Source organism: Sciurus vulgaris, assembly GCF_902686455.1.
Source record: "Sciurus vulgaris genome assembly, chromosome: 11".
NCBI lineage: Eukaryota > Metazoa > Chordata > Mammalia > Rodentia > Sciuridae > Sciurus > Sciurus vulgaris.
The window spans coordinates 14,698,646-14,830,020 of record NC_136472.1 but is presented as its reverse complement, the minus strand read 5'-3'; the positions used below and the strand labels follow the sequence as shown (position 1 = coordinate 14,830,020).

Here is a 131,375-nt window from a genome sequence, read left to right as displayed (position 1 = left end):
ATTTTAGGGAAAACTTGTCTCGAAATGAGAAATAAAAAGGGCTGAGTATGTAGCTCAGTGGGTAAAGGGCCCTTGAGTTCAATACCCAGTATCACAATAATTAATAAATGAATAAATAAAATATATGGTAATATGTACTATTACACTGGAATGTCGAATGAGATTTAAAAAAAAAAGATGAGTCAACTACCAATCACTGGCTCACCCCCAACAGAGATTGAACTAAAATGTGACACTCCTGGCTCCATAGGTACACACCACCCACTTCCATCTGAGCCTCGCTGGCTGGAAAGGTAATCATCCCCCACTTGGTGGCGCTGTGGGAATTTCTCTTCCTGAAGGAAGAAAATTCCCAGCTTGCAGGTGGTCCCCTCCTTGGAGACTGGAGTCCAGTAGGGCTCTGGGGGTCCTCACAGAAAGGGTTAGCTGCTGGAGCTTCTGGCTGAGAGCTTAGATACAGACCCCCCACCCCCACCCCAATCCTCTCCCAAACAGAAAAGGATTCTCAGCAGGGGAGAGACTAGTCCACTGTGAATCCACTATCCCTTTTGAGCTTTTGAAAATCCTTGAAAACTCTGGAATGGGATGTCCAGGCTCTGATCCCAAATTCACCTCCAGAAACTAATTCTCCTTAACACTTCCTGTCGCTTTTGCCTCTGTTCACGGACCCTCTGTTTCTCTCTTCTTCAGTCTGTCATCCTTTACATCCTTTACACACCAAGTCCAACTCTGAATCTCTCTGCAATAGACTCCCCAGGTAGAGGCAGAGATGCCTTTCCCTGTATTCCCAGAACAAGGTTGATTGCAATGCTAAATATAAAAGTCAGCCTGCTCAGTTAGGAGTTGGCTATAAAATCTGCCAGTTTGTGATACCCTGTATATTAATGTTCAGATTTATCACTTATGTGATTTTACAGCATCTTTCAGGGGCTCATGAAGGAGTCACTATCCTAAAGCACTGGCCTTATCCCTTAACTCCTCCAGATCCATTCCCACCTCTCCTAGGCATGAAAGAGGTCTTTTTATTTATTATTAATTTTTTTTTTTTTTTAGTTCGATAACAGCAAAATAACCACTTGTCACTTGGCCAAAGACACTCTTGTCATTGCTATAATAAAATTCAAACTCCTCACTACCTGTAGCCAACAAGATGCAAAGTTTCAAGAGAATGAGCAGGTATGTTTCTTTTCAGGGCAAATATTCTGTCCCCAGGGATGTGAGACAATTTCAGCCATTGCTGAAAACCCCAGCTGAAGCTGAGGTTTTCCTGTGTCTCAAGTTTCCCTGGGCACTCTTTTCCATCACTGCTACCAATTCAAAGGGAGTTTGTGCTAAAACCCTTACAGCACAGCTGCAAAGGAGAAAACCAAGCTGGGGCTCTGCTCCAGTCGTACAGGCCCTGACCAGGCCAGCTGTAGGCAGGTGGTCCCTGTGTGAGGGTTTGTTTTACACTTGAGGAGAAGATGGAGACTGCCATCTAAAATAGGATCAGGCAAGTATTTCCAAGCACAGGCCCAGTGGCTATTCCAATAACTAGCAAATGAAGAGGGACTGGAAATATTGGCTATTTGATACTCGAGAAGCAGAGAAGCTGAGATTGGCAGAAAGCATGTGTTTCTGCCATTATAAATGAACGAGGGTGGTCTACAAGGAAGCAAAAATACACATGCCACCCAATGAACAGGAGATCTGGCCAGGGGTGAGGGGAAAGCAGGCTTTTTTTTTATCCTCTGCTGAGATATATCCCTGTGAAGTTTTCCTGCATTTTTAATTGTTTTATTAAATTTGTTCTAACTAGTTACACATGACAGCGGAATGCATTTTGACACATTGTACACAAACGGGGCACAACTTCTCATTCCTCTGGCTGCACATGAAGCAGAGTCACACCAGTTGTGCAATCAATATGTATATAGGATAATAATGTCCATCTCATTCCATCATCCTTCCCACACCTCCATGCCTCCTCCCCTCCCCTCACCCCACGCTCTGCCCAATCCAAAGTTCCTTCATTCTTCCCTAACCCGAATCAGCATCCACTTACCAGATAAAACATTTGGCCTTTGGTTTGGGGGGGTTGGCTAATTTCGCTTAGCATGGTATTCTCCAGCTCCATTCATTTATCTGCAAATACCATAATTTCATTCTTCTTTAAAGATGAGTAATATTCCATTGGGTATATATACCATATTTTCTTTATCCATTTATTTGCTGAAGGACATCAAGTTTTGTCCATAGTTTAGCTATTGTGAATTGAGCTGCTATAAACATTGATGTGGCTGCATCACTAGTATGTTGATTTTAAATCCTTTGGGTATAAACTGAGAATTTTCACTGCACCTCAATTATACTTCTCAGTTGATGACCAGCATTGATACTCTCGTAAGCCTAAGCTTCCCTCTCTTTTTCTTCCATTTTTTCTTTTATCTTGGTCTATGTTGTTCCCTCCTATGTTCAGTCCTTTGTCCCTTTTTCAGTCTCTCTGGACACTCATCAATACTTCCACTGCACACCTTATCTTTTAGGTGGAGCAGATGAGCAGCCACAAACATGTCAAAATTAGAATTTTTGATACACATGTGCGTGCATGCACACACACACACACACACACACACACACACACACACATGCATGTACATGCACACATATACCACTCTTGGTGCACACAGCAGCTCCTTCCTCAGACATCCCTGTATCAATTAATGGAGACTTTACTCCCAGAGATGCTCAAGTATGAAGTCCTAGAATCTGCACTGAGCCCTCTTTCTCTCCCAATTTTGGAACACCCAATCCATAGCAAATTTTGTGGGTTTACCCTCTGTTATGGTTGGATGTGAGGTACCCCCCCCCAAAAAAAAGGTTCACATGTGAGACAATACAGGAAGGTTCAGAGGAGAAATGATTGGATGTGAGAGTCTTAAACCGAATCAGTGAATTAATCCGTAATGGGATTAATTGAAGTGGTAGGGTGTGGCTGGAGGAGGTGGGAATTGGGGTGTGGCTGTGAGATATATATTTTGTATCTGGAGATGGAGTCTCTCTCTCTGTGCTTCCTGATGATGTGAGCTGCTTCCCTCTGCCACACTCTACCATGATGTTCTGCCTCACCTTGAGCCCCAAGGAATGGAGCTGGCCTTCTATGGACTAAGATCTCTGAAACCATGAGCCCTCAAGCAAACCTTTCCTCCTTTACAGCTGTTCAGATCCTTTTAGTCACAGCAGCAAAATAGCTGACTAAAATACCCTTCAAAATAAATATAGAATGCAACGCTTCTAACCCCCTACCACCACTACCACCAAGGCCTCCAACATCTCTGAAATCCTAGGCACCCTCTCTTCCACATCTACTCTTGCACCCCCAGAGTTTGTTGTACACACAGTTGCCAGAGTAATTTTTAACAATATGGATTAGGTTACATTCTCCCCCAGCTTCACATTCCCATTTTGGAATATCACATCTTTATAATAAAATCCAGACTCTATGAGGGCCTGCAAGGTGCATAGTGTAGGCAGGTGCAAATGCTCCCTATGAATGGTTCTTCCCAGGGGAAATTCTCTGTCCTCAGAGATGGCAGACTTCATCTCCATTTTCTACCATCTTTTGCTTTGCACAGCTTTCTGGTTTCTCCAGATTCTACAATGAAAAGAGAATAAACAAGTCCCAGTGAGCAATGATTTATTTTCCACCAATGCAGTTGGTGCTAGTCATGTGCGCAGTTTATAGATGATTTAAGGAATACTATGGATTAGCAAGAGCTATCATTTCCCCTTCTATTAACCTTTCAGTGTTGTTTTTACAGTTAGACTTCTACAGTTTTCTCAATCCAAACATCATAAAGCACCTGGAATTTGGGCTGTAATTGTAGCTAATCTGTAAGTTTTCATGATTATTCCAATACTATCAACTTTTACATAAACATCTGTCCCTTGAGTTACAAAAGAGTTGCCATCATCACTTTGATCAAGTGCTCCCGTTTTCCCAGCTTCTCCAAAGCAGCACCCAATACTGAAGGCATTTGCTCCTATTCATGTTCCCATGCGGAGCGCTTCTTCGACCCTCAGTTTGGGACTTGCTTACTCGGAAGTCCTCCAGCAGGACTGTGAAGTTCTACACATTCTGATGCTCGTCCTGGGAACCAGGGATTGCTGGTGCTGGTCCCTTCCTCCAGGTTGGCAAAGCCTGTTCATCAGTCCGTCCCTCATTTAACCAGGCGCCAGGCAGCCTGCTGTGGGTGTTTTTGTCTGCTGGAGGCTGGTGAACCTTGCTGCGCGGCGTCCATGGGTTCCCAGCCAGGACTTCGGGAGGTCTAGGCGGAGCTCTACAGCGGCCTCTTGATTTTCCCCGGATGCTCATCCATCCACCCCAGCAGCAGAAGGGCAGCGACCGCCACACACGAAGTCACACAGGACTATTAATCCCGCAGTTTCAGAGACCCTGCGCGCTGCTCCTGTTCCTCCCACAGGCCAGGAAGAGAGCAAAAACCACCAGGGGTCTCCCATTCTTGAGCGCTAAACCTGGTTCCTCTCCGGGCCTGTACTGTCCCCACCCGGAGACAGAGGGCGCCCAGGACCAAGGAAGGGGCAGAGGGAAGTTATAGCTCAAAGTTTATCTGTCTGGCTATGGACCGATTGTGCGTGTAGTGGATCGCTAGGCCAGGGGCAAGGTCATCAGGACAAACTGGGTAGGGTGCCCACATTCCTCCCGCCTGAGCCCGGCCTCTCTACCCATCTGAGCGTGCATTGAGATCCACACCCACCCTGCTTGCTTGCTGCTTTACTGGTCAGTGACCCAGAGCGCGGGCTTGCCTTTGCAGGTGCAAAAATCCCTACACAGCACGTTGTGCACCTTGTGCACCGCAGGTTGGGGCAGACTCCTTCTGTGATTGGTTCTTCTGGTCCGGGAGGCACTAGGAGTTCTTAGGAGGGTGACCGCCAAAAGCACGGAGCAGAAGGACCGCAATCTACAGTCAAGGAGGCTTGAGATGGGAAGCTGGGCAGCCAACAGTTGTGGGAACTCCTTGCTGCTTCTCAATTAAAAAGGTCCAGAGTTTTACCCCTGAGCAGACACGTGGAGAAGAGTCTAGCAGCTGGTTCTCACTTGGGGAGCGAGGGAGGGAGCCGGCTGAAAAGGCAGATTCCATAACTGCACCTCAGATGTACAGAATCAGAATCTTTGAGGATGGGATCTGGAATCTTATCTTTTAAAAAAACGAATTTAGAAAGGATAATTCACAGAAACGATAAGAATGAGATCTGAGAAAAACTCCTTAATTTATAATTAAGGAAGCAATTCCCTAGGAGGCGTGGAGAGAAGTTACCCTCTGGTCTATTCCCAACCCTCTATGAGCTTCAGCAATGTTGCATCTGCTCATTTTGGGTGGTTCTTTTTCTGACTACTTAATTTGCTTTAAATTTGAGGTACCCACTGCAGATCTCCTAAATTCTATGCAGCTGTAGCTCTCTTCCTGCGCTGGTTTGGGGGTGGTTTTTTTTTCTAACTTTGGGAAGTTTCCTCAATCTGGCTCTGATGGGTATGCAGTTGAACACCTCAGGGGAACCTTGTCGAAGATGCAAATTTCTCTCTGTCTAAGTCTTTGGCTCTGTGTCCTGTGACCCCTCAACACCCTGGTCTTGGTATTCAGGAATTGCAGCCAGGTTTTTGCCTTGCAGTCCTTCAAACATCCTGGCCAGGAATCTCAAGGCAGTCGACTGGACTGCGTTTCAGGATGCCTTACTTATCCTTAACTACAGGGTGTCCAGTTCTTGCAAACCATTGCTCCATGGGATCTGGTTTTAGACTAGGAGGTATATCCAGTCCCTGGTATTTCACTTTGACCAGAAGTCCAAGGTAATTACTATTTAGATGTTCTATTATCTGTGGCCCTTCTGGGTCTGTTACTATTCATTGGTTTCCCTCCTCATTATGGGTGATATTTTCCTGCTTTTGATAATTTTTATTGGATATCAAGTTTCGTTAAACTTACACTTTCGAGTGCTACATTTTGATATTTCTACCAGTATTCCTGAGCTTTGCTCAATTACACAATTATGTTATTGGGAAACCATTTTATGCTTTCAAGGCTTGCTTTTATGTTTTATTAGCTGGAAACTCGTTTCCTATCTGACTGAAGCTTAGCCCAGGCTCTGCCATGGTTTGGATGTCAAACGCCCCTAAAGGCCCATGTGCTAAAGCTGTGGTCCCCAAGTTGGCACTGTTGGGAGTTGATGCAACTGTTGACAGGTGGGGCCTGCGGGTTTTCCTGAGGCCACTGGAGGTGTGCTCTCAAAGGGGGCTGTGAGACCCTGGCCCTCTCCTCTGTTCCTTTGCTCCCTAGCCTAGTGATGTAAGGGGCTTTACTCCACCATGAACTGCCACCATGATGTACTTCCTGTCAGAGGCTCAAAGCAACTGAGTCATTTGGTCAGGGACTAGAACCTCAAACACTGTGAGCCAAAATAAACCCTTTCTCTTCATAAGTTAATTACCTCAGGTATTTTGTTTTAGGGTGGTAGGAAGCAGACTTAACTCATGTTCATTTTCTACTACTAGAGAAGCGTGCCTTTTTGAGTATTCTACCTGATGTTTCATAAATTATGACTTTTGAAATTTTGACTTTTGGGTCAGAAACTATTCCCAACCCTATATGAGCTTCAGGAAATGTTGCATCTGCTCATTGTGGGTGGTTCTTTTTCTGACTACTTGATTTGCTTTAATTTTGAGGTGTACCCACTACAGATCCCCGAAATTTCTGTGTAGCTATAGCTCTGTCCTCTGTAGTTCCCTGTCCCACAAGCTCCATCTGGGCCACCCAGGACTCCTGCTTGTCTTCCTAACTCAGAGAAACTGCCAGTGCCTGCCTATATCCCCTCCTGAGACATGCCCTGGAAAATATCTCCACATATTAAGCTAGACAAGAGTAGGACTTACCTCATTGTTCTGCACTTCCTGGTATTTGAAAATTGTTTTTCCATATATTTTGTCTTTGTTTCTTTAATCATCTCAGGTGTGGAAGTCGGGTATCCATTCCTTGTTTCTTCATTTTAATCAGTAGTAGAAGTTAGTTACCTTCTCTTTGAACTTATCATGAATTCTATGAAGCCTAATGAGAAAAAGTCATTCAGTGCTACAGAAAATAACCAGAGTACCAGACTTGAAGTTTTAAAGGAATGGTTTTTAACAACTGTTCATTGGAACAGCACTCTACATAGTGCTATCTTTGGCTCTAGGAAGGAGATCAATTCTTAAAGAATGCTGGTCATAATCCTCTCTCTTGTTTTGTTTAAAATATATTTGAGGAGATCACACATGTAAGTGTTGAGAAAAGCAAAATGATAGTGCATGAGTTAGCACTACTAGTGCAAAATGTGTTGTAAGATAACAAGGTAGCTTAAAAATGATTGCGGTACTTAAAATCATTGGAAATAGAGACAGGCAAAAATAATATAGATAATATTTGCTGGGGAAACACTGTGTACCTGGAATTATTTGTGTCACTTTTATTTGAATTATCTCACTTAACACTTAACAAAATTCTGTGCAATAGAAATCATTATCATCCTTTTCTTTTTTAAATAAGTGATGAAACTGAAGCCCAATTTGCTTAAAGTTGCAAAGGGCATGAACTTCAGTACAAAGGTTTGGAGTCAGGCACTGAGACTTCAGATACTAGGGAATTTTAAAAAAATATTTTTTGTTGGTACATAATAGTGGGATTCATTGTTACATATTTTTACATGCGCGTAATATAAGTTGCTCTATGTCATTCCCCAGTACCTCCCCTTTCCCACTCTTCTGGCTAACTTCCTCTACTCTTACTGATTTCCCTTCTATTTTTATTAGATCTCAGTTTTGTTTTTTTTTTTTCCTTTCCTTTTTCTTCTCTAGCTTCCACATATAAGGGAAAATATGACCCTTAACCTTCTGAGTTTGGCTTATTTCACTTAACACTCTCAAGTTCCTCCCATTTTCTTGCAAATATCACAATGTCATTCTTCTTTCTGGCTGAATAAAACTCCATTGTGTACACATACCATACTTTCTTTATCCTTTCATCTGTTGAAGTATATGCAGGCTGGTTCCATAATCTAGCTAGTGTGAATTGTGCTACTATAAACAAGGATATATACATGTGGATGAGTTTTTCATCAAGACATTTTTTTAATCAAAATAAGTCAAATGTTAATCCATTCTCCCTCCCTTCCTTCTCTTTCATGCTACCTAAATTTGTGTTGCTTTCTTTCCTATTCCATGGACATGGTAATATATTTTTTAATTTAAATTGAGATAAAGATATTCACCACATTTAAGGAGTAGAAGTTTGAAATGAGCATTTCAGGTAAACCCTGTCTTTAAAAGCAATGATTCTGTTGCTATGAGAAGGCTTCAACTTGTAGAGGCCTCCTGTCTGCTAGTTACAATGCTTCGTGATTCTCCAGTTAGGAACCAGGGAAAAGGAAGGATATTTTCTACAACACATCTCCAACTTTAATGAACTTTGGTCCCAAGCAGGGTCTTCAAATTTTCTCTTGTTGTTCTTATTTTCTTTTAGAACTTACTTTAATAAATAAACATAATGGGGGAATCTTTCTTTAATGGTGCCCAATGAGAATGAAAAAAATCAAGCTATAAACTCAGAAAATGTCTAACATATATGATGTATAAACAATTTGTGTTCAGAACATATAAAATACTCTGTTATGTATTCAGCATAATCAGTGATATAAAAGGAAAATAATCTAATAGAAAAGTGGGCAAAATCATAAAATAGTGTTCAACCCCATTCTTATTTAGGAGATGACTGAGTGAACAATCAATAAAGTGCCATTTCACACCCACAACATTGACCAGCATTAAAAGTCAGGCAATATAAAGATGTAAAGTGGTGAGAACTGTCATTTCCCATGGGTGGAAGTGCAAACTGGTACCACCATTTTGTAATACTCTTTGATGAAGTCTAATAAAGGTGAGGATACATTTATCCTTAAGTTGAGTGATTCCATTTCTAAGTCTGTGCCTGACAGACACATGTATCAGGAAGCATATTCTAGGATATTCCGAGCAGAACTGCATCACTGTTTTCAGTAACAGAAACTCAGAAACAACTAAAAGCATGCATAAAAAGTTAATTTTTCAATGGAATCTATTGAATTATTAAAGTGAAAATAGGATTTCATCATCCAGATGAACCCCAGAATGGCTGCACCAATTTGCAACTCCACCAGCAATGTACAAGTGTGCCTATTTCCCCACATTCACACCAACACCTATTATTGCTTGTGTTGTTAGTAATAGCCATTCTAATTGGAGTAAAATGAAACCTTAGAGTTGTTTTAATTTGCATTTCTCTAATTACTAGAGATGTTGAACTTTTTCATATATTTGTTAATCTCCTGAATGTCTTCTTCTGTAGTGTCTGTCCAGTTCCTTGACCCATTTATTGATTGGGTTCTTTGTATTTTTGGTGTGAAGTACAGATGAATGGATAAAGAAACTGTGGTATATATACATAACACAATATTATTCAGTCATAAAGAAGAATAAAATTATGGCATTTGCAGATAAATGGATGGTATTAGAGAATATCATGTTAAGTGAACTAAGCCAATCCCAAAAAACCGAAGGTCGAATGTTTTTACTGATAAGTGGATGATGATACATAATGGGGGTGGGGGTGAAAGAAGAATGGAGGAACTTTAGATAGAGGGAAATGAGAGTGGAGAGGGGTGGGGGTATGAAAGATGGTGGAATGAGACAGACATCATGACCCTGTGGTATATGTATGATTACACAAATGGTATGAATCTACATCGTGCACAACCATGGAAATGAAATGATGTACCCCATTTGTATACAATAAAAAGAAGATGAACCTCAATAAAGGAGTGAAATGAATCACAGAAGAATACATTATGCAGGATGCATTTACATAAAATTGAAAATAGGCCAAACTAAACAAGATGCTACCTGTACTTTTATTGCATATGCATATGTCCCTAAAGAAATGTAAGGCAACAACAATTTTAAAACAAATTCAGGATTAGTGATTTTCCATGCCAATAAGAAAGGGGCAGAAGATGAAGGAGGGGCACACTGGAACCTCTAGTGAGTTTGATAAATTAGTTCTTAAGCCAGAGGGCACATACATGATGTCTACTATTGTTGTTGTTGTTATATAAACGTAGGATATATCGTACACTGCTTTTTCATGTATAATGTTTCATAGTTTAAAAAAACCAGTTGAGTGAGTGATGACATCATTATCAGACCAGGAACACAACATTATCAGACAAGGAGGTACAAGAGCAGGAGTCAGTTTATGACTTTGGTTTTGAAAGTGTTGGGGGTGAAATAATGCCTCTGATGAATCCTAGAGTAGACCTCAAACAGGCTACAAAATATCCTTATCTGGAGCTCAGAAGGGAGCTCCTTTTTGAAAGATGATTATTTTATCTCTTTCTTCTCTCTCTCTCTCTCTCTCTCTCTCTCTCTCTCTCTCTCTCTCTCTCTCTCTCTCTCTCTCTCAGCTGGGGATTGATCCCAGGGTCACTTTACCACAAACTACACTCCCAGTCTTTTTAACTTTTTTTTTAAAATTTCAAGACAGGGTCTTGCTAAGTTGCTGAAGTTCTCATTAAATTGTTAAGACTGACCTCCAACTTGAGATCCTCCTGTCTCAGTCTCCTGATTAACTAGGATCATAGGCATATGCCATCAGTGCCCATGTGATTCTTTAAATATTCAAAAGATATATCAGAAGTCCAGCTTCACTGGGAAGTAAATAAACACAAATTTTCAAAATAGTCAACTTAAATGACATTTCATCTATGAATTGTCAAACATTTAAAATAATAAGACCAAAATAGTTTGGTCTCCTTGACAGCAGGGGCAGGGTAAGTTGATACAATTTTCCTGGAAAGTCATACACTGTGAGATGTATTTTTATCTTAGCAATAGTATTTCAACTGCTTGAAATATGCTCTAGGGAACTATTAAGATGTGTAGACAAAGCATGTTTGAGATAGCTAAAAAACAGAAGCAGGGCTGAGTATGTCGAAGTGGTAGACAGCTTGTGAAAGTGTGAGGTCCTGGTTCAATCTAGGGAACCACAAAGACAAAGAAACAAAAACTGGAAACACTCTAAATATTCAGAAAGAGAAGAATGGGTTAAAATTATTATACAGTGAAATATTGTATGTATTTTCAAAGGCCGTCGAATGACATATGAAAACAAGGATAGATTGCTTTGTGGAAAAGAAAGTCATAGGCATCACAGTATTTAAGAAACATAAGATTTGATCTGCATGTAAGATAATGGAGGCAAATAAAACAAAGCAGAGAATGATTCTTTCTGGTGCTGGAAAAGTGGTGGTTGTTTTTTCTCCATTGCTCAGTAGCCATTGTAGTCTCCTATTTGTATTCAAGAAAATCTATTATTTTTATCATCAGAAAACATGGAACATGTTACTAGAGGTGATTCTTATTAAATAATCTTTCCTTTTCTTAAGGACACCGTCACGAAGCAGGAATGTTCAGGCACACCTGTGGGTCAACATCTATGGACATAAGAGCACGTAGCAGCACCTGCAAGCTTAGGAGCAAGGTCGCAGCATGAAAGAGCCCAGAATCCAAATCTGAACAACAATGAAGAATATTGTTTTACCTCCATTTTGAATGAAAGCTCCAGGAAATGAGGCCGTGGTGTGTTTGCAGCATATGTGGCCAGTGGGAGTGTCCATTCAGCCCAGAGATGACTGACATTTTCAGTGAAGGGATGGAGAATCATTTTACTAAGAACAGTATTGTTTAATGAGGAAAAAGCAAAAGATGGATGCATATATTTAGGAGTGCCTTTCAAGTGGCTATCCAGAGAGTCTTATTTATAAATAACATTTGGTCAAAGAAAGGGTAAGCAGGAGGATGGGAAGATCCCATGCCAATGGGAAAATGCAAATATCAAGCGCATTCTTCTTCACGTTGCTGCTATGGGAAGAGCACAGATTCTTGAACTCAAGGACCCTCACTAAAGAGGGAGCACACCTCAGGGGTGAGACTATGAAGAAGCCCTATGCAAAGATGGCTGATTTAAGTCTGATCTAGATGAGTTTAAAGGAGACTAAGCGGGGCTGGGGAGATAGCTCAGCTGGTAGTGTGCTTGCCTTGCATGCACAAGGCCCTGGGTTCAATCCCCAGCACAAAAAAAAAAAAAGAGAGAGAGAGAGAGAGAGACGGAGGAAAGGTTATAAGAGAATTCATGGAAAACAATTCACAGTGGATAAAGTATCTAGAAAAGTCTTAGAAACAGACTTTAAAAAACTATGAGCCAGAAATAGAGCAAGCAATCATGAAATTCATCTGGAGGAATAAGAAACCCAGAATAGCTAAAACAATCCTTAGCAGGAAGAATAAAACAGGGGGTATCGCAATACCAGAACTTCAACTATACTACAAAGCAATAGTAACAAAAACAGCATGGTATTGGTACCAAAATAGAAAGGTAGATCAATGGTACAGAATAGAGGACATGGCCCAAAACCAAATAAATACAATTTTCTCATACTAGACAAAGGTGCCAAAAATATGCAATGGAGAAAAGATAGCCTCTTCAACAAATGGTGCTGGGAAAACTGGAAATCCATATGCAACAGAATGAAACTAAATCCCTATCTCTCGTCCTGCACAAAAATCAACTCAAAATGGATCAAGGACCTTGAAATCAGACCAGAGATCCTGCATCTTATAGAAGAAAAAATAGGTCCAAATCTTCACCTGGTTGGCTTAGGATCAGACTTCCTTAACAGGACTCCCATAGCACAAGAAATAAAAGCAAGAACCAACAACTGGGATAGATTCAAACTAAATAGCTTTCTCTCAGCAAAGGAAACTATCAGCAATGCGAAGAGAGAGCCTACAGAGTGGGAGAAAATTTTTGCCACTCATACTTCAGATAGAGCACTAATTTCCAGAATATATAAAGAACTCAAAAAACTCTACATGAAGAATACAAATAACCCAATCAACAAATGGGCTAAGGATATGAACAGATGCTTCACAGAAGAAGATCTACAAGCAATCAACAAACATATGAAAAAATGTTCACCATCTTTAGTAATAAGAGAAATGCAAATCAAAACTACACTCAGATTCCATCTCACCCCAATTAGAATGGCGATTATCAAGAATACGAGCAACAACAGGTGTTGGCGAGGATGTGGGGAGAAAGGTACACTCATACATTGCTGGTGGGGCTGCAAATTAGTGCAGCCACTCTAGAAAGCAGTGTGGAGATTCCTTAGAAAACTTGGAATGGACCCACCATTTGACCCAGCTATCCCACTCCTTGGCCTATACCCAAAGGACTTAAAATCAGCATACTACTGTGACCCAGCCACATCAATGTTCATAGGTGCTCAATTCACAATAGCCAGAGTGTGGAACCAACCTAGATGTCCTACAATTGATGAATGGATAAAGAAACTGTGGTATATATATACATGGAATATTACTCAGCTATAAAGAATAATAAAATTATGGCATTTGCAGGCAAATGGATGAAATTGGAGAATATCATGCTAAGTGAGATAAGCCAATCTCAAAAATCCAAAAGATGAATGATCTCACTGATAAGCAGATGATGACACATAATAGGGGGGTGGGAGGGAGGCAAGAATGGAGGAAGGAGGGACTGTATAGTGGGAAAAGAGGGGGGGGAGGGGGGAGGAAAAAATAACAGAATGAATCAAACATCATTACCCTATGTAAATGTATGAATATGCAAATGGTATGCTGTTACTCCATGTACAAACAGAAACAACATGTATCCCATTTGTTTACAATAAAAAAAAAGAAAAAAAAAACTATGAGCCAGAGAAGGTAGCCATAAAAAAATTAAACAAATGAAAATGGCACAGATCAAATCAATTACTGGGATCTGATACAGTTCAAGAGCAAAGTCCACAAGCCAAAGAAAGTTAGATTGAATATGTAGAACACGACAGAAAAAATTCTCCCACCACGAAGTCTAAGGCATAAGGCCGAAAGTAATTTCCAGGGTTAAATATTATTACAGAAATAATTTCAGCAGAAAATAGAAGAAAATAATCTTGCAAATTAGGCAGAGGCCCCATCTAGGTAAGTACTATGCTATTAATCTGGATATGAAAAAGGAGGTGACCAATCTCTTAAAAAATTTTTTTAAATGACTAGGCATGGTGGTGCATCCCTGTAATCCCTGCTACTGGGAAGCTGAGACAGGAGGATTGCAAGCTCAAGGACACCCTGGGAAACTCTCATCAACTAAGCAAGACCCCATCCCAAAATAAAAAATAAAAAGGACTGGGGATATAGCTAAGTGATAAAGTGCCCCTGGATTCGATCTCTAATAACGAAAAATAAAAATGTTGAACAAGGTCATAATGCATGAATATTTTAATTTTAATGGAGAGACACATTAGATCAGGAAGAACAGAAGAGAATCAAACTGACAACACTTTAAAAATCCAACATATATAAAAAGCACTTCAGAAAAGTGACTGCAAATTCCTTTTGAACTGCAGCATGGCAACAACTTACCTAGTAGGTGAGTGGAGTTCATGAAATGGGACAATAACGGAAACATAGGCAAGGTGCAATGCTACTTGCCTTGTCTTCAACGATGGTTATGTTTTCACCTGGTGACATGTTGTACATCCTGTGAGTGGGTGAAGGCACAGATGGAAGCTTGTGGTCAGAGAGAACTAGTAAATGTGCAAGGTAACCTTCACTTATGAAGAGTTCCACACCACTGATGTCGAGTGTTTTTTTTTATCCAGCCACTGTTTGAAGAGATGGGACTTTGCTTTTTTCTTTTTCTTTCTTTCTTTCTTTTTTTTTTTTTTTTTTTTCCAGTTCTCGGGATTGAACACAGTTACACTCAACTGCTGAGTTATGTCCCCAGCCCTTTCTTTTTATTTGGACACAGTTTCCCTAAATTGCCCAAGCTGACCTTGAACTTGTGATTCTCCTGTCTCAACTTCCTGAGTAGCTAGAATTGCAGGTGTGACTGGGCCCAACTTAGATTATGACATTTTTAAACTAAAAGAAAATGGAAATGCATTTCCTCCAGAATTATCTGGACAAATTTTTTTCTTTGGTGTATTTAATTGGTCATCCAGAAAGCCAGAACCAAAAAAATAAATGGTTATGCTGTGATTTCATTAAATCAAAGGTTAAGAAGTCATCCCAGAGATTATCTGAATGAGTCAGAAGTCCTGCTGTCACGATCAGTGCTTGCCCTGAGTTTACACAAAGTGTCCTATCGGAGGTGGATTGTGCACTTGTACTGAGAGCTACCATATTTTGCTCTAGCCAGTCTTCATGCTCTCTGGTGTTTAATGCATCTGACCAACTGGCTGCTGTGTATATCCTCAGGCACTTTTACAAACATGGAGATATAGTTTATGATTTTATTCAATGAGGTTATTCAAAGGATTCTAATCTTTGTAATATTAAACAGAAAAATAAAGCCAGGCACTACAACTCATGCATGTAATTCCAACAACTTAGGAGTCTGAGGCAGGAGGATTCAAGTTCAAGGCCAGCCTCAGTAACTCAGCAAGACCCTATTTTAAAATAGAAAGGACTTGGGACAAAGGACAATGATAAAGTACCCTAGATTCAATTCCCAGCACAATAATAAGAAGAAGAAGAGGAGAAGGAAAAAAGAACTAGAATATAAATTATTAAGAGAAAAGTGAAGGACATAATAAAGACAAAAATAGCAAACAAGGGTCATCATTTCAAAATCATCAGATTGAACCGATGGAATATTAGGTAAAAATACCATCTTTAGGAAAACATGCCAATAATTTAGACTATTGGCAGCTGTTTTCTTAAGTAGGATGAAAATTTTTAATAAAAAATTATTATACTCCATTTATATATGATCTATCAAAATGTATAAATGCATTCTACTGTTAGGTATAACTAATCAGAACAAATAAAATAAAAATTTTTGAAATAATAATAAAAGAATTAGAATCATGTGAATGTGAGAAACTTAACTTTTTTAAAAACAATTGAAATCATCTTGAGACTCACTCAAAATGCTTCACTCACTTACACACAAAGATGTGCTTATTTACCATCCTAAAGGCTAGGATGGTGTATCTTCCTAAATGGCAAAGTGATTCTTGTTCTCTAACAAGATAATGAGGAAATAGGCCTTTAAAATTATGTGGGAAATATATTGTTCCTCTCAATCTCAGAATCCTTTGGTAATTTTAGTTTTTTTTCCTCCCACGTCACCTGTGATGTCAGTATCTAGTACAAATAGCAGTAAAATGTTTCCATTTTTCAGTTCTTTCCTCTAGTTAAGCAATCACTAACCGCCTCTGGCAGAGGGAAGAAGGGTCTTGTTTGTCTCTCTTCCTCTCTTACGTGCAGAGTCCAGAATACTAAAAGCTAAATATCATGGATTAATTTGCAACTGATTTCTGAATATAAATTACATTCCTCCAAACAGATGTATTTTCATGTTATTTGGAAGGTGGGGAAGAATGGAGCCTGTCTTCCGCTGCACCTTCTGGAAAGCTAGGACATAGAAAAGTGAGTGTCCAGGAGCAGTAGTGTTGCCCACGTTGTCAGCATCTATTCATCAGCTTCTTTGGTATCTCGAAGTTGCTGCAGCAGCAGCAGCAGCAGCTAAAATCAGTGTTATGTGTCTAATGTTCGCTTTGACAGTGTAGAGAGGCAAGTTTCCTCATGCAGCTTTCTGCTGATTCCTAAATTGCAACTGAGAAAGTATGTTCTTGAACTTGAGATTCCTCCTGAATTCAGTGTTGCTCTTATCATTCTAAAGATTACTGGCCCTCCATCCTTTGTATTAAATCTCTTTTACGTGAACTGAACTTTGGTGTATTCCCCTTGCAATTAGCCATAAAAAAAGTCTTAAAAAAAAGTTTATTTTTCTCACATACAAGAGAACAAGCACACAATCTTCTGAGGTTGAGGAAATTCCAGCCTGTCAAGATACTACATTCTTCAATCAAGTTACTCCACCATCCTTCATATCCATCAGGGAGCCAAGATGGCTGCTAAACTCCAGCCAACCCAGTGACTCTCCAGCCAGTGGTAAGAGGAAAGAATGCAAAAGGAGAGTCTCTCTCTCTCTCTCTCTCTCTCTCTCTCTCTCTCTCTCTCTGCATCTGTCTCTCCCTCTCTTAGTTTTTAATACTATATTTTGTTTAATTCAAATCCAAAATGTTACCATTTCAACATATTATAAATATACACACTCTAATGAGATTTTTTTTTTATGGTTTTTCATTCCAAGTTCTTTTAAGACAGTGGTCTGTTTTTATACTTTCAGTCCATCTCAGTTCAGATGAATAAGTTGCAACTACTTAGTCCAATGTGACTAATAGCTACCATATTGAATAGAAAAGTTATACCTCTTGGAATGTCCCAGCAAAAACCCTGGGATCATTTCCCTTCTCTACTACATGGCTTCCCACAGTTATCATTCCCCTATGATATTACTTAATTTTTTTCACTTTTTATTGTAAATTGATCATTTAAGATTATATTTTATATGGTACAAAGTAATATTATGATGTATGTATATAGCATGAAATAATTAAATCAAGGTAGTTAACCAATACTTAACCCTTAAGTGCTTAACATTTTGCAATAACATTTAATATTTGCTCTTTTAGCAATTTTGAAATGTATGATGCTCTGTTATTAACTATATTCACCATGCTATGCAATACACCTTATACACACACACACACACACACACACACATTCTTCTTGTGCATCTGAGAGTTTGTACATTTGTACCCTGACCATCATCTCCTCATCCATCCACCCCCTAGTCTCTGTAACCACTATCCTATGCTATATCTTCTCTCTAAAAGAAACTCTAGGATTGTCTTTCTCAATAAATGACCTAAATTTCACTTGTGAGATAGGGAAGGTTGTGAATTCAATTGCCACTGGAATTTAGCAATATAAAAGGCCAATTACAGAGTTTCCCTCTAGTTATGGTGAACTGGATATCTCAGACCCACTCTTTCACAAACACCCCCCCACACACACACAGACACACACACACACTAAATGACCAGGAAATCTGGAAGACAACTGGGCAGCATTTGTGCAAAGGCATCAAAGTACTACCAAGGCAGCAGGATCAGTTTGCAAATGAGGAGGGAAACCCAAAGAGATCTGCTCCGCAGTAAGCATGGATCTTGACTTAGAGGCACCAGCCACCTGGAAGAGATGCTGAGTACCTGACCAACATTCAAAGAGAATCGTGAGGCTGAGGAGAACCCAGCTATCAAGGCCCATAAAGTGATAGTGGTGATAGTAAATGCCACATAATCTTTATGGGAGCAAAGGGTTGCACCCTGGATATATCACAGCCTGCAGAGAGACACAAGTCAGTTTGAAGTCACTGCAATCCCAATTAGATAAAAGCAACCTGTAAGTGCTAGGAACCCCAACCCAAAATGGGCAATCCAAAAAGACACTTTCTAAAATGATGGTAAAGTTTCTTTGGAGAGTGGTTATATTACTTTGGGTCTCTAATATTTTTTCTACATGACAAAGTTTGCTGTGGAAAAATGAACGTACATCTTGTCTTTCAAAAAATGCAGGAAAAAAATGCCTAGTGCAGTGGTGCCCTCCTATCATTCCAGCAACTCAGGAGGCTGAGATAGGAGGATTGCAAGTTCAAGGCCAGCTTCAGCAACGTAGTGAGATGCTGTCTCAAAATAAAAGGGGGTAGGCTTGGAATATAGATCAATGGAAAAGCACCCTGAGTTAGATTCCAGTACCCCCAAAAATGCAAATAGAATTATTGGGAGAATAAATTTAAAAGATGGTAGAAATGTAGACTTAATGGGAAAATGTAGTAATATTGTATATAATACTAATATGGGTGATACATACATTACTCTATTTACCTATAAGCCTATTCAAAGACCTACAGTGCTTATTTAGGAGAAGAATTTTCTTTTTTTAAATTATGACCTGAATCATAGGGCATGAAGTCCTACTCTAAAATTAGACTCATTCTTTCTCTACAAGACTATGTAGATTGACATTTCCTGTTGAAGGATTTATTGAAACTCAAGGTAACATTTGCACCACAAATGGTATAATTTTAACCACAGTGACATCTTTAGAGATTTCCATAAAGCTACTCTTGACAAATTCAGGAGCCCAGTTCTCATCCTGCTACAACACACATGTTAAAAATTTTGAATCATCTGATCCTTCTGCTGCAAGTAACTCTCCACTGAAAATGATTCATGAAAGGTTCTAATTGTGCAAATTGGATGCTCAAAATTATTTTTAAAATAGTATGCAGATGAAGCCTGCCTCTCTCGTGCCAATCCTGAGTCTTGTTTTTCTGCCATCTGATCTCTGCACCAAAGATGGGTTCCACCAAATGGATCACTGTGGTTCTAAGTGGTTAGAGTAAGATTTACTCTCCACCTGAATTTTATGTGTAATTTATCATTGTGATGTCCAATAACCAGATGCATACACTCTGAGATTTTGTGACAACAAACACACCTGAATTTGGGATATCTAACGAAATGTCACCACCTCTGAGCTAGGATCCCCGAAGCCCTCTCCATGCTACCTCAATATCCTGTTCGTTTTTGTACCATATTATTTCTGTACTGTATTATAACTCTCCTCTTAATTGCCTTTCTCACCTACTAAATTGTAACCTGATGACTGATGAGGAGGATGTTACATTCATCTTTGCATTAGCATTATACCAGGCACACACAAAAAAGTTCCTCCAAAAAGATCAAATGATTTTTTTCAAAAAAAACATACTTAAGGTTTATAGGTCCTAGACATAAATCAATGAAAGCTGAGTGACAGCCATCCCATAAACCACATTAAAGGGACTTGTAACTAGACAGTTACCTTTTTCTTGTAACCCAATAAATCAGTTCAAGGTGAGGTCCCAGGAGTGGGGTTCCCCAGCACTTCCTTTCTGTCTTTGCAACTTGATCTTCAAAAGGCTGCATCCAACCTTGTAAAAGAGAGCCAGAGAATCAGAGGTGGTTCACATCTTGCTGGTGAGATGACAAGAGGATCTCTACTATGCCAATGCAGCACACCAGAGTGTGGGGCACTTGGCTGGGTAAAGATGCAGTTTCCAGATGCCGTTCTTGGGGTTTGCACTCTGGTGTCTGGATAGTCCTGCAAGGGTGCAGCTTGTACTGATCTCATTCCTAGGAGCTGCTAGTCAAGTACACAGAGGACAGTGGGCAGGTAGGTGCTGAGGCTGCAAAGATCACTGAGGCTGAGCTAACAATGGAGATGAATAAAGCCTAGGAACAGGGCACACGTGCCAAACTCCTTTGCTGCAATATGAAGTTAAGAATTGCCCTACTGCACAGGTACGACAATTAAATGAGTCAATATTTGTAATTTATGTGTTTGCAACAGTACATAAACAGAACTTTGTGTTTGTAAAAGTTAACAGTTGGCTTTAACGGTGGTCTAAATAGAATTTCTCACCAAGGTCATCTTTTTTTTGGTGGTGTACTGGGAATTGAACTCTGAGACGCTTTGCCACTGAGCTATACCCCTAGCCCTTTCTTTAATTATTTTTATTTTATTTTTATTATTTTGAGACAGTGTCTTGATAAGTTGCTAAGGCTGGCCTCAAACTTGCAATACTCTGGCCTCAGCCTCCCCAATCTCTGGGCCATAACATGCCCGGCACCAGGATCATTTTTGAAAGTCACGGTTTCCTGGACCTCACTGTGGACCTGTAGAACCATACAACAGAATAGGTTGGCTCCAAAATAGGCATTAAAAAAATGACTGCCCCAAGTAGTTCTTAAGGACCCTAAAATTGGGGGAAACACGGATCTGGATCAACCTCTTTGATTTACAAATGAAGGAACTGAGTCTTGGCCAAAAGTCTCCCTGCAGCATCCTAAGAGAATGTTAAGACTCTGAAGTTAAAATCTTTCCAACAATCCCTTTCCCTTTTCTGCTATTTCGGTGTCCTCTAGCAAATTAATCTCTTACGTAATGTGTGAAATGGGGCAAGGTCACACCTACCCCAAAGAAGTGGGTGTGAGGACCAAATAAGACCAAGGCGAATTAAGCACAGCCCTGACCAGACAAAAGATGGGTCCAGGTATGGCCACCAACCCCTGCCCCAGTCAATTGTCTGAGGTGCAAAGCGGGATATTTGCTTGACTGGGAGCGATGCGCGCTTCGGGGGTTTTGCTACGTGCAGTACCGGGAACTGCAGAAGCCGCGCCAGTGCGCGCGCGTCCCCTACGGATTCTTGCGCTGCTGCATTTGGTTCAGAACTATTTAGGGCAGTGCTGACATGGCCTTTCCTACAAAGGAAGGTCCCTGCATGCTCTGTCACCCCGCTGATCAGAGCTTCCCAATTACTAGTGGGGCCAGTCCCGCCCCCAAGAGGTCTATGCCAAGCCCCTTCGTGAGAGCTTTACTCTCTCACACTGGACCCAGCTCCAGCCACTGAACTTTAGCTCCTAGGAGTCGTATCTCACTGTGCCTTTGAACTCGAATTGAAAGGAACATCATCTCTTCCTGGTGTCAGAAGAGTAACTTGTTACATCTTTCTTGAGGAATAAGATGTGCGTACCACGAAGAAACCGTGTGAAAGGAAGTTTTCATCCCTAAAAAAAAAAAAAAAAAAAAAAAAGATATTTTCCTTTTACCTAAAGCCATGCTATATTGTATTGCAAATATATAAGGCTTCAGAATTATCGGTTCATTTATAACCTTTCTCCCTTAAATCAACACATAATTTACAAAGCCAGAAATGTTTTAAAAGTAAATTTTACTAAAATATACAAAATTAGATGAAGATTTCAGAAAGAATGTGATAGATATCTTGCTACATGGTAGGTTTAGTTATACAGGTGTTAGAACACATTTTATGTTTCCTACAAACCTCCTATTATCTTTTCGTGTACTAACATTTTAATCTATCAAAATCATTTGAGTAAGATTAATAGTGAATCTTCATTTTGTGGATTGAGAATTTTGTTGAATTCTTCACATTCATGTTCTAGAAAGATGTTAAGCCTGTTGTCTACTAAATCACTACTTTGATTATGCATTGGAATGTAAAAATGGCAGAGAGAGAAAGAGAAATAAAATCCACCAGAGAAAACACTTCACAATGGCATGAACACATTCTTAGTGCTCTATTCTTATCATCATAAGACCTACTCTAATATCGACAATCCAACAATAGTGTTTGCTGCTTTCTGAGATTCTTAACTTCTGGCCAATATTTCAAAAGTGTATGAAATACTAGCAATTCAGCTCAAATGGTAGGAAGTTCTTCAGTGTTTGGGACTACCAGGACAGCTCTTGAAAACAGTGTCTTCAGATTGACCGGCAATTTCAACCTCAGATTCTTTACCATCTCTTAATGGTCATTGAAATTTGTCACTGTCCCAGAATCTGCAATGAAAAAAAAAAAAAAAATAAGTCAAATCCTTATTCTTTGGTGATCATGGCATGCACTACTGGCAGGAGTGTGCAAATTGCTGAAGATTCAGAGAAGTAAGTGAAGAAACTTTTTATATAATTGGGGATTTTTTTTTTTTTTTTTTTTTTTTTTTTTTTTTGACAGAGCAATGATTCTTAAACCCCAGACACACAGAGGACAAAACAGTCGTTTTATCCACGGTGGGTGCATCATGTATAACTTTGGGTCAGTTTTCCAAAATTCTCACAGTATGGCAGTAACTAAACACACCTTTCAAAATCGTTGCTTTATATGCATCATATATCCTTCTGTCAATTGCATAAAAAGTTGTCACGATTGTGACCCTTATTCCCTTCTGCAACACATCATTGGATACTTACTTGCACCTTTGAATGCCGGTCCTGTATGTAGGTTGCCTTGAAAGCTTTTCCCAATCTTCTTTGGTCATCAGTTTTGATGTATATTTCCGGAGTCTGTACCATCTTCTTCAGGATTGTAAATATCTGCACATGTTCGGAAAATCAATCTAGGAGAAGGGCGTTTACTCTGCCTACATCTGTAGCTGCTTCTTGATTTTCATATTCCTGGGGATGTTGACTCGCCCAACAGCGCGAACTTCCCGCTTCCCACCTGCCCACCCAGCCACCGTGCCCCCTGAGTGTTGGCGCAGATGATTCTGCTGTGGAGCGGATGTCACTTCGCCTCCTTCCTTATCCGTGACTGCTGGGCACCCTGGAGCCACTTTCCCGCCCCCTATGAACCCGGCTGGTGTCCACGCACCTTACTCGGTTTACGCAGCTGCGGGTCCGCGACAGTCGTCTCCGCTCCCAGGGTCCCGCGTCCCACTCCCTGTAAACGCCGCCCAGCCTAACCCACCTCCATCCCCATTGGGGTCTTTTTAATACTCCGGACTAAAGGAACAGGAAGAAGAGAAGCAGGTGTGACGCAATCGACAATAAAGTTATGGGGCGTGGTCACTCTGGCCGCGATAAAGAGTAGCGCTGAGGGAAAAGAGCGGGAGCGCTCCCCCACTTTGACCCGCCTCTCCACTTGGTGGCCCGAGAGCGGCCAATTGGCATCCGAGTAGGCGAGTTGCTGTCTAAAAAGAGAAGGTGACCTCAGGATCTCTCCGTCGGTTGGTCAGACGCGTCATTTCCTACGCGGTTTGGGTTCTCCGAAGCGCGGGATTCCAGTGTTGGAGGGAAAGGTCCCCCGAAGGCGAGTTAATCGCTGAACTTGGAACGGACCCTTCCTTTTTGGTAAGTTACCCCCTTTAGTTCTGGTCCAACCTGGAATTTTGAGAGAATTAATTGGCAGGAAAACCTCAGGCTGATGAGAGCGGGAGGGAAAAAACCCCTGTATTCCTGGATGTTATCATTTCTGAAGTGGGTTCTTAGTGCCGTTCCTGGGAACGTAAAAAAGAACCGCGACAAAGTGAAACGATGTATTTCTTTTGCAGCGCTTACCAGACAGCTTGTTCTCATTTTAAAAGAACTGATGTCTTTTCAAGCTAAGGTTCATTTTTGCAAAAATATTTCCTAAGATCAACTTCTCTGTGTCCAAATTCGGTGTTCGGCAAACAAATCATCTCAAATGTGTTTTCGTGAGTGATTTTCTTTCCAGGATAAAAATACTCGGAGTAAGTAACGAATGTTAATTTCATTCTCAGGTACGTTCACCATTTTGAGAACTGAAACCATCTAAACTCACATAACTTGCTTGTCCCGTTTTCATCAATATAAATTTACTATTCCAGGCACGTTCTGCCAGGAAATTAAAAAGTTGCAAATGTTAATTTTTTTATTCCAGTAACTTCCTCAAAGATCCAACCACTCTTCAATAGAAAATATCAAAGAACAGGTTGCAACTCAAGACTTCATGAACCTTTGCCTCAGAATCCTAGCTTTGGTTATATCTAGCAATCCTAAACTATTACCCAATCCTTATCCAATCCTAACTACCCCCCAACACACACACACACACACCACACATTAAAGATCGGGTTTAAACCAGACTTCATAAGCTCAATATTTAGCCCAGCCTTGCTTTTCCCTCTCCAGGACACCACCAAAATGCTGTCAAGCTATTGGTCTCCATTACCTCATGAACAGTAAGCTTGGCTTTGTCTTATCAGCAGGTGCCTCGATGACATTTCTGAGAGCAGACATTTGACATTCTTGAAGACCCCTGTGAGACCCAATCAACTTCCTCCACAGCCTTCCAACACCCTCAACCCGGAATCAGTGTTCTCTGCTGAGGTCCCTTCGACCTTGTCTCCAAGAGCCTTCTGCCTTCAAAGGTGGGTAAAGTAGCTGTTGCATTAGGTTGAAATCCGATTTCTTTTCGTTGCGCTTCCCAAGTGCTGAATCTATTTTGTTCCTAGGAGTAAGGGAATCTTTTAAGTAAGCCTTTTAAATTATCTGCTCGAATTAAAAAAACAAAACAAAAAAAAAAAAAAAAAACTCGTATGGCTGGCGAAAATCGGCCTCATTATTATCAACAACGCCATTTGTCTCTGTTCTTGTCACTTTTTGTGGTATTTCGGTAGAAGAAAACTTCACAGGGAAGCGAACAGTCATGGGCCCTGATACATGTGTTTCCCGGGACTCGCCCGACGACTGAGACGTGCAGAAGGGTTTGTGTTAGACTGATGGCGCGGTCTGAAATAAACCCCAAATCGGATGCGTCCCTCGAGAGCGACCTGGGGCGGGAACAGCCAGTCTCACTTTTTCCCCAGTGGTCGGAGAGCGATGGCGGTGGGAGACGGGGTAGTTTAGGAGCGGAGAGGCCTGCCAGGCGCAGACGTGAAAGAAAGTATCCAAATGACAGGCGAGACAGCCACTCACAGAAAGGTGGGCGGTCCTTTCAACCCCTTAGTCCCGCCTCCGCCCGTTCTGGTCTAATCCGAGTTCCAGGGGGCGCACTCTCATTGGCCGGACTGGCTGCGCCTCTGGGAGTCCGCGTACCGGCGCGGGATTTGAGTGCGGGTGCTGAGAGTGTGCCCTGTGCGCCGCGCTCAGGGAGCCCGCAGAGTCGGTGAGCCTGCCTGTGGGCGGGAGCCCGGGGTGGGTGAGCCCGCAAGTGGCTCCGCGGGGTGGGCGCGGGCGCGCTGGAGCCTCTGGGTCTGCAAGGGGATGGGGCTGGAGGCCCAGCCACCTGGGCCCGAAGCGTCGTCCAGCTGGAGGGTCTGGCGGGCACAGGTTTATATTTCAGTGACTGTGTCTTGCCCCACTCTGTGCTGGAAGGAGGAGCGACGTGGCGGACGAAGACGAGGCTTGGATCGGCCGTGATCCCTGTCTCTGGAAAGCGTGGCTGAGTCAGAGAGAGTGAAAGCCGGCGAGCGCGCAGGAGCGAGTGGGAGTAAAGAGACTGTAAGAGAGGAGTGGGGACTTGGGGTGGGGGCGCGGACAGAGAGACCAGAAGCAAGGAAGGGAAGAGGGGGAAAGGGGAAAGAGAAAATGAGAATGAGAAGTTCCAGGGGAACTGTCAGGTGGAGATGGGATCCAGGACTGGCCGTATCGCTTTTATCCCATTGCTGTAGGAAGTAAAGAAAGTCCTTTAGGTGAGTAGAACCTTGACTTGTCCCACTGTAAAACAGGGTAGCTGTGAAGGCCCTTCACATTTTGATATGACATGGTTCAGTCTGGACACTGGAACCCGTATGGGGGGCAGGTATTTGGGTGTATTCTTAACCTCGTGGCCTTTTACACTGCTGTTGCTCATATTCCTGCCAGTCATCCTAAAATTCGTATTTCTTTCCGCTTGCTTTGTTTTCCTATTGTGGTGTGTGTGTTAATAATTTCTGAAGCAACTTCTTTCTCCAACTTCATTAGATGAGTCATCATCAACAGTGCCTCACCCAAATTTTCTTACTTGTTAAGCAATAAATTTCTGCCTTCAAAGATAATTATGGCACCGACCAATACCTCAACTATTTTTCTATTTTTGTGTCTGTAGCACACCCCCCCCCCCCTTCTTCTCTGTTTAAAAAGTGTCCCTTTGGTTAAGTGTAATGACACTGATATAGTACTGGTAGTAATATTTGCTGGGCAACCTATTAAATGACATTCACTGTTCTAAAGGATACTTTTTAATCTTCACAACACCAGAAGTTAATTCTAACACAGCTCTCATTTTAGGGTGAGGAAAATGAGACAGGAAGTAGTTAATTAATACAGCAGAGGTCATGAAACTGGGAAGTGACAATCATATAGTTGAGCTCAGATGTTCTTACAAATACTAACATTGATATAGTACATTTTCATATTCCCTATCTTGTTTAAAATAATTGCCTCTTTACAAACAGGAAACTAAGGTTCACATAGGCTAACTGAATTTCCTTAGAAACTCATTACCAGTAATTGAGAAGTTCCTGCACCAGAGTGAAGTAGTTGTAGGAATAAACACGGTCTTTCAATAATTCCACCTGACAAAAAGTACAGAGGATAGTACATAAGTTAAATGATAATGGGAAGAAACAAGCCAGGAGGTGAACATTCTACAGGTTTTTCAACAATTCCATGCTTTTTCTAGAATGAAAAAGCCTTAGAAGACATAATTAAATGCAACTTGTGTACCTTAACTGGATTTTGGTATTAACAAATTAGAGTTGTGATTATATAAGAAAAGGTCCTTTATTTTTAGAAAAGAAAGTATATACCAATAGCCAAGTTATAGAGATAGTCTAGGTGTCCATCAGCAGTTGAATGGATAAAGAAAATGTGGTATATAAATACAATGAACTTTTACCCATTCATAAAGAAGAATGTAATTATGTCATTTGTTGGTACATGGATATAACTGGAAAACATCATGCTAAGTGAAATAGGCCAGACTCAGAAGTCAAGGGTTGAAGGTTTTCTCTCATATGCTGAAGCTAGAGAAAAAATAAGAAATTAAAAAAAGAAATAAAAAATAAGAAATTAAGAAATAAAAATTAAAAAAATAAGAAATTTCAGGAATCTCCTGAAAACAGAAGGGAGAAGAGCGGAGTAGAAGACGGGGATCAGGAGGAAGGAGGAGGGAAGGGAAAGAGGAAGTACTGGGGGAAAGTGATAATTAGGGTTAAAATGTTATCTCTCTAATTGCAAAATCATCTAGTAAAATAAAAACATAGTGTAAATTTACAAAAAGAAAAGAGCAGTTACTAACTATATGTGAAAGATTTGCCAGAGGTTCATTATACCATTTTCTTTCCCTCTCTTTCCATTAAAAATATTCTTTTGTTTTTTGTTTTTTTTTGTTTTTTTTTTTTGTTTTTTTTTTTTTTTTTCAGTACTGGGGATTGAACCCAGGGCCTTGTGCTTGACAGGCAGGCGCTCTACGAACTGGGTTATATCCCCAGCCCTCTCCACTAAAAATATTCTTTTTTTTTTTTTTTTTTTGCCTTTAATTTAGTTATTTTAGTTGGGAATAAAATATCTCAAAAGTATACACTCTAGAATTTTGTGATCTTGAATAAAAATTTATTCTCTCTAGGTGTTCAGATTCTTTATTGGCAAAATGGGACTAATATCCATTTCATAGGTTTTAAGAATTATATGAAGTAGTTTATGAAAAACACTTAAAACAGGGCATAGTATACCATCTGCCCAGTCCATTCATTCACTGGATGTATCTCGATAAATGTGTCTTTATTGAGGGCCGCCATATGTCATACATTGTTTTAGATATGGAGGTCCTGAAGACAGACAAGGCTGCTGTCCTGTGTGGTATTTAGTCTTCTAATGGCAATTATCACTATTTTATTTAAATTGCTCATTCTTTTCTGGAGAGACATCAGAGGAAAGGAAGAGGGTGAAATTCTTCTTCGGACAAAATAATGAATCAGTAACTCAATCTCCTATCATCCTAGGTGAACGTTTCAAATTTCTTTTTGAAATCCTAGTCCAAATTTCTTATATCTTCAGGGTACTAAGCAATTCCTTTCCTATGCTTTTCCCTATAGTTTTACCATCTCTTGCATCCCCGTCTTACATAGAGACCAGACTTTAACATTAATGTAAGTAGAATACACTTGAATTCTCCAACTACAGATTTCTCTGTAGGGTTTCAATATCTGCATTTGAACTCTGTTTCTGCACTTGAGTAGCTTTGTCTTCTCTGAGCTCTTCTTTCCCCCAGGCAAAACCTAGATATAACCTGTTTTTCTACTGTAGCTGGGATGAGCAGTTAGAGATAATTTTCATAAAGGGTTAGTGTAGTGACTGACACATAATGCTCTGTAAAAGATAGCTGTAATTGTTGGAGTGATTATACATGGTGGATAAACTATTTGCTAGGTTAATATCTCTGGGAAGGGCAAGGCCAGAGCTGAAGGGGAAAGTTCATCTCTTCCTCTGCATAATTAACGACAGCTATGAAGACACTGCTCTAACTTGGACCTCTTTTAAATTAGTGTTTCAGCTGAACCGTCTGTTTCATCTTCAAGTCGTCATGAGCTGTAAGAAACGCAGGTCACAGAAGAACTTGTTTGATGTGAAAAAAAATAAGAGAATAGATAACTATTTTCCTCAGGTATGTTTCTAAATACTATTTGTGGAATATGCCAATATCAGCTTTAGCCATCCTTGGGTCTGTTTTGCATAATTCTTCCTGCCAAGAAAATGCCCTATTGTATATTAGAAATATTACATAAGTTAAAATCTTTCTCATCCACTTTATTGGAGTGGCAGTGGGCAAGGAAGTTGTGATATAATTTTGGCCATGTCATACCAACCCTTAATTTTAAAAAAAGCTGTTGTAATACTTCCTGGACAACAATTAAAGCCAAATAAGTATATTAAACTGTGAGTAAACCAAAAGCAAAATTAATCTACTTCATAGCATAGAAATATCATTCCAAGTATGGCTGATCTATTGAATCATAATAACCTAATTAATAATAAATTAATAATCATAATATAGAGCTTTACAGTTTATGAAACAAAATTTTTTGCATGTTTATTCTTACCATAACCATGTTAGTCAGATAAAAGGAGTTTACCTTTAATATGTTCCCTTTCAAAAGTGTCTATATGTGCCCAAGAATCCTTTGACAAGTTGGACCCAGACTTGACCCAGACTACTAGTATTTAACAAATGTAACCTGTTACATGCAAGTCATATTTCTAGGCTGTGCGGCACAATGATGTTAGGCTCAGTCTTTACGACAATCCTGGCTTTGTTATTCCCATTACCGGTACCTTGCCTTGCTAGCATATGACCCCAGGCCTGTCCACACCCTCACCATAATGAGTAGGATTTCCGGAAATTGTACCTTTTAAACATAGGAAGCAATTGTTCCTGATTTGTCATTGATTTTTGTGCTGTTTGATTAATCCTCTTTATTTACTTCCTTCCCCTTCCCCCACTCCTGGTTCTTAAGATGATACCCTATAAAAATGAGTGTCATGAATGCAAATTTTACCCCCCCCCCCAAAAAAAAATGTTTGGTCTCATGGAAAAGAATATTAGGCGAAGTGTTGGAGTTCTGACACTCACTTCATTTGGAGGTGATTATGTGAGGCTAGAAAGGCACTAACAAGAAAAACTTTCTGTACCACAGTTATTCAATCAAAAGGGCAGAAAGGCTACATTTGTTTCTACTCAATTCATAGGATTTAGGGATTAATTCATGTCATAGATGAAACAGTTTGAGTTTTTTACATGATGATTCTGGGTGAAGGAAGGTATTCATTATTAGAAATAACTATTTTTATGACCAGATAATTAGTTAATGAATGAGAATTTTATTTGACACGTAATGCCTGGAAATAAGTCAAGGTAACTTATTCTTGCTGAATTTGGTGTTTTAAGAACAAAATTTTTAGTGTGATTCATCATCATGCTTGATAAAAATAAAAAGTAAAATATCTGAAAATAGTAAGTAAGATATGCAGTAACACTATAAGGAAGGTGGTAGCTTTTTAAGCATATATCTCAAAGAAATGCACCAGTGTATCATATGATGAGCTTATCTGACTGATGTGACAGGCAGCTTAGCTTATATTTTGGATCCCAAGTTAAACTGACTTAATTCTATTCAATGGTCTTTTGAGATTGGTTCTGAGTTTCCCAGAGAAATTCTGTGACTTGCATATTTAAAAAAGAAACAACACACACACACACACACACACAAACTAGGGTTGTATTCAGAGTCTTAAAGTATCTAACATTTTTCTTTTAACATTTATTTTTAGGTCCCAAAAGAAGAGCAGAATAATTCCAGCATTGCTCAAATGAAGATGGAATCCAGAAAAAGACCAAGAGATATAACTAATACCCAGGATCAAAATTCCCACTCACCCAGGAAAAATCCAAAAGTCCAGACCACATCTCCAAACAAGATCATTAACATTACCTTGGATGTAAACCTCAGGAAAAACAAAAACATGAAATACGTGCTCACACACAGCGAGAGGGGCAGCTTGCAGGAGGCACTTAACACCCTTGATGCTGTCAGAGAAGAGATGGAAGCTCGGCCAGGCAAGGAAATGCTGGTGTGTGGCAGGGAAGGAATCAAAGGGTACCTCAACCTCGGAATGCCGCTCAGTTGTCTTCCTGAAAGCAGCCACGTGGTAATTGAATTTTCCAAAAGCAAAAGCAAGCAGAAATATGGTGGCCAAGTATTTGGCCGGCATGACCAGGAATCTACGGACGTGGTCAAATTTTACATTCACGCCATTGGGAAGAGCAGAAAAAGAATCCTTAAGCGTGGAGAACTTCACAAAGAAGGGTACAAACTCTGCGTCTATGGTTTCAAAGGAGAAACCGTCAAGGATGCCCTGTGCAAGGATGGAAGGTTTCTTCCCTTTTTGGAGAGCGACAGTTGGAAACTCATTAATAACCTGGACTCCATCGTAGAAAACACTCAGCCGATTGATGAGTTAGAGGGTGAGCTCTTTCAGGTTAAGGTTGAGACAGGAATGAACCCTACGGGGGCAGCAGCTGCTCAAAACTCCGAGTTAGAGGAAAGAAACACCAGTGTGTTGAAAGAGTACCTTGTGGAAGAGTATCCCAGTTTGAAGATAGAAAGTGAAAACATCAGGGAAAACTTGAAGGAAAAAATGAAAAAAACAAAGAGGAAAACTTCTCTATTTAAATTGCATAAAACAAACTTTGGGAAACAGACAAAAAACTCGACTCCAGTGAAAATAATCAAACTTCTTTCTCGTCTCAGTGACTCTGTTGGGTACATATCCTGGAACAATAATGGAAATGAAGGTTCTGCCACCTGCTTTGTTTTTAAAGAATCATACATTTTCACTTGTCGGCATGTAATCAACAATATCGTGGGAGAAGGAATAGAGCCAAGTAAGTGGGCCGATATCATCAGTCAATGTGTCAGGGTAACATTTGATTATGAAGAGTTCCCAGCTGAAGGAAACAAATGCTTTCACATTGAACCTTGGTTTGAGATATCTGATAAAACTCTTGACTACGCTATCCTGAAACTGAAGAAAAATGGACAAGAAGTACCTGTGGGTCTTTATAATGGAATTGGTCCTGTACCATGGAGTGGTTTGATATATATCATTGGCCATCCCAATGGAGAAAAGAAGCATACCGATGCTTGTGTTGTGATCCCTCAGGGTGAACGAGAAAAGAAATGTCAGGAAAAGTTTCAGATGAGAGAAGCTTTTATCCATATGTACACTCAAACAAGCTTCCAGGAAATGCTTCAAAACCCTGATGTGATTACTTATGACACCACCTTCTTTTTTGGGTCTTCTGGCTCCCCGGTATTTGATTCCAATGGCTCCCTGGTGGCCATGCATATGGCTGGCACTACTTGTAAGCTACCAAATGAGGATGCTCATATCATTGAGTTTGGCTCTTCTATGACTTCTGTCCTTTCTGATATTAAGCAAAACCATGAAAAATGGTATAATGACATATTTCTTAGTCGACAGGATGTAGAAATGCAGAGTCTAGAGGACTGAGGACTGGTGAGAATTCAGTCCACCTGCCAATTTTAAGGGACTTGGCTACGTTATTCCATAGCAATGATAATGATTATCTAACGTCCACAGTGGTCAATTTCATAAAACATAATAATAATTGATATTGTAGACCGCTTCCCATGTACCTGCCAATTTTCTGTCCCATGGAGAAATAAGTGCTAGCAACCCTATGAGGTAGACAGTTACCCCTATTTTAAAGTCAAGCAAAGTGAAGAATTGATAAGATCAAACAACAGTTTATGACAACGATGTCCTGTAATTATTGATTTTTTTCATTGTTCGATTCTTTCCCTGAATTCACTTGCTTCAGAGCAGAAATTTAAACTTGTTTACTAATTATCCCCAATATCTGACACATGGAAAAGAAATGCTTAGGAAAATGTGTGGGTGAATCAGGAGCAAAATATAGCACTGTAGTTAATGTTAACTGAGGAGTTAAATGCTTGGTTAGAAATATCACAAACAAAATCTTCTACAATTCTGAAATTCTCATATTACTACGCTTGTCAGAATACGCTTGTTCTGGACAGTCAGAAGTGACATCCACTCTTCCCATATGAACAGGCCATGAGGACAAGGTTTTGATTTCTGGGGTTTTTTTTGTTTGTTTTTTTTTTTTTTTTTTAAACCTAATGTCCTTTTTTCTGTTCCAAGATCCCACCCAGCATACATATCACATGTAACTCTCATGTCCTTGGGCTCCTCTTGGCTGTGACAGTTTCTCAGACTTCTTGTTTTTGATGACCTTTACAGTTAGGTCAGGCATTTTGGTATCTATTAGAATTGTCAGATGCTTTTCTGGTTAGACGGGCTTGTGGGTTCTGGGGAGGAAGGTTATAGTATAAAGTATCATTCTCACCCTACCAAGGGATCATACTGTCAACATGATCCATCATTATTGGTGCTGGTCTTTCTCACCTGAATGAAATGGTGTCTATCGAGTTTCTCCACTTTCCCTACATGGTAGTCTTTGGAAGGAAGTTACTATACACAGCCCATGTTTGTGAAGTGGAGACTTAGGTTCTCCTTCCTTATGTGGGGGACTCCTGGAGAATCTACATAATTTATTTGGGATCATTTTGCATGGGAGATTTGTCTCTTTTCCCCATTTATGTATTCCATCATTTATGAACATCAGTATGAATTCATGGAGAACGTTAACTCCATCTGGATCCATAACCTCATGGATCATTTCCCTTCCTCCCCTTTTTTTTTTATCTGTAAATTTCCTAGTCTAACCATGGAAAATATGGTTCTGATCACCCCTCAGTCATTTACTTAACTGTTTAATTCTGATATACAACTGGCACAGTAGTGCACACCTGTAATCCTGGAAACTCGAGACGCTGAGGCAGGGGAATTGCAAATTTGAGGGCGACCTGAGCAACTTAGCAGGACCCTCAATAACTTAATAAAACCCTGTCTCAAAATAAAAAAAAAAAAAAAAAAAAGAGCTGGGGATGTGGCTCAGTGGTAAAGCACAGGAGCAAAATGTGTCTAGATGAGAAATAGCTTCAACAACTAACGGCTTTTTGGCATTTATTTCATACACTTACAATGCAGTTATAATACAATACCTTTAGACTCTCTTGTCACAGCCTACATTCATTCATTTGATCTTTTGACCTCCTAAATGAATTTTTAAATATGTACATACTGATTCCCTCTGAGCAATCAAGTTCTACAGGTTTTAGCAAGTGCATGATGTCATGTATCCATCCTTGCAGTGTCATACAGAGTAGTTTCATCTCCCTAAAATTTCCCTGTGCTTCACCTACTTATCCTTTTCCTCTTTCCTATACCACTGGCAGTCACTGATTTTTTAATTGCCTTTATAGTTTTACTTTTTGCAGAATGACATATAAGTATAGTCATATAGTATATAGCATTTTCAGCTTGATTTATTTCATTTAGAAGGTTTCTGTGTGTGTATTTTATGGATTGATAAATCATTTCTTCTTATCACTGGATAATATACCACTGAATGGATTTACAATAATTTGTTTATTTGCTCACCTTTCAAAATATATCTTAGTTACTTCTAGTTCTGGGTGATTATGAATAAAGCTTCTCCAAACACTTGTGTACCAGTTTTTGTATGAATGTAAGTTTTCAACTCAATTGGGTAAATACTAAGGACTGCAACTGATGGGTCATATAGTAAAAGAATGTTTAGCTTAGTAAGAATCTGCCAAACCGTCTACTAAAGTAACTATCATTTTGCATCCCCACCAACCGTAAATGAGAGATCCTGTTTCTCCATCTTCACCAGCATTTGGTATGGTCAGTTTTTTCTTTTAATTTTTTTATTTGTTCTCTTAGTTATACATGACAATCGAATGTATTTTAACATAGTATTTGGACATGGTGATCAGTTTTTCTTGTTTGTTTTTTGGATTTTAGTCATATTAACACTTCCTGGGATTCTTCGGGGGAATTCAAGATTTGTTAATGAAGTTGGGAATGTTTTGGATGATCTAGGCTATGGATACGGAGTTATAGTAGCAGCCTAAATTCAGTCAGGAAAACAGAGCTGCTATAAATAGTTTAAGAATAAGGTATTTAATTAAGAATTAGAGTATGGCCAAGTACAGTCATGCACACTTGTAATCTCAGAGACTTGGGAGACTGAGTTAGAAGGGTTGAAAGCTGAAGGCCAACCTCAGCAACTGAGTGAGACCCTGTCTCAAGAAATAAAAAGAGCCGGGGATTGGGGATTAGCTCAATGACGAAGTGTCCCTAGGTTCAATCCCCAGAACTGCCTCCTCCCCGCAGAAAGAAAAAGGATTTGGGTTTCTCTGAGTAGGAGAGGTAGAATAGAGGAACTCTGCAATATGTCAGTAATATGTCAGCCTAAGGCACCAGAAGGAGGAGAAAAGTTGCAGATCAATGTGGCTGTGTCTGAGGAGATGCCAAGTCCGGTCACCAGGATGACACTCAGGAATTTACAAAGAGATAGCAAAGTGGCTGCTCCAGACCCAACACAGGTGAGCTCATGGAGACACTGCAGAGTCCTCTCTGACTGCCCTGTTCTCCCAAGAAATATTGACCAGCACTCGATTTCCACCTCCCAAATTTCTTACACATTTTTCTCATTGGCAAATGCTAACCCAGAACCATAGAGGGATTCTGGGGTGGGGCTGGGGGAAGTAGTTCTGTGTTTTACAAGGCAGTAGTGGTGCTGCCTGACGACAGATAACCACCCCCGCATACATGCACACACAATCTGTGCACATATATATCATCACAATTTATCATCACATCTCTAGTCCCTTGACATCCGCATATACCACGTGGCCATTGTAGTCATTGTTCCAGCATCCCTCTTACCTCTCTGGATTACTCCGTGATTATTACTAACCCTCTGTCCCTCATCAGTGCACATCTGCAAGTCAAACCACTGGACACAGCACTCTCAGACCCAGCTTGTTAAAACTCAAGTTGTACTGACTGACCCCAATAGCCAACCTAGTTCTATCTCTTTCCAGATCACAGCCCCATCATCCAGACCGAAATTTTTTTTCAGACTAGAGTCCCTAGAGGCATTTTTCAAATCATTTTTCTCTTCTTTCCAGGATACCTGGTCTACAAGTCTTACAGAATCTGTGGTTTTCCTCAGATGAGACCCATCTTTCCAATTCCTCACTTCTTTCCATCTCTCCATCAGTAACATCACCATGGTAGCCAATATTGATATAAAGCTTAACATTTAGGGTTTTGCTAAAAGTCTACGTAAAATACATGACTGACCTCTGACATAATCTGAGGAGGTGACTATTGTGGTCATCTCAGTGCTACAGATGTAAGAGCATCCCAAGCCAGAGAGCAGACGTTGAACCACAGGTGTCTGACTTCAAAGCTCGGAGCCACAGAGTCCACTCAAGTATCATTTAGAACCTGAAAATCTGTCCTAGTTAAGCCAAATTCTTTCTTCTGGTTTCCCTGGGGACAAAGTGTCAGAAAATGCAAATATCTGAAAACTGAGAAGAAACTGGGGTGGCAGACCAAAGGGTGAGGAGAAAGAAGCTCATCAGTTTTCCCAAAGGGGAAGGATCCCATTTCAAGGAGAGCGCCTCATTTGATCTACTCATCTCCCCCTCCCTTCTTTGATGGAACCAACTCACCCAGGCCTTTGGGCCACTTGTTTTCCAGTGCCTAGGTCTCTCTGAAGGCCCTGCCCTTTCTCCACTAAACCTCTGGCCTCCTGTCTTAGGACTTGGGACTGGAGCACTTGCTGCAAGGACAGACACAGGAACCATAAGCCGAGAAGGGGACCACATGGTGTGGGCATCTGGGAGTCCCTGGACTTGAAGTGTCATGAAGACCAATCAGGGAAGAGGACTGTTCTTCTCGGGTGGACATGGGGTGAAGTGGGGAGGGTAGTTGGAGAAGCCAATAGCATGTCTCAGTGGCACATGACACCCAGCTTCCTTGAAGAAGAAGGAAGGACGTGATCAGGAAGCAATCACACAATCATAATGGTGGATTGGGGAGAAAGTCTGTCTGGAGTGTCAGCCAGAGCTAACTGACCAGAGAAATTGAAAGAAAGGAGAGGGAGTGAGTGAGATACTATAAACAGGTGGATAGCAGGAGACAGGACTCACCAGTAGCTGAGTTGATGCCTTCAATCCACCAATATGGGTTTATGTGCTGGGCATGTTATTACCATTGGCAGTAGAGAAAAGCCAGCATAGTCCTTTCCCATAATTCCCTTTATTCTCCAGACATCTACTAGTGTTTCTGTAGGATCGCACCTTTTCTCTACTCTGAGTATCATTCCCTAAGTAAGGGTTTATTCCTAGACCAAAATTCAGTTACAGTGTGATCATTGGAATAACTTATGAAGTATGAAACAGGGAAAAAATGAATACCATTTTTGCCCAAATATCCTCATTATTCTCAGGTTCCATGTTTGCAAATTTGCTTACACCCTAAAATTAATTTATAACCCTTCAACATCAAACACTGTGGTGCTTTCCCTCACTTGCAAGAAGGCACACGGTGGTGGAAACTTCAAGTTGCCTATGGCGCACATTCCCAGCTGAGGTGGGACAAGGCCATGCTCAAACTTCTTTTGGCTTTCATACTGTACACAACTGTCCTTGTCACTGTATATTTTATACTGCGTTCTTTGAACTTTTTTATTTGGGGGGGGGTGATTTTGATGTTTAAATGGCTCCCATGCATAACACTGAAATTCAACCTAAGGTTCCAAGTGAAAGAAAGTTCTGATGTATCTTATAGAAAAAATATACACGTGGGTAAGTGGGATTCAGACATGAGTTACAGCACTGTTGGTAGTGAGTTCAATGTTAATGAATAACACTAGAAATTAAATAAGTTGTCTTTTAACAGAAACACACATAAAAATGTTACATATTGTCTGATGGATAAAAACAATGTGACCAGAGACTAACAATTTTAACCCTGTGTTACCCCAAAGAACTATAGCTCAAATATTCTCTTCTAATTCAGTGTTGGTAGCAACTTTATAGAACATGACCAATACAGATAATGAGAATGGACTACATAGAATCAAATATAGTTGCAAGTGTCTGATCATCAAGGGACTTAAGTTTATGTGGCTTTACTGCTTGTTGAATAATTCCTGACATATTAACTCAAAACCTGCTAGATAGGCAAAGAAGATGTCATTATGTGTGTTTTCTATGTGAGAAGGCAGAAAAAGTGAGTTGTTGCCCAACCTGCTGATACCTAGGAAAAAAACAGGATTTTTCTGATTATCTTTTTCCTATTTACTTTTTCCTATCTCTGAAGACCAGGTTAGTTGGGAAATCCAATTTAAACCTGCACCTACTACAACCCACTCCTCTCCAGTTATTAAAGCAGTATCTCTAGTCCACTATTGCATGCTCTTCTTGGAAATGGAAGAATAGGCTGAAGGGATGGCATTGCTTGAATTGTGGGTCCCCCAAACATGTTCAAATCCTAAGCCTGGGTATGTATGTATGTGACCTTATTTGGATAAAGAGGCTTTGCAGATATGTCAAAGTAAGGATCTTGAGATGAAAACATCTTGAATTAACCAGGTGGTTCTAAATAAGTGTCCTTGTAAGTGGAGGAAAAGTGCAGAGGAGAGAAACACCATATAAAGATGGAGGCAGAGATTGGAGTGCTAAATCTACAGACACCCCTCAACTCACAGTGGGGTTACATCCCGAGAAGTCCACAGTACACTGGAAATGCTGTTAAGTCAAAACCACATTTCATACACTTCAACTACCAAACATCCCAGCTCAGCTGACCTACCTCAAATGTGCTCAGAACACTTACATTAGCCTATGGTTGGCCAAAATCATCTAACACTGTCTATGTTATAAATAAGTATTGAATATCTTGTGTAATTTTTGGACTTCAGTTCTTTGTAGGTGCAGTATTTTCTCTTTACATTCATGATTGTGCAGCTCACTGGGAGCTGCAGCTCCTGGCCACTTCCCAGCATCGAGAGAAAATATCATATCCCATGTTGCTACCCAGGGGAAAAATAAAAATTCAAATTTGAAACATAATTTCTTCTGAATGCATATTACTTTCAGATCATCATGAAGTCAAAACCCCATAAGTCAAATCATTAAGTTAAGGACCCTTTGCACAAGCCAAGGGATACCATGGATCACCAAAGGAAGTCAAACCATCATTAAGTTAGGGACCTTTGTATATAAGCCCAGGGATGCCAAGGATCACCAGAGTCAAGGAAAATGCACGGAGCAGAAACCCTCGACGTCTCCATAAGGAACCAGCCCTGCTGACAGCTCAATTTCAGACTTCTGGATCCCAGACTGTGTGTAAGGGCCTAGATTTCTGTTGGAAGCCACCAAATTTGTGGTAATTTGTTACAAGTTTGGTGGTTTAAAAAAAAAAAAAAAAAAAGTATAATTCTATTCTCTCAGAGTCCCAAGAGCACAGAGATCTAAACTCTGAAGTCAAGGTGACAGTAGAGCTGGTGACTCTCATCCTGGTTTCTGGTATCTGCCTGCATATTTTGGTTTGTGGTCACATCATTCTGGTCTCTGTTCCCACATCCACATTGACCTCCTCCTCTTCTGACTGTATCAAATCTCTCTCTGCCTGTTTCATAAGGACATTTGGGGCCCCCAGATTACAGAATCACCTATTCTTAAAATTCTTAATTTAATCATGTCAGCAGAGTTTTTGCCACGTAAGGCAACATCTGTAGGTTCTGAAGATTGGGACATAGATATACATTGGGGGCCACTGCTTATCTTAATCCATGTGCCATGTTCAGGTTGACTTGAGAAATGTACCTCCAAAATTCAGGGACGGAAGTTTTCAGTCTCTGTAGCTTATGCTTGCTCTTCTCATTCATTTTTTTTCTAAATTCAATCTCTTTCAAATGGGAATGAAATTACACCATCTGATGGGAAAAGTAATACAGAGCATTTGACTTTGATTCTCACCTCGTTCAGTCACAATAGGTGACTTCAGATCACTTTTTTTTCTGTCCAGCAGTTTATTTTTCAACCATTAGAGGCATATTAGCCTCATTTTTCACTGCAGTCTTGGAATGACAAGTGCTAGGTAAATTAAAGTTGTTTACTATTATCCATAGCATTGCTATGGTCTGAACCCTGGTCCTACCCTCACCCCCACCAAACTCAGATGTGGAAGAGTAATCCCCTGTGACTGCATTAAGAGCCAGGACTTTCAGACAATGATGTTTTCAGGATTAGTGCCCTTACAGAAGAGGCCCAGGGAACTTATTTGGCCCATTCACCGCATGAATATACATTTTTGAAGAAAGGCCCTCACCAGATACTAAAATCTTCTGATGCCTGACCTTGGACTTCCCAGTCTCTAGAATAGTGATAAATATCTAGTATATAAGCAATTCACTCTATGGTATTTTTATAGCAGGTTATAAATAAATATAGTATTACGCATAGCTGGCTAGCTAACTAATTTCTCAAAGGAAGGAGAAAGAGGAGGAGGAGATTCCTATGAGACAAGTTCAGGAATATAAGAAAATTCCCTGGTAGCAAATCTGTCACTCAAATGATGAGAGCAGCAGGCAAAAGAGAGGAAGGATTAAAGCTCTGTACATTTGGAGAGGTAAGATTCAAATAGATCACTCAAATGTGTCCTTGATTGCTGTTCATGTTACTTAGTCTCCTCTGGGAAGGAGAAGAGATGTCATGACAATGGGCAGCTTGCCCCATGGTCCAGCAGCAAAGCAACATGGCTATGGCTACTGAGTGAAGGAATTCCTGAAGCAGAAATAAATGGTGCCAGCAAAAAGGGCCTTATATTTGATTTGTATAGTGCTGATATCTCTGGATGAACTAAAACCATTTAGTTGAACTCTGCTAAAAACAGTCATTTGGAACTAAAATTAGTGCATGTAGTCTATTTCCTCTCCCTTTGCACACCTCGAATCCTCCCTTCTTCTCTACTGCAACTTCATCTGCTTTAGGGAAAAGATAATTAGATGTGGGACTCAGATCTACCTGTCCCCAAGGAGGACTGAAGGCCATGCACACCTGTGCCCCTATGCATCAGGAGGGAGGAGGTTCAGGGATGGAAGGACTCAAATTTGTGGCTCTGTGAGATTCAGGAACTCAGGTTGCCATCCTACCCTCTCCTTTGTGAGGACAAGATACAGGGTACAGGAGTGGTCAAGTCACCAGGGACTGAAGGATAGAGCTGAGGTGAGCTAGTGTGCATGGTAGGGGCCTCTTGTGCTCACTGACACTGAGAGTCACTGGAGAGGTGCCGAGCCTGAAAGGTCAACAATCCGACTTCCTCCCTCGGTCTCCACCGTCCTCTCTTCCCCAACCTAGCTGTTCTTGCCTTGCCTTCTGAATCCCTTGGGCCCCTGGAAAGGAGTCACTGTTGCAGCCTCTGGTTTTCACCATGCTCGTAAAGCAGGCAAAACAATAGAATCAATGAATGGGGGTTAGGTGAGATCTGCAGTGGAAAAGGAAAGCACAGGTCGCCTTGCAGATGGGGCCTTTTGTTTGGGTTCAAGGCACTGTGGTGGAGTGATGTGTGCCTGCATCTCCCCTCCCAGAAGGGATCCTCCTGTTCAGCATCTGTTTCATATGGGGCATGTGGCTTGTCTCCCAAACACATTTCCCTGTCCTGTTTGGGTAGACTAGCAACAAAAGCACAGAATCTGGAAGAATGGGAAGATCAGCTGCAATTAAAGACAGAGAGGCTACCTGAGTATCCAGAGAGGCCATTTCACATTAAAACGCCGCCACCTGCCTAAAGCAGCCACCAAGCACAGTCCTAAACAGGCAGCCTGGGGTCAAACCAGTTGAAACTGACCACTGGACCCAAAGGCCTCTTCTACTTGGCATCTTCTTTTGGGGATGATACAATTGAGACTGTTGGCTAACAAAGGGAGAATCCAAAAGGTCTTGACAGCTAAATGTAAATGGTGTATTCAAGAGCTCAGCAGGAATTACTAAGAATACAAGCAATAGCCTGCTGCAGGGGCCATTCCTGAAATCCCAGGAGGACAGCAAGTTTGAAGTCAACCCCAACAACTTAGCTATGCCCTAAGCAACTTAGTGAGATCCCGTTTCAAAATAAGAAATATTTTTTAAAAGCCACTGGGGTGCTGGCGGTGGGGAAATGTGTCTCAGTGGTTAAGAACCCCAGGGTTGCATCAAAATAGGCAAGTAGACCAATGGTACAGAATAGAGAACACAGAGAAAAACCCACATAAATACAATTACCTCATACCAGACAAAGGTGCCAAAATCATACAATGGAGAAAAGATACCCTCTTCAACAAATGGTGCTGGCAAAACTGGAAATCCATATGCAGCAAAATGAAACTAAACCCCGATCTCTCACCCTGCACAAAACTCAAAATGGATCAAGGACCTAGGAAATAGACCAGAGACATTGCACCTAATAGAAGAAAAAGTAGGTCCAAATCTTCATCATATCAGCTTAGGACCAGACTTCCTTAACATGACTTCCAAAGCACAAGAAATAAAAGCAGGAATCAATAATTGGGATAGATTCAAAATAAAAAGCTTTTTCTCAGCAAAGGAAACAATCAACAATGTGAAGAGAGAGCCTACAAAGTGGGAGAAAATCTTTGCCACACACACTTCAGATAGAGCACTAATCTTCAGAATCTATAAAGAACTCAAAAAACTTTATACCAGGAATACAAATAACCCAATTGATAAATGGGCTAAGGAAGTGAACAGACACTTCACAGAAGAGGATCTACAAGTAATCAACAGATATATGAAAAAATGTTCAACATCTCTAGTAATTATAGAAATGCAAATCAAAACTACCCTAAGATTTCATCTCACACCAATTAGAATGACTATTATCAAGAATACAGGCAACAATAAGTGTTGACAAGGATGTGGGGGAAAAGGTACACTCATACATTGTGGTGGGTTTGCAAATTAGTGCAGCCACTCTGGAAAGCAGTATGGAGATTCCTTTAAAAACTTAGAATGGACCCACCATTGGACCCAGCTATTCCATTCCTTGGCCTATACCCAAAGGACTTAAAATCAGCATACTACTGTGACCCAGCCACAACAATGTTTATAGCAGGTCAATTTACAATAGTAGATTGTGGAACCAGTTAGATGCCCTTCAACAGATGAATGGATAAAGAAACTGTGGTATATACACACAATGGAATATTATTCAGTCATAAAGGAGAATAATAGTATGGCATTTGCAGGTAAATGGATGGAGTTGGAGAATATCATACTAAATGAAATAAGCCAATCCCAAAAACCCAAAGGCCGAATGATTTCTCTGATAAGTGGTTGATGATACATAACGGGGGCAGGGGGAGGTAAGGGAAGAATGGAAGAAGGATGGATTGTGTAGATGGAAATGAGGGGTGGGGAGGAGGTGGGGGAAGGAAAGATAATAAACAGAGACAAACATCATTACTCTATGTACATGTATAAATATGCAAATGGTATGACTCTACTTTTGGGTACAACCAGAGCAACGATAGTTATACTCCATTTGTGTAAAGTGAATTAAAAATTTAAAAAAACCCACTGGGGTGAGGGTGTGTGGCTCAGTGGTTAAGCACCCCTGGGTTCAATCCCTGGTACTACTACTACTACTACTACTACTACTACTACTAATATAATCATAATAATAATAAATGCTGCCAGGATGCAGGGTGGTATTTAGGCAAAGGGGAGGAAGTTCACTGACTCGTTTCTTCAGTCTGAAGACAGCATATTCCACAACTGGGCATACTCTTCCACCTATTCACAGGTGAATACAATCGACTGTCCATTTTGAGTGGGGCCTAATTTAGGAAAGAGTTCTGCAAAAGACCCAAGGTAGATGAAAAGAGCACAGTCATTTGGACCACGCAGCCTGACTGACCCTTTGGCACGAGGATTCGACATGGAAGAAGATGCTCTGTGGGTCTTACAGTAAGCACAAGTGGGAAAATCACAGGGCAGACTCCTGGGACTTCAAATCAAGGCCATGACTTTTGCAGTGGAGAATTATATACCTTCTGAATGTCACCTCCTCTGATCCACTTGGTCCTGGTCTGGGTCACCTAACCATGAGATAGCAAGTGACTAAGCATGCAGAGCTTCTCCTGGTGTGGTGAGTTTTATGGGATCTACCAAGTCATAATGTTAGGTGTGGCCAAAACACAATTTCTTGAAAGATGGAAGTAGAACACTGAGCATGAGCAGCACGAGAGACTTGCCTGAGGAATGAGGGGAGCAGACCCCCATCCAAGGACACCCGTTGCTCTAACCCATGCAGCCGGCCAAAATGCTAGCTTACCTAGGAAGAGGAATTAAGGCTGCAAATGGAATTAACACTGCTAATCAGCGGACTTTAAGACAGGAATGTTATCTTGAATATCTGGGTGGGCACAGTATAATCACAAAGATTCTTCAAAGTGAGAAAGGCAAGCATGAAAGAGGAGTCAGAAAGAGATGTAGATTGTATATCAACATTGTCTGCTATCAGTAGAGGAACATACACATAGATCCGTGGAACAGAACCTAGAAATTAGAAATAGATCCAACTGATTTATTTAAAAAACAAGAAACAAAAAAAAAAAAAAAAAAAACAACTGGGGATTGAATCCAGGGGCATTTTAACCACTTTCTTTCTTTTTTAATTTTTAATTAATTAATTTTTTTTTTTTTTTTTTTTTTTTTTTTTTTTTTTTTTTTTTTGCTTTGTTTTGTTTTCCTTTTGTTTTAGAAAGAGTCTCACTAAGTAGCTTAGGGTCTGCTAAGTTGCTGAGGCTGACCTTGAACTTGTGACCCTTAGCCTCTGGAGTCACTGGCATTTCAGGCAAGCACGACCAAGCCCAGGTTGACCAACTGATTTTTGACAAAGATACAGAAGCAATTCAAAGGAGCAGTTTAAATAAGTGGTGCCAAAGCAATACATTTGTAAGATAAAAGAAGAAGAAGAAGAAGGAGGAGGAGGAGGAGGAGGAGGAGGAGGAGGAGGAGGAGAAATGAAAAGAGAAAGAATCTAAATCCCACTCCTTACATAAAAATTAAGTCAAAGTTGATTTTAGATTTAAATGTAAATTGAAAAACTGTAAAACAGAAGAAAACATACAAGAAAAATATTCAGATACTAGGGCTAACTAAAGAGTTCTTAGAATTCACATGGAAAATAGAAGCCAGAAAAGGAAATTTGGTTAAGCTGGATTTCATCAAAATACAGACTTTTGCTTTGTAGAAGACTGAATAAAAAGAGAGCAAAGATAGACTACATCTTGAGAGGAAATGTTTTGACACCACAAATTCATACTCATTGAGGGTTATTAACTAGACACTATTTATTTATTTATTTATTTATTTTATTTATTTATTTTAGTACTGAGGATTGAATCCAGGGGTGCTTAATCATGGAACCACATCCCCAACTCTTTTTAAATATTTTATCTACGATACAGGTTCTCACTGAATTGCTCAGTACCTTGCTAAATTGATGAGGCTGGCTTTGAACTTGCAATCCTCCTGCCACAGCCTCCCAAGCTGCCTGTTGGGATTACAGGGGTGTGCCACCTTGCCCTGCTAGATATTTAAAAAAAAAAAAAAGTAGAGGAGAGGGAGGATATAGCTCAGTTGGTAGAGTGCTTGTCTTGCTAAGCACTAAGACCCTGGGTTCAAATCCCAAGCACTGCAAAAAAAAAAAAAAAAAAAAAAGCTCTCTAACTTCAATAGTAAAAAGAAAGATAGTAGAAGGCATGAACAGACATTTTATCAAAGTGGATATATAGATGGTGAATCACAGGGACAGATATTAAATATCATTAGCCATCAAAAAGAAACAAGAGTTAACAACACAATGAATTATCACTACAGACCTAACGAAATGGCTAAAATAAAACGTCCTGACAACCACAATGCAGGTGAGGATGTAAAGCCTAGGTCATGCATGAGTACATTGCGGAAGAAAATGCAAAGTGGTACAGCCACTCCAGAAAATTGGCAGTTTTGTTGTTGTTTGTTTTTTTTTTTTTTTTTTTTTTTATGTTTTTTAATTAAACATGCCATTACCACATGATTTTGCAATTGTAATCCTGGGTATTTATCAGAGAAAAATGGGAACTTTATCTTCACACAAAAACCTGCATTGGAATGTTTATGGCTACTTTATTCGTGATATACCCCAAACAACTCATAGGTCCTTCATTGAGTGAAGAGTAAGACAATGGATGGCACATGGATTCTGTGGACTATGACTTAGCAGTGAAAAGAACAAACTACACACCACCACCTGACTGGCTCTTAAGAGAGCTGTGCTCAGTGGAGAAAACTAATCCTAAAAGACTAAATGCTCATGATTCCATTTACATAACCTCTTTAGAATGACAAAATCATAGATATAGAGAACATATTAGTGGTAGCAGGGGTCAAGGACAGAATGGGGAGGACAGAGTGGGTGTGGCTATAAAAGTGCAACCTGAGGATCCTTGTGGTGATGAAAATCTACATTGTATACAAAATGTATTTTGTACAATGCAGGAAATGATCCTGTTGTATCAATAAAGGAGCAACAATGCAAGTGTTCTGTTTCTTGACCCTGTCAATATCAGTAGTAATAGTTTTATAAGATGTTACCATTGAGTAACAAGGGGAAGGAAAGTAAATAAGATGTTTTATTTCTTGCAATTGCAAATGAATCTACTATTTTTAAGTAAAAATAGAATCTAAGTAAGGGATAGTGATCCAACTTGTTTGGTAAATGAATATTTGTTTAAATCTGTACAGTTTCAAGGGTTTACTTATATAGTGTACATATTTCCAAATAATTCATTTAAAATGCTTTATTTATTTGGCTAGAAATTGCTGTTTTTAATAAATACATTTTTAAAACATAAAAAATACATACAATTTAAAAAGGCAATGAAATTTCTGCCCAACTCTGTCTTGGGTCATACCTTTTGGAAATCAACCTTTTGGTTGTGAGGATGCAGATGTGCAATGTGGATAGGCCACGTGGTGATGTAAGCTGGTAGCCCTAGTTGAGTTACCTGCTGGAGAGCGAATGAGCAAACCTCCAGAAGATTCCAGCCATCCTTTTAGTTGCTTTGAGCTAATACTGTATGCAAGCAGACACTGGCTGTCCTCAGATGCTTTCCTCAAATTGCAGATTCATATGCAAAATAAATGCTTGCTGCTGTTTTCGGCCACTAGTTTCTGAGCAGTTCATTATATAGTAATGAGTTGCTAGAAAAAGAAAACTTTTGTTCACAGAAAAAGAAAAGAATCCCTTTTTCATTTGGTGTTAAGATAGCATTTTTTGAAGTTTCATCAAACTATACCTCTGAACAATTTGAAATTGGCTTCATTCCAATCAGTCTCAATTAGCGAGGTTTTGTTATAGCTACCATATGTCCAGATTACAAATTAGGCATGTCATTTGGTTAACAGTTCTTATGATACTTATGGCTATAGAAGGCAATTTGGAAGACACTGTTTTGATACTAAAATAGAATTTCTTCCAGGCCGGGTGGCACACACCTGTAATGCTAGTGGCTCAGGAGGTTGAGGCAGGAGGATCACAAGTTCAAAGCCAGCCTCAGCAACCTAACAAGACCCTGTCTCAAAAATAAAAACATAATGAGGGTTGGGGATATGGCTCCATGATTAAGCATCCCTGGGTTCAATCCCCAGTACAAAAAAAAAATTTTTTTTTTTTAGCTTTTTAGGGGTTTATGGTGTAGAATATTTGAAATTAGAATTGTCTTGGAAAATCCAAGAAGAGTATACATATTATATAATTATTGTTGACATAAAATATTTCCAAATACATATATTCTACAACAATTGATTACTAATGTGAAGTCATCCATATATTTGCTCCCTCTTGCAAATTGCAAATTGATCAGGCTACATATACTCTCTGTGTTACCAGGCATTTGAGTCCTGCTAAATAGTATACCACCATATTTAGCATGACAGATACAAGACCAGATATAAGAATCAGTCCGCAAACAGATAGGTAGGAGACAGTTTCATTTTGCTTCTCAATCTCTTTCAAACAGTCAATTCAACATTTGCTAATAGCCCTGTTACCTAAGTCAGGTTTGTTTTACCTGGGAATTCCTGGTTCTGCTGGTCAGGTACTGTTTTCTTCCTGTCTTCTAAAACATTAAAAGAGCATATGACATCATGAAGAAAGAAATGTTTCAAAAAATTATCTTACTTCCTAACATAATTTATTTTTATTTTTCCATATCCTGTTGGATTGTAACAGAATGAATTCATGTTTTTATGATTGCAGCCTCAGTCAAACAAAATTTATGTTCTCAGACAAGATCACTGCGTAATCATGACTTCAATCCATGTTCTCGAACTCATGGATTAAAATAACCAAGTATGGCTTGTGTTTGTCCTGTTGCCTCATGATATTGGTCAGAAATACTAGAGGATAAAGTCAATTTAGCATCTGTCTTCTTGACTCTAGCAATGTCGACATGAGCCCGGAAAACCATATTTGCTTTCCCCTGGACGGTATATTTCCATAAGTCACCAAATTTTTGCATTCCTTCGGACTCGGTCTCAGAGGTTGGAGTTCAGCAGTGCAGCACTTGTTGCTTGGCCGGCACGCGCAGCTGGAAACCAGCAGGGGGCGTGGGAGCTCCAGGACACCGATTCGAGTGGCCAGGGGAGGCGTGGCTTCTTCATCCTTGACGGACAGCTAGGGATGCTAGCAAAAATGAGGTAATACTCGCCAGAGCTAGGAGGGCGTGGGGGTGTGCGTGCGTTTCTGTGCAAGCATGAGTGTGTGAGTGCGTGCGCAAGCCGGAGACTCCGCTTGCCTCAGATCTTGCGCTGCGGAAATTGATCGTGCTGCGTTAAAAAAGAAAGAAAAAGAAAAGAAGGAAGCTTCTTTTTTTTTGGAACAAGGCTGCAAAGTTGCTGCCGGGAGACGGTGGCGGTGCCGGGGCCGTGTCATGGCGGGTCGCTGGTCGACATCAAGGAACTGGGGAAACCCCTGCAGGCGCGAGTTTGCCTTAGTGCCCTGCTTGGGAGGGGCGATTCATTCTGGAAGCGACTGAGCAGAGCCACAGGGAGGGGGAGCTCTCCCCGCGCCTGTGACTGCATTTCGTGCGGCGAAAGGGCGGGGAGGGAGGGGAGGAGAACAGAGCGTGCCACAGCGAGCGCGGTCGTGAGGCGAGATCCCACCCCGGCGTCTGCAGAGCCTGAGGCGCAACTGGTGCGAGGACTCTGTCCTCGCGTCGCGGTCAGCCCCCGCTCGCGGCCGCCGGGGCTCGGGCCGCGCGCCCGCGGGGTGGCTTTGCCAGGCGGGGGCTTGTTTGCAGAGAGCCGGGCATTTGCATGAAGCGACTCAGTCTCACAGAGCAGCGGCAGCAGCGGCGGACCCCGGCGGCGGCGGCGGCGGCGGCGCGCGGTCCCAGCCAGGCAGCCCCGGTCTCCGGGCCCCGGTGGATGCGCGGCTGGGGAAGATCCCATGGGCCGGAGCTGAGACTGCCTGGGGCGTTGGGGCGCGGGGCTGGGGGCGCGGTCGAGGCCCGGAGGCGGCGGCGCAGGAGGAAGCGGAGGAGGTCGGGCGCGCCGGGCCCGGGAGGCAGGCAGCGCAGCGCCGCCACCGCCGCCGCCGCCGCAGCCCCGGGCTCGCCATGCTCCTGGCCTCGGCAGTGGTGGTCTGGGAATGGCTGAACGAGCACGGCCGCTGGCGTCCCTACAGCCCGGCGGTGAGCCACCACATCGAGGCGGTGGTCCGTGCCGGTCCCCGCGCCGGGGGCAGCGTGGTGCTGGGCCAGGTGGACAGCCGTCTAGCGCCCTACATCATCGATCTGCAGTCCATGAACCAGTTCCGCCAAGACACGGGTGAGCCGCCCACCTCCCTGTCTGACCGGGAACTCCCGCCTCGTGCGCCCACCTTAGCCCACACGGTGGCACCTTCGTGCAGTAGTGCCACCAAGAGGTGTTGGTGCTTCATTCCCCTTTATCCTCTTAGGATCCCACCATCATCACCACAAACTCATCCGTGCAACTAATTATTAGTAGTGGTTACGCAAAACTAGCTTCAGCCTAGCCAGTAAGAACCCAACCCCCTGCACGCCCCCTTTTCAGTCCTTAGTCCTCCTGAGTCTTTCCGTGTAGAAATTCTGGGGCCTTCCAGGCCCATAAGCTATCCTAGCCACTCGCACCCCTTGGCTGACCCCGCTTTGCCTCTGGCTCTCGGGCCTGCCACACATCCCCTCCCCCCAACTTGACTGCCTCTGCTCCTTCTGTGTGGGTCGGAAGCCTTCCTTCCACTGGGTCCTGGGTGTGGGCACTGGGGTAGGAAGAAGGGATTCCCCCGGAGGTTGCAGCTGCTGTCTAGTATGGGAAGCCTGTGGGCCCTCCCTGGGAGGAGAGAAAGGAGTGCGGGAATTCCAGGGGCTGGAACCCCTGGATGCCATGGCATTCCGGAATACCTATGCTGGTACAGTGGAAGCACCAAAGCAACAGGCCAGAGCAGATGGAGAGGAGGGGGAGGGATGGGGCTCCGGAATGCCTGGCAGGGAAGCCTCTCCCTTTGTCCCTGGAGGAGGCCCATTCCTAAGAAGAAAGTGTCCCTAGACTTCTTACTGAAACCGTACTCTAAGTACCCTATGATGGACACCCTGGCCTCCCAGAGTGCTAAACTCCTCTCTTTCCATGAGAATCAAGTTGCCATTAAGGCCACCACAGCCCTACTTCCCAGCTGACCAGCCTTTCCTGCTCAGAGCCAGGAAGGGTTCCTGGGAAATGGAGGTTAGGCTGAGGGTGGGGGTCAGTGGAGGGAGGGAGAGGGCATAGCTAAGCCTCTTCACTTGGTCCAGTGCATCCAGGCCTAACTGATGACCTGGGACAAGTCTGTGTGTGTCTCCACAGTAATCTCTTCAGTGACAGGGATGGGGGAGGGTGGGTTCTGGAATTCTGGCTGGGCTTTCCCAAGAGTGTAACCAAGGAGCCTGGAGAAACAGGTGTGGTGGGGAGGGAGTAGAGAAAATGAGGAGGAGGGCCCTGCAGCTCAGAGAACAGCTGCCTGAGCAGGACATCTCTGCTTCCTTGGAAAGCCCCCACATCCTGTGTGCTAATTAGGATTGTCATGGGAAAAGGGTATCTTTCCTCCCTCGTGTCCCCATCTTTCGTCATAACTCCCAACCATCTCTTTGCCAAGACTCTGCAAACACTGGTCGATTGAAGAAAGTTTTCTGGGGAAAGGATTCCAGAAGTGTTAGCATCTGGCTGGCCTAAACCTTGTTGGGGAGGGGAGGGAGGTGGAGCTGGGAGAGACCGACTGGGAGGAGGGGAGAACCAGGAGGAATGTGGGGAGATTGAGAAAGAGGATTAAATACGGCTGAGAGGGAGGAAGAGAAGGGTCAGGAGGCTGTTGGAGGTGAGGGCCTCAGACTGAGGAGAGGGGAGGGATTATAGCTGTCAAGTGGGGAGCTGAGCTCTTGAGGGGGGAACATGAGACCACCTGATGGGATTCCAGACCTGCTCAAAAATAAATAAAAGCAGGGATTAGCTTTTCTATTTCAGACTAAATCTCTGAAGCACACGGAGAACCACCCTGGTGATTCACAGCTACCAGCCCCTCTGCCACTTTTGGGAAGGGCAGAGGTTTAATCTGTGTTCTAGGAGGGCTCGTGCCCTAAAGGATGCTTTTGACACAAATGAAGTTGTACAGAAACCTGGATGGAGAGAAAGCTACTTCTCAGGGACAGATCACTATGCCCCGAGGACAGGTTGACTACCGCCTGGTGACGGGCAGTTTAGGTAGAGTCTGGGGCTCTTGAATGTGAGCGCTGTGGCAGAGAACTAGCCCTGGATCATTTTCGGACTGCCTCGTGTGTGCCTTCTATTCATACTGCTTTTGTTTCACCCACTCATTCAGTCAGATGGTCAATCTTCCTGAACACCTCTCTGTGCCAGGTCCTGTGCTGGGCGCTGAGGGCACTGGGCTAGAGTCCCAGGAATGCTGGGTCTGTCAGGGAGTTTGTCAAAGTTAGAATAGAATCTCTGGGCTCTGAACGCCCCCCGTCTCCCTTCCCCAACACACACATAAGTCCTTTCAATATCTCACATTGACGGGACCATGATAGGGTAGGAGCTTTAAGCCACCAGCTCCCAGGCAACCTCAGCCAAACCCTGGCAATGTTTAATTAAATTACCCACCATCCCCAAGCCACAATTTAAAGCTGGGAACCCGAAACATCCCTATAAACAAAAGAGCTGGAAGTTCCCTGCCTGGAGGCAAGTCCTCTTTTCTCTCTCTCTCTTTGGTTGCCTCCTCTGTATAGGGACCTTTCCTGACATGAGAACATTGGCTTTTTAGCAGTTGCTTGCCTGGCTGCTCAGCAAGGCCCAGTCTCTCCAGTCTGCTGGGCTCCTCACCTCATCCAGCTGTCTCCAGGGAGATGGCTGGGAGGTTGGAGACACTCCTCTGCCGGCCAGTTTGCCCTGGGCCCTTTTTCCCCAGACCTTCTGAGGGTTTGAGCTCATTTGCATTCTAGGTTGGTCTCCTCTAGTCATTTTGGGCTGGAGTATCTAGAAAAAGGGAAGAGATGGAGTGAGATAGAGAGGACTGTTCTTGGCTGCTTCTGAAAGCCTTTGTGAAGTCCTCTCCACCGGAAGTAATTTACCTTGACTGGGCTGCCATTTTTCTCTTGTAGGATGTGATGGAGAGCTTCACTTCACTGTCACTTTTCCCTCTCTGCCCTAGCACACCAGGTTGTCATCTCCAGGGTCCTAGCAGCAACGTGAGAAAAACCCAGGCTGGGAGTGAGGAGACATGACTCAGGGTCACACTGCTTACTGTGTGACCTCGAGCAAGTCTCCTGACTGCTCACATCTCCTTTTCCTCTGTAGTGAAAAGCAGCCTGAAGACCTTCTTTCCCTCCTACATGCAGGTTGGCAGGTGAATGGGGCTAACAGGATGTGGCATGGTTCAAGGGAGGATTTTTTCTAGTTCAAAGTTTTCTGTGCATTTTTGGTCTTTAATATGGTGAGAGGGGTCAGACAGAGGGCATGGATTTGATTACAGAATTTGACAGAGGCTGATTTTTTTTTTTTTTAGATTCCCTGCCCCATACTCCCTCCCTAGGGTGAGCAATGAAGTGAAGGAGGCAGACATCAGGGTGACCATGTGGTCACTACAGTAGGGAGGATGCACCATGTGTGGACATTGTGCCTGGCATGCTGCCCACACCACCTCTTCCAATCCTCACAGCAATCTCATAAGCACTGCTCTTCCCAATTTAGGGGAAAGGAAACGGGTTGAAAGAGTTTCAGTTTCTCAAGGGGTTAGGCAGTGTAAGAGCTTAGATTCTGAATCAAGTGCCCCAGGCCCTACTCCTTCCTCCCGTGAACGGTTATGGATCAATTACTTTGTATAAGCACTGTTCCAGGTGCACAAGATACAGCAGTAATGGAATGTCCAAGACTTGATCCTCATGGAACATTCTGGAGAGGGTGAGGCAGTGCTGGTAAGAGACACCTAAAGTGCCTGCTCTATCAGCAGTGAATCACTTGCATAGATGTGCGCGACATGCCCTAGACACGTCAGGTCGTGCCTGGAAGGCATTGCCTCCTATTTCCTGGGAGCCAAAACATCTTGGATGCTTTGGGATGCTGGTGTCTCAGTGGCTGGGCGGGGCTGATTTTCTTTCCTTTTCTTCTTCCTTCGTTTATGAACATTCTCTATTCCTATCTGATTAGAGGTCTTTTACTTGGTTGACTGTACATAGGACAAGGTGGAACTTCTTCAGACTATCTAATTTACCGCCCCGTTTCTAGAAAAGCTCAAGGCTAGTGTATTTCAAATGGGGTAGTCTCTGAAATAATCATGGATGAAATTCTACCATGTCTCTTGTCTCAAGTCTTTGGTTCTGAGGTTGTTGATTCTCTCTGACTATCCTCTAATGTCCTCTAAGGAGCACCTGAACTCTGTAACTTTTTCTGCAGAAACGAGCTCTTCTTGACCTCCCTCTACTGGTTAATGACACCACCATTTGCTACTTTGTCATAGTCAGAACCTCGGGATTCTTGGGTTCATTCTATTTTTCAGTCTTTCGGGCACCTAATATACATAACCATGCAAGCCTTGTGACCTGCAGTTGAAACTTGAGTGTGCATGATGAAAAGTGAGATGCCCAGGTCCAGGCACAGGTGATATTGCCCTTTAGGTCTTCAGGGCATTGCTGATCTGGACACCTGGGGATTAGAAAGTCTTGGAACCTCACTTGGAAAACATTCAGCTACATGGTCAACTCCTACCCATTTTGTCTGTGTAGAGTCTTTTCAGTCTGTCACCTCTTTTTCATTTTCGCAACACCCCTCCACTCACCTGGAACTAATTAATAGAGCAGCTCTGGTCTTTCCACTTCTGATTAACAAACTTGACTCCTCATTGCCTACAAATTAAATCCATCACAGCTTTATGAGCCAGACTTCCTGTGCCCTGGCTCTGCCTGGTGTCCAGGATTATCTTCTTCTGTGTCCTTCTGTTTCCTCAGAATTCTTTATCACCTTCCCCTCCCCACGACTATTGATAAGGTCCCTTCTACTGAAATCCATTTTTGCCTATTAAAATTCTCCTTATCATTCAAGTTCTATGCCACTTGTCATCCACTTCTTCAAATGTTTTCCAAACCATCATTACCTCATTTATCCGGTCAATATATATTGAACCCTTGGGACATGCCAGGCATGTGAGATAGATATAGGAGCCAACACCTCGATGCCCACTATCACAGATTGGAACTTGAGGGAGGGAGACAGATATTCATCAAACTAGCAACAAATATATGTGTAAATGAGTTAATAATATATATAAATATAATATAATATAAATATTTATATATATATATATATTTTTTTTTTTAAAGGAACAGGAATTTGACCTGTTCAGGGAAGCCCAGAGTGAATTCCTCAGAGCAAATAATCTTTAATCTGAAGGATGAGCAATAAAGAAAATGCCAGACTATCACAAGGGAGAACCCAGCATTGTAAAGAGGCCAGAATCAGAGCAGCATAGCAATGGGAGAGATTGAAGGTCCGTGCAAGGAAATGTGAACAGAATAGATTAGGGTGTGAGCAGAGACTGGTGGTGGGGATTTTGGACCCTACCTAAGGAGAACCTACAGAAGAGATTTAAGCAGAGAAGGGATATGGTTTGATTCCTGCCACTAGACATTTGGTTGGCATCCTTAATGTGGCATGTTTTGCACATTTGTCTTCTAATGCTGTCTTAGGCTATGCACTACTTGAAGAATACTTGAATCTTTGCATTCTCCATAGCAACGAATGGGTGCTCAGCAATATGTGATGGATGACTAAATGTCATTGTACACAGGGTTTTCAGTCAGTCACTGCAGTTTGTGGAGCCCTCGTAACTCCGACACTGGCTTAGGCCCTGGGATGCAGAGAGCTGCACAGCAGTGTGCCCACTCCAACTCAGGGCACCTATGTAAAATGTGAAGACCCCCGTGCTCAGCAGGCGGCAAGATCTGCACCTCGGACTCCTTGAGGGTGGAGCCGAGGATGGGAGACTGTTCCAAGAATTGGTTGGCAAGTGACATAGGACCTGAAGGATAAAGAGGATTTCAGTAGATAAAAATGGCAAAAGAGGAAATTTCAATAGTAGGGACCTGATGGACGGTGGGGTAGGGAATCAGAAAACCCTGAGGGAATGCAAGAGGATAAAAAGCAGCCTCTACTTGGCAGGAGTAGAGGAAAATACAGGGATGGAGGAAGATAAACTTGGAAAAATATGTAATAGAACCCTAGCATAGTCTCCAGAAGTCCTGGTACAAATCTCAGGCATCTCTAGGACAACACTATTGTAAAAAAAAGAAAAAAGAAAAAAAAAAAAAATTAAGCACATTCAGGAGAATTGACCAACTGCATTACTCCCCTGGAGAGACTTTAAAATAGTGCCACATAAACTTCAAAAACTTGATTTCCTCATCTGCAAAAGGTGCTTTGTATGATTGCCATGAAAATTATATGGACTGGCATATGTGAGGTGCTTTCTAAGTAATAAAGATTGCAAATATGAAAATATGAGCTATATAGAAAATCTTGCTCTCTCTCTCTAACACACACACACACACACACACACACACACACACACACACAGGCACACTGCAGCCCCTGAACTAAAGTTTCCCCATAACTTCCATCCTGCTTGGACATACAACAGAAAACAAATAATAATAATAATCTCCCTTTTATTGAGTTCTTGATGTTTGGGAGTTTTGTATTCATTTCTTCATTTTATCCTCACATCCACCTGTTGACATAGCTGCCCAGGACCCAATTGGATGAGGAAGCTGAGGTTTATCAGACACATGGAAGAATCTCTTCTGTTGTACCCAAAGCCACACTCTTTGTTCCTCAGCAAGTTGGTTATTAGGAAGGAAATGGAGGCTAATGAAGGAACTCCCACTCCATCCTGATGTCCCTAGGTCTCCCAGCAGAGGCCCTGGTACTGAATAGGGGATTGTTCTGCTTCTCCCTGGTGCCTCTGAATGTTGATGTTTTGGGTCATTAAGGGGCTTGGAGATGGGGTGGGGGGCAGGTTATGACCCTGGCAAAAGCCTGAATGGTCATTGTTCCTTTTCTTCCCCCCTTGAATGGGATTCTGTCCCCATTCTTGGTGTCTCCCTCTGGGTTGGAGGAGGGAGTGGGTCAGAGGCCAGCAAGGGGAGCCTTTTCCCACCACTTTGATGGATAGAGCTTAAGCTGACAGATGCAGACATTCCAGCATCTTTGGAGTTCTCCCCAGCCTCCTCACCCTGCCTAGAGACAGGCATCTTTAGCCTTGACGTTGATACCATGAAATGAGCCCTGGTTGGAATGGATCTGGATTTAGGATTGGGGTGGGTAGTGGAGAAAAGGACAATAGTTCCCTTACAGGCCTGGTGCCCTCCCACTCCTGCTGGTTTGTTTCTGCGATACTGTTGCCCTGTAACGACCCTGACCTCTTCCCTGCCCCACCATGAGACTGTCAAAATTAAGATCCTATCCTTAGGAGGGTTTGATGTTTTTGAAACAAAGACCTTCCTTAGATAATTATAAAATTATCCTCATGACCATGGAGAATGTTATTTTTGTCGATATGAGATTTAGTGCTGGGAAATATGTAAGAGTTTTCTCACAGTAACACACTTTTTTTTTTTTTTTTTTCTCTTTTAAAACTTCACCTATAAAGAAACATTGCCAACTCCATCACCCCTGCCTCTGAGCAGCCCTCCTGGGTGGAAGCAAAGTTGTCCCTCTGTTCTGTAGGTGCCCTGTGTTCTTTTGCGGCATAGTCCTGTGGCAGGGCATTCAGAGGAACACAGGAGAAAGCACATGATAGTTAAGAGGACCTACTGTGTATCAAGTACTTTATATTCCTATACGCAATGTGAAATCCAGTATCTGGCTTGCACAAATATATGCTTACCCAAGAAATACATAAGTCCTACTTATTTTTTTACAAAAAGGAGAGAAAGGAGTTCTCCTGTCTCAGGGGAGAAGAATTGGCGGAGGGGTTTTATATCTGCTACTAAATGAATTCTTTAAAATTTTTATTTAAAAAGTAAAATTGAGCCCAGAACCTTGCCACATTGCTACCAAGGAGCCACATTCCTTAAGTGAATTAATTCGGCTGCGGATCCATCCAGGTGGTGACATCCTGTGCTGTCTCCTTGGTGTTGCTTGACCTGCCCCCGCCACCCCACGCTTTGATAGCAGATCCCTTAAAGGCAGGAAGGAATCTCCTTCAAAGCTGTCACCTTGAAGTGGCGCAGGGCACACAGGACTCTTGGACGTTTGCTCGCTAATGTGATTGGGTGTGATCCATGCTGACCCTGAGTTCTCTGTCCTCCTCTGGCAGGGACCCTCCGCCCAGTTCGCCGCAACTACTACGACCCGTCCTCGGCCCCCGGGAAGGGCGTGGTGTGGGAGTGGGAGAATGACAACGGTTCGTGGACGCCCTACGACATGGAGGTGGGCATCACCATCCAGCAGGCCTACGAGAAGCAGCACCCCTGGATCGACCTCACGTCCATCGGCTTCAGCTACGTCATCGACTTCAGCACCATGGGCCAGATCAACCGGCAGACCCAGCGCCAGCGCCGAGTGCGCCGCCGGCTCGACCTCATCTACCCCATGGTCACTGGCACGCTGCCGAAGACTCAGTCCTGGCCAGCCAGCCCCGGGTCGGCCGCCTCGCCCCCGGCACCACCCTGCTCCTGTCCACAGTGCGTCCTGGTGATGAGCGTCAAGGCCGCCGTGGTCAACGGGAGCGCCGGGCCCCTGCAGCCCCCCGCGACCCGCAAGAACGTGCCCCCCTCCGGAGTGGTCAAGCTGCCCCCGCCTCCAGGCCCTGGGGCCAAGCCCCTGGACGGCACCAGCACCATCCGAGGCCCGGTGAAGACTGCCCCATCGCAGACGATCCGGCGACAAGCCTCCAGCACGCCGGTGGGGGCAACTGCAGGCTCTCCCGCCAGCCCCCCAGGAGCCAGCAGCAAGACCGGGCGGGTGGCCCTGGCCACCTTGAATCGAACCAACCTACAGCGACTCGCCATCGCCCAGTCTCGGGTGCTGATCGCCTCGGGGTAGGTGCTTCCATGGCTGCCCCAGGGCGTTTGTTCACCTCAGGCAGAACCTGTCACTGGCCTTCTGGGTCAGAGTAAGAGGCAAGACCTTAGCTCCTGGTCATCTTGTGCTGGCCTGGGCTGCAGGTGGAAGGGCCCATAGTAGGGGGAAGGAGGGTTTGTAGTTTGGGTTCCAACAAATCTGGATTCTAGGTGAGACTTGGCCTTTCCTTTGCTTGTGATTTGGGGTACGATCCCTCCCCGAGCCCTAACTTCCTCGGCTGTAAATGCTGGCAGTCCTATGCATGTTAAAGTCGCGGTGAGGATTAAAGAAGATTATACCGAGTCATAATGAGCAACAGGAATTGAGCTCCCACTATGTTTTGGTTTGGGGGTTTTCTCATCTCATTTAATCCTTACAACAACTCTATGAGATCGGCAACATTATCCCTTTTTACAGATGAAGAGAAGTTCACTCGCTCAAGAGCACATAGCTAACCCTTGGTAGGGTATGAGATTCAAACTTTAGCAAACTTGAGGCCAGAGCCCAGATTCTGACTTTGCAGTGCTACTTTCCCGCTAAGCATGTACCACAGGGCCGGCATACAGAAGGTGCCAAATGAGGATATTTTCCTTGCTGTTCATTGTCTCACTATTCCAGCGACAATGTGATGATGTTATAGGATGTTGTTAGGATGGATTTTTTTTTTTTTTTTAATGTTCTTGATCTTTCTGATCATAAAATGGGAGCAACCCAAGTCCATGGGCAACATCTGCTGCCTTTGCCTGCCAGCCCCTGGTTTCTTGTCAGCCTCCCACACCCACCCAGTCTTCCCTTTCTCCAGACAGACCTGGCCCTGCCAGCCGGCCCTGAGCTCCAGATGGTCAGGATCGTTTTAGGATTGCACTGGTTACCCGAGTCTGAAAGTCCAGGCTGCCCTGAGGAGGCACCATCAATACTCCACTGGACTCTGCACACAAGAGGCTTGGCGGGAGCATACACTGTGGAGTGCCTGGAGGACCAGGCTGGGATTTGGAGGCCTGGCCTCTACTCCTGCCTCTGCCACTTGGGTTAAGCCACAGAATTTTGCAAGGTCCGGTATCATTGTTTGACACTGGACTTGCCTTACCTGCTGTGGAGTCATGGTGAAAATCTCCCTCTCTATCCCATTGTTTTACTCCAATACAAATGTTAGGCACAGGTACTTAGCTTAGAATGAACTCTCCAGGAGGTCCACACAGCTTGTGTGTTACACGGAGGGTTTGGAACCCAGGATTCCGCCTCTGGTGCGCTGTGGTTTTGGGTAAAGCCAGCTCCTCATCGAAGGCAAAGCAATTCTGAGCTGGCAAAATACAAGTCAGATACAGATTTTCATGACGTCCTCTTAGCTGATGGAACTATCTGGAGAGGGAAATGAACACCAAAACCACACCACTGTTTGGTGTCTCCATGCTGTCCTGCAGCAGCATCCTGGGCTCCTCCAACTGAGCTCCAGGGTGATCACTGGCTCACACGGGAGGCTCCTATGCTGGATAAGAAGATGGCCTCCAAACTCTGACTGCTGGGGCTTGAGCCTGGCTTCCTAGTTGTGCTACCTGGGGCAAGTTTTGCATCCTCTGTCTTCAGTGTTCTTATCTGTAAAATGGGATGGTAATAGTACCCTCCTCCCAGGGTTCTCCGGAGGGTCCATCGAGACATTCATTGTGCAGACTCAGCACAATGTTTGACGCATGCCAAGAGTTCAGTCATTGTCAGCTGCTATCATTATGACTAGCAGGTATCTATCGACTACATGCTACGGAGTCGTTGAAATCAAGTCAAAGCTGAGCAGGTCTGTCACGCCTCCTCTCTGGCACTGTTGACAAGTGCCAAGTGGCCTCAGGCCTTCACTGAGGGAGAGGACCCCCGGTTGCTTTGAATCTTGATGAGGGAGTCAGCAGCACCCTATGTGGAGTCTTTATTCCCTCTGCCTGCCACTCCTATCCCACCTGGAGAACGGAGTGGAGTCCGGACCACGCAGTTTCCACAGGGCTATAGAGATGAGTTGTTTTTCATTCTGTTCTATTTTCCCAACAAGGGAGGCCCCTGCCTACTCCCCTCTATATTCCAGCACTTTCCTTTTCACCTCTTACCACCTCTCTCACCCCACTGCCTTCCTCTGGTCCTGCCTTTCTTGGTCATTTAATTAGCGTGTTTATTCCCTTTGTCTGGGATTGCCATCCACCTTCTGTCGTGGGGCCCCGCCCCCTCTTCTTTCTGCCCATGACCTCGTCAAGCAAGTTTCCCACGGAAAAAAGGGAGACTAGGGAGGGCGGGAGAAGTGGATGAGGAGAGGGGTTGGGGGGGACAAAAGATTCTGTGAATTATTCAGAGACACAAGCAGGGGGTTTCTAAAGGGTGAGGGGCTGTGCGGTGGCAGGCGGGGCCACCCCTCTGGCCCTCTCCTCCAGAGTCTGGGCTTCTCTCTCCAGGAGGCTGCAGTTGCCTTAGAGACAAGACCATTGTCCTGCCTGAGGATTCCTGGGTTGGCGCATAACTCAGAAAAACTGCCTTTCACCGTGGGTCTGCAGGTTCCCTCCCTCCGCCCCGCTCCCTGCCATCTTGTCAAACACTTGTCTCTTCTTGGTTTTATATTTTATCAGTGGAAATTAAAACTTGGACCCTCCATAACCGGGAACTGGCCCAACGGAATGGGAGGGGTCTCGTTGGTGATCGGCCAACAAGTGGTTAGCCCAGAGACCGGGGCTGAGTGTTGTCTGGAGGATGTGACCAGCATGTCTACCGCGGGCTGCTGTTTGATAGAAGGAAGGCCCAGGCTTGCGTGGCTGGGGGCCCAACAGGGTGGACGCCACTGGCTGTTCTCCAAGGTCTTCCTTTTAATCAGGAACCATGGGGGTGGGGAGATCAGGTGTTGCCAACTAAACAACCCTCAGTACTGCCCAGGGTTCAACTCTGCACCTTTACACTTGATACCCCCGTCCTCAAGAATCTGGGAAAACTGGTAATTAGAGCAGGAAATGGCAGCACTGAGCCCAATATGGTCCTTTGACAGTTGGAAAGGAAAAGCGTAAACAGCCACCCAAATTTGCATAGGGCTCAGCTGTTTGCAAAGTATTTGACCTAGATCCGGAATCCTCACAGGGACCCCGGGGCGGGGGCAGGCATTTGGGGTGCCCTATTTACAGCTGGGGTAACTGGAATGTGTTCAGGGACCGCACAAAGGCGAGGAAGCTCTACTGAAGGCACGGAGCAAATCAGAGCTGAGCTGGGTAAAGACGAGCTTCCCGGAGCCCAGCGCAGGACTCCTTGGCATTCTGCTCTGTTCCCTAAGCAGATATCCCCCACCCCACTGGGCCCCACTGCTGCCCGAGCCTAGAACGAGCCCTCCCACCATGTCTCCCCTTTCCTGACACTCAAGGACACAAGGACAGGCTCCTCTCCCACCTGTTGGCCCCACCGTGTCCTGTGTGTCCCTCATGTCCCACCTGCAGGCCCTCCCCTTCCTTTCTCCAGAACTTCTGCCCCACCCCCACAGTTCTCAGGCTGCTCTCGGGGGTTGGAGTATTTCCTGGTGGACCAGATTGGGTGTGGAAACCTGCCAGTCCAGTTTGTGGGAACAAAGGTGGCTTTTGTCACCCAGATCACGGCTACTTATCAGCTGGAGTGGGGGACTTGGAGATGGCCAGAGGAAAGACAGGTGCAGGTTTGGGTGGCAGGCACTGCCCTCTGGTGGGGAGCAGAGGAACAGTTCTCAGGAAGTGGCTCTTCTGCCCCGGGAGGGGGCCCAAGGCTAAGGCTGCCACCTTCTTAGGTCCTGGCGGGGAGGCAGGGAGCTGGCAGGAAGGCGTCCTCTAAACCAAGACCCTGGCTGTTCTACAGATGAGGACATGGAGAGAGACAGCAACATTGACTGACTTTGTGAGGAACCGTTGGCAGGGTTGGGACTGGAGCGCAACTCTCTCGGCTGCTTTTCCATCATGCCACATCTGACCCTGAGGGGCAGGCCATGGAGCCCAGAATCACATCCGTTCCCCTCTTCCTGGTTTATTGTCGCTTGTTTTAAATTCAGCTTTCTCCTCTCTACATCCCGGTTTGTTGTGCCCAGGGGAGTTTGTAAAGGAAGTATCTTTTGGTGGCTTGTTGAGACCCAGACATTCTCGCATCCTCCCTGCTCTGCTCTTGTGCAGAGGGAACAGTGGCCCAGGCAGGCTCTGAATAGCCGTGAAAGCCCCACCTGCACTCCTATTCCTGCTCCTTACTTCCCCACCTAGTGCTGGGTTTCCTTGTCACCCTCTCTGGGCTTCGGGTTCTGTCTGCAGCATGGGGTGCTCGGGGTGTGTTGGGGATGACGTTCGAGCTCAGCATAGTAGTGAATGGCCCTGGAGCCAGATGTTGGGGTGTGATTGGTTTGGTTGCTTACTGAGTGGCCTTGGTCACCTTTGCTCCTCTGTGCCCCTCAGCTTCCCTGCCTGTGGGACGGGGTCAACCACAGGCCTGTTGCCTAGGTTGTGGTAGAGGCTGGGTGGGTTTGTACATTGTGAGCAGTGAGATCTGCAGGGAGTGGAGGCTCTGGGCACGTCAGTGATCATGACACATAGAGGAAGCCACTCTGTTCACTGCGTGTCCCCAGCACGGAGCGAGTATCGAGCACAAAGTAGGGCACAAGAAGTGCTTTTCAAATGCGTAAATAAATACTCCCTTCTCCTTCCACTGGCCCAGCATGGTCCTACCCTGTAGCAGAGCTGCTGGTTTCTCAGGCTGTGTTGCTCCTGGAGGCAACTGGCCAGGTCCATCGGCCTCTGCAAGCCAGCTGTGGGGCGTGGGTGGCAGAGGAGATGGCGCAAGCCCCAGCCCCACGCGTCCCATGTTTTCCTAGTCAGCACTGTGGGCGGCCGGGTCTGTCCCAGGCAGCTGTGCCATCTCTTCTGCAGCCTGGCCTGTGTTGCTGGGGAGAAGGACAGAAAGGGAGGAGGCTGTGCCTGATGTTTACGTCTTGGGGAAAAGAAGCAACAGCTGTTCAAACAGTGGTTTCCAAAAGTTGGGCCCAGGGCTGGCGCCATCTGCATCCTCTCAAGGAGCTTTGGAAAAAATGGAGTTTCGTGTGCTCCGCAGGTGGAGGTTCTGATCCCGGCCCAGAGCTCTCCACCTGTTTAAAGGCATCTGGGGCGGCTCTTTTGTGGCCTTAGATCTGAACCTGCTTCTTTATCTTTTCATGCCTTCAACACATATTGATCAAATGCCAGCTGATGCCAGTCACTGAACAAAACAAAGCTATTTGCTTATATTCTGGAAAGAAGCTGAGAAGCAACAACTTATTGTAAAAGATCATAAGTTCCATGAGGAAAAAAAATAAAGAAATAAAGTAGGATAAGAAGGTTTGGTAGTCCCAGGGTGGGATGGAGGACTGAGAAACAGTATGAAATAAGACTGGTTCAGGAATTGCTCTAAGAAGGTAAGATTTGAGCCAAGACTGTAGAAGTGGAGGAGGGAGCTAGGCAGTCACTTGGTGGAATAGCACTTCAGCCAAGTGGAACAGCATGTGCTAAGGCTCTGAGGCACATGCTGTTTTCTCTGGCATGTAGGAGAAGCAGCAAGAGCAGAGTAAAGAGCATGTGATGAAAGGAAGCCAGAGAGGAACAGAGCAGAGGGTGCTGGCAAATCACGCTGGGCTGTGGAAGCTTTGCTGGGACTTTGACCTTGACCCTAGCCATTCTGAGTTTCAAGGTTCCGGATGGAGGAGTGACTTGGGTTTTGAAGGGAACAGCACCTCACCTGCCACGTTAAGAACTTCCTGCACCCTTAATAGGGTTCAACACTGGTCCATGTGGTCCCACTTGTCAAAACCATAATGTATCTGCTCTTTCCTTCCGCAGGGTCCCCACCGTCCCAGTGAAAAACTTGAATGGATCCAGTCCCGTCAACCCTGCCCTGGCAGGTAAGAGCTACCTTGGGCTGTACTTGCTTGGGTAGAAAAATCAGAGTAATGGAACAAGTGGTGAACATCTGCACAAAGGAGACAATTTGGATGTTAACGGAGGCAAAAAGGGATTTTAGGAGTTGTAATGGAAGGGCAGGAAGGGTTTGGGAGAGAGTCGATTGCTGAGCGCCAAGCAGGCTAGAGAATCCATGAGTCATGGGAACTCTCCGCTGGAGAGGAGGAGTCTGCTGATGGGGAGAGAGGAATCTGGGGACTGTGGAGCTCATTCTTCAGTCCTTCCTCACCGTGCCCTGCCCCTTCCAGGAATCACTGGGATCCTCATGAGTGCAGCTGGATTGCCTGTGTGTCTCACCAGACCACCAAAGCTGGTCCTGCACCCACCTCCCGTCAGCAAGAGCGAGATAAAGTCCATTCCCGGAGTTTCCAACACAAGCCGCAAGACCACCAAAAAACAAGCCAGGAAAGGTACCAGCCTCTTCATCTGAGGGGACACCAAGCACGAAGCCCTGGCTCCCACCCACGGACGGCGAAGGCTTTGTGCCTGGCTTTCTGTATCTAAGTGGGTCTAGATGGTCAATTTTGATGGTTACACTAAAGTAGATTATGCACGGATCAGATGGAAAAACGCTGGGAAGTAGAAATATGCTGTGCAAAAGTATAGAAACAAAAATGTCAGGTATGGCACAAAAAAAAGGTAGAAGAGAAAGATCACTTTAGGGTCAGAAGGAAAACAGACGGATTCACTGCCTAGCAATGTCACTTGCTGGTTATGTGGTCATGTGGAACCTGTTTTCTCATCTTCATAATGGGGCAAGAATGTCCACAGCCAATTTTCAGCAGGTATGTCCTCGAAAGTGTCCACGAGAGTTGGGAAGTAGCCAGGGTCTTGTATCCAACTAGATTCTCCAGACCCTCTGGCCACTTGAATCTCCTTCAGGAACCCCTTCCTACCTGCCACAACCCAGCGGCCAAGGGGTTAATACACTACCTTCCTGGCACTAAAGGACCCTGGCTCAGCTCTGTGCTGGTCCTTCTGGCTTATAAATCCCAGCGATCTGGGAAGCTGAGGCAGGAGGATCACAAGTTCAAGGCCAGCCTCAGCAACTTAGCAGGACCCTCAGAAACTCAGTGAGACCCTGTCTCAAAATAGAAAATAAAAAAGGCTGGGGATGTAGATCAGGGGAGCACACCCTGGGCTCAATACCAGTAGGGAAAAAAAACAATTATTAATTTTTGCAAGAGAAGCAGGACAGTGGGTGGGAAGGGCTGGCACCTTGGCTTTGGGCTGTTACATGATCCATTTCCTCAAACCCTTGTCCTACTTTTGCAGTCTATTAAAATTTTCCTGCTTAAGTGAACTCAATTGCCTCGCTCAGGGTCTGATTGGAAGTGACAGGATTTTACACTTTCCCACTCTTCCTGCTATTATTAATAGCACATATTGCGTCCTTATCTGGCAAGGTGCTGAAGGGCTGTACATCCAGGAGCTTGTTAATTGTCAGAGCAACCCTTTTGAGGTGGGTGCTATCAATCTTTCCCATTTTTATAGAGAAAACAGCTTAGAAAAGTGAAACAAGTGGCCTACATGGGCATTGATCTGGCTTCCTCTGCAGCTCCTTGTAAGCCTGGATCCCTCCCTGCTCTTCCTTCAGGCTGAACAGCCTCCTAAGGTTCCAGCTCCTAGAGAACTACCCAAATCATTGCAGCCGGCCAGGACACTTCCCAGAGCCTCTGCTGCTGGGCTGCACCCGCTGGCCATGACAGCACTGTCCCAAGCCAAGGAGGACTGTCCTAAAGCTGGGGGTCATAACTTCCTGTTTTCCCTTACAGATATCTCACTTTGGTGTCACATTATAAACTGAGACAGTGCTTAGAAAATTGCAAAATGAATGCAGTCAGACTGCCTGATGCTTCCTTAGCAGCTGACATTGCACCAAGTGCTTTCATTTCTGTTATCTCATAGGCTCGTTTGAGCTAGTTCAGGCTCTTTGATGATAAGGAAGAGAAACTCACTCAATCTAGCTCTGTGAGAATGTAGATTCGTTGAACGTAGGCAGAGGGACATGTTAGGGACGTGGCAGCGAGAGTAAATGCCAGTGTGAACACCTCTCCCCTCCTCAAAATATCTCACTAGGCCCTTCTCCAATCTGTAGTCTCTTTCAAATTATTATTATTATTATTATTATTACTATTATTATTATTATTATTGTAGTTTCTTTGTGTTTTGGTACCAGGGATTGACCCAGAGGCAGCTTGGCAGCTTAACCACTGAGCCACATCTCCAGCCCCATTTTTTAAATTTTTTTTTATTCAGAGACAGGATCTCACTAAGTTGCTTAAGGCCTCACTACCTCACTGAAACTGACTTTGAACTTGTGCTGCTCCTCCTTCAGCCTCCATGGCTCCTGGCTTCTTACGAATTCTTTAATTCGGTTGTAGAACGAATTGCTCCCTTTTCTGCTTTGAGCTTGATTATAACTTTCCTCTTTGGCACGCATAGGATGGAAAGGCTGGTTGACCCCTTACCTCTGCCTTGGTGAGCCAAGGGATCCTTTTGTCCTCGCAGGTAAAACGCCAGAGGAAGTGCTGAAGAAGTATCTGCAGAAGGTCCGGCACCCACCAGAGGAGGTGAGTGCGGGGGAAGGGCAGGGGTCACCTTCCCCATCACCCACAGCCATTTCCTCTGTAGTTGTTTTCTGCAGGATGTGGAGGAGCTGTTTCTAATCCCTGACTGGTACAGAGCTGATCAAGCTGGCGCTCACGCTCCCAAGTTCACGGTCAGAGCTGCAGCTGTAGCTTAACCTCTTCCGCTTTAGCAGAGTGCTGATGAGTCTAAGCTACTTTACTTGACAGTTGGAACTTAAGAAAAACAGTGTGCTAAGCCACGTGAACTCACTTCAGAATGGGGTGATATAAACCAGTGGTTCTTAACTGAGATGATTTTTGCCCCTGAGGGAACATCTGTCCATGTCTAGGGATGCTTTTGGTATCTACTGGCATCTAGAGTCCTGGGATGCTGCTACGGACCCTACAAGCCCAGGACAGTAGACACAGCAAATAGTGGCCACAGGAAGATTACATCAAACGTCAACAGTGCTGAAGTTGAGAAATCAGCCATAGATTTATTTAAATAACAATCTCTCTGGTATATTGAAACACAGTTCCTTTCCCCAAGCTCAGCTTAAGCAAAATTTGTCAGTGTGTCTCTTCACAAACCATTGGAGGGACACTAAAGGAAGAAGACAGTGCTTGGTCAGGGATCGTAATGTGGTTGGCCAGCCCAAGTTCACATGTAACCACTAGCAGGAGTTATTTCAGGAATTTCCCTGCTGTGTAGAGCAAGACAAAAACATATTTAGATTTGTAAAAGCATACCCTCAATCCCTGATTTGTAAATTTTCTACAAGAGGAGGGGTGGCAGGTCACCCAGACTCTGCCATCATAGGGAAACCCACCCCCCCCAGAGGTACCCTGGCTGCCCAGGCTGGTGGGAGCTGATGTCCTCTCTGCTCTTCCCACAGGACTGCACCATCTGCATGGAGCGTCTCACAGCTCCCTCGGGCTACAAGGGCCCACAGCCTACGGTCAAGCCGGACCTGGTAGGAAAGCTGTCCAGGTGTGGCCACATCTACCACATCTACTGCCTGGTCGCCATGTACAACAACGGGAACAAGGTCAGTGCAGCCTAGGGGCTGCTGCCATGGTCCTGCTGGGCTGTGGAGGACTGAGAACCTGAGGGCCCTCATCCTCCCCCTGGCGGGTCTGGGGAAGAAGTCTTGGCTCTCCCCACAGGATCAAGTCTGCCTAGAGGGCCATCTCGGCAAACCCTGACTGGGCTTTCTGTTTGAGCCTCTGCTATCCAAAGACCCAGATCTTGGGGAGTGTGGTGGTCTGAGGGGATGGGCTTCAATCCTACCCTTTCCTCTCAGCCCTGCTTGCACTGCATCTGAATGTGAGGTGTCCCTGATCTCTCCCAACTCCTCATTCATCCAAACGCTACCCTGGATTTCAGAAACCGCTCTGTACATCTCCTGCTGGGAGAAGAGTAGAGGCGATAAAAGGATGTAAACCAGAGGTGGGGTCTCGGCTCATGAACGGAATGACCTTGGGCAAGATTTTCATTTTCCATCTGGAAAATGCAGATAAAACAATACCCACTTTGTAGGGCCTTATTACTATTGTTGTTCAAAATGCTCTCTCCTGTGTATCGTGGCTATGATTTCCCCCCTTCACCTTTACATAACCAATTGGGGTGAAGTTCCCAAAGTGCCAGCCTTGGAACTTCTCTCGGTGTCCTAGACCGTCAAGCTCCTTGCAACCCTCTGTCCTTGGTGTAGGACGCAGCCTGGATTCTGGGTTCGCTTTCCCGACCCTGGCCTAAAAGCTTTCAATGGAGCCTCGCATGTTAAGAGGTTGCTCTGGGTTTAAAGTGCTTTCTGAGCACTTTCTTTCCTTTGGGGATGACTCTATTCAAGATTGTGTAGTAACTGTTTGCTTTTATGTCTGTAGCTTCAAAAATGTCTCTCAAGGCACTATCCTTTGTTCTCTTTTGCGCTAATACTTTGAAGCATGCGTTTTTATTTTATCAAACACATGGGAAAAGGGCCTGAATAGGAAGGAGCGATGCACCTGAGGCCATGAAGCAAGCTGAGGCCTCAGCAGAGAGTGGGACCTGGATCTAGAGAGCAGCTGCCTCCAATGTGAGCTTTTCCTCTAAATGAGTAGAACTGACATGGAAATGATGGAAATGTCCCTAAATAGTTCTGCAGAGGAGCTGCATCTTCCCAAAGAGTTGGGGGAGGGACTCTGAAGAGAGCTTTGGTCCCAGCTGTGGGAAAGCTCCCTGTCACTTGTGCGTCCTTCCCCCTTCCTTTTGTGAGCCTGGAAATAGGATTTGCTGTCGGGGCTCCTGCGGGGTTCCCCACCCTCCCCCCACAAGCAGGTGGCACCTCACCAGGTCCTCCTGTAAAATCACACCCCTTTATGTCACTGGAACCCCCTGTGCCACAAGCAGTCACTGGGGGGCAGTGCAGTGCCGTGGGGCCAGGTGGGGGTGATTTAGATGGACTCCCTCATGTTCTGGCCCTGGTGATGAGCCTCCCAATCTTGCTGTGCTTCAGCTCCTTTATCTATCAAAAGGGGTTCATAATTCCATCCTAGCTAACATCAGAAGGTGAGGCCTATATGAAACAAGGGTTGTAGATGCTGCTGTAAGATTTTAAAAACTACAATTATGGCATCATTTCCTCCTCTGGTTGTTGATGCAGAACTTATCCTCCATCTTTCTGAGCCTACGTGTGAACTATTCTTCAAGGATCATTTGCTTGAAGTCATCTTCATTTTCTCCAACACAGTGCTCGATTTATCTTTTCTCAGCAGTGGTTTCCAAGCCTGAGTTTATTAGTCTCTTCCCAGAAATCATGAATACACTAATAACATTTAGATATGCCACTTGCTAAACACTTCCTATGGCTTATCTCATTTAATATTCCAACAACCCAGTGAGACAGACACTATTGTTTTTCTGACTCTCTGAGGAAACTGAGACTCTGAGAGGATTATTGATTTGTCCAAGGTCACAGAGCAAGTAGATGGCAGAGCTGAGAATCAATACCAGGCAGTCTGACTTAGGAGTTCACACTCCAAACCTCTACACTTTGCAGTCGCCCAATTCTGACTCAGTGGGCCTGGCATGGGGTCCAGACATCTTTATTTTTAAGAAGCTTCCAAGTGATTCTAGTGGTCATCAAGAGCAATCACTGCTCTTGAGAGCTTACCGTTTGTTCCATCCGTTTGGTGTTTGGTGATTAGATAACAATTCCCTGTGTGTGCCCTAGTTGGCTGGCCTCCTCATCAATGACAGAGGCCTCCCTTCTATGTCCCTTAGCATGGAGTATGGGGCTATTTGTAGAATTTTCTTTCTGCTGCTTTAGATTGCTTTTAAGTCTGTAGTTTCAAAAATGTCTCTCAAGGCACTAGGTAGCTGGTGAGGGTTTCAGGTCCAGTGTGAAGTCAGATGAAGTTTGTCCCCCTCATCCTTGATCTCAGGTACCCTTGGGTGAGAGGGTCATTAGCAAAACCGTCTCCCGGGTTGGTTTGTCTCCTCAGGATGGGAGTTTGCAGTGTCCGACCTGTAAGACCATTTATGGGGTGAAGACAGGCACCCAGCCTCCAGGGAAGATGGAGTACCATCTCATCCCCCACTCCTTGCCCGGCCACCCGGACTGCAAAACCATCCGGATTATCTACAGCATCCCCCCTGGCATTCAGGTGAGCCCACCCTTCGCCGTTGCCTTTTAGAGTTTCAGGTTTAAATGTTTGCATTCGAAGTGTTTTGTGCTATGAGAAGTCTCCTCCCCACCCAGCCCCGCTTCTGCAGATCTCCCCCTTGGCCACCATTGTTCTTCCCTTCTCATGCACCCTTCCTTCCAGGATGCTCTGTGCCAGGCAATAGAAATTGTATCCACCCCTCCCATTTTTACACAATGATTGACATTTAGGGACATTGTTTTACACCCTGCATTTTTCAATGAACAATATGGTCTGTAGATTTTTCCATGTCCCTACAGAGAAAACTTCCTCTTTCTTTCTTATCTCTGCACAATAATCCATCATATAAATAATTTAATTCAGCCGTCTCTCTCAGATGAGCATATGGATCATTTCCAGTCTTTTGCTATAGTGAATAATGCCATGATGAACAACCTTGTACCCATGTGAAGCTTGCCCAGAGTGTAACCCTGTACATGTTTATCTGCAGGATAATTTTCTAGAAGTGGAATTTCCTTGTCAAACAGTAACATGCATTTCTGAATTTTGTAGCTATACTACCACGCTATTTGATACCTACACTACTGGCTTTGAGTTTCGTGGGCATTACTTTCCTCTTTGGTTCTTTGAAAGAACAAATTTGAACAATATCCCTAATGGCAGATATAAATGTGGTCCTTCTTCCCACAATGAAGCTTTTTCTAAATGTTCTAGGATGCAGACTGGATTCACTTTTTAGCAAGTGTTCATAGGTTTACTCCCTCCTATTTATCTCTTTTCACTTAATAAATAGCTGCATGTGAATTAGGGACCAGGAATGTCCTTGGCATCAGAGAAGGTAGGTAGGGACCTGATAAAATCCTTTCTCCCTGAAGGCCCCATTCTGCTGGGGCCAGGGAAACCATAAAGCAAACAGACAAACAGGTGCTTCCATATAGTGATAAGTAGAGGGGAAATAACCAGGCTCATGTAATAGCCTATTAAAGAATTGAATAAAATACGGTTCGTCCTTGGGGGACTTAACAACCTGTCAGGAAAAGATAAGTGTGCATCACCAATTAAACAAAAAACAGGTGTGCACTATTGATAGCAGCTGTGGGAGGCAAGAGAAGAAGAAACGCAAGGCCTGAGAAGTCTGATCAGCCTGGTTCTGGTTCCTGCCTCAGCTGTGTGTGCGTGTGTGTGTGTGTGTGTGTGTGTGTGTGTGTGTGTGTGTGTGTGTGTGAGTGGGGAGTCCTGAGGATTTAACTCAGTGCCTCACACATGCTGGGCAAGCACACTACCATTGAGCTACACCCACAGCACTTTGGAGATTTTTTTGTTTGGTTTTGTTCTGTTTTGTTGTTTTGTTTGGGGGTTTTGTTTTTGTTTTTGTTTTTTTCATCTATTGACTTATTTTATTTTTACAGACTGCATTTTGATTTTGAGACAGGATCTCACTAACTTGCCCAGGCTGGCCTGGAACTTGCAATCCTCCTGTCTCAGCCTCCTGAATAGCTGGAATTACAGGTGTGTGCCTGGCTGAGTCTTTACTTGCTGGTGACTCTGGGGCAGCCACCTGATATTTCCAGGCTTAGCTTCTTCAGCATTGCAGCTGGGCACCTAACAGGCAGAGGTGTTGTGCTGGTGAGAGACATCTGTGTGTGCACATGGGGCATTGACGCTGTGCTAAGGTGCTCAGTACCTGGTGCCGTCATTATCTGATTACCCCACTTGCATGGTAAAGACAAGGGCTTGCGTGTCCACAGGTCAGAGGGGACTTTCTGCTGCAGGGCACTGCCTAGGGGAAGCTTGAAAATGTGAAGAAATGGAGAAGAGATTTTTAGTGGCAGGATATAACAGTTGTGGAGGAGAGAAAGTAGGGGTGTCGAAGGCAATGAGGAAGAGTAGCATTTGGTGTACAAGACTTGCAAAGGGGGAGGAAGCATGATGGGGGTGTTGAAGGCTAGGTATTGGTGGAGGCTGGTGCCAGGCCACAGAAGGCCCGAGCGCTAGGCCCGAGGGTAAGGACCTTCCTTACTGCAGGGAGCCCCTGAAGTCTGCTGGCTTGTGAGTTGATTGTGGAATATCATGAAGTTGGGCTGGTGCTTCAGGAAGGACTGTCTGACCCAAGAGCAGAGGACAACCAGAAAAAAGACCAATCAGGAGGCCACTGCAGTAGTCCAGGCTCCAGTAATGGGGCCTCGGCCAGAGCAGGGCCAGAGCAAGAGAGAGAGAGAAAAACAGTTGGATGTTGCTCAGGGGAGACTCCTGGGATGAGTCTGAGGCAGCCAGTCTGGGAAGTTAGGACATGAGTGAAAATCCGGGGCTCAGGGAGAAAGAGCAGGCAGCCTGGGATAGGGTCAGGGCTAGGGTTAGGGTCAGGGAGAGCCTGCACTTTGCTTTTAGAGGTGTCCACATGCTGCTCTGCAGAGCCCTAGCTCCTCCAGGAACACCCCAGCTCATCTCAAGAGAAATACACCTCTTGGAGTTCAGAACAGCACTCTGTAGACTCAGAGGGTCGATGACAGGATGCTCAGTGCCGTCTCTTCAGACTTCAGGGATCATGAGGACGTGGGCCTCTGTGAGGAGTGGAGACCTTCAAGTGTTGCCTTCACTGAAAAGAAAAATTCCCTGGGGGAGAAGCTCTGGGCCGGGCTGAGGCAGAGTCGTGACTGCTCTGCTTGGCGACAGGCCCAGCATACAGCCTTGCTGGGTCAGTGCCAGGCGAACTCTGCGTTGGACACAGCCAGCAGCCTCAGGCAGGGGAGCAGCAGCCAGAGCCACGGCCGGACTTGGCCCCTCAGTCAGGCAGCCAGGCTTAGCGGAGTAGTGATTTCTCTGAGTGTGGAATTGTCACCATCAGGCCCTGCATCTGCAAGAAGACATTGTGGCTTCTTTCAGCTCAAGGAAGTTTGCCTTCCCCAAGAATCCAGGGCACTCACCACGCCCTGCAGATGGCCAAGTCAGAAGCGACCTTGAACTGTGTGCTATTAGGAAAATTAAAGCACAGAATTTTTGATCACTGTGCATAACAAGATAAAATGAAAAAATCTGTGAGTTCTTGTGGTTTCGTCATTCATTTTTTTCCTTCACTTATTCTTTTTCTCAGCCAGAACACTTGCTGATCATCTGTGGGAGATGGTGTTAACGGCAACACAGAATTATCAGTATTTTATTGGTTGTATGTGGAAGGGGTTTTTAAATAGGGTTCCATCCCTGCAGGGGTCAGGATTGCTCAGAAATTATGCACAAACATTTGTATGGGTGGAAAATATAAGTATTGCTACTGAAAGAAACTCAGAGCTTCTCATGAGTTGCTCAAACGGGTCAATGGACTCATCTGGCCTCTGATTAAGAAGGCTGGTGTCTTAGTCTGTTCTCCATTGCTATAACAGAGTACCTGAAGCTGGGCATTTATGGATGATAGAGATTCATATGACTCTCAGTTCTGGAGGCTGGGAAATCCACAATCTGTGTTTGCATCTGGTGAGGTGCTGTCTCTACTGAAGGTAGAATGGAAGAGGGAGTACATGAGGCACAGTCTTGCGTTAGAGCAACTTGCTTTCACAGTACTAATCCAGTCCCTCAAGAAAGAAAGCAGAACCCCTTTTAGAAAGGCGTTAATTCCTTTCCCCTAGCCACCAACAGCCTCTCAAAGGCCCCACCTGCCAATACAGCTGCAAGGGCAGGGCAATTTCACCATAAGCTTCAGAGGGAACAAACCACATCCACAACTGTAGCACCCAGTTCTGACTCAATTCTGCTTCAGTTTTGTTTTGTTTTGTTTTGTTTTCCCACCAAAGTAGCCTGAGACTGTGCTTTAAATAGGATATTGGGCAACCACAGCTAAAATATCGTTAGAAGATTTTTAGTCCTGAGTCTCCCAATCCATATTGCTAAACAAGAAAGCCAACAAAAACTCATGATGACAAAGGAGAAAATCCACAAGAATTATTCAGGCAATTCTGTTAGCAGGGCTCCTATTCTGAGTAGTTTAGAGATATAAAGTCTAGCCTGTGCCTCAGAAAACCCGGGCTTAATTTTCAACAAAACCACTAAAATTATGGAAGCATTTAACTTGTCTGGGTTGCAATAAGACAGTAGACAATGAAGGCAGCAGTGGCATTACAGGTTCACTGAGCCCTCACCACGTACCAGGTACCAAGTGTGCGTAACAGGCGGAGCAGCTTCACCAGGCGAGCCTCCCCCCGTCATTTCTGTCAAAAAGGTGGGGAGCAAAACCCCTGGAAGTGGGCTGCAGCACATCCAGTGGGGAGGTAGCAGCTTGCTCCAAACTCAGGTCCCAGGATGCCCAGGACATGTGTTTAATGATTCCTCAAGCTGCCTTTGGGGGCTCTGTTCTGTCTAGACTCTACGACCATTATGATCTTCATTGTTATTTAATGAGTTCCAGCCTGCACTCCCTTCTCATCAGAATTATTTTGAAAAATTCCCTTTATTTTCTTTCTTTCTGCTTTCAGGGGCCAGAACACCCGAATCCTGGCAAGAGTTTCAGCGCCCGTGGTTTTCCACGACACTGTTACCTTCCAGACAGCGAGAAAGGAAGAAAAGTAAGAGTGGAAGTTTTGGAGTAGGTCTGGGGACTTTGTTCCTAAGTTAGGGCCTGAGGTTTTGCTTCCTACGATGCACAGACCAAAGAGAACTGCTTTTTGTTTATTTGTTTGTTTGTTTGTTCCTCTTAGTACATATAGTAACAAAGCCCTATCCAAGTCAACCGTAAGTAAGGATGGATAAGATTAGAATTTTTATTTTTTATTTATTTTTTTTTTTGCAGGTGGACGGGGTTGGGGCTTTTGATTTATTTCTCTCCCGGATACTGTAAGCAATAGTTCATCTATTTTAGTGTCCTTGGTCTAGAGTGATGCTGCTGAAAGGCTGATACTGGGAATAATACCAGTGGTGACCTGCAGGAACTTGATAGAAATGCAGAGCTATAACCTATTTCATTTTAGCAAGATCCCAGACTGATCTCAGCACATGCTAAAGTGTGAGAAGCCCTTATCTGGAGCAGGGATCTTAATTGGTAGGAGATTATTTTATTCTTATATATTTTTGTATTCTTGGATGTGTCTCCAAAAGGGCAGTGGGAGCAATCTTTGGGTTCCTGGATTTCTGGTAATTCATGATCAGACTTCTGTGGTTCTAGAAACTCTAATTAGAACTTTTAAAAATCTGTGTTTGTTTTTCTGTGGATGAGGCCATACAAATCATTAGTGTAAGCTCGGACGGGCTCGGCAGGCTCAACAGCGGGACCAAATGTAAACTTGGCGGGTCTCGGTGGGCACAGTTAGCAGCCAAATAAAATGGGACAGAAAAGTGGCCTAAGCAAGCTTTATTGGAATTTGGCTCTCGGGCGAAATTCCCAGACCCCCGGGGTATAGGAACCTGGAGAAAATCACAAGTGGCCCTGGCTGCCCAGGGCTTTTATAGACTGGGATGGGAGGGGGTCCTGTTGAGTGACAGGTGGGTGTGAAGGGTCAGTGGAACTTTCCATCCACCTTGCTGCGAACTTTCTGGTCACCTTTGGTGGGATGGTCTTTGTTCCAGCTGCTCAGCTGTGCCCCCTACAGTCACCTAATTTCCTACCTAACAATTAGATTTTCAGAATCTTTCCCCATCTTGAGCGCAATAGGAACCACTGGTCTAAGGGAGTTCTGGGGAAGCACATGCATGAGGTGTGCTTTAGTCAGCTTTCTCTCCAAATCTCAGCAGCCTCCTTCCACAGAGGACAGTGGCTATGTGGTTGCTGCAGATCAATGTCTCAGTCTGTCTGGGTGGTTGTGAAAAAATACCACAGACTGGGTGGCTCAGGAACAACAGAAACTTATTTCTCTCCATTCTGAGGGCTGGGAATCCAAGTTCTGGCAGATTCTGCGTCTGGCAAGGGCCTACTTCCTGCTCCTAGACAAAGCCGTCTCTCTGTATCCTCACGTGGGGAAAGGGGCAAGGGGGCTCTCTCCCAGGCCTCTTTTATAAGAGTATTAATCCCATTCGCTGAAATTCACTTCTATGACTTAATCACATCCTCATACTCTGTCACCTTTGGAGTGAGAAGTCATCATTTGAATTTAGGGGATACATAAACACTCAGCTCCAGGTCTTTCCATGTGTCCCCCTGTTCTGGAACCCAGGTTGAAGGAACAGCCCTTCTGTGGTCCATGCCCTTCTTTCCAAGGGTGGGGAACTGGAGACAGAAGGGGAAGAGGACCAAGAGAGAATCCAAGAGGAAGTGTGTGATCCCATGTAGGCCTTCTGGAACATTTTTCTTTCTCTCACTTTCCATAGGCCCTATCAAGTCACAGACAGGCCAGGTGACGGATGGGGTGGTGAAATGCCCATAAGGAGACACCTCAGGTCTCAAGGCACATAGTAGGGATATGTTCTCATCCAGGGAGGAAGGAGAAGTTTGTAACAATGAAAGAACCAGCCATATCATAAGATATGCCAGTTGAGTGTTCCCAGCTTACGAATCAGGACCAGGCCTGATGCCTGTTTTGAAGATTCAGATAACAGTTTAGTTATTCCAAAACATGGTTTCCAGCACCAAACATCTTTCTTTAAAAGAAATGACACTCAAACTGGGTGCCCTGGCACATTCCTATAATCCCAGTGACCCAGAGGCTGAGGCAGAAGGATCCCAGGTTTGCGGGGTGTGGTGGCGCATGTCTCTAAACCCAGAGGCTCAGGAGGCTGAGGCAGGAGAATTGGGAGTTCAAAGTCAGCCTCAGCAACTTGGTGAGGCCCTATGTAACTCAGAGAGACCCTGTCTCTAAATAAAATATTAAAAAAGGGCTGGGAATGTGGCTCCGTGTTTAAGTGCCCCTGGTTTTAATACCCAGTATGGTTGGCGGGGGGAGGTCGGGGGATGGAAGAAGAAGATGAAGGATTGCAGGTTCAAAGTCAGCCTGGGCAACTTGGTGGAAACTTGTCTCAAAATAGAAATTTTTAAAAGGGGCTACATTTGTAGCTTAGTGGTAAAACACCATTGGGTTCAATCCCTAGTACCTTCCCCCTACCAAAAAGAGAAGAAAGAAATAAAATTCAAATAGTTAGTTGTTTCTTCTTCACAAAGTAGGCTCCTCTCCACTTGACATAAAAATTCTGCTACCGTGTGGGTCTCAGCCTTCCTGTCTCTCCAGTTCCCCTCCCTGTCCTTCACATGGGTCTCAGTGCAGAGTGAGGCACAGTAAGAGCTCGGACTTTGGAAGCAGACTGGCCTGGGTTCAAGTCCTCGGCCTGCCACTACTAGCCACAGAAGCTGGCGCAAAGCTTCATGTCCGTATGACCCACTTTCTAATCCGCACAGCAGTGGTAATCATTTCTATGTGGACAGGATGTTGTAGGAATTTCGTGAAAGCAGCATTAGTGAACTGGGGCGGCAGTTGCCTTCTTCTTGAAATATATGCTGATCCCTATCCAGGTATGCTTTGGACTCTGGGCTATGGAGTCGGGCAGCCCTGAGGTCAATCCCCAACCCTCACCCTGCTGCCTGCCACTAACTATAAGGCCAAGGCAAGTCTCGATGGTTTTCTGAGCCTGTTTCCTCATTTGCAGAAGAAGGGTACATGAGAGTACTTGAATCCCAGTTACTGTAACCATTGTATAACTCAATGCCCGCCTGGCACCTAGCAAGTAGCCTCTCAGGCAGCGGTAGTTCCTGCTTTAGAGTTCACTTTTGCGTTCAGCTTTGCTTCACTGTGACAGAATACCGCAGAGCAATCAGAAAAGGAGGAAAGATTTATTTTGGCTTATGGTTTCCGTCCTTTGTCACTTGGTCCTGTACCTTTGGGCTTTTGGTGAGGCAGAACATCATGGCAGGGAGCATGTGGTGGAAAGAAACGGCTTACCTCATGGTGGCCAGGAGTGGGGACCAGGGATGGGGAGAGAAAGAAGGGGCTGGAGATAAGATAAGCCTTCCCAGGTGACCTGCCTCCAGTGACCTGCCTCCTCTCACTGGGCCCCAGGGCCCAAGGTGTCTCCAGTCTCCCAATAGCGCCATCAGCTGGGGACCAAGCCTTTGGGGACATTTAAGATCCAAACTGCAACAACTATGATTATTACTGTTACGATTCCCCATCAGCCCATACCAGGTTTGCAGTAGTTCAGTTTTGAACTGAAGACATTTTTCCAGGCACCTTCCTCGTATAGACAGTGCTCTGACTGAGACTGGGAACAGGGTGTTAGTCTTGCTCAACCAAGATTTTGTTGAATTTAGATGAAGTAGAACATTCTGCAAGCCCCAACACAGGTAGGCTGCAGTTTCCTCACCTGTGAAATGGGGATCATGATAGTACTTGCCATATACCTGGCTCCTAGTGTGTGCTGAGGACCAGATGGGAAAATAAATACGAGAGAGCCAGGGAGAGGTCAAAGGGCTTTAAGACGTCACTAGAGAAATACTCCCCGACCTTAGCTGTTGGTAACTTAATTCCACCTCGAGGTAGTGCTGGTGGAGGGCAGTTCAGAAGCTCTCAGATCCTAAGCACTCCAACTTTAAAACCCTAAGTTTTGGGGCTGGTTTGTAGCTCAGTTGGTAGAGTGTTTGCCTCACAAGCACAAAGCCCTGGGTTCAATCCCCAGTACTGCAAAAAAAAAAAAAAAAAAAAAAAAAAAAACCCTAAGTTTTAAAATGCATCTGTTATGCTGATAGCTTTTTTTTTTTTTTTTTTTAAGTATTGTACTCCAGGCACTGATATGATAATGTTTTTCTTGTCGTGCTCCCTGAGATGTCCACAACCTTTGAGACAGATTATACCATTGCCATTTTATAAATAAGGATTTTAAGCATCAGAGAGGTACTATAATGTGTCCATGATCAAGGTGGTTCAGTGACAGAGCCAAGACTCAACCAACCTATAGCTCCCTGACTCCAGGTCCAAGTCTCCTACTCTTTCATTGAATCGCTTAGGACTCTGGGACGCAGGAAGGGTGACCCTTGAAAGGACCCTATCACCCAAGGGACAGTGCCTGACCAACACTGAAGCCTGCCCTCTGTCTCCTTCCTCTGCTCCGCAGGTTCTAAAGTTGCTTCTCGTGGCCTGGGATCGCCGCCTCATCTTTGCCATCGGTACCTCCAGCACCACGGGCGAGTCGGATACCGTCATCTGGAATGAGGTGCACCACAAGACAGAGTTTGGCTCTAATCTCACCGGCCATGGCTACCCAGATGCCAATTACCTGGATAATGTGCTGGCCGAACTGGCTGCCCAGGGCATCTCTGAGGACAGCACTGCCCAGGAGAAAGACTGAGGCTGGAGGGGCTGTGTTGAGGGGAGAGGGGCTGGGGTGACCACAGGGCAGGAAGGGAGAGAGTCAAGGTGGAAGTTGGTGACATGCCCTCCCTACTCCCTCATCCCCCACATCCTGTCTCCCTCCCCCATCCCTCCCAGATTGTGGGGGGGAGCCAGATTGCATAAGGTGACATCATTCATAAACCTCATCCAACACAAAGGGGACACGGGGCAACGGCCATCCTGCGTCTGTTCCTGTGGCATTTTTGGTGCTGGGTAGGCAAGAACCCCACCCCCTCTCCGCCCCTCAAGTGGGGGGCACTGTCCGCACGCTTGGGGTGTGGACCGCGCTCGGCACTCCACACCTGGCCTTGTGAAGCCGAGGTTCCTCGCCTCAGCTGGCTTCTTGCTGCTTCCACTCTGCTTTGAGGCAGAGTTTTTGCTTTTCTCTCCTCCCCTGGAGGCAGGGAGCTCTCACTGTGCAAGGTGGGGGGAGGGCACCGAGGGGTGGACCCCGAAACTGCTGTGACATCAGAAACTAGATGCCTTGGTGTGGAGCGAGGAAGCTTCTTGTCGATGGGGTCAGAGAGGCAGAAAGAAGCCTCTGGGGGCGTGCTCAGCTCTCCTCACCGTCCCCTGGGCTTCTCTGGGCCCTCTCCTCCCCCTCGCACCTTTGACCTGTCCAAAGAGGCATCTGGTTCTTTCACATGGGTGGATGGACTCTGGGATTCTTCTCTGGGGTAGCATCCTGTGATGCCATTTCCAGCCCCTCTCTGATCAAACCAGAGCCTGCATTCCACTGGACATCTGCACTGTCCTCAGGGAGAGGAGCCCACAGCCTTCTTCCCAACTCATCCCAGACCAGCTCAAAGATTCCACGATTTCATGGATTCACTGTGAGTGGAGCCCACGCCGGGCTCTGTGCCGTCTGTGTATGAGCATATGTGTGCGTGGGTGTGTGGGCACCACGGGCCACGTTGCTGGAGGGTCCATCCCACCACGTCCCTGAACTCCGTTTTGCAAGATGCCAAACCCCAGTTCCGATGGGGATGAAACTGCCAGGCTGTCGTCCCTTGACTTTCCTCTTTTTGCCAACCCATCTCAAGGTGACCTTGGAACCTGACAGAGAGAGAATTGTGCTTGAGGAGGTGTGTTGAGGTGATACCTGGATCCACACCTTTTCTCTTTCTGTTCAAGACGAATCAGAGCCAGCCTCCACCCAATCTTGCTTCTATGAGGGTTTCAGTCTTCACCCGTGCAAATTTGCTAGTCAAGCCCGGGGATGGTGCTGGGCCCCTTATGCCCCTCATCTGTCCCAGATTGACCTACAACATGGTGGAAGCCTCTAGTTCATTCCTAACAGGGTTGGGCACATTATGGTCTGGTCCAATGTGCATCTGGGTTGTATCCCAAGACCCTGTCGTCTGCCCTCAATATCCTCTTGCCTTTGGCTCCAATAATGGATTGAGGATTGGGGGGAAGCGGGGCTCAAGAAGGGAAACCCAATTCCCCTTTTAAAAGTGGGTTCTTTGAACTATGTGTTTGGGGGAAGTTCCTCTGGATACTAATTTGAATTTATATACCTCATGTTTTGGGGGTTTGACGTATATATATGCATATATATTTCATAAGATTTGAAAAGTTTTTGATGCTGGAAAACAGGAAACAAAAGAACCATCAACAGTGGTACTCAAGTCAGAACTGGAGGCCAAGGTTCCATAAGAGCAGCTTTGTAGCTGCTTGATGTTAGCCCTATGGCCATGTTGACATAGAGGTGACCTGTGGATTCACCTGTTCCTTGGGACTTGCTGGTGCTGAGTCTTTCTTTACTCTCCATTTGGCTATAGGGACAATAATTGGCTCCTCTAGAGGGAACTCTAGCGGAGGAATTATTCCTGCCACCTTAGTCCCAGTCTCTCCTAGCAGTGGGAAGTTATTTTGCAGACCAGGAGACGGGTCCTGCGTTCACTGCACCTTGGGGGTCAGTTCCTCCTGCAGTCGGGAAGGAAACATCACAACTAAAGGAAGGAGATGTCCCTGCAGAGTGCAATGTCACACTGCCAAGTTATCACTTGCCAGAAATCATTGTGGAGAGCCTCATTGTAAGCTTAGTGCCATCACCACTTCCAGCGCCCTTGTCAAGAATCTCCCGGGCTTCTAGGCCACAGGGTTGAGGAAACAGACTGAGGACCTGAGTAGAAAAATACGGCGAGGCAGTAGGGCGTGAAGAAGAAAGGGAGGCTTGCTTGGACAACTGGAAATGGGCAGTGGGGAGACACTTCATCAGGCAGAAGGAAAAGGACTGAAGATGATGTACAATGGAGTCAGGATGCAGTGCAATACCACTTTGGGAGTGAGTCTTCATGCCTTCAAGCCCCCACCCCACCCCAGGTCTTCGATGTGTCTCTGCCCCATTTCTCTTCCTCTCTGAGGAAGCTCAGTAGGGGCTACCTCACCCTCCAGCTGCTCTTCTTGTTGAACTTTCTGGGCAGAAGGGATCTTGGACTTCCTTTCTAACACTGTGCTGGCAGGGGGCATTCCCTTACCCCTTATCTTGTGCGAACATGGAAAGGCACAGTCTCGGTGCCAGTGAGAACCCTGCCAGAGCCCTGTGCACCCACTACTTGCCGCAGGGTGTTTCCCACTAGAATCCCTACTGTGTGCTCTCCGGGGCCCAAGCAGGGGCTCCTGTGCTTTTCTTTTCGTGGGCTTAGCACCAGCAGCCTAGATTTCCCAGAGTCTCCAGGGATGACCAGCAGGATTGGAGACCAACCTTCTCAGATGCTCATCCCTTCAAAGGTGACGTGGTGTGTACGTGGTCACGTGTGCCTTTGTGTTTTCATTCCCTTCCCCTTTTTGTAAAAATTGGACATCTCTGTGGTTTTATACTTGGTCAAAAGTGCTTGTCCTGGTATTGCACTGTTTCGTGCATGAGACGACTGGGGGAAGGCCTGTGTGGTGCAAGAAAGGACCCCCGTCCCCTCTCCTGGTCTGTGGTCAGTGGCATTTGAGTTGGGGTTCTGGAAGAGGGCAGGTGAACGTCCAAATGTAATTGTTCTGTTTGTAAACTGCTGTGTTTTGAAGTGCTTTGGTGTTACTCTGAGAGGACATCACCACCTGGTGCTCATGAGGTGTATGTGCAGAAGAATAAATGGCAAATGAACAACCACTCATAGCTGTTACTGCAAACCTTCTGCTTTTTGTGGATTAGTGCACCTGAGAGGCATCCGGGTTACTTCCTCAAGACTGTAAGCAACCACAAGCCCTTCCACAAGATAAGGGGAAAGTCCCTTTGCTCTGATTTTCTTTGCCCATGTCTTTTCTACCCACACATTTGACCTGGTTTGACTCCTTGCTCCCCCAGAGGAGCAGACCACAGGGAGGGGAAATGGGAAGGTGAACTTGTGGAAGAAAGGTCATCTTTAAAATCATGAATGTTGACTTCTAAAATGTCCCTCCATCTGACTACAGTACAGTGTGTGTTTTAATCATTTCTAGACTGCCGTTTTTCAAATAAATGTTTACTATTAATCATTTCATTATTAACAAGAATACAAAAATAAAATGCAAATGCAGAACCACCAATGTCACCAAAATATGTCTCCATCACTGATAGTCCATGGGGTGTGGTGTTCTTGGAAGCCAGGACTGGACTTTCCACAGACTCCAGACTAAGGTCATCTGTTAGGAAACTAAAACTCAGCAGGGCCTGTGGGTGTAAGCCCTGCACCTAGAATCTAACTTTGTAAAGTGACTTGATGGATGTGAACAGCACAATCCCACATTCTAATTTCATATGGATGAACACTGTTGGACAGAGTGTTCCTTAGTACATATTTTAATGCATATCCATGTGCAGTTTTGTCCATAGAAGTATAAGTTTGTAAAGAACTGGATTTCAATGGGCAGTTAATACATTTAAAATCTGGCAAGTTTCAGCTGTACTTTGCTTTTCTGATAGTAATTGCTAAAGATTTCAGAAAGTCAATATTTGCAGAAAAGGAGTTAGATTGGTTAAAACATACACCACACACTGGGATTTAGAACATTTTAATGCTTAAGAGGCAGAGTGAAGGGAAGAGGATATAGAAATCAGTGTCCTTGGCTGGGCAGGCAGGTAAGAGGGGCTTAAGATCTGTTCTTCGTGTCTATATCTCAGTTGGAAATGAATGAGTATTCTTACTCCCACTTCCCACAGCCTGGGACAACAGAAGAGGGGTCTGCTGTCAGCTCAAACCCTTGACTGTGAACATCAACCAGGGGAGAACAGTCTCCTTCCTAGAAGAAAACTCGCTGGCAACATTTGATATAGCGAATGAATGCATACTATTTTTTTTAAACGTGGAGGAGCACTAATGTTGTGGAGGTGACTGCAATTAGACAAGACTGGCATTCAGATTGAGCAAAGCCCCACATATTTCCAGGAGGCAATCATGCATCCTGCTCGAGGCCACAGGGAGCTCAGTCTGGAACTAATATAAATGTCACAAGTGGCTCTGGATGGCTTTAAAAATAAGGATTTGATCATGTCTGTCCCCTTTCTACCAGGAAAAGCACAGGTAAAACAATTGGTGCTTTCCGTACTGTTTTGGTGCTAGGGAGGAAATGATATTTAGATGTGGACTTGGACTTGTTATTGGAATGTGGGGTGTGTGTGCACATGCACCCATGCACCCAGGCTTGTGGTGGGAAGACAGGGTGCAGACCATCCACAGAAGAGAAAGGGGGTGTATTTTGGTAACATAGAACACAAAACCATCATGTCTGAGCTATTAAATCTACATCTCCTTTCGGTGCCTCATCTGGGACTAGCTAGAGGAAGCTGTCAGTTGGTTGGGAATAAGAATCCCAATTTCCCCTGAGCTCCGGTCTTTTTCAGTTTTTTACTGCGTGTGTCCCAATAACCTCCTCACCCATGGCCTCCTAGTAGAAGCTTATAAGTTAAAATATATTCAGAGGACTTATGGACACCAGTCAGAAGTCCAAGAGTGGTCCGGTCTCAGGAAGTCTTTGTCATGGGGCAGCTGGGGAAAGGAATTGATTTAGGCAAAATCTTCCCTTTCAGATGAACCAGAGGAGATAACACAGCCCCTGACACAGAGCCCTCAAAGCTGAAAATCAGTGGCCAAGTGGGGCTTCTGTATCTCTAGGGCTCTGTCTGTCTCTAGGAGCATAAAAATCCAGACAGCTTTTTAAAGAACACAAAATAGAGGTGGTGCTTCATAGAAACTCTGACAGCTTCCAGATTGGAAACCTCTGAAGACTTCAGACTAAATGCATAGATTCCAACAGACGTCTACGTCCTCCCTCCTCTCTTTTGACACATGCACAAATATGGGAAAAGACACCTCTTCTACATTTTAGTCCCCAGGGTGGCTTTTGCTTAGCAAGTCACGATGGCTCCCTCTCCCCACCTTCAACCTGGTTCATGCCACTCATTTCCTGGCTCAGAGACCTAATTAAGAAGTCACAAAGTTATACCTGCTTTTTGTTGCATTGACACCTCAATCATTAGGAAGGCCAAAGCGGAGAAAGAAGCAACGGAAGACATGCCTGAAGCCGTGGTCGGAGACGACACAGCTGCTTCCCTGGGAAGACTTAAGCTGGACTTTGCTGTGGCTCTGGGGCAAGGAAGTCTTCGGTGGGTAGAATGTCTGAAGTCAGATTCCGCCTCTCCTCCTCGAACGCCTGGTATTCCTTCCTCTTGTATTTCCGGGTGCCATAGATGGCCAAGGCGATGACAGCTGCCAGGACCGTGGTGACTCCCACTGTGATCCCAGCTGCTGCCCCTGCCGGCAGACCGCTGCTGTCCCCATGGATGACTTTTATGGCTCTGCGCAGCTCCAAAGGATCCCCCAGCCTCCACTGGTGGGTCTGGGCGTCTTTAATCCAGGACCTGGCACTCTCGCTATTTGTCACAACAACAGTGTTGGTGGCAGTCTGACTTATGAGGGGTGGCCTGATGAAAGGTGGGAGCCTGGCGGGGGGCAGGGACCCTCCTGTGAAAATCCCAGCCTTGACACAGTAGGACACTTGGCATCCATCGCTGATGAAGGCGAGGTGTTGGCTGAAGCCCCCGGGACACTTTTTCAGAGAGGGTGCCATGTCTCTGGAGACGGAAGACCTTACCAGGGGGTTCCCAACTACGCAACTGAAGAACCCGCCAAAGGGGACAGAAAACTTGTATCCTATCTCATAGTCCTGAGAAACACATACCTTGACGCTTTCGAAGAGGCTCAGAGGGAGGTAGCCAACTGGGCAGGACTGTGCATTTGTCATGGGGTTTATGCTCCTACTGCTGAAGAGGCCCCCAAAAAGAAGTCCTGAGTCTGCAGGTACTTGGTCACTGACCATGCACCAAAAAGCCCTAAATTCAGCCTTTGCCACCCGGAACACATCTTCACAGACTGTCTTGCAAAAGATGACCAAGTGGCACTTCCGCTCACAGTCCAAGGAGCTGTAGCCCTCCTCGTGGATCTGAGTCAGCAGATGGACTGGGGAGTAGCCAGAGGGGCAGGAGAAATTGCCAGTGAGTGGATTCTTCTGCTCCAACTTTTGGCAGAGGAGGATGCCCTCACTCCCTGAGAGCTGAGTGCATTCCTGATACACCCCACCAAAGGAGAAGTTGGTCATTTTTCCCTCACAGGATCCATCATCCGTATTGGCCTGAAAATTGAAGTTGGGTGAGTTGCTGTCTGTGCATCCCGGGTAGGTGTTGAAGTTGTAATAGTGTCTCACGGCAGTTTCCACCGTGTGTGACAGCTTCCTCACCAGGGGGCTGGGCAAGTGAGGCAGCAGGTCCGGTTTGATGAAGAAATGCAGGGGCAGGCCGGCACGATCCACGGCCACCAGGTGGTTGGTGATGCTTTGCTGCCAGTTTTGCAGGGTGATACCTGGATAAAAGGGAACCCCTCCGAGGCTCTGAACCCTGGAGTTGGTTCGGTTTGCCAGGTAGCCCTTGGTCAAGTCATCCTCGTAGGTGATGTTCGCAGATGTTTTGAAGTTCACGGTGTTTAAGAAGGTAACCCCAGCTGACACGGTCACACCTATGCGGCTGTCCTGGCTGTTCTGGAGGAAGGAGGACTTGATATGGTCCTCCTGCATGAGAGCAGCCCCAGCATCCATACTGGTGATGACATGGGTACCATAGTTGAGGACCAGGAGCTCCGCCAGGTAGGTGGCCATCCTGGTCTGATTGTTCTCGAGACAGTCAGAGATGTCCATGAGGTCTTTCATAAACCCCGAGCTTAGTTCTGAGGTTGGGTCAATTTTGACCGTGTAGACCAGGTTTCTTACCTGAACACGAGTAGTGACAGCCTGGTCCCTCACTTGAAGGGTCTTCATCCTCTGGAATTCAGTGGAGAACTTGCCGTTGACCTTGGAAAAAGCAGAGATCTCCATGTTGATGGAAGCAGAGACGCTGCTCTGGTAATTCATCCAGGATTCCAGGATTTCTGAGTTCAACTCCAGGTTGCTCTGTTTTTGGGGAATGGTGAAAATTTCATCGGGGATGATGTACTGTCCATCCTCTGTGGTCCTACAGTTGGTGTAAGTCAACTCTATGACCCGTCCCATGTCTGTGTTGCGCAGATTATCCCAGCCCCCTCCGGGGAGGACCTCCAGCACAGGTATTTTCAAGGCGTTCCTGCATCTTTGAACTCCAGTCTCCTCGTCCTCTCCTAGAGGCCTGTCTGTTGCGGCACACGCCACCACTGTCCAGAAGAGCATGGCAGCCCTGAAGCTGCTCATGGTGCTGACAGCCCTGGACACACCAGCTCAAAGCAGCAGCCAGCGAGCACACTGAAAGATGGAAAAGAAAAGCTGTGGCTGAAACAGAAATTTCAACCGTTCTCCTAAAGTCAACAGTTCCTCTTTAGTTTAATGCAACTGCAAAATGGGGAAATGAAAGTTGGTTGGAATATTAAAGTCTATTATAACTTTGAAAAACTTACGTCCTTCTAGATATGCAAACAGAGTCCTGTGCTTAAAAGTTCACCTCCCTCTGTTGCCTAACCACAGATTGGCTGCTCTGCAGCAGCGGTGGGCCCCCCAAAAATGTGACCCCACACCTTAACCACTCCTCCACCAGAAGGCTCTGGTTTAGGTTGGATTCTTTGTTCACTTTCTTGGACTTGATGTTTTCAATTTTGCTTGACTTCTCTCTCCTGGGATGCCAGGGATAGTTTCCTTTTACTGGAAATGCAGAGGGGTGTGGCCACCTCACCCTTACTGAGATACCCTGCCTCCACCATACCCACACTGTATGAAAAGCAGCCATACAGTGTGAAACTGTAGGGAAAGCAGCCCCTGAGTTTGCCATTAACCTGAGAGTGGAAGCCCACAGAAGAAAGGAGTGAAAACCGTTGACATGTTTATTGGAAATGGCATTATCTGAACCAGAGCTGAATGTGCCCACAAGGATTCTGTTTGCTGCCTGCTGGGAAACCTCAGTCTGCATTGTTCTAGGCATTGGAGTGAAGGTGGGGACCCCCCACACTGTGTTGTTGTTTCCTTTCAGAGAGAAATGTTCAAGCAAAGGCAAACACATGCTATAATCTAGATTCTGATTTACCCAAAACACACAGTGGTCAAGGGATATATATGTACACAGGTACACGCATCTACATAATCTTCCATGTGTACACAGTTTGCAGTTAAGTTGTACCTTTGGTACCTCTTATGCCTTTTTATCCTGTTGTTAAGTGCATTCAGTTGGCATGGGTGCATAAAAAGGGATGCACCTCTTCTATTTGTTTTAAAGCAACAATTCATTTTTTATATCATTAGGAAAACATACGTCATGAATTTCGTTTTGTGTGCTGATACCAGGTCAGCTAGACCCCATAATTTAGAACAATGTCCCTAAACCCATTGATCTAGTTCCAGGATTAATTGAAGCCCAGCTCAATTAATTCTTTGGGATAATTAGAGTGGGTCTGGTATAGTTAGTGGTAGCCACGGAACGCAGAGAAATTAACAAAGCAAGCTCCCAACTGTACCCTCACATCTTCAAAATCAGACCATCAACCAGACGCAGCTCTGACACTGCAAAGAGAATCATGTTTCAACCCACAGGTATCACCGCACTGTCCCCTGCACGCATCCTAAGAAGCAGGTTCCAAGGAATTGACTTAGACTGTGACTGATGCAGCTGAGAAAGGTTTCAGAAGAACATAAGGCCAGTTGCCTAGATTCACAGGCTGAATTTCTCTGGTGATTGTTTAAACCCCTGGTGGTATTCTGTAATCCAGAAACACCACATTCTGGATCTATTCAGGCCCCAGTTACCATGCTTCAGGGAATCAACTCACACCAGTCATCCAAGACGGGCTGACTTATGAACCAATGACTAGCCTATGCTTGGCTAAAGTGCCTATCCTCTGCATAGGATGTTCTAGCTGAGTTATAATCAGTGAGTTATAAGTTGATACCTCAACAGAGATCCTAGTATCAGAAAAATGACAGTTGAGTACTCAAGTGTCCTTGAGTACTTCTGGTAACTCAATACCTGCACACCTCTCTTCAAACGTTTTAGGGGTGGTTCCTGAGGATGGGAATACTCTTCTTCTTACACTGGTTGGAGATGTGCTCACCATTCTTACTGTTTTCTCTTTGCTAGATCCTGTTGAGACCTCATTCTTCTGCAATGAGAAGCCCACCCAGGAGAATATAGACAATTCTATATTCAGGTGTTCCTAAATATTTAAATAGCGAGTCATCGTCTTTTTTCTTATTATTTTTATTTTTTAGTACTGGGGACTGAGCCAGGAGCACTCAGCCACTGAACCTCAACCCCAGCCCTTTTAATTATTTTACCTTGAGACAGGGTCTCATTAAGTTGCTTAGGGTCTCACTAAATTGTTGAGGCTGGTCTTTAACTTGGAATTCTCCTGCCTCATCCTCAGGAATTGCTGGGATTACAGGAGTGTCACCATGCCTGGCTTTTTAAAAAATTTTTGTTCATTTTTTCTGTAGACTTTCTTTACATTTTTATCATAGAAAAAAAAAATGGAAGATAGAGAAAAGAGCTAATTAGAGTGAAATTATATAACAAAATAGCATAATTATTTCTAAAAATTTTAATAAATGAGAGATTCTTATGTCATAATGTTGTGATAAAAGGATGATATGCATCCAGCTTGACCCCAACTATGTAATATACATATTATAACATTTGTTATATTATAGTAATAACTATAACTAGAGGAACCTACACCAACCAATTAACAGTGATTATATCTCATTGGTAGGTTTATGAATTACTTGATTTTTCCTTCCCTCTTTTCTCTGTTTTGCTAAGTTTTCAACAGTGTGCCTGTCTTACTTATTTAAGAAATTTTTACTGAGAATCTACCGAGTACAAAACAGCAGAAGGTACCACTTTTGTACTCAGGAAAATAACCCAAAAAATACATGTATTTTTTAAGAGGAAAAATTATTTCTGGAATTTTCATATGCCTAAAATGGTCAAAACAGATGGACGCTGTGATTCCTATGCTCAAGGAAGTTCTCTTCAACTCAGGGCAAACAAGGAAAGGAGAAGTCTCAGGAGGGGAAATTTGGGCTCAACTTCAACATATATGCCAGGGGCAGGAAGTGTGGCCCATGAGGTCGAGGCGGGAGGAAGTGGGCCGGGAGTGGGACAGAGCGTTTCACCTGCGCCTTACCTGTCTTACACAAATCACCTCTGCTTTCTTTCTTTCTTTTTTTTTTTTTTGGTACTGAAATGCATATGCAGTCACATGCACTCACCAGATGGCCACCCTGGAGAGGAGGGGCTGTGGCTAAGTGCTGAACTTTGACCTCTAAGAGAAAGAGGCAACTCTTCCACAAAAGGTATAGGTCTGCAGTGCTGAAAAGCAATTTCACTTCCTCCACCGAGAAGCAAGAGGGAAGTCCCACGTCTGCTTTCTTTCTCAGTTTGAACACGTGCAAACTTCTGACACCACCTCGTGTGGAGCTAAACCGTGATTCACATCTCAGGTTCAGTTCTGCGTGGGCTCAGAACTGGTTCAGTTGGCTCCTACTTCTGCATTTCACCTGTGCTCAGAAACAGTGTGTCTGCCAGGACCCTGCCCTTTCTTATTTCCAGCAGGAATCTAGAAGACCGGTCTAAAAACCAATGGGTCAATAATCCCTAAAAGGATTGGAGCACTATGACTTCACAGACTCTGAAGTTTTATAAAGTTCATTCCAGAAAATCTCAGAGGTCTTAGTAACAGAGTCCTATGCCAGAGGTCTGAACTTTGGGAATGCAATAAATCAGCAGCCACCGGCCAAAATCAAACAGAAAAGGTAATGGTGAAAAGCAGGAATCAGTCCTCACCTCTGTCTTCAAAGGACTGACAATAAAAAATAAACAAATAAATCAACTTGGCATCTCTGCCTCCATGTTAATTCTGTTTTCAGGGGACTGACAATAACTCTGAGGTTTAATAGAAAGGGGAATGAGGGTAAAGGTTGGGAGTGTGAATAGCTGGAGGCTTTGCACAGCTGGCAAAGCAAGCCATCTTGATGGCATGTGGTCTGTCCATCATCTCAGGTTTGGTCAGGCAGGCCTTATTGGCATTAGAAAGTTGCTGTTGCCTGGGGAGCAGGGACAGCTTCAACTCCTCACACGAGGTTTGTCAACCAGACCCACTGTTCCTGGAATCCAAGGTGATGCAGCAAAGGAGACAGATGCAGAATGAAGGAAGAGAAGCCAAGTCGGTTTGTTTATTTATTTTTTTATTTATTTCAGTACTGGGACTGAACTCAGAGACACTCTACCATTGAGCTTCATCCCCGGCCCTTTTTATTCTTTTATTTTGAGGCAGAACTTCACTAATGGTGTAGATCAATGGTAGAGCACTTGCCTGGCGTGTATGAGGGCTGAGTTCGATTCCCACAATTTAAAAAAAAAAAATGTTGAAACAGGGGCAGGGTTTTGGTAAATTGCCCAGCCTGGCCTCCAAACTGCAATCCTTCTGTCTCAGACTCCAGTTACTGGGATTACAGGCATGCACCACCACGTCCAACTCAGAGATGTCAAATCTTCAGTCCTTCTTTTAGATACCCATGGAACATTGGCAGGCAAAAGTGAAGAGTGTAGCCAAGGTGTGGTGGTGCACACCTGTAATCCCAGAGACTCTGGAGGCTGAGGCAGGAAGATGGCAAGTTCAAGGCCAGCCTCAGCAACTTAGTAGGATTCTAAGTAACTTAGTGAGAACTTGTTTCAAATTAAGAAATAATGGATGTTCTATCAAAATGTATAAATGCATTCTATTGCCATGTACAACTAATTAGAACAAATAAAAATTAATAGAAAAAAATAAATAAAAAGGGTTGTAGATACAGCTCAGAGGTAAAGTGTCCATGGGTTCAATTCCCAGTACCTCCCCCACAAAATTTAGAAATCAAAATGAAGAGTCTAAATCCTTGTTACAATTCTCTGTTGTGTTTGGTCTATTCCTGAGTCTTGAGGGAATAAGGATGTTTAACCAATCTGGACTTGCAGGTGTTAAGGTGGTACACTGGACTTTAAATAATTATTGAAGTACATCAGCAAAAAAGGTCAGATGTTTAAGGGTCAAATTGTGGAGCAGAATGCAAAAGGAAGTCAAAGTCAGAAGATAGCCAACTAAATAAATTGCATGGGTAGTTTATCCATCCATCCATCTATTTATTTATTTTTCAAATAAGTGTCCCTAAGGACCAATAAGTTATATTATTATTATTTTAATTATATATATTTATAGGGTTCAGTGTGATAATTTGATACAGGTATACCATGTGTAATGATCAAATCAGGGTAGTTAGCATTTCTATCTCCTTAGATTTCTTTCCATACTTTTGTTGGTACATTATATTTGTACATAATAGTGGATTTGATGTTACATATTCATACAGGCACAAATATAACAATATAATATGGCTAATATTATGCCTTAATATTTCCCCTTTCCCTCCCATTCTTCCTTCCCCTGATCCCTTTCCTCTACTCTACTGATCTCCCTGTGATTTTTGTGATTCTCCCTCCTTTTAAATAGCTTCATGAATATGGACTACTGAAAAAGAAAACACATTTGGAATCAGAAAATAAATCGTAACTCTGTTGTTCCTGTCTGAATAGAGAGTCCTTGTCTGAGCTGTGAGTTCTGCCTCCTGTATGGAGGTGGCTGGTGAAAGGGCTTCAGAGTAAGGCAGTCATGTCCAAGAACCCCTTCTTCATAATGTCTCAGTTTTGCAGGGCACGATGGCCCACACCTGAAATCTCAGCCACTAGGGAGGCTGAGGCAGGAGGATCACAAGTTTGAGGCCAGTCTGGGAAATTTAATAAAATAAATTCTTATCTCAAAAAAAAATTTTTTTTAAAGGCTAGGATGTAGCTCAGTGGCAAAGCATTTGCCTCACATTCACAAAACCCTGGAATTGATTCCCAGTTCCAAAAAAGAAAAAAGAAGACCCCGCCAAAAACTACAAAGATATAAAGATTAAAAAACAAATTTTAAAAGGTCTGGTGGGGAGGGGGTGCAGCTAGATGGTAGAGTATCCCTGGGTTAAATCCTCAGTATTACAAAAACTAATTAATTAGCTAATTAATTAACTAAAAAGTAATTTTTGAACTTTATTTCTGGTAAGGCTGACACAAGTGCACATCTCAAGTTACATTTAAAGGGACCACTGCCTTTCCCTTTTAATTGTCCCTCATGACTTCTCTTGACTTTGTCTCTACCCTCTTATTAGTACATTTGTGTTTGGGTATACTTCCCTGTTGGGTGTTTGAGACCAAATAGGTGACCTATATTTTGGCCAAAACCTAACCTCTTTCTTTTCTACTGTTAAGGTCAGCTGAGACCACTCAGGGGTTACTTTTAGGAACTTGGAAGGAGCCTCTGGGCTTCTTCAGTCTTTTCCTTGGCTAGTTGTGCCATGTGGCAGGAAGGGTCAGGGACCTGCTGACCACATGTGGCTTCCTTTGTAAAACACCGCGAACATTTCCCTCTGACTCTCCTCCTTGCACAGTGTATACTGGTTAGCTTGTTGTTCTCTAGGGCCCTCACAATTTCCTGATCAGAAGGTTAGGTGACTAACCAGAGTTGCCGGACCTTTAGAGGGGGTCCCATTGTTCCTTGGGTCCTGGCTGACCTTAAAGGACAAGGACCAAAATATTGATTATATTTTTCTTAGCCATTTTATTTTCTGATTTTGGCCTCTCTGTCATTGAACACCCAGAAGATTTCTACCAACCTTAAAATTGAAGTAGTGGTCCTAATTTTAACTTTTATATTTTTACAGTTACCCCTTCCATTTAATTGGGGTCAGTATTAATATGGGAAGCCAGTTATAGCCTATCCACCCTATAGGCGATGTCTTAATATTCCAAATTTGACTCAGGTTATTCTGCTAGAAGTTGTACTTTTATAAAATACTAACAGGCAACAGTTATAAAATATTTTTTTGAACTGGGGATTGAACCTAGGGGCACTTCACCCCTGAAAATATCCCCAGGCCTTTTTAATTTTTTATTTTTTAGACAAGGTTTCACTAAATTTCTAAGGGACTTGCCACATTGCTGAGGCTGGCCTTGAACTTGCAACCCTCTTGCCTCAGCGTCCTCAGTGAACAGTTAAAAATTTTTAGAAGGAAAATACAAACAAAATTAACAAGAGAAAAATCATAGTTAGTTTGTGTAATAGTTCTGAGTCAAGAAACATAATTTAAAACATTAATATACCTTTGATATTTGATTAGCCTCCAAAAAATCTATGATTTGTCAAATTGATCACATATAAACCCAAATCAAACAGAAAGGCTATATAAGAGGACAATTTCCTTTTTTAGCCTCCTATCAAACATTTGCAGGCAAAAGTGATGTCTAAGTCCTTGTTACAAATATATATTTATATATATGTAATATATAGGTTATATTTGCACACAAATATACGTTTACAAATACATAGATATATATGTACATATCTATCCAGAGGAAAAGGTCTTATAGAAATAAGAAACCAAGAATATTTGAACTTACATTTACAATTAATAGTTAGTATTTTAACTTACAAATGACTCACATGTTTATAAATGTTTATTCAGTTTATATCTACCACTTAAACAGATATTTTGGATTAGTCATGAGTCGGGCATGGTGGTGTACCCCTGTAGTCCCAGCAACTCAGGAGGCTGACCCAGGAGGATTTCAAGTTTGAGACCAGTCTGAGCAACTATTTCAAAAACATAAATAAACAAACAAACAAAAAAAGAGGTGGGAATGTAGCTCAGTGGCAAAGAGCTTCTTGATTCAATCTTCAGTAACACCCTACCACCACAACAAAAGCATTTATCCTGATACCCCCCAAAATTAAATAAGGCAAAAAAAGACTGGGGAAGTAGCTCAGTGGTGCAGTGCGTGCCTCCCGTGCTCATGGACCTGGGTTTGATCCCCAGCACCACAAGACAAAGAAAAGAAGAAAAATTGCACATGAAAACTAATACATCAGACAAGCATAGTTAACATTTTAAGCTATTTTTTTATTGTTGTTGTTACTATTATTATTTTGCCAAAGAAAAAAATCTAAAAGCAATGGGTATTTCACTTTAAACATCTTCACAGAGAAAAATACAATCCTGATTGGCTTATAACCAGGGCCAAAAAGATGGCATGTTCATAATTCTAAAGACATCTTTATTTTTATCTTATAATAAATTTATATTAACTTTTTGAAAGGCATTTGGGGTTATGTCTTTTTAAATTTGTAAGTGCTTGTTTCTTTTTTTTTTTTACTTTTTTTATTGTGGTAAAATATACATAACATAAAATTTATCCTTTAAACTATTTTCTTTTTAAGTTTTTCATTGAAATATAACAACATAGAAAGCATATATAAACTTTTCAGGACAACTTATAAATAAACTGCATAGTCAGATCTCACAAACTTATATCCAGCATCTGGATCAAGAATAGCACATTCCAACATTTCGGAAAAGAAATGTGTTAAAAACGTAAAGAACATTTTTATAAAAGAAACCTACAGAGTAATTAAAACGGAGGTGAAAGAGGTAATCCCTTCCCCACGTGTATGCACATACACTCTATAATGTACTGCTTCCAAAATATGAGTTTGTGGAAGGCTTTCTAAGGGATATTTGTGTTACTGTTAAAAAGCTTTTGTGGTTATAGTAATTTTGGGACAGAGTGAGTTAAGGCTAGTCAAATAGGTTTATCATCTAAGGAGAGTTTCATAAATCTTTCAGATTCCTAGGGCCTATTGCCAGAACATTCTCAAGTCAGGAAAGGAATAAGGAAAATATCTCCTGCTCATTCTAGATATGTTTTGTAAATTATGTTAAACTTACATAATAAAATTTACCGTTTTAAGACTAAAATTCAGAGGCATTAATATTAATGAGGTTGTAAGGCCATAACCACTACCCATATTTTCAGAATTTGTTCATCTCAAACAAAAACTCTATATCCACTAAACAATAAACTCCACCCCCTCCCTCTGGTCCCTGGTAATCACTATTCCTCTTTCTGTCTCTATGAACTTGCTTATTCTCATCTAAGTAGGATCATAGAATATTTGACCTTTTGGGTCCAGTTTATTTAATTTTGCATAATTTTTCATGTTGTAGCATGTAACAGAATTTAATTCCATGTTAATAGTGAATAATATTTTATTTTATGTGCATACCACGCTGGTTTATCAATTATCTGTTGATGGATATTTGAGTTGTTTTCACCTTTTACTATTCAAATAATGCTGCTATGAACTTCAATGAACAAGAATCTACATTGTTACACATTTTCAAAAATCCATTCTTGTTGATTTTTTTTAATAAACTTTTGGAAGTGTATTATATAATATGGAGGTCAAATAGAAATTAATGATAGCATACATTTTAAAGTCCAATGTTCTATTATCAATATTAATATTTGTTGATGCTGAAGATTCAGGGATAAAGTAATGAACAAAAAACTGGAATGTAATCAACAGGTATAGAAAAGTATAAAGAAATGGTTAGTTAGAAAAATATAAAAGATGGCATTACATCAATTATCTTGTGCTTAATCTTTCTGAATGTTCTTTTACTAATATGCAGAAAGAGCTTATTATTATTTAAAGTTGATTCATTTTTCTTCAGCAACTAAAACATGCTTATCTTTGTCTAGTCAAAATTAATTTCAAAAGATAACATTTTTAAAAATTAGCATGCCACTTAGTGCTTTAGCCCCATATTCTTGCTGGACAGGCTGCTTGATGATCGCTCTCATTCCTTAGTAATTTCCGTCTCAATTTTGGCTTTGATTTTCTCCCAATCTATTTGAAGACCTTCTGCATATGGCAAGTATCGTTTATTAGTTTCCGGTTTACCAAAGGTCTCTAAAAACTTTTCACGGTAAGCAAGAACTGTATCAACATGTGTTTTGTATTTTACAGCCAATTCCAGGGCCCTTTCCCAGTTATAGAGATTAATATTGATCTGAATTGCTTGATAAACAAGGCCAGCTTGAAGCAGTATTATTTCAGCCTCCTGTATGTTTCCACTAAACATTAGTATGTGAGCCATTTTTGATTCTTTAGATGGAAGATCTTTTATTGAATTGATGTATTGAACTTTATCAATTTCACCAATTGCTGCACAGGCTATTTCTGCAGTAGTCATATCTTGATTAGCAACCGCCATAGCAGCTAGGCAAGCCCACATGGTTTGCTCCTTAACAAAGCGACAAAGTCTTACAGCATCCTTCCATTTCAAACTGCTTACATATTCATGGAGAATAGCAGGATATGGTGATATGCTGATGTGTACCAGGGAGCCATCAGCTCTTCTTATAGTTACCTGATTTCCAACAAAACTCACAATATGGGGATTCTTACTAAACTCACTTGCATCTCTTTCATACAAAGTTTTAGGCAAAATGTCTCTGTCCACATAAACCGTATTGGGGTAATACCACACTGTAAATCGAGTATCTTGAAGTCCACAAAGGATATTGCATGTATCACACCATGCCAAAGTATGTACCATTGTTCCAAGTTTGATAATTTGTTCTTCCTTCCCAAATCGTTTCACTGAAGTGATGTAGAGATCTCTATTCTTATCAATGAAAGCAATTTTTCAATCATTGGTAAGTCCCTTTTGATCCAGAGCAATTTCTAAGATTTCATTCTTATGAGAAAGAAGCTTCCCATCACCTAGTGGTTTTCCAGCTGATGCCTCAAAAAGGAAGATTATTTTTTCATCAGCTTTATCTTTTATTGCTATAGTATCATTACTCAGAGAGACAGTCTGTGCATTCAGAATATCTGTTCTCATTCCAGGAAATTTTGGAGAAGAAATGAAGCGCCCTTCATAGGAATATACATAGATACCACCACCATCTACAAGAAGAAAATGTCGTTCTACCTGCCGAATTAAACTAACACCTTCTTTAAGATCAAATATAAGTGGTGTATTCCAGTTCTTCGTAGAGAACCCATAACATTGAAGAGACGTCGAAACGACTAAGTGTGCATAGTTCAAAGATGCTTTAATGACTCTATCACGGAATTCCAGCAAGTCCACTGCATCATTAAGAACATTACAAACCCGCATGGTCCTTCTTTTAGTTAAGGTTATTTGAAAATTTTTCCACTCCCAACGTTGCTCCACTACGTGTGCAAAAACAACATGCCCATTTCCACAGGCTTCAGCAATCTGAGTGCCATCAATTGACCAAGCAATATTAAATATACTGCCAGTGTTGGGTTTTTCTAAAGCATATGACCACCCAGTTTTATCACACAAGCGTAAAATATGAAATGACCCAACAGCAAATAATTCTCCATCTGGGGCCCAGGCAACTGAGGTAATAGGATGCTTATGAGGTTGTGAACTGTATAGGAGGCGGCCATAACTATCCCACACCTTATATTTACAATCTTCACCAGCAGATAAAATAAGATCATTGACTGAGTTCCAATCAACTTTTAAAATAATGCCATCATGAGCTTTCCGCTGTAAAATTTTAGCATTTGGTTGAAGAGGTTTAATGATCAGTTGCTTGCCTGCTGTATAAAGAACCTTTTCTGAATCGGGGCCCCATGCTACTGAATACACTGGTGTTCCTTGCTGAGCTAAAGTTGATCTAAGCATCCCAGTCTTTGACCAAATTTTAATTTGTCCATCTTCTCCAACACCAAAAACAACACAATCAACAAATGGTCAAATGAAACTAAACAGATATTTTTCAAAGGTACAGATGACCAATAAAGGAAAAAATGTTCAACGTAGGAAAAAATGTTGCCGTCAGGTAAATACAAATCAAAACTACACAGAGATTTCATCTCCACTTAAGAATGGCCAGTGCTTGTTTCTTTATAAGCCAATTTCCTACAATGTAGACACAACACACAATATACACGTGTACATAAACACACATAAAAATAGAAAACAAAGGTCTTATAGCTTTTGTTTAGATTCATCATTTGGCAGCTTTTAAAAAGTTAGGCTGCTGATATTACTATACCTCTAAGCAATCCCTCTTAAATCTGCCCTTCCAAAGGTGTGACTTAGTTGAAAGAGTATAGCAAATTTGTATCTCAAAGACACAGAAGTTAGTACAAATATCATCCTGAAGGGCACAAAGTTCTCATGAAAGAAAAAGTTTTAAGAGTGAGTTTCATGCAGACCTAAGTTAATATCTTTGTCTATTTAAAAAGTTAACCAAACCCAGTAGAGAGGTCAATGTCTGTAATCCCAACCACTGCCAAGGCAGAAGGATCCCAAGTCAAGTTCAATGCCAGCCTCAGTAGTTTAGTGAGGCCCTGAGCAACTTAGACTCAGCTTCAAACTTGAAAAAGAAAATAAAAAGGGCTGGGGACTTAGCTCAGTGGTAAAGACCTCCTTAGGTCAATCCCCATGGGGTACAAATAGAAAAAGAAAAAGAAAAAAATTAATCAAGAGAGGGCGACACCCTTACAAAGGGAAACTTCTTTTGTATAGCATGAGAGAAATCATATTTTGGAGCACTGTCTGGTTGATAAGTCCTTGCTCTATTTTCCAAAGACTCTAGATCAGTGTGCATGAAAACCAGTTTTGGAACATTAAATGTTCACAATTTTTTTAAAGTCAAGGCCCCAAGTAAAATCGGCTGGAGTGCTGGATGGGGTTTGTCTCCAAATCCTTTCTCCATCCTTGAGTTTATTTCCCATTTTGCTGGAAATATCACTTCTCCCAAAATTTCAGTCTTCTAACTGGTGGATCTGTGCTTTGGATTCAAAGGGGGCAAGTTTGCAATGACCAGGAGAAAGACAAAAAGCAAAAAGGCAAATTTATGTAATGGAGTAGCGGGAGAAAAAGATCAAATGCTAATAAGCCATGTTCTGATAAGGGTTCTGAAACAGGATATCCAAACCAACCAGCTTGGAACAAAGAACCACTAATCAAGCAAAATAAATTTCCAGTAGGGATTGTTACTGCCAGCTCTCAGATTCTTTTGGCCTTTATTATCAGTCATCAGAAGCAGACTGACAACCAGACTAACAGACAACAGAACCCGTGAACGATCACTTTAAACCAGAGCACACTTCCAGATACATAAGGCATGCTGCACAACAACAAGAAATCACATTTTTCTTAGTCATAGGTTTGTAGCTATAATTAGATCAGAGAGCCAAAATTCTCCCTAGGGGACAAGTTCATAGAATTAGTGCTTTCTATCCTTATGCAAATGACAAGAGATCTCCTCAACCCAACCTTGTTTCTTTGAGAATTTTAAGTTCCCTCCCTGCTACCGAGGCCAAAGATCAGAATCCAAACTTCCCTCTTAAGCAAAATGGCAGAAGCCCAAATCAGTTGAAAAGAAGCCAAATTGGCTCAAAAGATCCCCCAAATGATAAGGAAAAAGGGTGAGGCCCGATGTGCAGTGTTCAGAAGAACTTACCGGGGCTCAGATATCGGGAGCCCAGAGAGTGCAAAAGTTTGTTTCTCCGTGTCTCCAAATAATGGCAAAAAGCAGCCAATGCTGTCACAAAGTGGAAAGAAAGGGAGAAACCCTGAAATAAATATAATTTCAGCAGCTGCCTGGGTCCCTCCTTTTCTGCCCTTAAGGTTGGAGGTCAGCTAGCTACAAGTAGCTAATGCCCTAAGGGCATGCTTTCTCCTGATGGGGCTCCCCAAAGCTGTTGCCAGGGTCCTAGGCCAGAGGCCTGCCTCTGGGCATCCAACAGATCAGGTCGAGCCACTTGTCCCCAGAACCAAACAGAAAGGCAATAGGGAAAAAAGCATGAGAAGCATTTTAATTAGTGCGGCTACACCTGGAAGAGAAAGGGACCCATGTCCTTAGTTCTGTTTTCAAGGCACTAACAATGATTTTGAGGTTTCATAGAAAGGGGACAGAGGTCCAGGAACGGGGGTTTACCTAGCTAGAGTCACACAGCAGCCAAAGGGAACGATCTTGACCAGGTGTGCTCTGTCCTTCATCTCAGGATTGGTCAGCTGACACCTTGTGGGCCTAAGGAAGTTGCTCTTGCCTGGGGGGTAGCTTCCACTGGTCACAAGATGTTTGTTGATCTGACCTTTCATTTCTGGAATCCAAGGTGACTGGGAGCAAAGGAGACCATGCAAAGTGGAGCAGAGATGTCAAGTCCTTAATGCTGCTTTGGTCACTCATGGGATATTTGCAGGCAAAAGTGAAGAGTCAACGTTCTTGTTACAATATTAATGAACAAAGTGACATGATGTTCTTTTCTGGATAGTTGACATTTTGTTGTTGGTGGTGGTTCTTTTTAGTTATACATGTCAATAAGATTCATTTTGACATAATCATAAAGGCATATAATGTAATTTGTTCTAATCAGTTCCTAACAGTGTCCACTATATGCTTTGAATACAGCCCTTGCTGGCCTGCCACTGAAAATTATCTTTAAAATGGACATGTTTCTTTCTTGTCCTCTCTCCCTGCTCCTCCCTAATCTCTCTCTCTCTCGCCCTTATCTCAGGGGAAACAGGATTACCTTTCTTTCCCATCCTAGGCAGAGTTATCTGTGGTTGAGCACACACCCACCACAGGAATAAAGTAATTCAGACTTTGGGGATGGCATCAGAAAATCTCAGCAAGGACTGGCTCCCTCCCAAATTAATAAGTGAATTACTCCAACAGAGAACACAAGGAGTGTACCTTTGTATCAACTTCTTAAAATCCCCCTCGTCCTGCTGATGATCAGAATCACAGCCTCTGGGACAGGAGTCCCCTGTGCTTCTCCTTTGCTAGCAAAGCAATAAATCTTTTCCCTTTTTCTCAAAACCGCATCCTTGCTATTGGATTGGCATGGGGACAAGGACCGAGCTTTCGTAACACCAGTACTTCTCCTTCTCCTTCCCTCCTCCCTCCCCCTCTTTCTTACCCTCTACTCTACTGATCTTTCTGCTACTTACTTATAATTGTTTTTTTTTTTTTTTTTTTTTTTTTTAATTTGTGTCTGTGGATGTGCCTGATGGGGAGACTCACTGTGGTATATTCCTGTATGTGAATAGGGAAGCTAGGTCAGATTCATTCTACTCTTTCCCTATGGCTTCCCTCCTCCCTTCCCTTCATTCCCCTTTGTCTACTCCGCTGATCTTCTATTCTTTTTCCCTTTTTTTACTCCCTCCCCCAAATTGATTTTTAACCCGATGATGCACATTTGTAATCCAGGTGGCTTGGAAGGCTGAGGCAGGAGGATTGGGAGGTCAAAGCCAGCCTCAGCTACTTACCGAGATTCTGTCTGGGGATGGTGCTCAGGGGTTAAGCGCCACTGGGTTCAATCCCTGGTAGCAAAAAACAAGATAAAACAACGAGCAAACCAAAAAACCCCAACCTGATAAACTAATGTTTTGAGAGCTGCTTTGTAAGCTCCTTCTTGGAAGCTGTTCTTCCCACCAGGATTGTCAGTCCACTCACCACAAAAATAATAACAGTGGTTTCATGATTCTTTCTACTCTGAAGGGTAAAAAAAGAAGGCCCACGGGAAATTCTGTACATTCCCATTAAAAGCCAGGCCACAGTTTGGCAGCCCAAATCATATTATTTTGTTGTTTATTAGGGCTTATTACCTTCCTCTTTCTTGAGTGTGTGTGTGTGTGTGTGTGTGTGTGTGTGTGTGTGAGAGACACTGGGTATTGAAGCCAGGGCCTGTGTTTCCTGGGCCAGCTCTCCCCCACGGAGCTACGCCTCAGCCCTCCTCCTTCCTCTCTTCCTCCCGCTTTCCCTGACCTTTCTTTTCTTATTATTGACTACTCCTTTCTGTTCTTTTCCCTCCTTGCACTTGAGAATGTAGGTTTGGAAAACAGTGTAATTTACAGTGATGTTCTTGCTGTATGAAAGAAACTAAAGAAGAAGGAGACCCTGATGTAGCAAAGACTTCCTGTGACCTCCCCCCCCACCCACCCCCACTATTTGTTTGTTTGTTTGTTTGTTTTTCTGGCGCTGGGGATTGAACCCAGGGGTTCTTTACTACAGAGCTACATCCCAGCCTCTTTATGATTTATTTTGAGACGAGACACCACACCTGGCCTGGCTGCCAATTTTCCCAGCAATTCTTCAGATGGGCTTTTAACTGAAATGAAGTGCAAGTTACTCTCATTTTTCTTTCTACCCAAAATCATCATGAGCACGTTAAGAAAAGTGAGTTCAATGAGGTGATTCCTCCATCACAAGATTATGTGGAGTTGGGCGCTTCAGGCCCTCTACAGACATATTTCTTTTGTCTCTTATTTTTTAGGCAACTTAAATATGAGATTAGGGGTCTGGACTGAGTCAAGCATGGTGGCACACATCTGTGATCCCAGCTACTCTGGGGGCTGACGCAGGAGGATCCCAAGTTCCAGGCCAGCCTCAACAATTTAGCAAGACCCTGCCTCAAAATAAAAAAAAGGAATAAAAAAATAAAGGACTGGGGCTATAGCTCAGTGGTATTGTACTCCTGGGTCTCATCTCCCAGTACTGAGGGGGGAAATGTCTGAACTGGGTTGTGGAAATAGCCAGTCCCCAGACTTCATTATGCTTTCCATTGTCACTCAAATATCTTGGCTGCTAGCCGGACACATAGGGATGTGAAAGTGAAGTTTCAGAATGGAAATACAGGCAGCATCTTGGCTCCCTATGTGACGTGGGGCAAGTTCTGGAGTCTCCCTGATCTTCCACCTGCTCAACTGTGAACCAAATGGTGGCACCTACTTGTAGGCAGGAGATGAAGTGGCAAAGAGGATTGACCACAGTCATCATGAAAATGTCTACCTGGTACCAGCAAAAGCACAATAGGTAGTTCAGCTTCTAGCTTTGCTGAGCTTGCCGTGCAGTCTCCAGACTGATTCTGTAGGTCAATCCTTCTAAAATAGGAACGGCGAAAAGGGCATTTTAGTGCATCTCAGGAACTTGACTTTCCCCTCGTCCATGAAGGTAGAATGGGAAGCCGAGTAAAGTCAGAGGAGATGCCTGAAAATGTTCTGCTGATGACCTTAGCGGAGGTATGTACCACTTTAAGAAAAACAACCTGGTCTCTATGGGTTCATGACACAGGAAAATTAGAAACGATGAATTGCTTGATCAAAAAATTCATCCTACACATCCTTTAGAACAAGTGGACAATTTTTCTCTATAAATGACCAGCTAAGTAAATATTTTAGGCTTTGCACCCAAATGATTTCTATGGTTACTTCGTTGTGTCCTTGTGATCCAAATGCAGATGACATGTAAATAAATGTGCAGGCATCGCTGTGTTCCAAAAAATCATTATTTGCACAAATAGGTGTGCAGAATTTGACTTCAGATCTATAGTTTACTGACCCTCAAATTAAAATGATAGAATTTCACTTGGCATGATATTCTCCAATTCCATCCACTTATTTGCAAATGCCATTATATTATTCTTCTTATGGCTGAGTAATATTCTATTGTGTATACATACCACAGTTTCTTTATCCATTCCTCTTTTGAAGGGCATCTAGGTTGGTTCCACAATCTAGCTATTGTGAACTGAGCTGCTATAATCACTGATGTGGCTTCGTTACTGTAGTATGCTAATTTTAAGTCCTTTGGGTATAAACTGAGAAGTGGGGTAACTGGGTCAAAAGGTGGGTCCATTCCAAGTTTTCTGAGGATTTTGCACACTGCTTTCCAGAGTGGCTGCACCAATTTGCAACTCCACCAGCAATGTAAAAGTGTGCCTTTTTCCCCAAAAAAACCAAAGGTCAAATGTTTTCTGGTAAGTGGATGATGATATATAATGGGGGTGGGGGTGGGAAGTGAGAGAAGAATGGAGGAACTTTAGATTATGTAGAAGGAAATGAGAGGGGAGGTATGAAAGATGGTGGAATGAGACAGACATCCTTACCTTATGTACATATATGATTACACGAATGGTATGAATTTACATCGTGTACAACCATAGAAATGACATGCTGTACCCCATTTGTGTACAATGAATCAAAATGCAGCCTGTAAAAATTTAAAAAACACATAAATAATTAAGAAATAAAAAAATAAAATGATAGAATTATAGAATCCCAATGAGGAAGAGGCTGCCCCCTGGCCAATACTTGAGTCTCCTCTAATACAGCCTCACAAAGTGGTTATTCCACCTTTGCCTAGATTCCTCCAGAACCTGGTGGCTTTCTACTTCCTGTCTGTGGACAGAGTCAGTTCTTAAGAAGCTCTTGCTTCACCCAATCCCCGTTTGTCTATCTGACCCTCTGGTGGTTGGTAGTACTCTTCGCTACAGAGGTGACCTTGACAGTGACCCTGCCAGTGATCCAAGCAAGAGAGGTAGTTGGCTTCCATGTCTACACTTGAAAGTCCAGTGAGGACATGACCACCTTGTTTACTAGTTGCCATGTATAAAGAACACAGTACAAAGGTCCCAGGAGCCCTCTGCTGCGCTAGATCATGGAGAATTCTGTAGTTTCTGGGTTAGGGATCAAGGCAGATAGGGCAATTGGTGGGTTCCCAGAAGCACTAGTCAACCTACAAGGAAAAACTTTTCAATATTTCTACAACCCTTCCCATGGGGGAAGTGTTTTGAAAAGTTTCTATAAGACAGAGAAGAATTCCATTCTGTATGATAACTCTAAGACAGGAGGTTCCCAGGAGAGTTACTGGGCTTCCTTCAATTTTAACCTAACACAAACCAGCCGTGATAGTGTACACCCAAAATCCCAGTGACGTGGGAGGCTGAGGCAGGAGGATTGCAAGTTCACGACCAACCTCAGCAATTTAGGGAGGGCCTAAGCAATTTAAGAAGACACTATCTAAAAAAAAAAAAAAAAAAAAATTTAAAGAGCTGGGAAGATAGCTCAGTGGGTAAGCACCCCTGGGTTCAATCCCCAGAGCTGAAAAGAACTTTTTTTTAACCTCACATGAGTGTGAAATATTTACAAGCTTGAGGATTGTAAAGTATGTAAGAACATTTTGGCAATGTGAATTGGTGGTAAATTCAAATGGAACAGGTAGTTCTGAGATACATATAGGCAAATAGGCAGCTGGAGGCAGTTACTCAGCCCTGAAGTGCTCTTTCTACGTGTGGGGCAGAGCGAGCTGCTTATTCAGATTAACTACTTAGCCGGGCCAGTTCCTGCTTGTCCTTCATATTTCACTTTAAACATATTTTTTTCCTAGAAACCTCTCTGAATCCACAGGCCTATGCTGTATCAATCAGACATACTTTACATTCCTCCCCAGACTCCCTCAGCAGTGCTAGCCCCCCAGGTTCTGGGCTAGAATAATTCCTTTGAGAGGAGCCCTGGGTTGGGGGTATCCCCATCCCCACACCTTTTACCCCTTCCCCAGGAAGAGGATGCATTCTGCCATAGTCTTCGCCTGCCCAGTAGTTTGGACTCAAGCTCAGCAAGAGTAAAGTTGCTAAATTTAACCAATAAAAATACAGGATAATCACTTTTTAATCAATTAATCAATTAAGTTTGAATTTCAAATAAATGATACATGCCTATAATCCTGGCCACTTGGAAGGCTGAGGCAAGTTTGAGGCCAGCCTCAGCAATTTAAAGAGACCCCGCCTCAAAATAAAAAATAAAAAAGGGCTAAAGATGTACCTCAGTGGTAGAGCACTCCTGGATTCAATCTCCAATACTGAAAAGTGAAAAACTCAAGTAAATGATGACTAATTTTTTTTTTATTTACAAAGGCATGTCCCAAGCAACATTTGGGGGATGCTTATAGTAAAAATTTTTCATTGTTTACTTAAGGTTCAAATGTAATTGAGCATCCTGTATTTACCTGGAGACCTTAAACATGAATAACCTCAAGACAACCCATTTCCTCCTACTTCTTCCAGAATGTGCTAAAGCCTGGAGCCCCAGCATGTGGCACCTGGCTTCTCCACTGACTGGCCAGAGGAGCTGGACAACCCGAAGGGCAGAGGCCTTAGACACATGGCTGTGAACATTGATGAATTAGAGACAAAGAGAGCAGGGATCCAGCAGGAAGTAGCCTCTTGGTTCTCCAAGAGATGTATCTGAGGCCAGGTGGTTTCCTGTAGTTTGTGTGGAGTCATTTGCATGATTAAACAACTGCTGCTGCACCTAGATCAGGGCCATCACCAGTTGGTCACAGTCGCAGAGCTAGCTGGCCTGTGAGCCAGGCCACCTACACCTTGGAGGTAGGCACCCGGCTGCTATCCCGCCCAGCCAGCAGGCCAAAGACAGATGTCTTTACTGAGCTTCCTAGTGGAGCACTGCATTATTAAGTTCCTCCAAGATTTCAGGCTACTGAAGTCTAAGAGGTGAGTTATTGGAAATCTACAGAGACAATATTAATCAATAGAGGAAATCTGCAATATCCCAGAGTTTCACTACTAGAGGGGAAGATACATGAACAATATGAGAAAACAAGGGAAGAAAATGTCCCAAACAAACCTAGATGGTATAGCAATAAAATCCAATGACAGCATGGCAGAAGAAATGTTAGAAAGGGAGTTCAGAATGTACATAATCAAAATGATCAGGGAAGCAAACAAGGAGATGAAAGAGCAAATGCTGGCACTGAAGGATGAGATGAAAGGGCAAATGCAGGTAATGAATGATTGCACCAATTGACAGTTAAAAGAGCAAATACAGGAAGCAAAAGATCATTTCAATAAAGAGTTAGAGATACTGAAAAAAAAAAAAAAAAAAAGCCAAACAAACAGAAATCCTTGAAATGAAGGAAACAATAAACCAAATTAAAAACTCCATAGAAAGCATAACCAATAGGATAGAACACCAGAAGACAGAACCTCAGACATTGAAGACAAAATATTTAATCTTGAAAACAAAGTTGACCAAACAGAGCAGATGGTAAGAAATCATGAACATTATCTACAAGAATTATGGATATCATGAAAAGTCCAAATTTAAGAATTATTGGGATTGAGGAAGGCACAGAGAAACAAACCAAAGGAATGAATAATCTATTCAATGAAATAATACCAGAAAATTTCCCAAATCTGAACAATGAAATGGAAAATCAAGTACAACAACATTGATGCAAAAATTCTCAACAAAATCTTAGCAAATCTCATTCAAAAATATATTAAAAAGATAGTGCACAACGATCAAGGGTTTTATCCAGGGATGCAAGGTTGGTTCAACATCCGGAAATCAATAAATGTCATTCACCATATCAACAGACTTAAAGTCTCTTCAACTCTATTACAAAGCAAGAATCACATGATTATTTTGATAGACGCAGAAAAAGCATTTGATAAAATACAGCATCCCCTCATGCTCAAAACACTGGAAAAAATAGGGATAGTGGGAACATTCCTTAACATTGTAAAGGCCATCTATGCTAAGCCCATGGCCAATATCATTCTGAATGGTGAAAAACTAAAAGCATTCCCCCTAAAAACTGGAACAGGCAGGGATGCCCTTTCACCACTTCTATTCAACATTGTCCTCAAAACTCTAGCCAGAGCAATTAGACAGACCAAGGAAATTAAAGGGATACGAATAGTTAAAGAAATCAAACTATCCCTATTTGCTGATGACATGATTATGCATTTAGAGGAACCAGAAAATTCCACCAGAAAACTTTTAGAACTCATAAGTGAATTCAGTAAAGTAGCAGGAAATAAGATTAATGCTCATAAATTAAATGCATTTTTATACATAAGTGATGAATCTTCAGAAAGAGAAGTTAGGAAATCTACCCCATTCACAATAGCTTCGAAAAAAATAAAATACTTGGGAATCAATCTCACAAAAGAGGTGAAAGACCTCTACAATGAGAACTACAGAACACTAAAGAAAGATTAAAGAAAACCTTAGAAGATGGAAAGATCTCCCATGTTCTTGGACAGGCAGAACTAATATTGTCAAAATGGTCATACTACCAAAAGTGCTATACAGATTCAGTGCAATTCCAATTAAAATCCCAATGACATACCTTACAGAAATAGAGCAAGCAATTATGAAATTCATCTGGAAGAATAAGAAACCCAGAATACCTAAAGCAATTCTTAGGGGGAAGAGTGAAGCAGGGGGTATCACAGTACCAGATCTTCAACTCTATTACAAAGCAATAGTAACAAAAACAGCATGGTATTGGCACCAATATAGACAGGTAGATCAGTGATACAGAATAGAGGACATGGACACAAACCCAAATAAATACAGTTTTCTCATACTAGACAAAGGGGCCAAAAACATGCAATGGAGAAAAGATAGCCTCTTCAACAAATGGTGCTGGGAAAACTGGAAATCCATATGCAACAGAATGAAACTAAACCCCTATCTCTCACCCTGCACAAAGCTCAACTCAAAATGGATCAAGGACGTTGAAATCAGACCAGAGACCCTGCATCTTATAGAAGAAAAAGTAGGTCCAAATCTTCAACATGTCAGCTTAGGATCAGACTTCCTTAACATGACTTCCAAAGCACAAGAAATAAAAGCAAGAATCAATAAGTGGGATAGATTCAAACTAAATAGCTTTCTCTCAGCAAAGGAAACTATCAGCAATGCGAAGAGAGAGCCTACAGAGTGGGAGAAAATCTTTGTCACTCATACTTCAGATAGAGCACTAATTTCCAGAATATATAAAGAACTCAAAAAACTCTACATGAAGAATACAAATGACCCAATCAACAAATGGGCTAAGGATATGAACGGACACTTCACAGAAGAAGATCTACAAGCAATCAACAAACATATGAAAAAATGTATACCATCTTTAGTAATAAGAGAAATGCAAATAAAAACTACACTAAGATTCCATCTCACCCCAATTAGAATGGCGATTATCAAGAATATGAGCAACAATAGGTGTTGGAGAGGATGTGGGGAAAAAGGCACACTCATACATTGCTGGTGGGGCTGCAAATTAGTACAGCCACTCTGGAAAGCAGTGTGGAGATTCCTTAGAAAACTTAGAATACCACCAATAGACCCAGCTATCTCACTTCTCAGCCTATACCCAAAGGACTTAAAATCAGCATACTATAGAGATACAGCCACAACAATGTTCATAGCTGCTCAATTCACAATAGCCAGATTGTGGAACCAACCTAGATGCCCCTCAACTGATGAAAGGATAAAGAAACTGTGGTATATATATATATATATATATATATATATATATATATATATATATATATATATCATGGAATATTACTCAGCCATAAAGAATAATAAAATTATGGCATTTGCAGGCAAATGGATGAAACTGGACAATATCATGCTAAGTGAGATAAGCCGACCTCGAAAAACCAAAGGTCAAATGATCTCACTGATAAGCGGTGATGATACATATAGAGGGTGGGAAGTGGGCAAGAATGGAGGAAGGAGGGACTCTATAGAGGGATAAGAGGGGTGGGAGGGGTGGGGGGAAATAACAGAATGAATCAAAAACTATTACCCTAGGTAAATGTATGATTACAAAAATGGTATGCCTCTAGTTCATGTAAAGAGAAACAAGATGTATCCCATTTGTTTACAATAAAAATTAATTTAAAAAATAAAATAAAATAAAATAAAGAACTGCTATGTTTGTGCTTAAGCCCCTTTAGATTTCTTTATCTCCTTCTACCCCTAATCTCCCCTTCCCCTACATTTGCTGCCCTTAGGACTGTACCTTCATTAAAACATTAATTAATACAGAGCACTCACTGATAGCACTATGCCTTTCTTCTTCTTTCTTGTTTTCTTTGTGGTGCTGGGCATTGAACCCAGGGCACTGTGCACTCCAGGCAAGCACTGTACCACTGAGCTACATCCCTGTCTCACATGATGCCCTTCTCCTGTGCTACAGTAGCACTCTTTCCATTTATTACTCTGCATATTAATTACATTTTTGTTTGACTCTCTCCTCTGGGCGAGGACTGTGTCTTTGGTTCATTGTTCTATTGTTGGAACATGGTACTGTGTTTGGTACATAGTACAGATTCAACAACTCTGCTAATAGTACATCAATATCTGCTAATATTGAACGAATAGAGAGCAAACAAATGTGACAATATATCTCAACATTTCACTGGAAAAACTGGCCATGTCTGGTTGGGAATAAATTCTCAAGCCCAGGCAACATGATTATTGGGCTTTTATTTCAATTTACCTCAATATTTTGGGGTACGTACTATGAGTCTAGTGTGGTATTTCTATTATTGTAGAAGAATTCGATTTTCTGGTCTGAAATTATGTCCTTGGTGAACTTGGAACATGTAAACTTGATATCTTACATAATAAATGAAATACAAGAAGTAGCAAGGGGTGGGGTCTGTGTGCCAAAGGGTTTTGCCATATTTACATTCTATCTGGTCTTCCAGGCTCTGGTCCTGCAGGACTGAACCCATGACCATCTCCATACCCACCAAGCTCCGCATTCTGGAAAGGCATTTGCAGCTAAGGAGGCTGCCCAAAGATGCTCTTTCTCACCCCTCTCTCTCTTCCCAATCCTGCGACATCGGTGCACAATCGTGTGCTGCTTAACAACGGCGACAATTCTGAAAAATGCCTCGTGAGGCAACTTTGTCACATCGCCGTATACTGAAACCTAGAAGACGTAGCCCTTCGTAGTCCTTAATCAATTCTAATTTCATTTCCAGGTCAATCACTTGGCATAGCCTCTTATTGGCAGCATTAGCAGTGGATGGATTGTGTACATGTAGGAGCCACGATGAATAAAACAGGAGGTTCAACCTAGCACAAGAGAAAACCATGCAATCAAGATGTATGATAGAGGCTGCTGCTGGAGAAACCTTGTCTACCAACTTACAGTGAACTTTAATTTTTATTTAGTTTTCTTTTCTTTTCTCCTTCTTCCTTTGGTACTCAAGACTTTACCAGAGAGCTACTTCCCCAGCCCTTAATATTTTTTTTTTTTTTAATTTTGAGACAGGATCTCATTAAGTTACCCAGACTGGCCTCCAACTTGTGATCCTCCTGCCTCAGCCTCTGAGTAACTGGTATTACAAGCATGCGGCATAACACCTGGCCTTTTATTTTTAAAATAAAAGGAAAATACTCTAAGACAATGATTTAAAAAGTAGGATAGGGTGGAGGGGGTGGGGGTATGAAAAATGGTGGACTGAGACAGACATCATTACCCTATGTACATGTATGCTTACACAAATGGTATGAATCTATATCATGCACAGTCATAGAAAAGAAAATTTGTACTCCATTTGGGTACAATGAATCAAAATGCAATCTGAAAAAAAATAATAAAAAAAAAAGTAGGATAGCCTGGCAAGGTAGCACTTGCCTATAATCCTAGCAATTTGGGAACCTGGGACAGTAGAATCAGAAGTACAAGATCGACCTCAGCAGTTTAGCAAGACCTTGCCTCAAAATAAAAGGCTGGGGATGTAGGTGAGTGATCGAGCATCATGGGATTTGATCCCCAGTACCAAAAAAGAAAAGAAAAGAAAAGAAAAAAAGACAAGAAAAGAAAAAGAAAGAAAGAAGGAAAGTAGGGTACGGTAAATTCATTTGCCAGTAACAGTCATTTATTCTCCTTATTAAGTATTAGTACTATACAATTGTATCCATTGTAGTTTTGTATGTTCCAACAACACAGTAGTTTGTCTACACTGGCATCACCACAAACAAGTGAATGAGGTGTGATTTTGTGATGGCTGCAATGTCCTCAGGAGGCAGAGACTTCTCGGTTCCAATGTACTCTTTTTTTTTTTTTTTTTTTTTTTTTTTGGCACCAGGGATTGAACCCAGGGGCACTGAGTCATAACCCCAGCCCTTTATAAAAATATTTTATTAGAAACAGAGTCTTGCTGAATTGCTCAGGGCCTTGCTAAGTTGCTGAGGCTGGTTTTGAACTTGTGATCCTCTTGCCTCAGCCTCCCAAGTTGCTGGGATTACAGGCGTGTACCACCACTCCTGGCTCCACTGTACTTTTAGGGAATCCCTGTGGTCTATGTGGCCAACGTGACTGCACAAGCAGGGTGGGTCAGAGGCCACGGAGGAAGGAGGAACCTGGCCTGCCCCAACTGGGTAACACTTCCATCATGCTGACAGGAGAAGGACCACGGAAAGCCAGGGATAATAGGAAATGGGAACAGACCAGTGTGAGCCAATGAAAGGAGGTATCTATGTGTAAGATTCCTAGCATCAGAGCTCTGCTGATGACAACCGGGCTCCTCATTCTGTTCCTGTCCTTTATTTCTCCTGGTCTCTCTTGAAGCGAGGCTTTTAATTTCTGCCTCGGGAAATGAGGGCATCAGGGGACAGAAAACAGTGCAGAGCTAGCTAGGAGTCTGGAGACTCGGATTCTATTCCTTCTTCTGCCACTAACCTGCACGGTGACTTTCAGCAAGTCACTCCCCCTTCTCTGGGTCTGCCATGTAACACAGGAAGGTTTGTTGAGGTCCTTTCCAGTGTCCACATGATGCGTGGTCCATGGATCTGCCATCCAGTTATAGCTATCTGCTTCGAGTAAAATCTTTGGCTCCAGTGCTTTCCTAAAGCAATCTAAGAATATTTTCTCGTATATAGGTCATGACGTGCGAACGTCCCCCTTAGTGGTTTCTGCTGATGCATGCCCCTCACGCCAGATTTCCTTGTGTGGTTTGTGATTTGTGAGTCTCCAGCTCGTTCTCCACCAGAGTCGTTCGCTGTGGGAGTGGTTTGCTCTGGCCTGTGGCATTGTCTCATCAAGGGGGTTTTAGCTTTCCCTCTGCCGAGGACTGACTCTCACACTGGACCCAGTGTTGATGTTAATTTCTTGATTTGAGTCAATGTGAACAAAGACCCTCATCTGTGTGGACACAGGTATCTTGACTCCTGGGACAATTCCAGCACCACTTGAACACTGGACACAGGACCAGTGGCCTGTACCCCTTCCCACAGCCCCAGTACCTTGTCATTAGATCTACGGTTGCCTCAGAAAACCCCCAGGCAGAGGGCTTCAGGACCCACTTACCGCTCTGATTTTGAGTTCTCTTGCTGGCTCTCAAATGTTTCCCTCTCATGGTTTTGAGCTTGAATCTTTGTGTCTGGACAAATGTGTCTGTGCCTGAGTGTGGGTTGGGGAGTGGCCACAGGTTAGTTCAACCAGAGCAATTCTCTTTCAGTAACTATTTTATTTGGTTAATCATTTTCATAAATAAAAGAGTGGGTGCACAGTGTAGTGTCAGGCTTTGACACTTTCTTGCTCTCTCTCTCTCTCTCTCTCTCTCTCTCTCTCTCTCTCTCTCTCAAGTCTGGACAGTCTTTCTGAAGGCCACAAATTCCTTTTCATAGGGGGAGCTCACTACAAATGCCTTTCCCTCTCCCCGCCCAGCTAGGAAGGAGAAGTATAGCTGTTCTCACTAGGTGGTGAGCACAGGGCTTTTCGGGAGGAAATGGGAAGAAAGCTAAGGGCTGGGGTGGGAGAAGTCCTGGAGAGTAACTTTCCTAGAGCAGGGCCTCAGCAAGGTCCAGGTCTTGCCCCTCCCTGGCCCTCCTGGTGTGTGTGGCCCTGTGAGTGGACTCTGGGGGTGGAGCCGGGTGGTGGTTAGCGCAGAGGAGAGAAGGCAGTCAGAGCCCAGTTGGAATCCCAACCCTGTCGCTCTTGAAAATTGCTTCCTTTCTCTAGCCCTTAATTTCCTCATTCACAAAATTAAAGGGTTGTTGGATTAAATGTGTGAGTTATAAGAATTTTCTCAGCAGGGGAATCTGTTTTCAAACACAAGTTTCCATAGAACTCATGTCTAAAAGAGCAGCTGCTTTGGTGGAGCAGGGGTCAGACCCCAGAGTCCTGTGGCTTTAATTCCTTTTTCCCACTCAGGAGCCTGTGCAGAACCCTGGGGCACATTTTTTAAAAATTGCCAGATCACATCATAGCTTCTTTTCTTTTCTCCTCCTCCTCCTCCTCCTCCTCCTTCTTCTGCTTTTCTTCTTCTTTTTCAGTTGAGTCATTATAATCGTAATGAGAAGGAAGAAAGTTTCTGAAGCTATGAAATTCAGGGGACAGAGCTGGAGAAGCATGATGTTCCTGCAAACAGGAAGTTGGAGTTGCCAAGCTACAAAGCAAAGGTTTTCAGAACGTGCTGCCTTCTGCCTTCTGGAAATCTTCACCTCCCTTCAGATAAGCTGTCAACAAGCTTCAGCCAAACTGTTTTATGATAAGTGGGGAAATTGCTGAGCCGGAAAGGACTTCTTTCATTAGCCAGCTGTGAGATATTTGCAAATTATGTTACCTCTTGGAGTTTCAATTCTCTCTTTCTAAACAGGGGAACGGGTGTACTTTGTCACAGGGGTCACTGAACAGCTCTAAAAACGTTCTCTGATATAGTCAGATTAATGGTCTGCTACCCCCGAAATTTATTGAGCAAGTACTATGGGTCAAACACCACTTGCTTGGTAATGGGAAGAGAGACATTGAACAAGTTGCATTATGTGAACAGGAAGTACACAGTGGAAAGGGAGCATAGTGGGGGACTTAGCCCAGGGGTCAGGGTGGTCCTAAGACAGGGAGAAGAGAGAGAGACAGGAACAGAGAAAGAGAGGGAGAGACATAAGGACAGGAAAAGGCAGAGACATGGAGAGACAGAGACATATGCAGAGAGACATAGAGATAGCATCAGAAAGAGACAGACACAGAGAAACAGAGGCAGGGACAGAGACAAAGAGAGAGCAAGAGAGGGAGAGACTGAGAAAGGGACAGAGAGAGGAAAAAACCAAAGAAATAGAAACAGAATGGAGAGGAAGGGGGGAAGAAGTCTAGGACAAGTCCAGATTGTGAGCTGGATGTGTCTGGAGAGGTTAGAGATGCAGGTACAGGTTTCCTCACATATTATATTCATTTTCTATTACTATAGGAACAAATAACTGCAGATTCAGTGACTTAAGGCAACATGAAATTATTCTCCTAGTGTGCTGGAAACTCCCTCTGAGTCTTCAGGGGACGGTCTGTTTCCTGGCCTTTTTCAGCTCCTAGAGCCACCACACTCTCGGCTCCTGGCCCCTCCTGCGTCTCACTCCAGCTGTTTGCTCCTGTCACCTCATCCTCCAGTTACCAACCCCCTTTTACATCTTAGAAAGTAACGCATTCCCAGGCTCTGGAAATTGGCATCTGTGGGGGCTATTTTTCAGGTACCACAATCATTACTGACAAATGACATCAAAGGTCCGAGTACACGTGCCTTTCCTGCCTGCCTTTGGAAGCGTGGCCGGTAGGATCTCCTGTGATTGGTTCACAGAGCACTGATCCTGCTTGACAAGGGGAATGAACAGGAACAGTTTCCTAAGTCATTCTCTCAGGCCTGCCGACTCCTGCCACATCACTTACGGAGCGCGTGATGTATTCCTGACTCTCACCGTGAGTGAATCTTCATTGTTAATAGAACCCACCCTGTGGGATGGATATTCTGCTTCCCCAACACTCTGTCCTTGGGAATGCTGCAGTGTGATGTTTCTATCTCAGCACACAGAACACGAGTGAAGCAGCATTTGTTTTACCATGGGTTCTCTATTTCCTGGCTCTACACTCTCTAAAGTCAGCAGAATGTGTTGATTTCAATAAAGATAAAAAGTATTTGTGCAAGCCAGGTGCGTGTGGTATACACCCATAATCCCAGCATCTCGGGAGGCCGAAGCAGGAGGATCAGGAGTTCAAAGCCAGCCTCAGCAACTTAGCAAGGCCCTAAGCTACTTAGCAAGGCCCAGGCTCAAAATAAAATAGAAAAGGGGCTGGGGGTGTGACTCAGTGGTAAACACCTCTGGGTTTTATCCCTGGTACCAAAAAAAAAAAAAAAAAAAAGTATCCATGCAAGTGTTTTTCAAATTCTTTTGCATTGATTTTGAGCCATGGACAAAGTGGTGAAGATCTTCATGGCAACTTGATTTTACACTTTGATTTAAGGATAGATTCAAGCACTTGGCATTTTTGAGCAGGTATAAGGAAACAAGTTTGCTAACTTCCACAAAGAGTCTTTTCCAGGCTGGGGTTATAGCTCAGTGGTAGAGCACTCACCTACCACGTGTGAGGTGCGGGGTTCGATTCTCATTACCGTATAAAAATAAATAAATAAAAGTTATTTTTAAAAAAAGTCATTCCCATAACATCTCAGGTTTTAGCAATTTTTCTACAATTCTAGAAGCTTTATAACAGAGAGAGAGCTGTGCTCTTGTTAGAACTTTTATAAATAGAATCACCAAAGTCAAAATAACAAAAGGGTATTTCCATGTTAAAATAGGTGAGTTGCTGCAAAGTAGGTTATGTTGCTGTTCTGTTGCTTCCTCTGAAAAATTATTTTCCTTTTTATTCTGAGCCTAAGAAATCGCTACTTAGAGATTCAAAACACACCTGAGGATTCACTTTATCTATTTTAGGGATCTCATTCATTTTACAGTTTGCAAAATTTCTTTTCTATGTATTATTGAATTTGAGCCTCACTCAAACCTGTAGAGACCATTTAGACCATGGAAGAACAGCTATCAATATTATATTAATTATATCCACTTTATTTTAAAATGTCTGTCATTTGAGTAAGACACCAGAGCACAATTCTTTCAAGTCCTAAGCTTTCAAAAGCAGGCATTTATGATTGCTTTTCCTCTGGTAGCATTGAATTGAGTTTTCTGATCTTTGTGATCAAAATAACTATAATTAATTTCTGAATGTATTATTCTCATTGATAAAGCAAAAATTTGGTCATTTTTATGTTCTACTTTACTCCAAGATGTTGAAACACGTAACCTTCAAAAATATATAAAATACCCAGGCACAGTGGTACTCTCCTATAATCCCAGCTACTTGGGAGACTGAGACAAAAGCCAGCTTGGGCAACTTAGCAAAACCCTGTTACAAAATTAAAAACACAATTAAAAAGGACTGGGGATGTAGTTCACTGATTAGAGCACCTGGGTTCAATTCCCAGTACAGGGGACAGGAGAAATACATATGTATTAGCAAATTAAAACAACAGTGAAAGGAAAAGAGGTGCAGAGTTGAGTCAATAATAAGATAGAAACACGCTCCAGTGTGACCTAATTCTTTTTTTTTTTTTAATTTTTTTTATTTTTACAGACTGCATTTTGATTCATTGTACACAAATGGAGTACATCATTTCATTTCTATGGTTGTGCACAAGGTAGATTCATACCATTTCATGTAATTATACATGTCCGTAGGGTCATGATATCTGAGTCACTCCACAATTTTTCATACCCCCCTCCCGCTCATTTCCCTCTACGTAATCTAAAATTCCTCCATTCTTCTCTCACTCCCTACCCCCAACCCCCATTATATATCATCATCCACTTATCAAGGAAAACACTGGGCCTTTGGTTTTCTGGGGATTGGCTTATTTCATTTAGCATGATATTCTTCAATTCCATCCATTTATCTGCAAATGCCATAGTATTATTGGGCCACAAATTTTACTCAAAATTTCCCAGTGGCCAATGTGTGAAGAGTTCATATTTCCACGTGCAGTGATACAATTCAGTGTTATGAATATGAAAACACAGAAAAATGTTGCAGACAAAGCAACTGTTCTGGAGTGGATTTCTTCTAGAGTCCTCTGATAGAAACCATTCTTTGTGGATGCAGATACAATGTTGAGTGCAAAACCTGACCTCTCTGGTTTATGGAGGGGTAGACTTTTGAACCCCAATCCCTGCCCTCAGTACCCTGCTACACCCTCCCCCACATATTGATGCATCTTGATACGAAACTGCTCAAGGTCGTTTCCCCTTGCTAGGTCCTTCAGGGCTTCCGGTCATTTCTTCTTCTGAATGTAGCTGTAAACTAGGATGGAAACTCCTTACTATGCTTTATTTTGGGAAACATTATGAATCCAACATTAATTCAGTTTTGTTTTGTTTTAACATTTTGGTTCTTCCTTGTTTCATGGTCGTTTATGAATAAAACCAGTATAAAATGATTCCATTTAAGAATTCATATTTGAGCCAGGTGGGGTGGTGCATACCTATAATCCCAGAGACTGGGGAGGTTGAGACAGGAAGATCAGAAGGTCAAGGTCAGCCTCAGCAATCTAGCAAGGCCACAAGCAATTAGTGAGACCCTGTCTCAAAAAAAAAAAAAAAAAAAGGACTGGGAATGTGGCTCAGTAGTAAAGCACCCCTGGGTCTAATCCCCAGTAATGCCACCCCCACCCAAAAAAGAAATCATATTGAATAATGCTGCTTTAAATAAACATCACTCCTGCTAACTTAAATGATGAATTTATTGAAACTCATCCTAGAGAACAGAAGTCAGTTAGTTCTCCTTCCTCATTTTGTACTTAAATTGTGCCTGACTTGAGAATATACTTAAGCAGCTTTTGACAATTTGCTTCAAGGTTTTCTCCTCTGATTGATGTGAGAATGTGCATTTTCAGTTAACAACTTTGGTGTCCTAGAGACAAACATTTAGGATTTCCTTAACTTGTCAACCTCTGTCCCTTGTATATGTTGCTTAGTCTCCTTCCCCAGACTTACTCATCTCATGTCAGATAAAAATGATTAAAGTCCTTGTCTCAGAATGATGACTATAACAAATAATAATGCACCATATATCTCCAAACTGCTAGAAGAGTAGATTTTAAATGTTCTTGCCATACACACAAAAAGATGAGACTGTGAGGTGATGGATTTGCTAATTAACATCTTTTAATCATTCCACTTTGTAAACACATTGAGACATGTTGTTCCCTATAAAGATGTACAATTGTCATTTGTCAATGAAACATAAATTAGATGATTTTAAATGCTTTTAAAAATCTCTAACAATGAGGTCGTAAAAACTAGAAGAAACAGTGCAGAGAGTGTCTCTGCAGCGTGCAGTGTGTTGTATGTGGATGAGGATGATAAACAGCCCAGTCTAACAGGTTCTTAAAAGAATCAAAAGAAAAGGCCTGAAGAATTCCACAAAAGGAAACAGACGTGTTTGAAAATATCATCTTTGACTAGTGTGTGAATAGATAGGCGCCCTACTGCATTGCCATCTCTGCCCTATAAGCAACGGTGCAACTTAGTTTCTACCATAAAATTTGCATATCGGCATGACACAGCATGTGCATTCATGAATATTGCAACACTTTGTAATACACTGGCAAAAGCTGGAAACCCCCTAAGTGTCCATCAAGAGGGGAATAGGCACTTAGGTTTGGGTAAATAAGTTCTATGAAACAACTAAAAAGACTGAGGTAGATCTATATGAACTAACCAGAAAAGCTTCAAAAAATAAAGTTGATAAAAAGAAAAAGCATAGTGGGCATTCAGTAAGATACTTGTATGTATGTTAATGTACCCAGAATCACATAAAGCAGTACTGTGTACCTTTAATGGATACATATGTGCATTTTAATATGTAAAACGTAAACTTTTTAATTAAAATCCTCATTTCTGGTAGCATGTCATTGATTAAATATGTTCATGAATATGCTTAGCAGGTACTAACATATACTATGTTGATGACATTGGACATGAGATTGTGGGGTAATACACTGAATTTTATGTAATTTGAAAATTGAATAATGATTACTAAAGCACCTAATATAATATAATCTTAAATTCTTCCTATGTGTCTTTATTTTTTTAATTGACATAATAATTGTACATATTTAAGGAGTACAGGGTGATAATTTGATGCAGGTATATAATGGATAATGATCAAAACATGGCATTTGCATTTCAATTCTGTAAGCATTTATTATTTCTTTTTTTTTTTGTAAACAAATGGGATACATGTTGTTTCTCTGTTTGTACATGGCGTAAAGGCATACCATTTGTGTAATCATAAATTTACATAGAGTAATGTTGTTTGATTCATTCTGTTATTTTTTCCCTTCCCCCCACCCCTCCCACCCCTCTTTTCCCTCTATACAGTCCTTTCTTCTTCCATTCTTGCCCCCCTCCCTAACCCTAACTCTAACCCTAACACTAACCCTTCCCTCCCCCCCATTATGTGTCATCCTCCACAGTTAGCATTTATTATTTCTTTGTGTTGGAAAGTCTTAAAATTTCTCTTTTCTAGTTTTTTGTTCTTGTTGTGTAGTTTAATTCGGTTTGGTACTGGAGATTGAATCCAGAGGTGCTTAACCACTGAGCCACATCCCCAGCCCTCTTTTTCTTTTTCTTTTTTTTTTTTTTTTGGTGAGACAAGGTCTTGCTGGGTTGCTCAGGACCTCGTGAAGTTGCCGAAGCTGGTTTTGAACTCAAGATCCTCCTGCCTCAGCCTCCTGAGCAGCGGAGATTACAGGCATGCACCAAGCCCAGCTCTTTTTCAGTTCTCTATGAAGTATATAATAAATGGTTATAAACCATAGTCACTACTGTGCTGTAGAACACTGGAGCTTACTCCTCCCATGTATCATCTAACCTTCCTCCACCCTTCTCCACTCTTCTTCCTGTCCTCTAGTGGGCGCCACTCTACCTTCCACCTCTCTGAGGTCATCTGTCTTTCCATGCCTGGCTTAGTTCACTTAACATAATGTCCTCCAGTTCCAACCACATTACTGTCAATGATGGAATTTCATTCTTTTTTATGGCAGAATAATATTCCATTGGTGTATATACCTCACTCTCTTCATCCGTTCATCCATCAGCGGACACCTTGGTGGTTGATTCTGTTTCTTGGTATTAGAAGTTGTGCTGAAATAGACACATGAGTGCAGGTGTCTCTTTCATATGCTGATTTCATTTCCTTTATATCCATGCCAAGTAGTGGGATAACTAGATCATATGTAGATCTATGTTTAGTTTTTTTTAAGGAAACTCCTTATTTTTTCCTTAGTGACTATAAAAAATAAATGGAAATGTACATGCCAATATGTAAGAGTCATTAGCTTTCATGCTAAAAAAGACAAATTGGGGGTTATGTTTAGACAAGACTTTTTAAAATCTGCTTGGATTTTTATTTTTATTTTTTTGAATTTTTAAAAAACAAAGAATCAGTGTACACATTTTAGGATTGAAATCCAACTTTTAAAAATGGCTGTGGACCATTCCTGTCATGTTATAAGCATTTCCCTCTCTTTAGCATACTATCTTTAAAAAATTATCTACTAAGTGGACTTGGACTTATTCATTCATCGAGGAAACAATTATTAAACACATTGTTTGCCCCGGCTCTGTCTTGTGTTTTAGGAAGGGAATAAAGAAGAGGATATTAGCAACTCAGGAAGAAGACGGTATTAATAAGAAAAAATAAAATCTCTGAGGTGCTGATAGATGGCCTAGTGAATCCTCTGGAATGCACGGCTGCAGCACTTAACCTGGTCTGAACAACTCAAGGATGGAGGAAGCTTTACAAAGAAGTGTACTAAGTCACAGTCCCTGCCCCATCGCTGCCAATAACCTAGGTGGTCACAGCACCAATCAAGTGATCTACAATTGCAAGTGGATTCAGGCAGAATATTCACAGCCAAGGTAGACGTGATTCAGCATTGCTTGTCATAATTCACCAGGGCCAGGCACCGCCAAAACCCGAGACGGGTCTAGGGAGCAGCAGAGCTTCCCAGGGAGACTTCCCTTTCCTGACACTACTGCTTAACCAGAGGTAACACCCAGGGGCGAGGGGGTTTCAGACCTGGAAGTCAGGCTGCTGGCTTTCCACCCCGCTTTATGGCCAGCCGCTGACTCGCCCTTATCCCTGCTCTTTGCTCACTATGGCTTCATTACTGGAGCCTCTGGCTTGGGCTCCTAATTTCTGATCCAAGTGGGTGGATTTCGCTAAAGATGTGACCCTTGGCTGTTCACAAACAGAGTTTAGAGCTACCCCATGGCTCCCTTGCTCTGAGTTACCACTGCTGAACTCACCGCAGATAGGGCTCTTGGGCTCCTAGGCCAGAATTGTCTTTCTGGTCGGTACTAGTCCTTGGGTAGCGTGGGAATCCAAGGCAAGGGGAACAGAAAACTTGACCCAACTGGTCAGTGGATTGGTAGCAGCAGTCAACACCATGTGTTGTAGAAATCTTTAATGAGTGTGGTGATCTGGGACTATGACCTATCTGACCCCAAGACATTGTGTCTTGACCAGTACCTGATGCTTTACAGGTAAGAGTTGTTACATAGAGAGAAGTATATTTATTTTCTATTGCAAAGGAACAAAATTTAAGCCTATTAGTCCGTGAGAAGAAAAGTGAAGAAAGCAAAGTTTGTTAAGCCTAGTTGACATATAGGTTAGAGATTTTCTTTGAAATAGTTTCTTTAATGTATTATTCAGATTCTCTGAGCCACTTATTATTATCTATATTTGGAAAAAAAATACTCTGCTTATTTTTACCTCAAGGACTTATGTGCTTTTTCCTCTTCTTGAGTTTTTTCACTGCATCTTTGATCTCTTCGTTTTGCCAACTATAGATGATGGGGTTCGGCAAGGGGATCTCAGCTCCATAGAACATGGACGCCACCTTACCTTTGTCCTGGGAATAGCCACCACTAGAATGGAGGTAGGAGAAGAGGCCAGAGCCACAGAAGAGAATCACTATGGTCAGATGACAGGCACAGGTGTTGAAAGCCTTTATCTGCCCCAGGTTGAAGCAGTGAGATCATCACAGGACACCAACGCAAGAGCCCGTGTCCCCACCAACCACACACACCTGGCCGAGGAAGGTACCGGAGTAAGACAAGGCCATCAGGAGTGGCAGGTCACAGAAAAAGTGGTTAATGACTCTCAGTTCACGGAAATGGAGCTGGAATATGGAGCTGGTTTGGACCAAGCCAGTGAGGAATCCTCCTGAACAGATGCTGTGATGGCCACCCCCACACAGATGGCGGGTGACGTGAGGGCTGGGTACAGCAGAGGGTTGTACCGGGCCTGTGCCATGACTGACAGGAAACGGCACTCAGCGCCTCCCATCCCAATGGAGCAGAGAAACTGAGCTGCAGCACACAAAGGAGGTGGTCTTCTGCTCCTGGAAGAAGTTCCAGAGCGTTTTAGGGGCTACGGAGGAGGCGTCGGAGATGGCAACAAAGGACAAGTTACCAAGGAGGAAATACACTGGGAACTGGAGGTGTGAGTCCGTCCTGATCAGGAGAACCAGACCCAGGTTTCCAGCCAAGGCCAGGAGGTAGATCCCCAGAAACAAGAGGACAGGAAATCCCAAAAGGATAAACTTGGTCACGGTGCTGACGTTCTCTCCCACAGCCATGCAGCAACTCTCTGCTGCCTTCAGAGCTCCAGGGGGAGATTCCCGGGGCAAAGAGAACCCAGGTGTCAAGGAATCGTAGACTCCCAGAATCAGAGGGCACACTGTGAGCAAGTGTCCTGTCTCTGCTGAATTACCCTGGAGAGCATGCACTGGGTCTCTCATGGAGATCCCCGTCACCCTATGAACATTGCATTTGTTTCTGTAAAAGTGACGATGTCCCTGAAGAGACTCTGCCATCTTTAGATTGTCTGCATCATCACCTTCTTTGTCAACAGCACCATGTTACTGAAGGGATTTGTTAATGGTTGTTGGACTAAATACTCCGGTTTTCAGTTACCCCAAACATTGCAAGTAGATTATGAGATCAGTCAGATTTAGACTATCCTTTTGTTCTCATGAAAAGAAATACATCAAAACTCAAAAAAAAAAAAAAAAAAAAAAAAAAAAAAACACTTAGAAAGGCAAATTTCGTGTTTCTTATCAGGATAGTTTGTTCTGACAAGCTTTCATGGAGTCACAGTCCCCCACCCTCACCCCTGCTGCCATGCTCTTTTAAGCAGTGGAGCAAAACACGCATCCTGGAAAAACTGGCATTCACACTGGAAACTAAAAAGGGGCAGGGGAAAAAGGTTCGACACTGAGAAATCCTAACGCTCGTCCTCACAAGCATTATCCACCCATCAAACCTCTTGTGTTATGTATTTTGATAGAGCTGGCTCAACACAATGCCCAGGACAGGCAGAAAAACAGGTCAATATTAGCAGAGCAGGACAAGTGTGCTAGAAGTTACACAGTGGCCCCAAGCCCAGACACACCCCGTGAATTTTCAGAGAGGCTTGTTTGAGGAGGATTCCAAAGATGAGTAAGGAGATACCAGGATGGGAATTCAGGGTGTGGAAGGGTTGGGAAGTGGTTTAGGGATCTTCAAATTAAATGGGGGAGAGGGAGGGGAAGCATTTGCAAAAGTACAGGAAAGTGTTTGAGGGACAGCAGAAATGCCAACAGGACAGGAGCACAGGGTAAACAGGACTAAGAGAAGACAAAGAGGTGAGTTTTGCTGGGTGCAATGGCGCACACCTGTAATCCCAGCGGCTATGGAGGCAGAGACAAGGAGGATTGAGAGTTCCAAGCCAGCCTCAGCAACTTAGTGAGGCTCTAAGCAATTTAGCTTAGAGAACCTGCCTCAAAATAAAATAAAAAAATGGGCTGGGGATGTGACTCAGTGGTAAAGTGCCCCTGGGTTCAATTCATAGTATCAAAAAAAAAAAAAAAAAAAAAAAAAAGACATAGAAGAAGTAAGTAAAAAAACTAAATGTGAAGGGTGCTAAGTGTTCTGAAATAAGCCAACATAGTGTAAAGACAGGCAAAGAGGTGAGTGAAGGGCATGCAGTGGTGGTGGTATAGCCATTGTTATCATGTACAAATGCATGCACCTGCCTAAGCTGCAGGTGCAGGGGAGAGCAGACCCGGGGTCAGGAATGAAAAGACCTATACTCAAACCCTGGCAGGGCTTGTCATTGCTTAAGACATAACATTGTTGCTATACAAATTCAATGCAATTCCAATTAAAATCCCAATGACGTACCTTACAGAAATAGAGCAAGCAATTATGAAATTCATCGGGAAGAATAAGAAACCCAGAATAGCTAAAGCAATCCTTAGCAGGAAGAGTGAAACAGGGGGTATTGCAATACCAGATCTTCAACTCTACTACAAAGCAATAGTAACAAAAACGACATGGTATTGGTACCAAAATAGAAAGGTAGATCAATGGTACAGAATAGAGGACACGGACACAAACCCAAATAAATACAATTTTCTCATACTAGACAAAGGTGCCAAAAATATGCAATGGAGAAAAGATAGCCTCTTCAACAAATGGTGCTGGGAGAATTGGAAATCCATATGCAACAGAATGAAACTAAACCCATATCTCTCACCATGCACGAAACTAAACTCAAAATGGATTAAGGACCTCGGAATCAGACCAGAGACCCTGCAGATTATAGAAGAAAAAGTAGGTCCAAATCTTCACCTTGTTGGTCTAGGATCAGACTTCCTTAACAGGACTCCCATAGCACAAGAAATAAAAGCTAGAATCAACCACTGGGATAGATTCAAACTAAAAAGCTTTCTCTCAGCAAAGGAAACTATCAGTAATGTGAAGAAAGAGCCTACAGAGTGGGAGAATATCTTTGCCAATCATACTTCAGATAGAGCACTAATCTCCAGAATCTATAAAGAACTCAAAAAACTCTACTCCAAGAATTCAAATAATCCAGTCGACAAATGGGCTAAGGAAATGAATAGACACTTCACAGAAGAAGATGTACAAGCAATCAACAAACATATGGAAAAATGTTCAACATCTCTAGTAATAAGAGAAATGCAAATCAAAACCACCCTAAGATTCCATCTCACCCCAATTAGAATGGCGATTATCAAGAATACGAGCAACAACAGGTGTTGGTGAGGATGTGGGGAGAAAGGTACACTCATACATTGCTGGTGGGGCTGCAAATTAGTGCAGCCACTCTGGAAAGCAGTGTGAAGATTCCTTAGAAAACTTGGAATGGACCCTCCATTTGACCCAGCTATCCCACTCCTTGGCCTATACCCAAAGGACTTAAAATCAGCATACTACAGAGATACAGCCACATCAATGTTCATAGCTGCTCAATTCACAATAGCCAGACTGTGGAACCAACCTAGATGCCCTTCAATTGATGAGTGGATAAAGAAGCTGTGGTATATATATACAATGGAATATTACTCAGCCATAAAGAATGATAAAATTATGGCATTTGCAGGCAAATGGATGAAATTGGAGAATATCATGCTAAGTGAGATAAGCCAATCTCAAAAAGCCAAAGGACGAATGATATCGCTAATCAGTGGAGGATGACACATAATGGGGGGGAGGGAAGGGTTAGTGTTAGGGTTAGAGTTAGGGTTAGGGAAGGGGGCAAGTGTGGAGGAAGGAAGGACTGTATAGAGGGTAAAGAGGGGTGGGAGGGGTGGGGGGAAGGGAAAAAATAACAGAATGAATCAAACATTGCTCTATGTAAATTTATGATTACACAAATGGTATGCCTTTACGCCATGTACAAACAGAGAAACAACATGTATCCCATTTGTTTACAATAAAAAAAAAGAAAAAAAAGACATACATTGTTTTTTTTTTTTTTCCTCCCCCAAAGTTTGCATTTATTATTTTCAACAGTGAATCCTCACAATCAATGGAGCGGTCCTATTATTGGCCCCATTTTACGGTGGAAGGAAATCACAAGTGGAGATGTAAGAGTAATGTGCCGACTTGTCCAAGGCCACAGAGCTGGTCAGTCATGCTGCAAGGACGGTAGACCTGCTCTCGCTCATGTTCAAACTTTGCTTTGGAGGACAAATAGGATGATGGATGTGAAGAGGCTGCATAAACCAAAAATCCGAGGTGGCGATTCTGACACCACAGAACTATAAACAAATCACAATTATAAGGAAATGTCATCTACTTTGTGATATAATCCCTTTCTATGTATTTACCTTCAGATGATTCAGGTACAAATAACCCGGCAATCTATGTAGCAATCATGTAAAATAATTAGCAGCTAACTTTTATCACACTCTAAAAATGTAAGAGTATTCTTGGGATATGATAGAAAAGAATCATGATGAATTTTGCTAGAACATACCTTTGAGGATAACTGAAAATGTGCAAAAATGCTGGGAAGGGGGTTACTTATTGCTCTGCTCTGATCGCTTTGAACTTTCAATCCTCCTGACTCAGCCTCCCGAGCTGCTGGGATTACAGTAGTGCACCACCACACTCAGTTCTTCTGTGTTTTCTTAGCATAAGCTCTGGAAGGGCATTATAACCTCAGTGTTTTGTACAGGGCATGGCACGTGGTAGACCTGGAACAATATTCTGAATGACTGTGATTTGTAATTCCCAAAACCATGTAGACAAAAAGTTTATCGAAGTTATGAAAGATCGGCAAGTTATTAAGTGTTTGAGCTAAGATTTTAAACTCCCAGTTCCTCAACTTTAGAGCCTGTTCCCTTTCCTAAATGTTCTGAAATCATCTGAGCAATAGATAGGACTACATTACAGAGACAACTGCAATAGATATGATCCTTCTCCCATCCCAACTGCCTGGTCAGGATGGATTCTAGGGGACCTGAGTTCTGAACATGGTGATGGAGAGTTTTCTTATCTCAATCTTGGCAAGGCTGTTTACACTCCAACAGGTTCAAGGTACATCCCATGATAAAGAGGAATGTCATAATCCCCAAACAAATAATGTATTTGAGGTACAGTGTTTATTTGTAGTTGAGATGATATTTTAGGTTTGGGGAAGGAAACCTGGAAACACTGACCATTAGCCCACTACCACCACCTGTTGGGGTGCCCTGCACAATATAGAGGTCCAATGAGTATTTTTGTTCACTGGTTAAATAAAGGATTACCAAATAGTTACTACAGAGACACTGTAAGCTTGCCCTATTCCAAGACCTCTGGACTCGGCCTAATTTAAGTGATGCACTGATGTCTGAAAAATTCTGAGAATATATCTCAAATATTGAAATAATAAAATATCAGAGCTAGAAGCCAGTTAGGCTCAATTTACCATTATAGATAATAAAACTAAAGCCAAAAGAAACAGAGTGAACATCTGTACAGTGGATGGGTACCAGCGGTGATGACAGAATCAATATCTCATTCTTTAGTAGTTCTTTCTGCTCTTTCTCGTTCTAAAGCACAGGGTCTCAAAGGTGATTAAAGAGGACTCAAAGAAATTAAGTCTTTGTAAAATTTAGACACACTCATGCTCACACCCATGAGTCTACAAGAGCAAAGAAAACACTAACTGGGATGTTTAAAAACGTTGATTCAAGCTCCCATTTCTCCTACTATTTTTTTGACTGTGTGACCTTTGGAAAAATAATTTGGCTCTCTGGATCTTTATCTTCCTGTCTTCTGTATGCAACATGGGGGTTACTTAGACCAGTGTTCTCTAGTTCACGTATTCTGTCCTATTTCTATTTGTAAACAGTAGAAATCTTTTCAAGAAACAAAAATCTCAGAATTCTAGAATGCGAAATAGGTGAAGCCCAGCTCCTTGCGATAAAATCAGAGCAGTAGCGTCTCAGGTCTCAGCATCTTCCTGCTTCAGCTTCCCACCCTCAGGGGGTCTCTCTTGCGCTTCCATCCTGTGACTTTAGGATTCACTAGTAACCAGTGTGGGAAAGAGAGAAGGGCAGACTCACCTACCACACTTCATAGTGTCTGCTCCAGTTCGTTGCCTAAGAACAAACTCTTGGAGCAAGAACAAAATCCATCTCTGCTAACGCCCAGGGCCCAGGTCTTGACCACAGGGGTAAATAAGTAGTCACCAAGAGAAGGACTCATTGGGGCTTTAAAAGAAGGTCAGTTCTCTCCCAGGTACCCCTGGGTCTCTGTAGGTTGTGGGGTATGATATGTTCGAGAGAGCACCAGCAGACAGCTTGGTTGGCTACCTGGACTGGGAGTAGAGAGGGTGCCAGCCAGCTTTGGGTATAACTGATTTCCATTGGCCCTGCTTCCATTATATTCCTGGCCCCTGACCTGGTTCCAGAAAGGTCTCCCTGGAGTCAGTGAAATCCAACACTGCTTTTTGGCTCCAAAATAAGATAACAATTTCAGACAATTGCTTTACCTTTGTAAAGCCATGAATATTTTAAAGAATGTCTCTGAGTGACTCCAAGCATAGAAACTAGAACTAGGTGAGAAAAAACTTCAGAGAGAGAGGGGTTTTAGGGAAACAATAGTACAATCCAAAAGGTGAATGTGTGTCACAGAAAGAAGTAGGTTCCCTGTCACTGGAAGTGTGTAAGCAGAGATGGTACACTTGGCAGTGAAGGGGTTTAAGAGTTAAAAGAGAGTCTGAATTAGTTGATTTTATATGCTCCTCAAAATTCTGAGATTCTGCAGAGTGAGGTGGCACATGCCTCAGCAACCTGGGAGGCTGAGGCAGGAGGATGACAAGTTCAAGGCCAGCCTCAGCAAATTTAGTGAGACCCTGTTTCAAAACAAAAAATAAAATGGGCTGAGGATGTGGCTTGGTGGTTAAGTGCCCCTAGGTTCAATTGCTGGTACTGTTACGGGAAAAACAAAAGAAAACAAAACAAAACTCCCCAAGATTCTAATTCCGTGAAATAAAGAAAAAGAGGATAGCATAGACAGGTGCCAAAATTTGTGATTCTGAGGACTGGGCCTCTTGTACATTTTATTTCTTAATTTCCCCAAATCCACCGCCAAAGGAAAACAATCTTAAAGCCATTTTTAGATGAGAAAATGGAATGTTGTAGAAGCAGCTTTGCCACAGGTCACAGAGGTCTCAGGGTAAAGCTGGAATTTGAAGGAAGTTCTTCCAGCATGGAAAACTCTCGGTCCTCCCTCCACACTCCACGGAGACATGAAAAGTGAAAGTGATAGGGGAAACGATCACATGCCAGCCCGAATCTTTCCAATGATCTATGTGCAGGGCTTTAAGGGAAAACCAGCCTCTTCTGGTTTGAGGAGGGTCCGCTTTCCCTCGTGTACACGTATTGTTTTTGACTTATCAAGTATCCAACTGGAAAAGGGCTAAAATGTACTTGTGTGCCTGGGGGAGGGGCAGAGAAGGAAGTGGTCATTGTGGAAACCCAGGGGACACTGGGGCTTCTTTCAAGGACCTGTGAAAGGCGGCGGCCACACCCTGCTGATGTTGGCAGCTGTTCAGCTTGCATCCAGATGAGAAAAATCTCCACCCACAACCCCACCAGCCTCTCTTCTGCCAGGCCAGAGTCTCCTACCATGAAGCCCAACAACCAGGCCCCTCCTCCAACCCAGCCCTAGGCAGCCCTGGGCCT

General features: G+C 43.2%; 4 protein-coding genes across 7 annotated transcripts; 2 read left to right on the top strand and 2 right to left on the bottom strand.

The window, feature by feature from the left end:
- Window positions 1-22,717: 22,717 nt before the first annotated feature.
- On the top strand, window positions 22,718-32,904 carry FAM111A (FAM111 trypsin like peptidase A). 3 transcript variants are annotated; one of them, XM_079102285.1, is made up of 4 exons: window positions 22,718-23,755; window positions 24,631-25,867; window positions 28,270-29,012; window positions 30,677-32,904. In XM_079102285.1, exons 3-4 carry the CDS (start codon window positions 28,755-28,757, stop codon window positions 32,417-32,419), a joined length of 2,001 nt encoding a protein of 666 aa, XP_078958411.1. In that variant the 5' UTR covers window positions 22,718-23,755; window positions 24,631-25,867; window positions 28,270-28,754; the 3' UTR covers window positions 32,420-32,904. The 3 variants fall into 3 exon arrangements, with proteins under 3 accessions (XP_078958411.1, XP_078958413.1, XP_078958412.1); XM_079102287.1 differs by lacking the exon at window positions 22,718-23,755 and having other exon boundaries at window positions 25,268-25,867; window positions 28,894-29,012; XM_079102286.1 differs by lacking the exons at window positions 22,718-23,755; window positions 24,631-25,867 and having other exon boundaries at window positions 27,771-28,350; window positions 28,444-29,012.
- Window positions 32,905-49,103: 16,199 nt separating this feature from the next.
- Window positions 49,104-83,122, top strand: DTX4 (deltex E3 ubiquitin ligase 4). 2 transcript variants are annotated; one of them, XM_079102288.1, is made up of 9 exons: window positions 49,109-49,779; window positions 57,809-58,532; window positions 64,386-64,447; window positions 64,754-64,915; window positions 67,017-67,078; window positions 67,972-68,124; window positions 70,559-70,720; window positions 75,184-75,273; window positions 79,739-83,122. In XM_079102288.1, exons 1-9 carry the CDS (start codon window positions 49,569-49,571, stop codon window positions 79,970-79,972), a joined length of 1,860 nt encoding a protein of 619 aa, XP_078958414.1. In that variant the 5' UTR covers window positions 49,109-49,568; the 3' UTR covers window positions 79,973-83,122. The 2 variants fall into 2 exon arrangements, with proteins under 2 accessions (XP_078958415.1, XP_078958414.1); XM_079102289.1 differs by lacking the exon at window positions 75,184-75,273 and having other exon boundaries at window positions 49,104-49,779.
- A 2,029-nt stretch (window positions 83,123-85,151) lies between these two features.
- Window positions 85,152-87,743, bottom strand: MPEG1 (macrophage expressed 1). Its single transcript, XM_079102277.1, has one exon. It carries the CDS (start codon window positions 87,700-87,702, stop codon window positions 85,552-85,554), a length of 2,151 nt encoding a protein of 716 aa, XP_078958403.1. The 5' UTR covers window positions 87,703-87,743; the 3' UTR covers window positions 85,152-85,551.
- Window positions 87,744-95,717: 7,974 nt separating this feature from the next.
- Window positions 95,718-99,123, bottom strand: LOC306638389 (intraflagellar transport protein 80 homolog; the record flags this gene model as incomplete). The annotated part of the gene is given in 2 exon segments (XM_079101693.1): window positions 95,718-98,058; window positions 98,062-99,123. Coding segments are annotated over 2 exon segments (1,914 nt in total), but the record flags the coding sequence as incomplete, so codon positions are not given.
- Window positions 99,124-131,375: the final 32,252 nt, after the last annotated feature.

Bases quoted from the DNA above. Each gene is read 5' to 3' on its own strand.
- FAM111A (XM_079102285.1), top strand. From the start codon at position 28,755: ATGGTGGATAAACTATTTGCTAGGTTAATATCTCTGGGAAGGGCAAGG. The intron at 29,013-30,676 runs GTATGTTTCTAA...ATTTATTTTTAG, and splicing joins TAGATAACTATTTTCCTCAG to GTCCCAAAAGAAGAGCAGAA.
- DTX4 (XM_079102288.1), top strand. From the start codon at position 49,569: ATGCTCCTGGCCTCGGCAGTGGTGGTCTGGGAATGGCTGAACGAGCAC. The intron at 58,533-64,385 runs GTAGGTGCTTCC...TTCCTTCCGCAG, and splicing joins CGGGTGCTGATCGCCTCGGG to GGTCCCCACCGTCCCAGTGA. The intron at 70,721-75,183 runs GTGAGCCCACCC...TTCTGCTTTCAG, and splicing joins GCATCCCCCCTGGCATTCAG to GGGCCAGAACACCCGAATCC.
- MPEG1 (XM_079102277.1), bottom strand. From the start codon at position 87,702: ATGAGCAGCTTCAGGGCTGCCATGCTCTTCTGGACAGTGGTGGCGTGT.